The 144,179-nt window shown below is 39.8% G+C and overlaps 1 protein-coding gene across 1 annotated transcript; it reads right to left on the reverse strand.

Moving 5' to 3' along the window:
- Window positions 1–9,206: 9,206 nt before the first annotated feature.
- Window positions 9,207–108,491, reverse strand: KLHL14 (kelch like family member 14). Its single transcript, XM_060119555.1, has 8 exons — window positions 107,563–108,491; window positions 80,169–80,290; window positions 30,673–30,762; window positions 22,490–22,568; window positions 15,066–15,256; window positions 14,827–14,985; window positions 11,640–11,797; window positions 9,207–9,347 (listed from the first exon to the last, which is right to left on the reverse strand). The coding sequence occupies exons 1-8, from the start codon at window positions 108,489–108,491 to the stop codon at window positions 9,207–9,209; spliced, it is 1,869 nt and encodes a 622-aa protein (XP_059975538.1).
- Between the last annotated feature and the right edge of the window lie 35,688 nt (window positions 108,492–144,179).

The raw sequence follows: 144,179 nt of genomic DNA on the forward strand, positions 1-144,179 counted from the left end.
TCTTTTTCATTTATTTCTGATCTGATCTTTCTGACTTGTTTCCTTCTGCTAACTTTGGGGCTTTTTTGTTCTTTTTTCTCTAATTGCTTTAGGTGTAAGGTTAGGTTGTTTATTTGTGATGTTTCTTGTTTCTTGAGGCAGGATTGTATTGCTATAAACTTCCCTCTTAGAACTGCTTTTGTTGCATACCATAGGTTTTGGGCCGTCGTGTTTTCATTGTCCTTTGTTTCTAGGTATTTTTTGATTTCCTCTTTGATTACTTCAGTGATCTCTTGGTTATTTAGTAGTGTATTGTTTAGCCTCCATGTGTTTGTATTTTTTACAGATTTTTATCTGTAATTGATATCTAGTCTCATAGCGTTGTGGTCAGAAAAGATACTTGATATGATTTCAACTTTCTTAAATTTACCAAGGCTTGACTTTGTGACCCAAGATATGATCTATCCTGGAAAATGCTCCATGATCCCTTGAGAAGTAAGTGTATTCTGTTGTTTTTGGATGGAATGTCCTATAAATATCAATTAAGTCCGTGTTGTTTAATGTTTCACTTAAAGCTTGTGTTTCCTTATTTATTTTAATTTTGGATGATCTGTCCATTGGTGCAAGTAGGGTGGTAAAGTCCCCTACTATGATTGTGTTATTGTCAATTTCCCCTTTTATGGCTGTTAGCATTTGCCTTATGTATTGAGGTGCTCCTTTGTTGGGTGCATATATAATTTTTATACCTTCTTGGATTGATCCCTTGATCTTTATGTAGTGTCCTTCCTTGTCTCTTGTAACATTCTTTATTTTAAAGTCTATTTTATCTGATATGAGTATTGCTACTCCAGCTTTCTTTTGATTTCCCTTTGCGTGGAATATCATTTTCCATCCCCTCACTTTCAGTTTGTATATGTCCCTAGGTATGAAGTGGGTCTCTTGGAGACAGCGTATATAGGGGTCTTGTTTTTGTATCCATTCAGCCAGTCTATGTTTTTTGGTTGGAGCCTTAATCCATTTACATTTAAGGTAGTTATCAATATGTATGTTCCTATTACCATTTTCTTCATTGTTTTGGGTTTGTTAGTGTAGGTCTTTTCCTTCTCTTGTATTTCTTGCCTAGAAAAGTTCCTTCATCATTTGTTGTAAAGCTGGTTTGATGGTGCTGAATTCTCTTAGCTTTTGCTTGTCTGTAAAGGTTTTAATTTCTCCTTTGAGTTTGAATGAGATCCTTGCTGGGTACAGTAATCTTGGTTGTAGATTTTTCGCTTTCATCACTTTAAATATGTCCTGCCACTCCCTCTGGCTTGCAGAGTTTCTGCTGAATGATCAGCTGTTAACCTTATGGGGATTCCCTTGTATGTTATTTGTTGTTTTCCCTTGCTGCTTTTAATATTTTTTCTTTGTATTTAATTTTTGATATTTTGAATAATATGTGTCTTGGCGTGTATCTCCTTGGATTTCTCCTGTCCTGTAAGGGACTCTCTGTGCTTCCTGGACTTGAGTGACTATTTCCTGTCCTATATTAGGGAAGTTTACAACTATAATCTCTTCAAATATGTTCTCAGTCCCTTTCTTTCTCTCTTCTTCTTCTGGGGCCCCTGTAATTCAAATGTTGGTGCATTTAATGTTGTCCCAGAGGTCTCTAAGACTGTCCATAATTCTTTTCATTCTTTTTTCTTTATTCTGCTCTGCAGTCATTATTCCCACTATTTTATCTTCCAGGTCACTTATCCGTTCTTCTGCCTCCGTTATTCTGCTGTTGATTCCTTCTAGAGAATTTTTTATTTCATTTATAGTGTTGTTCATCATTGTTTGTTTGCTCTTCAGTTTTTCTAGGTCCTCGTTACAGGTTTCTTGTATTTTCTCCATTCTATTTCCAAGATTTTGGATCACCTTTACTATCATTACTCTGAATTCTTTTTCAGGTAGACTGCCTATTTCCTCTTCATTTTTTTGGTCTGATAGGTTTTTACCTTGCTCCTTCATCTGCTCTGTGTTTCTCTGTCTTCTCATTTTGCTTAACTTACTATGTTTGGGCTCTCGTTTTTGCAGGCTGCGGGTTCATCTTTCCAATTGTTTTTGGTGTCTGCCCCTAGACACCAAAGGTTGGTTTGGTGGGTTGTGTAGCCTTCCTGGTAGAGGGGACTGGTGCCTGTGTTCTGGTGGTTGAGGCTGGATCTTGTCTTTCTGGTGGGCAGGACTGTATCCAGTGGTTTGTTTTGGGGTGTCTGTGACCTTATTATGATTTTAGGCAGCCTCTCTGCTAATGGGTGGGTTTGTGTTCCTGTCTTGCTAGTTGTTTGGCATAGGATGTCCAGCAGTGTAGCTTGCTGGTCGTTGAGTGGAGCTGGGTCTTAGCGTTGAGATTGAGATCTCTGGGAGAGCTTTCACTGTGTTATTTTACTTGGAGCCGGGAGGCCTCTGGTGGACCAATGTCTTGAACTCAGATCTCCCACCACAGAGGCACAGGCCTGACACCCGGCCAGAGTACCAAGGCCCTATCAGCCACACAGCTCAGAAGAAAATGTAGAGAAAAAGAAGGAAAGAAAGAAAAAAATAAAATAAATGTTTAAAATAAAAAATAATTATTAAATTTTTTTAAATTAAAAAGTAATAAAAAAAGAAAAGAAAGAAGAGAGCAACCAAACCAAAAAAGAAATCCACCAGTGATAACAAGCACTAAAAACTATACTAAAAACAAAACAAACAAGCAAAATAAAGAAACAAAAAACAGACAGACAGAACCCTAGGACAAGTGGTAAAAGCAAAGCTATACAGACAAAATCACACAAAGAAGCATACACATACACACTCATAGAAAGAAAAAAAGGAAAAAAAATATATATCTGCATATAAAAAAGGAGGAAGAGAGCAACCAAATGAATAAACAAATCTACCAATGATAATAAACTCTAAATACTAAATTAAGATAAACATAATACCAGAAACAAATTAGATGCACAAAGCAAACCCCAAGTCTACAGTTGCTCCCAAAGTCCACTGCCTCAATTTTGGGATGATTCGCTGTGTATTCAGGTATTCCACAGATGCAGGGTACATCAAGTTGACTGTGGAGATTTAATCTGCTGCTCCTGAGGCTGCTGGGAGAGATTTCCCTTTCTCTTCTTTGCTCGCACAGCTCCTGGGATTCAGCTTTGGATTTGGCCCCGCCTCTGTGTGTAAGTTGCCTGAGGGTATCTGTTCCCACCCAGACAGGACGGGGTTAAAGGAGCAGCTGATTAGGGGGCTCTGGCTCACTCAGGCGGCGGGGAGGGAGGAGTACAGAGTGTGGGGCGAGCCTGCGGGCAGCAGAGGCCGGCGTGATGTTGCACCAGCCTGAGGTGCGCTGTGTGTTCTCCCAAGGGACCCTGGAAGTGGGATCCCGGGACCCTGGATCCCAGGACCCTGGAAGTGGTGTGCTGCACAGGCTCCCGGGAGGGGAAGTGTGGATAGTGACCTGTGCTTGCACACAGGCTTCATGGTGGCTGCAGCAGCAGCCTTAGCATCTCATGACCATCTCTGTTGTCCATGCTGTTAACCATGGCTCGCTCCCATCTGTGGAGCTCTTTTAGGCGGTGCTCTGAATTCCCTCTCCTCATGCACCCCGAAACAATGGTCTCTTGCTTCTTCAACAGGTCCAGACATTTTCCTGGATTCCTTCCCAGCTAGCTGTGGCGCACTAGCCCCCTTCAGGCTATCTTCATGCAGCCAACCCCAGTCCTCTCCCTGGCATCTGACCTCCAAAGCCTGAGCCTCAGCTCCCAGCCCCTACCCACCCCAGCGGGTGAGCAGTCAAGCCTCTCAGGCTGATGAGTGCTGGTCAGCACTGATCCTCTGTGTGGGAATCTCTCCCCTTTGCCCTCTGCTCCCCTGTTGCTGTGCTCTCCTCCATGGCTCTGAAGTTTCCCCCCTGCCCACCTGCCATCTCCGCCAGTGAAGGGGCTTCCTAGTGTGTGGGAACTTTTCCTCCTTCATAGCTCCCTCCCAGAGGTGCAGGTCCCATCCCTATTCTTTTGTCTCTGATTTTTGTTTTTTCCTTTGCCCTCTCCAGGTAAGTGGGGAGTTTCTTGCCCTTTGGGAAGTCTGAGGTCTTCTGCCAGCTTTCAGTAGGTGTTCTGTAGGAGTTCCACATGTAGATGTATTTGTGGGGAGGAAGGTGATCTCCACGTCTTACTCCTCCGCCAACTTGAAGGTCTCATCGCCACATTCTTTACATATGATTTTCCCAGTAATGTTTTGAAGATGAGATTATCACTCCATATACAGATGACAAAACTGAAGTTGGAGAGACTAAATGATTCCCCAAGGTCACAGAGCAAGTTCCTTCCCCTGCTCACTCTTCCCAGTGGTTCATTCAGAACAACAATATAGCATTTGCCATAATGCACCATCATTAACTGTTCACTTTCCCCTCCAACACATCCTATTTGCATTTGGAAAAATCAGTCAATCTACCAGAAATTCCTATGAGACTTCAAATGATTAAGAAATTTATTTTGTGAGCAGGAGAGTATGGTGGTTTGAGGTGGCCTAAGAGTAAAGCCTTAGTTTGAATCCTTGCTCTGCTACCTATGAGCTGTTTAACTTTATCAGATAGTTTACCCTTTCTGAGCATGTGTCCTTACCTTTCACATACAACTAACATTTACCGTATAGAGCTGTTTAGAGGAGTAAATAAGAAAACATGTATAAAATGCCTAGTAGAATGCCTGGCCCATAATAAACGTGAAGTTAGTGGAAGTGTTATGTTGTTTGTTATAATATTGTTGATATAACTTTGAAGTCATAATTAAACCCTATTCCTTTATTCTTTTTCCCTAATTTAGTTCAATCACCTCCCAAATGGCCCAGATTTGAGGGACTTGATGGGAAGCCAGGAGCCTGCCTTCTCTGTAAATGTAGGATGCCTTCGTCCTGCAGCCAAATGTTCACCTTCCCTCCTGCCTATTGCCATATGTCATTTATTTTGTACGTAGGGGATTTGGAAGGTCACAGAGGAAGAGTCCACTTAATAAGTGAAAAAATGGAAGGAGAGGTCACAATCAAGGATCACTTTGCCTGAAGTGATATAATTCCCCTGCGCCTGAATAGACAGTCTTAAATGTCAACTGACTCCAGCCATCTTGTTTTGAACATCTTCAGTGAGCTGAAAACACTAAGGTAATGCTGCTACTCGTGCTAGTGTTAAGAACTGACATTTACCAAGTCCTTAATATATGCTAGGCAACAGCCTGGAATAGAATGGAATAAGCCATTCAAGCTTCAATTTGTAGAAGACTTTTTCCTTAGTCCTATCCCATTGTGCTGCATTCTTGAAGCACATTATCAGGACCTATCTCTAGAGCTGAACCCTGTGTTTTTGCACCAAATAGAGCCAGCCAATAACGCCATTAAGAAACCCCACCCAATATGTGGCCCATATTTAATGCTTGATGCAGAGCAGCACTTTACAGCTGTACAAATCAAACAGACTGACTACTTGGATATTTTCTTCTTCTTGTTTTTTTTTTAAATAAATTTATTTATTTATTTTTGGCTGCATTGGGTCTTGGTTGCTGTGTGGGGGCTTTTCTCTAGTTGTGGTGAGCGGGGCCTACTCTGTTGTGGTGCGTGGGCTTCTCATTGCGGTGGCTTCTCTTGTTGTGGAGCACAGGCTCTAGGTGCGTGGGTTTCAGTAGTTGTGGCATGTGGGCTCAGTAGTTGTGGCTTGAGGGCTCTAGAGCGCAGGCTCAGTAGTTGTGGCGCACAGGCTTAGTTGCTCCGTGGCATGTGGGATCTTCCCTGACCAGGGCTCGAACCCGTGTCCCCTGCATTGGCAGGTGGATTCTTAACCACTATGCCACCAGGGAAGTCCTATTTTCTTCTTATATTGACCTTTCTTATTGCCATTTTATTTTCCACCAAAGTTCCAACATCCTCTAGGTCAGGCGCTTCTAGAAAGTCAGGCTTGATCAGTCATGGTCTTCCTCCTACCTCATCTATGGGAACTCAGTCTGTTAAGATACCCAGCAGTGTGTATTAATTGGCTTTGGTATGCTTTACCAATCTTATTTTAGCTGGTTTGCTTGTTCATTTAAAAATATTTTAACCTAGAGAACCAGGTTTAATCAGAAGCCTGGCATTTACAGTGATGCCTTTTGGGATATGTTCAATAAATACTTACAATGTTAATAATGATGAGTTTGTTAAGTGATGTAAGTGTCAAGCAGCTGGGAAAATAGAAATTTGACCCTTACAGGGGAGAACAAACACAGGTACTAATTTTAAGACCACAGACACAGCCTAAGTAATTTAAAAATCTGGTCCTATACTCACTCCTCCAAGTTTAGCCAGTTATAGTTTAGTTATGAACTTAAAATAGGTGGCCCCTTGGCATTAGGAAAAAGCCAAGTATATTTGCTTAACTGATCATGATAACTGGTCAGCACTAGAGCTTTCGGGGCTTCACAGTATATGAAAGAAGTTCTGCAACAACTAGCCATTGGCTCAGGATAAGAAGCTACTATAGAGAAGGACCTTTTCTTCTATGATACACTAGCATGGAGAGCTGAAGATTCAGTGGGCAAAAGAAACTCCATTACTCTTGCTTCTGTAGAATAGTACAGAGGGTCAAATGACCCTCTATCAGTTTAATCATTAATAATGGAATATTTGGCTGGGAAGCGTTAAATTCTTTCTAGCTTTCAGGCTCTTTACCTGGAAGCTTGCCAAAACCTTCAGCCACGTGCCTCAGTTACTCCTATTGTCTTCCATAGCCCAGTCCTTTCCTTGCCCTGCACAGCTTCTTTTTCAGATTTCTAAAAAGAAAATAAAATGGAACACTATATATTTAGATAATTGACCTAATTAAATATGTGATTCATTTATCCTAAGTGTGCAAGTATTGTTTAATGCATATGGTGCTTCTAACAATTTCTATAAATACTTGGTTATCAGATCTTAAGTATGCCTTATTGCAACACTCTTACAGTAGAAAAACCAGATTCAATTCATGATTTTTAACTCACAACACTTTTCTCTGAAACATTCCATAATTTTTAACATTGTTCGTACTACATACATACTACATACCGCCAGGAAGCTAAATAAACTTGTAAAGTATATCTGTAGAATAAAAATATTTATGCATTTACCTATTACAAACCTTCAAACAATTTAATGGGTAGATTTATACACATGCTTTATAAGTCAGAATAGGAGAGACAGTTGAATTAGTACATAAAGTTTTTATTTAAAGTTTTCCCCTTCCAAGCAAGCTTCATTTACACATTCTAATACTGTACAAAATTTACATTCTCTGTGACTTATTTATTCACTTTTCACTTTCTAATAGTGTGTGCCTTTCTGAAATACAGAAAGCTTTACTTATAGTTCTCATAAATGCTTTTATTTATTTTGGCTAGAAATAAAAAATAAATGAAGAACAAGTCCAAGGAAAGCAAATACCCTTGTATAAATGGTGACTTTCAGAAGAAATGGGGACCGTTGACATTAAAGGTTTTGAAGGAGACCTTGTATTCTTCATGACGTCAGATGGGATTTTCTCACAAAGTACTGTAACTTTTCTTTTTTTCTATATACTCATATGCGATCAAGGAAAAAAGAAATGAAAGTTGATTGCACTGGATATATATATATTTATATATATATTTTTACAACGGATCCTTTGGATCTGAACATACAAATAAATACAAAAACAACAAAGATTGCACTTTACTGTAGAAACGGCATTGGATTCTAGTACACCCATCCATCTGGACATGCTCCACAGTGAAAACTTATCACCAAGACATTTTTAATCTGTGGCTTCCCTGTGAGGTTGTTTTTGAAAGACACACTTGTTGAGGGATTCAACAACATCTCTGGGTGATTCACAAAATATTTTAGGCTTTGATTTATTCCTAACTATTGTTGTGCCCGCTCTGAAGAGCTTGAAAAGCAAATCCGTGTTCCTGCTAGTTTTTCTCTTTTGATGGGCCGCATTGACACTGTCTCATGCTCTCCTGGCCTTCTGCTCTTAAATTCCTCATGCTTCTCAAGACAGCTAGCTATTGCTCGCTTAACTGAGCCCAGGCGTCTCTGGTGATAACAAAGAAATGTGATGAGTTGGAGGAAAGAAAGAGGGTCCGTCATGGGCTTTTCTAGAGCCACATCTAGAGCTTTTTTTAGAGCCGAAGGTGAGGAAGAGGGGGAGGTATTTTGTTAGGAGCTACGGTTTACTCCTGAGGCTCTTCAAGCTGTGTGTTTTAAGGACAGAGAGAAAAGGGACAGTTCTTAAGAGAAATCTGTCTTTTTGTCCCTGAATTTCCGAAAGCAATCTCTCAGTTTTCATTAGGGGTTAAGTTTGGGTCAGATGTGCTATTTACAGAATATTCAATATTGCATGACTGTCTTTGTCAGTCCTATATTATTTTTGAAGCAAAGACCAGGTGTATTCATGACTTATATGCTGCTCCAAATGAGAAAGCGTGAGCCTCTATAAACTGAGTAGTGACACAGCGTATTTTGTCTTAATCTTTCGGATAAAACTGAGGAAACAGAAATTATGACTCTGGCTAGCCTGGAACCTACAGGGCAGAAAGCAATTGCTACAAGAGCCAATATCTTTCTCTTCTACATTCCCACGAGGTGCTGATAGGGGCAGAAGGTATATGAAATGAAGTTATATGGAAACAAAATTGTTCCTCTTTAATCTTTTATGATTTTCTATACCTGTGTTGCCTACGGAATCTGTGAAGTAGCCACAGGTTAGGAATATAAAATCAAGTGGCAATTTCTGTAATGCAGTGTGAATATTTTGGTGGGTCAAATTTTGAATCATTCATGAACACAATATCCCCAAAACTTCAACATAGATCACATGCAGGTAGACTACAATGCACAATACTGATCTTAGGTCTCTGGGGGGCACTCTCCTGTATTTTATCTTTCCCTTTTGAAAGTTGAGATCCATGTGAGGAGTTTTTATAAAGCTGGGACAAGTTAAAACCAGTCTGAAATGGAAGAGTCTGTCACCACAGGAAGTTCAGTGTAATCCGAGTTACAGACAGAGTACCTGTTCAAGGACAGGTCTTTTTCTTTTGTAGCTTCTTGTAAATCATCAGAAACCAAGAATGGAGTTTCGGCAGTTGTACCATTAGGATGTATTGTTCCTATTATAATAGGGATATCACCTGTCATTGCTTCCTAGAATGTGATACTGTTCATTCCAGGGTCTCCTGGTGTTATTTGTTGTAAGGTACACAGGCAGGCAGGATAACTGTTGCACAGGCTGGGCCTGCCAGTGGTTCTGCTACGTCTCCTTCAAGTTCTGTCCAGCTGCCTTTTTCTGGACAATAGCATATTGTAGATGACTTGTAGGCTCCCTGGAATGGCAGAGCAGAGAGCCTTTAGAGAATTGCCATGGCAAGCTTATTTATCACATTTACATTAGGAAGACAATATTTTTTCTCTGCTCTTGCTAAAAACTTCCAAATGAAAGCAATGGATTTTAAACCATTGTGCTCTAAGGGAAGATTTGGGATTGGCAAGATTTCAAAATCGGGGTTTTGTATGTGTGTGTGACTAATAATAAAAGTCAAGCACCTACAACACCTAAATGATTTATAAATCCCTTATGATAACTTACCTCAAGTTGGAAATTATCCCTCTGGTTTAAGTTTAAAAAAAAGGAAAAATTTATCTTTTCTTTTCTTTTTTTTTTTTTTTTTTCCATTGTTGTGGCCCCTCCTGTTGCAGAGCACAGGCTCTGGACGCGCAGGCTCAGCGGCCATGGCTCACGGGCCCAGCCACTCCGCGGCATGTGGGATCTTCCCGGGCCGGGGCACAAACCCGTGTCCCCTGTATCGGCAGGCGGACTCTCAACCACTGCACCACCAGGGAAGCCCTATCTTAAATATTCAAATAAAAGAAGTAAATTGGATTTTAGATTGTCACCTCACCTTTCCATTTTTATCTTACTACAATAGAGAATCAGAGATAGGGTTCAAAACCAGTTAAAAATAAACTGGAAATGAAGACGTGCCAACTTCTTCACACATTGACGTATTTATTTTGAAAAGGCCACATGAGAAATAAAAAATGTCTTTAATCTTGTTTCCTTTGTCAACCTCTGAGGCTAGTGCTTGTATAATATTTCCCTTCCTAAACCAAAGCAGTTTTGTTTTGACCATAGGCAAGAAACAAACAAAAATCCCAACCAACATAATCGTCTTCTGAAAGTGTATTCCTGGTGTCTGGTTCCAAACATACATACTCTTGCAGCTATCAATTTCCACTAGCAAAAGAGCACATGTACCAATATCTAGTGATATATGTCAATACACATTCACTTCCAAATAACTAATAGCTTTTTAAAGCTCCTCCAAACTTTATATAACAATCTTGTTGGATGCAAAAGAAATAAAACTAATTAATATTATTAAAATCCCAAATTAATCTTATAAAACCAACACATATAAATAGGAAAATATAGGAATGGTCATCATTTAAAAAGTGACTGTGTAGACCATTAGACCCTATGTGTCCTCTGATGTGATGTTATTTGAATTACACAGCCACCTCCTTACGTGTTCTCACTAAAATAAATAAATAAATAGATAGACAAATATATAAATAGATAAATAAATAAATGGTACATAAATAACAAAAGAATTTAAAACAGAGAAAAGCTGAACTTAAGTCCTTATCTCTAGCTTCCAGTCTATAGGAAATAGGGAGATAGAGGACTATTTTTGAATGACAACATAGGAAATCATTAGGCAATTCGAGAGTATCAGATATTCTATAAGATAACTGACCTTGCTTTTTCAACAAGACAATGGCATGGGACAGGAAGAGGGGCGGGAGTAATTCTCCAGATTGTAAGAGATGTATGAGATATAATAAACAAATACAAGTGAGAATTTTTGGATCCTGATTTGAACATATCAATTTGAAAAATACATTTTTATTCAAGTCAATGGGATAAACTTGAAAATTGATTGCATATAAAAGAATTATTGTTAATTTTATTGAGTGTGATAATGATAGTGTTTACATAAACAAGTGATTTTTTTTAGAGGAATACTGAAGCATTTAGGGTGACATAACATGTCTAGAATTTGCTTCAGATTGATTCAACCAAAATTTTTTAAAGGAAGGATAGATGAAGTAAGTCTGCAAAGCACCGATGGATGTCAAAGTTGGATGGTGCTTTAACAAGGGCCCATTGAACCCTCAGTTTTTTTGTATGTTTAGAAATTTTCATCATAAAGAGAGGGGAAAGTGGAAAGCAATGGCAAATTACATAATCCTAAATAGAATTTGTGGGTAACTGAACAATTAATTTCCATTTTTTATGCTTAGCTGGTCAGAAACTTTTCACTCTCCCAAACAGTTTTAATAGAACATTTGTAAAAACCACTTCAGTCTTTTAGTTGGAAAGCATGGGGGTGGGAGGGAAGCAGAGACCTACCGCATTCTGCGATACAATTGACCAGATAGCGAGACAGCTCTACAGCGACCACACTGAGTCTATTTTACAGCTTAAAGCAATTTACTGCGTGCATATAAACATGTTACTCTTAAAAGGTACTTGTGTGGGTGGTAACACATTTGGAGAGAAACAAAAAGGAAGCACAAATAAAAAGGAGGAGGAGGTAAATGTGGACACTTACCATACTCCAGCTGTAGCCTCCCACAAGGTAAATGCTGTCATCTAGCACTGCACAGCCAGGACCACTGCGACCCTCCAAAATGGGAGTCTGTAGAATATTCCACTGGTCACCTTTTGGGTCATAGCATTCCACGAGCATTACATCAAGGTGGGAGAAACCTAAGTGACAAAGCAAAATGGAATCACCAAAGAATAAACTCTCAAGGTCCCAATTTAAGGCTAGGGCTTCTTTTTGCAAAAGGACTAGGGCCAAGAAGTAGATAATTGTGTCTTTGAAGACACATGTGTAAGCTGACTGGTGAAATTGGGAGACATGTCAGAAAGACCTAAGAAACAAACAGACAAACAAACAACCCTTCCCCCCAACTCCACCTCGCCACCGACACTCCAACCCTGTATGCTTTGGATTACTTTAAAGCAAAAATGCCTGGCTAGATGTCATTGGTAAAAGCTGATTTACCTTGGAGTATCAGTAAAGGTTTATTTAAACCTTATTTAAAAAGTTTAAAATAGTAATAGCTAAAGCAAGCTTTTTTTTTTTTTTTTTTTTGCAGTATGCGGGCCTCTCACTGTCGTGGCCTCTCCCGTTGTGGAGCACAGGCTCCGGGCACACAGGCTCAGCGGCCATGGCTCACGGGCCCAGCTGCTCCACGGCATGTGGGATCTTCCCAGACCGGGGCACGAACCCGTGTCCCCTGCATCGGCCGGCGGACTCTCAACCACTGTGCCACCAGGGGAGCCCTAAAGCAAGCATTTTATAGACTGCTTACAATAAGCTGATTGTTTTCTAAGTGCTTTGTATAAAGGAGCTCATTTAACCCCCTCAAGCATCCTGTAGATACCATTATATTCATTTTATAGAGGAGAAACTGAGGAACAGAGGGAGTTAATGACCTGAGTTAGTCATACAGCCATTAGATAGGCTGAGATTTGAATCCGGGTGAACAGGCTTCAAAAGTCACACTTTTACAGACTAAACTTTATTGTTTTTCTTAAGTGAATATTCTGTTCTCTCAAAATCTTTTACTTTTTTCTTTTTTTTTTTTTTTTTTTACAGTCTGACTATATGTATAAACAGCTGTGATGATGTGAATGGTTTCCAGTATCTACTAAGGATCCAGGTTTAGAGTAGGGGGCTATCGTCCTCTGAAAGACGTTTCCCACTTTTGATAAAACTTCTCAGTGGCTGGAGCAGTAACTAGGTTGCAGAGAACAACTCATTTCCCCAGACTCCACTGAAGCCCTGCCTTTCATTTAGGGAGTGAAAAATCCTTAATAGGAGATTCAGGGTCACCGAGCAGACCAAACCTTTAAGGATTTTTTTTTTTAAATTGTTAAACACATGCTATGGATGTTTGCTAGCTGACAATCACAACACATATGGTAAATTAGTCAACGTATCAGTCTCTTCAAAGTAATTAAAGAGATAGACCAAAAATCAGAAAAATTTTCACTCTTGAAGTGGTGGACAGACTATTTCAGGCCACTACCTTTTTACATAAAATAAATCACATAAGGGAGCAACAGAGCAATGTGCTTACTGCGACCCTGTGATATAATCCTTTCCTTTAACATTAAGAGTTTGATGATAATTGTTGAAGCATTTATATGAAATGGGGATTTGGGCAAGTTTCCCTAGTGGCATCTATGAGGATATGTGTGCCTTCTCTGTATCGAGTGCATACGTTGACTATAAACCTCACAATTACCAAGGAAAGGATAATTACCCCTTTTTTACAGACAGACATGAGGTAAATGTCTAGAGTAAGATCACACAACTCTAAGTACATAACTGGGATTCAGACCCAGGTTTAGATGCAAAATCCATACTCTTTCCTCCTTTCACAATGTCTTCCTGAGCTAACCTAATTCTGATGTGCATGTGCTATTTTTCATTTAGGTTGTCATTACCTAAGTCTTTTCTGCCCAAGTATAAGCTTAAATACTAAAAGTTCCTAAAATATTAGGCATTCTTGTGCAAAAGAAATTAGTAGAAGTCATATTTTAATGCAGAAAGCTACAAAGTTAATATAAAATATGTTGATGAAAAGGAATGAATGGTGTATGGACTGAAATGCAAGAGCACCAGTGAAAGCAAAAAAGAATGAAAAGGGAAGAGTCTGAAGCAGTAAAGATAAATTCCCTTCCACTGAGGAGACCTCTAAGGTGAGAAGCAGATCTAGACCAGAATATTGACATTTCTGATTGAATATGAACTTGGAAATACTTACCTAAAAATTACACTTGTCCAATATTTATTACATTTAGGGGTAAATATGTATTTTGCAAAAGAGAAAAAATGTCTATATCTAACTCATGGTTTAAGATGGGTATATGATTGGAAAATAAATGCACAGAATTGCCTTAGGTGCCATACCCAGATGGCCTGTTTCTCATTTTGTTCAATTTCAAAGATCATGGACAGTCAGAGCTGGAAGAGATTTTAGAGAACAACTTGACCAACTTCTTCATTTTCAGATGAGAAAACTGAAGCTCAAAGCAGTTCAGTAATGTTCTCAGAATCATAGGTCTCTCCGCTTTCCTGTCAAATTCAGTGTTACACACATGCACACAAACTACAAAAAAGTTGCAGTCACATACCTACACAAGGAGGGAAACAAGACAAAATATGGCTCTAAAAAGACTATGCTTTAAATGTTACTGATTAAAAAAGCAAATGGAAAGAACTTGAGAATCATAGATGGTTTGATATTCAACTCTTCAAAGAAATAATTCTAAATTTAGACATGAAATTCTACTGTTTTCTTTAAGAAAAATCACATACACGCTTCTTTGTGCTTCTCTGACTAAGGTTCTTTATGATTATTACAAAAACAATTTTCTGGAAAAAATCCATTACTATAATTTTGGTGATAAGGAATAATTTATTTTACTGAATTCATTGTTACAACAAATCGTTTGTGCTTTTCAGTTATTAATGCTCTGGTTTTTAAAATTTTCTGTAGACATCATTATTCATTTCTTTAATGTATGTGGTAACTTCAAAATAATCCTATCTGCAGGAGAGCCAAAATAAGTGCTTGCCCAAGGGTACTGCTAATTTGCAAAGAGTAGATTTTATTTGGTCAACCTTTTTACTTGGTTAACTATGATTATCTAATGAGAACCCCCCTTAGCAAGAAACATGAGATGCAAATGATATTGTGATTAAAAGAAAAAAAAATGACCTTTCAAATGATTTCCTCCAATTGCATACAAGCGATCATTCATTACAGCCAAAGTGTGGATGGCACGTTTTGTGTTCATATCTTGTTTTCGAGCCCAGACATCCATGACGGGGTCATAGCAATATAGCCATGGGACATATTCTCCATTGTGTACCCCCCCTGTGAATTAAGCATAGACACACAAGTCAAGAAAATGCCTTGGAACTGAACTTTGTAACACAAAGTGGATGATGACTTGCCTGAAATGTATATTTTCCCATTGTGCACTGCTCCCGCATGAGCTGCCAGAGGCTGTGGCAAAGGGGACACATAACGCCATTCATTTGTTTCTAGGTTATAGCACTCCACGCTGGACAAGTAGCCAGTTTCATTCCGTCCACCAATAACGTATAAATGTTTGTCCAACCGACATGCATAGAAACTGGCTCTTCTACAATGAAAAAAACCAAAAAACAAAACAACCCAATGTAAATCACAAAAGGAGCCCAGTCAGTCATGGGAAGCGAGGACAGCCTGTTTCAGAAAGGGGTGCGGACCTTTGGAAATTACACATATAGCTCCCTTCTAAATCTGAGACCTTGTACAGCAACCATCTGCAGTGCCCATGCTGGTTAAGATTATCGATACTAAAGTCACAGTAGAGGAGAAATTCACAAACTCTTTGTTTCAGCTCTTTTTATCTTGCTTTTTATACACTGTTAAAGTGTTCACTAATGTTTGGGATATTTGGTACCTTGTAAGGATATCACAGCTCAGTAAGACAAAGTGAAAAATGAGGTAGATAATGCAACAATAATAAATTATCTTGACATTCACTTTCTTTATGGTCCTTCAAGGGTCATTGTTCCCAATTTATAAGAGAACTACATCATCAAAATTTTTCTTCAATTATCATTTTTTTCTTTTTTCCTCCCAGTACGACTGCAAACAGAGAAACTTTTTCAACTGAATATAGTGTTGAAATCTTGCTCTTATATAACCCATATTAGGAATTTCATCTATGTAGCTTTTGGTGTTGATTCTTATGAACCTATAAGGTTATTTTAAAGTCTCTTTTCAAGAGAGACTATTTATTAAGTTATCCCACCTTCCATCAAAGGCAAAAGACATGCAAGCTGTGTTGAAAGGACTGGAGACAGGGAGGCCAGTTCTGAGGGAGAATATAATCTAGGAGTGAGAGATTGAGGACCTGAATTAGAATTTTAGTAGAAGACATGAAAAGAGGTGATGCAAGATATTTTAAAGGAGGATGTAAGGCTTAGTTACTAATAATATATGAGAGCTGAGGGAGAAAAGAGGTTGGAAGAGGACTCAAAGATTTGGAGTTAGGATGACTAGGTTGAAATCTTAAGCAAGTCCTTGACCTTTTGCTTCTTTTTTTCTCCTTCATGCTACTGGAATAATTATACTTCATAAGGATAACATATGGTTCAATACTGAAAAAGTACAATCGTGAAGTGCCAAGCCCTTCAGAGAACATAATTTATGTTTATTGAATTAATGGTCTTTATAAAAATTGATGCCAAGACTCTTGGGCAATGTCAACAGCAAAATGAGGAGCCCTAGAGGTTTTAAATCAGGTAAACCTATATTGTTTGGAGATTTTCCAAGTTGTTTTTACTAAGTGTCAAAACCTCTGGGAAGCAGTATATAGCATCTTGATGAACAGTTTGTTCTCTGGAATCAGATTGCCTGGCTATATGACTCATTGGGTGTGTGGGCTTTGACATGTTACTTAACCCCCTCAGCCTCAGATTGCTCATCTGTAACATAGAGATTATGATGGTACCTTCCTCATGGGGTTATTTGTGAACACATGCGTAAAATGCTTGTCATAGTGTCCAACATTTTGTTCATGCTCAGGAGCTATCAGTTGATATTATTTGGATAAAAAGGTTTTAAAAATCAGCTATCAGGATGTTTGCATATAAACTTTTCTGAATAGTATTTTAAGTGATGACTAAATTCTTTAGTGTTTTTATATAATTTATACCATAAATGTATGGCATATGTTATGGATGGTGATATATGAAGTTTTATTTTATTTTTTCCAGCTTTACTGAGGTATAATTGACAAAACTGTAATACACGTAAAGGGTACAATGTGATGATTTGATTTGTGCATACACTGTAAAATGATTTTCACGATCAAATTAATTAACACATCCACCAGCTCATGTAGTAACATTTTTTCTTTTGAGAACACTTAAGATCTACTCTCTCAGCAAATTTAAAGTGAACAATACAGTATTATTAACTATAGTTACCATGCTGTACATTAGATCCTCAGAAGTTACTTATCTTATAATTGAAAGTTTGTACCCTTTGACCAATCTCTCCCCACTTTCCCCACCCTGATCCCCTGGCAACCACCATTCTAATCTGTTTCTTTAAGTTTGACTTTTAAAATAAGATTCCATATATAAGTGATATCATACAGTATTTGTCTCTCTCAGTCTGGCATTTCACTTAGCATGATCACCTTCAGTTTCATCCATGTTTGTCATGCACATGGCAGGATTTCCTTCTTTTCTATGGCAGAATAATATTCCGTTAAATATATTCACCACGTTTTCTTTATCTATTTATCTGTCAACAGACACTTAGGTTGTTTCCATATCTTGGCTCTTGTGAATAATGCTGCAATGAACATGGGAGTGCAGATATCTCTTCAAGTTACTGATTTTGGTTCCTTTGGATACAGTATATGTGAAAGTGGGATTGCTAGATCGTAAGGTTCAGTTTTTCTGGATAGTCCTAGAATTGTTAGCATCATTGATAGTTTGAGAGTAATATTTTGGCAATGGTTTTTTCCCCTATATTTTCTTGATGGTTTTGAAAGACATATGTGCTGTGCAAAACACAGAAAGATGATGAAAGGAAAAAGAGAGAAGGATAAAAGTAGGAAGGAGAATAAAGAGCAAGTGAGATAGATTTCATTAAATAAGGGTTGTTGTTATCCTGGGCCCTTGTCTTCTGAGGGATATATGAAGCTCTGAAATTGTAAAAAGAATTTTTAAATAAAATGTCATATATTTTATATATATATGTATATATGTGCATTTTTTGGAATATGTTTGGAGAAAGATTTTGGGAGGAAGGTTTTAATCATATTATCAAGGGGATTAATAACGTAAAAAAATTGGTATTTCCTGGTGTAAAGAAGTAAAAACTCATCTAAATATAAAATTAGTTTTAATAACAATAGCAAAATTAAGTGCACACAGATGGATCACTGGTTCCTTCCATTTCTCCAACCAGATTTCAATTGCTCTCTTATTGAATATGATAGGTCAAGGTTATTTTACTAGCACTTTTACCTTCTCAAGTTAAAATATTTGATTGAAAAGACTGACTCATGTCTACAAAAATCTGTACTAAAGTAACACAGATATTTCTTTGCATCGCTGACACCAGGGTAGGTCAGTATCCCTCTTCCATATGATTCTATGACAGGTTTTGGAGCGTCTGAAATAATTAATTTACTAATTTTACTAATAGGCCATATTTAGTGGGCCAATCCCATAGTTTGGACCATGTGGGTAATGTACTATATTCTGAGTTCTTCTATGTATTATGTACCATATTCTGGTTTAGAAGAGAAAAATGTTAGTCATGACAAGTATGAAAATCCTCTATTTAATGAAGTTTAGATAGTGGAGAATAAGAGAAAGATCTTCTTTTGGCAGTGTGAACTCCTTTTATCTTGTCTAAAGTTGTTTTCTCACTCTTTCTGTTCTGGTTCCTTCCTTCCTCTCTTAACCCGAGGGAGCCTGTCGGAACTCTATTTTTAGCCCAGGCGTTCCTAATCTGATGCTCCGTGTACTCCTAGCTTTATCCACACAGTGTCACTGTTAGGTTCTGAACGGGGGGGAAAAAAATCAGTAGGTTTCACTTCCTGACTAAAAGTGCATTTTTATGCAGAAATTTTAATAGCGAAGGTTCTGAGTCTCTGATTTATTCCCTTGCATGCCCAAAGTGAGAATTCACGAAATGCATTATAGAAACACTGGATAGTTAATGGTCTATCAGCAACTGTGAACATTTGCTCGAGGCTAAAATTTTACGCACCAGGTCTCTCCTGGGAATGCTCCCTGCCCCACCTACCCACACGAAAAGCACACCTGATTAGGCTGTTTTATTTTGGGGAAAAAGGAAGCTCAAGATTATTGAAGATTTTTTAATGGAATTACACTATTTGTATTACAAATTGTTCTTCTCTCCCTCCTCCACCCCTCCACCCCCTGTCCCAATGCCAGAGAGGAAATTCAATGAATTGAGATAAGTTTAAAAAGACTACCAATGACCTCTACAAATATATTTTGAAACTGTGTATTGTACAGATCTTTAAAAGTTCTTTCTGACCCTTAGGTCAGAAAACTGAAATTGTATCTCAGTTTCAACTTTTGACTTCTACAATCAGGTTAAAAACAACAGATTTTAAAAAACACAATATTGTCTCCAATTGTTTCTCGTAAGGCTGCTAGAAACATAGTACTTAAATTTGGAAACATCTTTGTTGTATGTGCTTCCAGCCTTTCACCTAGTCTGCGAATCTTAAACTTTGTTACTGGTGCTCTCCAAATGGCTTTTTTTCTCCCTCCCTCCCTTCTTTTTCTTTTCTGTCTCCAAGACTAGCTAGGGGGTAATATCTCCACAAGAATAATACCTAAAATGTCTACTTTTTTTGAAAACAGCATTACAGTCACCAAAGCATTTTTATTGATCCAAGTGTTCATTTTTGCCCTCTTCTTACTGAAGAATCAAATCCTAAATCTGAGACCAAAACAACTCATCAGCTTTACATTTATCTTTGTACTTTTGTCTAATCACTTCTGTCAGTAACCTCATAGGCAGCAGGCATACAATTCATGATTGACCTATGGTTGAATAAGCCTGGAGGTCACGTGCCCATTTCTCTGCTGAACTGGGAGGGTGTTCTGCACTTTTATTATATTCTTTTGGAAGCTCTGATTAGGTAAGATAATCCTAGGAATTTGCCCAGCCAGCTCTGTAAGAGTGGGTGACCCCAGAGGTGGCTTTCAATGTTTCTATTATTCTCAATCAGTTTGGTAACTTCCCAGCATAATAACTTCTCAGCAGTTAGGGAGCAGCTAACGGAAGGAGGGAGGTGGGAAACTTCTGGTGAGTTTGACTCATGATCTATACAATGCAAAATTAACTCAATTAAATGTCTCAAGAAACCTCTTTTCTGATCTGAAGAGTATTTCATATATTTTAGATTTTTTTCCCTTCTTTGTTTAATCACCAATTAAACCATGCTGGTAGCTAACTGTACTTGCTATGTTGAATGGAAGCTCGGCAATGACAGAAAAATTTCATTTTAAGTTATGGATTGCTGCCTAGGTCAACCAACCCATAGGAGATATGGAGCTAGAAGATTGACTGGGCATTTGTGAGATCTGCCTTTTCCCATTCAGCTCTGGAAGGAGCTCTTTATTTGGTCTATCGAGCTGATTGTTCTAAATCTAAAAAAAAAACTTCTTTTACTAGAGACCTGACATGATATACCATAATGACTTCGAAAGAAACGTTAAACAGTCCATCCTGTCAACGGTGGCTGCCGGGTGGCGACAGACCATGGCAGGTCTTTTTATCAGGTCAATGAGCTGCTAAAAATTGTCTAAGTAGGACCCTGCCATGATAGGCCATAGTGCCTCAGAGGAAGTCATTATAGAATATCAAGTAAACAATACACATTTAAAAAAATTACTAATTAGGTTTTGCAGCAATACTTCTCATCCTTAGGGGCTCTACAGTGAGATAATTGACCGCGACGTGAGTTATGCCTCCCAAACCCAAGGCGTGAAGGTTAATTATCGTGGTGAACAGCCCCCAGCAAAGGCGACCATAGTGATGAGATGCTGACATTTCAAACGTGTTATTGATGTGTATTTTTAAAGTGTTTTTTTAATAAAATTTTTTGGAATGGTTTTGATTAAAGGGTAAAGTGATGCAGCTACAATGACAGCAACTAGAAAATAACCCCAAAAGGAGAGAAACAAGGTACTTTGGAGAAAGACATCAGTAGAGGCTTTTATATATACATGTATACACAACAGGAGGATTGAGAAGTTTGTCAGGATATTGATTGACTCAGAATAATTTCTTGAGGTACCTTGCAACTAGACATTCCTAACAGTGTCTATGGTCCTTAGACTATATTGTGCCTCATCATTTTCAATGTATAGCTTTTAGTCTCCTGAAAGAGAGTTTTAATATGCTTATATGGAATGGGAAGTTAGATATTGTTTCTTTATAGCAGAGCTTCATACTCTCTTTCTGTAGTAATGTACCTTTTTGAGGAATGGTATGATCTGAAAATTTCCTTTTAACTTTGAATTTATGATTAAGGATTTAACTTGATCTCAGTGTAATCTGATTGAATGTTTAAAGAAGGAGATGTTAAGGTTATGAAGGAAATAAGAAAGAAAATTATTTCTTAGTCCAACTGAGAAGAAGAAACAGGTTGCAGCTTATCGTTACTATTATATTGGAAAATTTGCTCAAGAGGATGTTGAGATATTATTTGAAAAGAACCAAGTGTTCAAACATTAGTATGTGAATTTACATGTGCATATTAAGAAATGGTGTCCTGCCTAAATAACAGTCAGGAGAACTGAATATGTATAAACATAGTTGCCTTATTGTCCTTTGATACTAGGAGAACTGGGTGAGATAAACACTGCATACATTAAAAATGAGGGGACACTTTGCAAAACTCTTTTTTTTGTAAGCTGACAAATCAATTGATTTTGAATGTATGATGGCAAGATATTTGAGGAGGTAAATGCAATGAATTTGAGATTGTGAGACCTGAAAACTTCAATATTGAAATTTCTGCATCAAAGTATATACATATCATTGTGAGAATGGTGTTTTATATTTCAATGATAAGGTTTAAATATATTATAACTAAGAAGAGTGGAATAGCCAGTGAAATTGTAGCTCTGCTTGTCAAAAAACAAAAACAAAAACAAAAACAATTCAACGTGGAAAAGGAAGACAAGTCATGGAGTGCATTATGCTAAGTGAAATAAGTCAGACAGAGAAAGACAAATACTGTATGATATCACGTATATGTGGAATCCAAAAAATACAACAAACTATTGAATATAACAAAAAAGCAGCAGACTCCCAGATATAGAGAACAAACTAGTGGTTACCAATTGGGAGAGGGAAGGGGGGAGGGGCAAGATAGGGGTAGGGGATTAAGAGGTACAAACTATTAGGTATAAAATAAGTTACAAGAATATATTGTACAACACAGGGAATATAGCCAATATTTTATAACTATAAATGGAGTATAACCTTTAAAAATTGTGAATCATTATGTTGTACACATATATTGTACAGAACTATACTTCAATTAAAAAGTGAACTTTAACTAGTAACAAAAAAAGGAAGACAAGTCATGCGAATTTTTTCTTCCTCCATTGGGACAAATAATTGACATCTTTGATTATTTTTTCCATTGAGTTAATAAGGCAGTTAGTCTAAGTTGGCCAGGCCAGGTTTTGTATTTGACTCCTGTGACTTTCACTGGCTCTGTTTAGCGTACCTTATCATGGAAAACCATTCAGCATCCTTACTTCCAGTAAAGCAGCCACAAATGTTTCAGACCTAAGAAATAGACACTTACCTTTCTTGCATGGGCGGAAGTTGTATCCAGCTATTAAATCGGGGATCATATCTGCTGACAAAATTTGTACTGTGTTTTCCTGTAAAAATATATTTGAGACACTTAAAACTTAAATTCTTTTGTTGTTTTGCACATTTAAAAGCATTTTATAAGATGCCTCTGTTCTCAGGTTTAACAAACAGATGAATTAAGTAGAGGGACTATCTAACACAGTATGAGAAGTGATAAGTCAGAAGAAAAATCTATGTGCCCCTTCAAACGTTTTTCCTTTTTTTCTTCTTTTCTCCTCCACTTTTTCTGTGGGGCGGGGATGAGTTGGAATAAAAATAAATCAACCATAATAATAAAAGCAAGTATGTTTATCAGACTAGTTTTATCCCAAAGTTAGGGTAAAATTTCTGTATTTTGGTGTTTATAGGTTTTAAAAACATGAAGTTATTGTCTATACATAATCAGTTCCAGAGACTAACTTGTGTGATATCTCTGGATAGAACCTTTTTCTAAATGATCCAAGAATTCTAGCAGTGGAAGAGTCCACTCTGTCTCCAGGGAAACAATAGCAATCACTACAATAAGAGTTTGCATTAGGAAATCAGTTGTAGGCTATGACTGTCATGCGAGTTCTGTTTGTGCATTTGGGGAAAACACAGTTGCTGTGATGTATCACATCACATTTATTGAAATGGGAAACATGCGTCCTCAGAGCTGGTTAACCAGCTTATCTCCTCTGTTGAGCCTAAGAAACACAGTAATGCCTCCAAGGTATTAAAATGAATCTTGTTTTACATACAGTTTGACACCAAGGCAAGAAATAGGAGCAAAAGTGTGTATTCCATTTTCTGTGTAGCAACTGAGATGACAATCATCTAAAGCACCTGAAGTCTTAACTCTAAAAGTCTGTTTTTCATTAATGTATGTGTAACTAACCATTGAAATATAGGTACTAAACTTCACCACAGAAGTAAACAGATAGGATTGTATGTGTGTGTGTGTGTGTGTGTGTGTGTACATGCACTAACACGGGCATGTATACACAACACAATTATTAATTGCAAGAATATATATTGAGCGCTCACTATGTGTCTTATGTGTTCTAGGTTCTGGGAATATGTTGGTAAATGAGAAAGACAAAGTCCTCGTTCTTGTAAATAAATAAACACAGACTTGTAAATAAATACATATATAATAATGCTATATTTTCTTTACCAAATACCAGAAAGAAAAATAAAGCAGGGATTGATAGAGGGGAAGCTGGTTTCAGTAGGATGGTCACCTGCTCACAGATATCTTCTGCAAGCCATGCAAATATCTGCAGAATTAGCATCTCAGGCAGTGGGGAAGGTGAGTATAAAGTCCCTGGGCTGGCCATGCATTCAAAACCAGCAAGAATGCTGGGGTGACTTGGACAGAAGTCGAAGTATATCAAGGTCCAGACACGGTGTGTCTTGTGGACTGGTGTCAAATTTCGTCTTTTGTCATAAGAACATTAGGAAGTCACTGGAAAGTTTTGAGCAAATGAGAAACATGGCCTAATTTACCTCTTATCATGATCACTCTGGCTGTTGTGTAAAAAACTAGACCATACAAGGGCTGCTCTGGAAGTGGGGGACCTGTCACGAGGCCATCACAACAGTCAAGGCAAGAGCTGGCTTGAGTGGAGGTGGAGGCAAGATATGGTCAAGTTTGGGATCTATTCTATGGGCACAGCCAATAAAATTTTCTGATAGATTGAGCATTGGTATAAGAAAAAGTGAATAATTAAAGACGACTGCTAGGTTTTTAGCGAGAGGAACCGGATGGAAGGTCATGCAATTTCCCAAGGTGGGGAAGACCAGGCAGGGGTAGTTGGGGGGTTAGGGAGAGAAGCCATGAGTTCTGTTTTGGATTTAACCTTGAGAGGACAATCGGATCTCAAAGCATAAGTGGTGGGGAGGCCACTGGCTAAATGAGGCTGCAGGTGCAAATTTTGGAGTCATTAGTCAAGAGATATTGTTTAAAATCAAAGAACAAGATGAAACTCTTTAGGGAAAGGGTATGGAAATGGAAGATAATGAGTACTGGAATTGAGCCCTAGGGGAGAAGAAGAGAAACTAGCAAAGAAAAGGAATTGTCAGAAGCAGGAGGAAAAGTATGGTGGTATTTAGAAGCCACGTCAAATAGTGTTTCAAAAAGAGGAGTGAGCAACGGAGAACTGACCATAGGATTTGGAAACATGAGGGTTGGTGGTGACCATGACAAGCATTGTTTCAGTGGACAGGAGGGCATGAAAGCCTGAGTGGGGACTCCTCAGGAGAGACTAAGATGTAAGAAAGCAGAGGCAAGAGGATAAGCAATGCTTCTTAGGACTTTTGACATAAAAAGAAGAAGATTATAGCAGGAAGATGCAGCATCGAGAGAAAATTTTATTTAGTTCTTGGTTGTGTTTTTCAATTCAGAGGTACTCCAAAGTCCTTGAGTAGGCAAAAGGGAATGAGGAATAGGCTTTAAGTTGGAGCAGAAACAGTAATAAGGGAGATATGTTTTATCTAAAATATATGGGTAGCTATGGATTTGGTAGCAGCAAGATGCAGATTTTATCTTTTGATTGCTTCTGTCCTCATTGGACTAAGAAGCAAGGCTATCAGCTGAGAGTGAGGAGAGAGAAGGTGTGAAATAACTAACTCAGAGGGTGGAAGAGTGCATTGACCAGGGAAACTTAGTGGAGTTGGCTAGTAGCCAGCATGGTTCATTAGTAGCCAGCATGGCCGTATGGTTTTCTATGTCCACATTTAGTTGCTCAGGGGGAGGGGAGAGGTGGAAGAAAGTTGGGTTTAACCAGGACCAGGGCTTTACCAGGCAAGCATAATAGGAGAGAAGGACACGAGGGCTGCAGGCGTATGCACTAATGTGACTATAAGGATGGGCAACAGAATATAAGCTCAGTAAGGAGGGAAGTAAGGGCATGAGGGGATGATGGACAATGAAAAAGTGGTAGGGTAGAGTGAAGGAGGTGGCATTTCCAGGATAACAGTGGGTAGCTGCCACATAAAGGGGCAGCAGGTGGTAAAATCTGAAGACATCCTTTCAAGTGGTGAGTTTTAAGGATGTGGGAGTGGCAATGAAGAAGAAGTAGAAAAGCTATCAGCCTACAATAATGTGAAATATAAGGGCGGGGGTGGGGAACAGAACATAGTCCGCATTGAAGAGGGTGGCTGGGAAAACAGTCCTCTCAGAGAATAGCCAGGTTTTGATTAGAAAAGAAGCTGAAGGGACCATTTAGGGAAGAGTTTAAGGATTATAGTGATCTTGTTGATGTGAGATCATGAGTTCCAAGGATTGCATGGGAGGGTTTGGATGGCCTGGTTGGGTGGTAAGTCAAGTTTTATTTGGGGATTACAGAAAGAGTTGAGGATTGCAGAAAGAGTTAAGAGTGCCAGGAGTGAGTATGACCCAAAAGACTTGGATCCCACAAAGGGAGGCTCCAACCCAAGGAAGGATGATGTCTAGAGTTGGTTTATAAGAAAGTTTTTGTAGAATTTGCAATCATCTCCCTGTAGAAAAAAGCCATTCTTGATAGTCAGGTTTCAAGGTTAATTCCCAAATGTAACTCAGTTGTAAGATCAGTGTTGTTAAGAGGAATTAGAATATACACACCATGTATAAGAGTGTTTCTCTGTGAAGTTTGGTTTAGAATTTCCATTTGGAGGAAGACATCTGCCTCCTTTCAGCAATGGGACAGATGCCTTCACATGCTGAGCACTGGTGGTGGAAATCAGCTATTTGCTTTGCTTATTGGTGGTAATGCCAGTGGCCTTCACTCAGAGAAAAGGCTAAGCAGGGACTGGTGTGATTTCGATGGAAGATGAAGAAAGGGTTTCCAGAGGCAGAGTCAATGGTGTGAAAAAAGGGCAAGGATGGAGGATGGGAAGATAAAAAGAAGAAAAATGTTCTAAAGTTGGCAAAGGATGTGCAGAGGGGATAACAAATCTCAGAAGGAATGAGTGTAGTAGAGTGAGGAAAGTGAGATAAAATGGGGACATTCATTTCTTCCTTGTGGCTTTCATTGACACTACTTAGAAGCTTGCGTGGGGTAGCCACATGCAATGGAATTTTGGAATACTCTTCACTCCTTTAGTTTCTTCTCATCTTTTCCATTTTCTTCTAACCCTTCCTCCACTTCTTCCCTTTTTTGATGATGTCCTGTCACCAGACCCTGTTGTTGACTATCATTTGGGAGATAGGTAAAATGGGGCAGGGGTGGCAGTTTTCAGCCAGTGGTGGAGGGGAAGGAAGCAGGAAGACAAGGAAATCCCCCGCGGGCAGTTTTTTTGGGAGTCAATCATCAGTAAGTGACAAATGTAAATTGGTTCTCTGTAAGTTGGGGCACTGAAGGAATATATGCATGTATATTAGCATATTACAATGCAGTCTATCACTAATGACATGAAGGGAGTTAATAGGAGTTAATATCTATAGCTGAGTAGGAAAAAAATGTATGTATCCTGCTTATATTTCCAGTAACTCATATGTTTTATGATTTCAAATTTTGGTACTGTAATCAAGATAATCAGTAAATAAAATTATATTTGTATTTTATGAGTATGTATTTGTGTTTTATGAGCATGTATTGAAATGTACATTTTTGTATTTCATTCAAAGACATGCATCTCAGGCACCAATTTCATAAGAACTAAAGTTTAACTTAAGATTTCATCTTTGGAACTGATGTATACATAACATTTAAACTCATAGATTTTTAATTTTTCCTCCCTGTCAGTAGTGAAATTAAAGCATGTTGTATATTATTATAGGATTGCTGTTCTTTTTTTTTTTTTTTTGCGGTACACGGGCCTCTCACCATTGTGGCCTCTCCTGTCGCGGAGCACAGGCTCCGGACGCTCAGGCTCAGTGGCCATGGGTCCAGCCGCTCCGCAGCATGTGGGATCCTCCCGGACCAGGGCACAAACCCGTGTCCCCTGCATTGGCAGGCGGACTCTCAACCACTGTGCCACCAGGGAAGCCCAGGCTTGCTGTTCTTTATAAGTTTTGGTATTAACTGCTTCCTTTTTAGTTGTATGAGGTATTATAAAATGAAAATCCTATATTTTTGAGATGATGGTGTCCCTTCATGGTTTTCTAAATGGGGAATAATGAAGAGCTCTTTGGGAGCCAGTAAGAGCCACTGTCCATGGTGATACAATACTGATTTAATTTCACAAGATCAAAGGCAAATGCACAATAGTTGTTTAATATCTAATTAAATACATATGTTTATGTGAGGTGGGGAGTGTGATACACTGGTTAAAGGCTGAGGCTCTGGAGTCAGACAGACTTACGTTGGAATCACTCATCTTCTTGCAAGCTGTGTGTCCTGGCAAGTTGTTTAAACTCTTAGGGCTTAGACTCGTCATAGTAAAACTAGAGCAATCATGCAACAGGCCTCATGGGATGGTCATGAGGATTAAGTGAAATGATGCAGATGAGTGCTTAGCAAAGTTCCTGGGAAATAATGAGTACTCAATAAATACTACGACTAATACCAAAATGGTCAGCTGTGGTTAACCAGATGGATGGAATATGAAGCTCCATGGAAACCATTTAAGGGATGGTGGTGGATGTGTGTTTTGGTACCTAGCTGAGATACTTTTACCAGATTGGTACACCTGTTCCCTACCTGATGGTTGTTGGTTGTTCATGGTCACAGCTGCTCCCTCTCTAGAGAACTGCCCTCAGCTGAACTGGCCACTTCACTGCCCACCCTCACCCCCACCTGGGGGAAGGCCTCAGCCAATGACTGATTGGTTGACATGAGGTACAAAAGACTGGCCTGCTTGCCTCACAGTGTGACCAGTTATCCTCTGCTTAGGAGATGCTAATCAGTGGCTCATCAGCATTTACCCAGATCTATACTAAATGACCTCAAAGGCGAAACAAGTCAGGGACGGAATGACTCAGATTTGCAGGTGGAACTCCCAAAGTTCTAAATAAGGGTCTTACAGAAAGAGAGTTGTGAGCTGCTAGGCCCATATGGAGACTAAAAGTAAACAATATATAGTAATTAAAGTTTTACTAAAGTTCAATTTTGAGCCTCCTGGCGGCTAAAGCAAAAGAGACACATTAAATCATATGATTGGCATTAGAAGTAATTGTTCAAAGCACACCATGCCTCGGTACTTTGGTTTGACAAGGACTTGTCACGCAGGTCTTCACATAGAGCACGCTGAGTGGTGGCAGTGAAAGGTGCCCCTGCAGGAAATGCAATGCTATGCTTTCTGTAGTCTTTTCTCACAGCATATTTGTTGAGGGCTTTAAACTGAATCACTGCTCCTCTCAGGGGTCGGGGGTGGGGGGAGGCAAATCAGTGAGGTCCAGTGGAGTAGTTTTATGGGAATCTGAATTAGCTCAACGATAAAATCTCGATTCTCTAGACTAGAGGAAGGAATATGTCCCTTATACTCGCCCCTAATCCCCCCACCCATCCTCTCGGTTGTGTGTCTGATAGAAGTTGAACAGTAAGCAGTGGCGGGTTATTTTGGGCAGGGGTGGGGGTGCAGGGGTACACCCAGGGAGCAGGTTTTCTGTGTTGCTGATTAAGGTCTGTCTCACAGGAATGGGAGGTTCATAGTGATTTGTGAAAACTGAGTTGTCGCCCCAAGACTGGTCTTTTAGCAGAGGCTTATCCCACGTGGGAACGGAGGTGGGCTGAGAGAGCACCATCATTAGAAACAGGACTTTCCATGGGACTTCCCTGGTGGTCCAGTGGTTAAGACTCTGCGCTTCCACTGCAAGGGGTGTGGGTTCTATCCCTGGACAGGGAACTAAGATCTCATATTCCACGCGGTGCGACCAAAAAAAAAAAAAAAAAGGAAAGAAACAGGACTTTCCAGCCTTCTCTTGTCATGTGTTAGTTTTCATCTGGCCTTCAAGAAAACAAACAAACAAAACCCCCAAAACGAAGTTCTGCAGATTCTTTTTTAGATAAACCTGCTGGCTGTGTACTGTTTCCTTACAAACGCTCTATTCTGTTCAAATCACTTCCTCGGAAGAAGAGATTAAACAGGAAATAGAGAGTTTACAGTGGGTTGTATATTGGCCAGGGTTTTTGTTTTGTTTTGTTTTAATATATCAAATCAGTCATTGCAAAGATAAGTTAGAGGAGAGATATTACATATTTTTGTTCCTAATCCAAATCTGTTTCTCCCAAAGCCCCGGAACCATCTTTCCAAAACTGAAAGATATGAACCAACAAAGCTGATCTTGAGAAAGAATGTCCCCTTCTCTTCAAAGAAATGTTCTTGGAGGGTGGCCTGGGTTGTTTTCCTTTAAGATTTTCTAGGGTGAACAGACGTAACAATTTTCTATAATTTGCCTTTGTGCAGATGCTGAAAGAGAACATTCACCATAAAATATATGCAGTTTATGTAATTTCAGCTGGCTGTTCTGGGGTTTTAAAGCAAAAATGTGTACCTGCAATCTGTTTTATGGTTTCTCACTCATAATGATCTCTGTTACACAGAAGGCTACAACTGCAACCCCTCCTTCACGTGCAAGATTTCCAAAAATATCTTGATAATTTTGTGTGTTCTGCAAGGCGCAGTGTTCTCCCTACATTAGGCTTGGGAAGTGTATTCAAATGTTGCCTTTCTCTTTGTGATACAATTATGAAGTAATTGCATCAACAGGGAAGATGGTGGATAATCTGTGGACAAAGCCCTTGCAGGAGATGCAGCAGCCAGAACAGGTGTCAAGTAATGAACGCTGCAAAGGAACTTCAGCTCAGGTCACGTACAGCGCGACAGCAGATAACGCTTATTTATTGAAACTGCATATTATTATCCTGATAAAATGGGAGAAAAGTGGTGGAGAAGGTGGTGAGAATTCTTAATAGTTGCCGCTTGCTACCTCCCTTGAGGGAGTCTGGGCTTACGCTGGTGGCATTTCTCAGGGGATGGATCAGGAGAGGGGCTGGGCGTCACGGTGAAGCCAAATCCCCAGACAGTCCATGAGTGAATGCACTGCTGCGTATGTCCCCTGCCAGCTCAACGGTGGACCCTCCCTCTGTCAGCCCACTTCACCGACTACTTCGTTTGTCCCTGCTGCACAGAAATATGTTTTCCACGGTAACTACAAAATGGACTGCCGCTGGCACCTCTCATCACACACAGACTTGTTGAGCACCTACTGTTAAGTGGTTCAATAGTTACCATTAGGGTTCCATTGGTCCTCTCCGCCCAACACAAACAGGAAGTTTTCCACCTCCACAACGCAGTGATGGGCACTGTTGTATGGCATAACTGGAATTGAGAAAAAAAAAAGACGTATAAAATCTTCCATCTTAGGACTTGATACCTTGGCTCACTAGTTATGTGATTTCCCCAAAATGTATAAAACGTGAAACTAAGTCAGAAGGAAGAAAAGCACATAGACAAGCAAAGTGGGGCACCCACCAATCCACAGTGGCTCAGCGGTGTGCTCCCAGCAATTGCCAACCCCACCCCTTTTGATTAATTTTACATAATGTTATTCTGCAAATTAGTCAAGAACAACCTATCGGGCTGCTTTCAATTCTTAAGTCCTCCTCACCTGCCTGATGATGGGGATCGTGCGGTCTACAACCATAACGGACACTCCCAAATGGTCAGGGCTGGGGCTTACTTCTTGGAAGAAAGAACCCAGCATCCACTTGGAGCCATTAAGCCGCTCTGCCCAAACTTGGCTTGCTGGCAATCTTTCCATAAACAGACTCAGGGTGCTTGGTTGCTTTCTATTCCACAGCAATGAGCAAGCTGAATTTCCATACAGTTTTAAGTTTTTAAATTAAGGTCCTGCTGATTTAATGCCTTCTCCAAATGTATATGCTTAATTTCCTGTACAATGTCATTAGCAGCACAATCACACATTTTCTATCTATCTGCTTAAGAGCTCTTCTGGAACAAAGATAAAAACTGTCAGGAACATCATAAATATCCATTCCCCTCGTCTTGCCCTGCCCTGCCCCAAATGTGGTGGCTGTGAGGAGGGCGGCGTGATTCAGAAACCCACCAAAGGTTTCGCTGGATCTGTTCTCATTTACATTTTCTTTGGGGACACACACAACAAGAATAGGACACCCCTGTCACCCCGTGTGCAGTGCAGTGTTAGTCTCTGCTATTATTACATCATATGGTGAATGTAAACTTACACAGCATTTAGTTATCATATCACAGGCAGTGGTTTGGGCCCAGTGACACCAGTAGGAAAAATGATGTCCTTGTTCAGCTCATCATATGGACACCTTAAATCTAGGTGAGGACAAATGGGGAGGTGATATGCATGTTCAGGCAGGGAACTTATTGCTTGACACGGATCAACAGAGCATTTAAGAAACCAGTGCAGTGGGAAATCAATATGAGTCAGGGCCAGCTCGTACTCTGTACTCCTTTGCCAATGGAGAGAGAGAGAGAGAGAGAGAGAGAGAGAGAGACACAGAGAGAGAGAAACGAGCCTATCTTATACCCAATTTACTTTGGATGATATATATCTCATTTCACTTTGTTTTTATTATCTTTTTTCTCAGAATGCACTTATGCTGGCTAAGATATGTAAACAAAAATAAGGAGAAACAGGCATAGCTTTGAAACCTGTAACACAGGTTCCAAAAGAGCAAATCAGGTCGTTTAAGCTTCATATTAAAAGATTTTAGGGGGCTTCCCTGGTGGCGCAGTGGTTGAGAGTCCACCTGCCGATGCAGGGGACGCGGGTTTGTGCCCCGGTTCGGGAGGATACCACATGCCGCGGAGCGGCTGGGCCCGTGAGCCGTGGCCGCTAAGCCTGTGCGTCCGGAGCCTGTGCTCCACAACGGGAGAGGCCACAGCAGTGAGAGGCCCGCGTACCGCAAAAAAAAAAAAAAAAAAGATTTTAGGAATTTTCATTATTTTATTATGTATTCACTTTTACTGTGAATATTCACTATTTTTGAACTTATAGCCACGAGGGAGAAGACATTGGTGTGGAAACCCTGGATTTCTGGGATCATGTAGAAAGTGGGTGTGCCGTGGATTTGTGTGGCCCATGAATTAGGTCAGTTGATTTAGGGAGTCACCTCGGCAACGTCTTTCTGCCCCTCACCCCTTAGTTATCTCTTTGGAAAATGCTTTTAACCATATAGCTCCTGCAGGCATCACTTCTCAGAGTCCATTGGGGCAGAGTATATGTTGAGTTCATGCGGCAGCTAAAACTGGGTGACTGGATACGTTTTGAACATCTGTTTTTCTTTTCTTAAATTAACTCATCATTGTTTGGATTATACCAAACACAAAACTATGCTACCCATATATTATGTATAGTGTGTATTTTGTGAACAGCCTGGTGCTACTCTGGTTTATCACAATGCCATCTGGGCAGTAAACTTACAGCATTGTCACCTGTAAGCATATACTCATAGGAGACATGCGTGTAAGAACAGAGGCAACTGATACAACCAACTTACTTTATGACTACCAGTCTTCCAATATTTATTTAAAATTTTTGGTCAGTTCAATGCCCACATTTTATTAAGTAATAAAAAATCGTATTATCTTCTTTTTAACCAGAAGTCCAGCTTTATAATAAAGCACAGACTCTGAAAATAGAACAACAGTTACGTTTTGTTCTTGTCATTTACTTGCTCCCATTCAGGCAGAAATTAAGTGAAGAAAAGATTCTTAAGCCTCTTTCTCATTTGATTACCCCTATTGTTATGCTTTATGCAAACAAATGAAACTATTGCACTAAACTAACTATTGAAACCTTCAAAATACGAGAAGGTCTTTGAAATGCTAATATAAAGCCTGTTTGAAGATATTCTCATTTATCTACCCATTTTTACTCTTGTTTTAAAACCTTGTATGCTATATTTCTTGGCTCTTTCAGCATTTTCATTCCTGAATTGTTGTCTTTTCTGATTTATTACTGTGAATTGAGAGGCTATAAATATACACAAATAACTTTTTGGGATTATTCTGAATGTAAAACGCTCCAAATCTATTAGAAAAAAATCAATATGAAATCAATGTTTGAGTTTTACAAAAGACCTCATTTCTTTGACTTCTGATTAAACCTGAACGAAAGCAAAATAAAGAGGGCAGTGATCAAGAGAAAACATCTGCTTAAAATGGCACTGGGTACCGCAATTATTGATTATCTTTTAAATAACAAGGAAGACATGCCCTCTCCCTTCCAGATTTCTCTAGGGATGCACGCTGGCCTCGCCCTCAAAGCAGGTACCAGAGGAGAAGTTTGTACTCCCTGTTCATATACAGCCCGGTGTGAGTTTTTAGCGTGTCAGTCAGTGAGTTACAGGGAAAGGGTAAAGAGAAGCTAATCAGGATGAAATGAGATTAAAGGCTGTCTAATTTTACAGGAACTGTGATCCATCAGCCACTGTGAAAGTGACAGTGGAAATGAATGATGGAGACAGACAGGTGGGGCTGTACATTTCACTGATTTATCCTCAAATGCACTGGGCCTTATTTTATTGAGTGAACATGACCGCATTTATCACGACTGTCATCTAAACCCACTTCCCTCCATTTAAAAAGGTCACTTTACTCACAGGGAGTAGGAGAGAGGCACTTTCAAATCAGATTTAAAGTCTAATAACACGTGTTCATAAGGCCCTTTGTGAAAATTCTCAACTTTATTAAACAAACTCGAAGTGCTAGAAGGAAAGGGGAAAAAAAGCCAGAAAACTGAAAAGGAAGAAACCTTTGGTCATCCGAGGGAGCACGTTCATTTAGTCTCTAAGTCTGAAGCAATTTGTACCATTTTTGCCTTTCCCACTCCAAATACCTGCTATTCTATTCTAGTCTGGGAAATTCAATAAAACATTTACATTTAATATTTTTAATTAAGAAAGTAGGAAGCAGGCCATCCTTGGAGAGGGTACTAAGTCATAGTATTTACTCTGCCGAATGACTAATCATCATACACTCAATAAATGTTAGCCATTGTTACAAGCTGAATCTCTGCCACAATTCACTTACATACCTGTTAATTGTTTTCCCATAATTTTAAGGCCACAAAAATCTCAGTGACAAAAATTCTTTTACCCCTCCCTGTACAGTGACATGAAATGTACTGGCATGGTGTGCACAAAATTGGTCTTTGTGGATATGAAAATGAAGAGTCAAACTCTCAGAGTATTTTGTGTTACTTTTCACAATAGGAACCACCATTTACCAAACATTTACTATGTGCCAGGCATTGTGCAGGTGCTATATACATATGCGTATATGTAATTATATTTATATATAGTTACCTATATTATATCTCTGAAAATACAACAGCACTTATGATTCATTCTTACTCGCTCCTAATCAGTCAGAAACTACATGAAGGAAATAATATATGATATTATAATACATGATAAAATATAATACATAATAAAATATATCTATATTTTATTTGCCTATATCTCTCATTTAATATAACTAACTATTAGGGAGGCATTGGTCATTCATTTTATTTCTGTAAGAAATACTGAGGCCTTGAGAGGGTAAGTCACTTGTTGAAGGTCAGACTCAGCTAATGAATGGCAGAGATAGAATCCAAACACAGGGATATCTGGATCCCAACCCATGCTCTCATCCATTTCACTCTACTGATTTTCAATAGGTATGTTCATCCGACCAGCAAGTAATTACCGAGTACCTGTGTGTTCAATGATGGTGTTCTTGAAATTTCTGTATAATTTTTTGTTATTGAATCACATTTTAAATGTTTCTTATTTTCATATTTAAAAGAATCCGTAATAAAGCAAGTGGACATTCCTTTACATTTTTTTCTATAAATCCACATATTCAAATAGTGGATTTTCTTAAAGTAAGACACATTTACATGTATTTGATGGAGCCAGAAAAACACTGACCAAATCAGCTAGTTAAGGATGGGTAGAGTCTATTGGCAGAGGGTTTTTATTTATTTGTTGAACAGCGAGGGCATATTTCAACCTTGCAAGCAGATTCAAAGTATCTTGGGCACAGAGACCCTTTTCCTGGCATAAAAAGGTGCAGGGGTCCTGCTGCATTTACAAAGGACTTGTTCTGCTTAAGATCCACACTCCTGTTTCCTCCCATATTTTATATCTAAGGAATATATATACCCCTTCCAACAGAAAGTATAGGTATCCTTTGCAACCACAGATTTGCATGAACATCCAAACAAGATTGCATAGGGCTATGGCAAGTTTATAGGATTGCTAAATACATGGCTGTTGAATGTTTATCATTTCAAGTAACATTTATGAGGGCCTTGATTTCCTTTTGGCTTCAAATACATAAACTTACAAAACTGTCAAATATGACATAATTTTTTGGAAAAAGTAATTAATGCCCATGTTTTGTAAAAATACAGTCTTATAAAAAATAATGATATACAGGAACAATAAGTTTTCCTCTTATGCCTCTCAGCCTTGCATTTCCCTACTGCAGAAGCTATCCCTGTTATTGTGTTCTTGGATTTTTCTTCCAGAGAGATTATATATACAGGTCATTTTTTTTAATACAATTGACACAGCATTCTATGGGCACACTGTTTAGTACCTTGCTTTTTTTGCACTCAAGAATACATTCATTTATTCATTCCTCACCAATCAAAGACCTGTTCAGCTGCTACTGTATGCCAGGCAAGGTTCTACCTGCTGGGGAGGTCATGACAGCATCAAGGAACGTTCTAGTCAGGGGAAGCATGTAATAAACATGGACACAAATAAATAGGCACTTTTGTTTCAAATGATAAGTGCAATGAAGAAAAGTAAAGCTGGGTCCAAGGAGGGGAAGGGACAGCGTGAGGAATTTTGAGAGTAGTCAGGGAGGGCTTTCTGAACAGATGACTTCTGAGCAGAGAATTGACAGAAGTGAGCAAGGGAGCCATGCAGGGGTAGTGGTAGGCACAGATGCAGGAATAGCAAGTGCCAAGGCCCTGGGGCACAGGTGTGGAGTGTAGCAAGAACAGCAAGAAGACCAAGAGCAGAAGGATCTGAGTGGAGGTCTCGGAGGGAGACCGAGGCCATATCTGTGCGATGGTGCAGTCTTGGTCAGAGGACGACACTCAGATTGTCTACCAGCCCATTCTTTTCAACAGCCATACACTGTTTCATCTGATGGGTGTCCTATAATGTGCCCCATCCCCTTCTGATGGCCATTTATTAATTCACTCAGCAAACATTTACTAAACACTCATTATGTGCAGATTCTTTTCTGGTTGCTGGTAATAAAGCAACGAATGAAGCTGACAGCGTCCCTGCTCTCCGAGACCTAAATGACAGGGAAAAGAAGAATGTAAACTAATACACAGTGGAATGCACAGGAACACAGCCAGACGATGACAGACAATGTAAAAAGGAAAAAACAGGACAGTGTGTTAGAGAGTGAGTGCCTGGCTATCGCTCTAGCTGAGGTGGTCAGGGAAGGCCTCTCTGGGGACTGGCATTGAAGGTAAATTTTGAAGGGTGAGAAAGGGCCATTGCGAGAAAATAAGGGGAAGGGATCCATGCAGAGACCCTGAAGCATGAATGAGCTGGATGTGCCTGAGCAGCCCAGAGAAAGCCTCTGTGTCTAGAGCACCGAGGGTGAGGGCTAGAGAGGCATGAGAGAAGTCAGGAAGCAGGCAGAGGCTAGGTAGATGGGTCTTTAGAAGCCAGGATAAGTGGTGTCGATTTTATTCTTAGCATGATGGAAAGGCATTGGAGGGGTTTTAGCAGCAGCAGGACATGATCTGATTTATGTTTTAAAAATATCACTCTGGCTCCTAGGGATGTTGTAGGAGTGAAAGAGGGAAAAGAGGGGGATCAAGCAGGGCGCCCCTCCTGTGGTCCAGATGAGGGATGATGGAGGCTGGATGAGGTAGGGGCGCTGGGGCTGGAGGGAAGGGGATGTGTTGAAGGTTGCTGCTGTTACAAACAGTGCTCTGCCGAGTGTCCTCATGGGTCCACAACACGCATACATGTGCATTTATCTGTAGGATTAATTCCTCCAAGTGAAATCACTGGGCCAAAGGATGGGTGCGTTTTACATTTTAATGGATATCATCACATCATACCCCTTTTTATATCTGTAACTTTGCCAACACGGTAGGTGAACAACTGGTGTCTAGTTAAAATTTAAATCTCCATTCATTTGTGATAGAGGTTGAGCATCTTTCCATATGTTTCAAATCCATTTGTATGGTATACATTTTTCTGTTGGTTTTTGACTTATTGATATCATAAGTTGCCTATAGTTACGTGATTGCTGTTCTTAAAGTGTTCTTTTCTATAGAATTATCTAAACTGGCAAAATAAATGATATTTTGGAAGCATGGTATTGCTAGAATATATATTTGTGCAATATTTACTCATTAAAACAAATTCAAATAGTAATTACATGCTGTTGAAAACAAATATAACCTGAAAGAAAGGTGCCTCAGTCTAATGACATTGAAAGAGTATTTCTTGCCATAGGATTGTAGAGAAATTTTTTTTCTTACATTTTCTTCCATTTTATAGTAAGTATAATTGAGAAACATAAATGTTTAAAAATTTACTAGTCTAATCCTACCATCTTGTCTTTCTGCAAAGATCTAGAAATTTGGCCAGTGCTTCTCTGGAGGTAGAAACAGACACATAGTCAAACATTTTACAAGAAGCACGTGCTTGATACATATTATTGAATAAATAATGCACAGAAAAGGCTCTGTTACTTTTTTCTCTGTTGTATATGGATGGTTACTATCCCTGTAAGCTGCAAATAAATGGAAATGTTTTGTGCATTTGGGAATGACTTGATCATTATGGACAGTGAGTCTGGAAAACCAAATCCCGTAAGAAATTCACATGGTCTGAATCCAGTGATGAGTTGGTGAAGGTTCTGAATTAACCCCAAGGTGGCCAACACCTTCTCCTCACTCCCAACTTATTCTGCACACACAGAGCTGGGTTCCCACAGTCCCACTGGAGCAAAGCTGTTGAAGTGAGTTCGAAATGTATAAATCTGAAAAAAAGTGCCCATGCGTTAGGTTTTGGAGGCTATGCAAGAACAAGAGAGTTTGCTTCTCTTTCATAACACAAAATTGTATCTAAGGGAGAGTTTTCCTGACAACGAGTATTGCTTTGTGACTCTGTCCTCTGTGTCACTATTGTAGTAAATGCATGCCTTTACCCTATACTTGCCAAGTCATGATACAGTGTATTAAAATCATCTGTCTTTTGTGTGTCACGCCCTAAAGGATCTGTAAGCTCCTTGAGTCCAGACTGTGTCATTTCTATAGCTTTATGCCCACCACAATGCCCAGTACATAGGATAGTAGAGCCTTAGTCATCGCTACAGCTTTTATGCCTAATACAGTAATTAGAAATATTAATGAATCAATAAATGTTAGTAGCATGAATGAGTGAATGCTAACTAAGAGAGACTGTGGCATTTACTTCTTTGGAAGGTGTAAAAAATGTACGGGTACCAGAAGATGTGAAGGAGGGAAGAAGTGAAAGAAAGGGAAGAAAGGGAGAAAGATATATGCCTTAGATCAGGATTCTATGGCATCTAGGATGGATGTCACCCTATATGCAATACATGTGTTAAACAAAGGAGGTTTGTAAGTTCTTCAAAGACTGTGACATATTTCTTTAGGATCTATCATAGGCCTAATTGTGCCAAGGTCAAAGGTTTTCAATAAATCCTTGTTGATTTACAGTTTTAGCTCTGAGCACTTAAATGGAGGGAAATGCTAACAACCAGCGGAGGCTGAGGGGACTTAAAATAAGACTTCTATTAGCTGTTCAAGCAAAACTCACTTTTCAAATTACGACTCTATTATTACAATGCGGTGTACCAACTATTTTATTTTGTTTAGTTCTTGATATGTTAGTTAGAATTTTTTTTTTTTTGCGGTACACGGGCCTCTCACTGTTGTGGCCTCTCCTGTTGCGGAGCACAGGCTCCGGACACGCAGGCTCAGCGGCCATGGCTCACGGGCCTAGCCGCTCCGCGGGATCTTCCCAAACCGGGGCACGAACCCGTTTCCCCTGCATCGGCAGGCGGACTCTCAACCACTGCGCCACCAGGGAAGCCCCTAGTTAGAGTTTTAAAATAGTTTTACTTTCACTTTTGGAAATTGGGAATGAACACTGCAATTTCCTTCAAATGCTAGGTTTGTTTTTTTTCTTCCTGTTTTTTTTTTTTTTTTTTTTGGCTGTACATGGGCCTCTCACTGTTGTGGCCTCTCCCGTTGCAGAGCACAGGCTCCGGACGCGCAGGCTCAGCGGCCATGGCTCACAGGCTCAGCCGCTGGGCGGCATGTGGGATCCTCCCGGACCGGGGCACGAACCGGTGACCCCTGCATCGGCAGGCGGACTCTCAACCACTGCGCCACCAGGGAAGCCCTCTTTCTGTTTTTTTTTTTTTTTGCGGTATGTGGGCCTCTCACTGTTGTGGCCTCTCCCGTTGCGGAGCACAGGCCCAGCGGCCATGGCTCACGGGCCCAGCCGCTCCGCGGCACGTGGGATCCTCCCAGACCGGGGCACGAACCCGTTTCCCCTGCATCGGCAGGCGGACTCTCAACCACTGCGCCACCAGAGAAGCCCCCTCTTCCTGTTTTTTAAAGTGTGTTTTCAGAGACACATTGATGAAACATGCTAGTGCTTTGATGTTTGTCCTTTCCTAAGTGCCAATACAGTCAGTGTCTTCCTGATCATGCCCTGGGGGAGTGAGAAATTGCACTTTTCATTGTTCTACACCTAAAAAGGCTCAGTAAAAAAAAAAAAAAATCAACTCTGTAAATGAATTAAAGTAGTAGATCAACTCATATTATTTAAACGTGTGAAAATAAGATCCTTGACAAAGGTCAAAGGAGCCAGTACTACTTATACTGTGAATGATATGGCAACAGGATAGCAAAAATGATTGTAAAACAGCTTAAATTCTCTTAGATGATGGCCCCATAGTTACTGACGGTGGGAAGAAGGAAATGGATATGGTTCGTAGAATGAGGATTTGTAAAGAAGCATTTTCTGAGGTAGATCACACATACTCAGTATTGGAAAGTGAACTCTAGTGGTTCACTTTAAAATCCAGGAGACAGCAAAAGAATCTACCAACCTCTTCATTCACTTTTTCATTCAAAAATTTGTATTGAGGAATTAGTTACTGTGCTAAACTCTGGGACACCATTCCTATATTTCAGAGCTCACAGTGCAGAGAGAAAGAGAATGTGTAAACAGAGAAATAGAATACACAGTGTTCTAGAAGAACAACAATGGAAGCACCAGGGACGAAGCGACTGTAACTTCAGGGAGAAAGTGACACTTAAGATAAATCATAAAAAGACGGGATTTTCCAGGTTGTCACAGCAGCAAAAGTCATTATCAGTAAAAGGAACATGGATTCAACAAATACTTATTGAGCTCCTACTATGTGCCAGATCTTAGGCTAAGTTCTAGGGATATATTTTAATTGGATTATTTTTATAAAAATGATTATTAAAATTAGATCAATTTCCAAAATGTCCTTAACACTATGATCACTATACTATATCCGCTATTATGTTGAGGCCAGAGAAAATGTGTTTGGGGAACATGAGAGCAAATAAAAAGGGTGGACTCTTACTTCCACTGTCCTTTTGGGCAGCCTACTCCTCGACTCAAATTCCCTCTGGAGCACTCCCCTTAGACAACAAGCAGTCATGGCCTCTACCCTAATTGAATTTCTCCTGGTATTTGGAGCCACCTGATGGTTCTGGAAGCGGTTGGTAGGATTATCAGAACAGTGAGCAATACCATCGTCCCTTTCAGACCACCCCTCATGGCATCTGCGCTTGCAGTTTCAGTACGTCATTGTGCTATTGCACTTATTTTATTTCAAAGGACATTTCGTTGCAAAGATCCAGAAGGATTTGTTATATACTCCTCCACGGTCATTTCATGGTGTGTGCATGTGTGCCTTCCCATGAACCCATGTGTATGTGTTGGATCTGGGAAGCACGAGGGCAGGAGGGCCGGGCAATGAAGACTGCACTGAGTCAGTAGCTTATAACACACAGGGGAAATGAAAGTGCCATCCATGATCTTCGGAGATGAGCCCCTGGTCTTGGCCATGACAAGGCACCTAGAACCATCTCTTTTTTTTTTTTTTTTAATGTTGGGGGTAGGAGTTTATTAATTAATGAATTTATTTTTGCTGTGTTGGGTCTTCGTTTCTGTGCGAGGGCTTTCTTTAGTTGTGGCAAGCGGGGGCCACTCTTCATCGCGGTGCGCGGGCCTCTCACTATCGCGGCCTCTCTTGCTGCGGAGCACAGGCTCCAGACGCGCAGGCTCAGTAGTTGTGGCTCATGGGCCTAGTTGCTCCGCGGCATGTGGGATCCTCTCAGACCAGGGCTCGAACCCGTGTCCCCTGCATTAGCAGGCAGATTCTCAACCACTGCACCACCAGGGAAGCCCCTAGAACCATCTCTTGAGAAAGTTCTGAAATCTGTATTGCTGGAAAAAGTAGACAACTTTTTGGAGCTGTGCAGATCCAAACAGGGAAACATGTAGGCAATATGATGAATAGTGAAGTTCCATTTTCTCTTTTTTTGGCACCATTTTTTACTGGTAAAGCTAGATAGTCATTGAATGTTAAGTGATATTTACTTATGAATATACTTATGAACATTCATAACTATTTGGCACTTTTCTTGTCTTAGAATTTAGATTGAGACCCTAAGGCTGAAGCTAATCTAAAGAGTTGTGTCAGGCCTTTTGGCGGGTAAGTGCTGCATGAGCCAGCCTCTGGGAGACTGACCATCTAAGTTCTTGTTACTCAAAGTATGTTGCATGGACCTGCAGCATCAACCTCACCTGGGGGATAATTAGCAATGCAGAATCTCAAGGACCCCCCTGGACAGCCTGAGTCAGACTGCATGTTACAGACCCCATGGGTACTCTAAAGTCTGAGCATCCCTGAGCTAGGACAGGCTGGTCCAGACCACCTGCATTGGAATCACCTGGGCCCCATCCCAGACTCCTGGGTCCTAGGCCTGACCTTCTGAGTCTGAATTTCTAAGGTTAGGTCCAGGAACCTGAAATTTCAGTATGCTTCTGAGATTATTCTTAGGCACATCGACAGTCACACTAATCCCAAAAAGACTTGGTCCAGTCATGTTTAAATTGGGTCAGAAAAACTGAACTCCTTAAACTGTTTTGGTAAATTACTTCCTTCCGTTTCTATGGGAAGCAGCACTTTTGTAAGTCAATGTCTGGCAGATAGTTGGTGCTCAATAAATGTAGGTTTAAAAAAAAAAAAAAAAAAAGGTCTGTGCCAGGCCATTGATGCCAGACTTTCTAAAAGTGGTTCCTAATCTGTGTCTCACTGGTCATGTGATTGTGCACACACACGAGTGCACACACACACACATTTTGCCTACATATACAATGATGTGGAAGACTATTAGTGGGTAGGGATTTTTGTTTTTTTAAGAGAGTGGTTGTGGGAGACTGTGGAACCACTGGGCATTTTCCATCCACGGGGGGACAGAATTCTCCTCCCATCCTCCACCCCAAAAACAAAAGCAAAGGCTAGTGGAAGAATCTTGGGCCAGATGTTTCCGTGCTTCCTGGGGCTTGGCCAGCAAAAGGAGAAGTCTGAAGACAAGAGGCTGGTGGGAGCCGTCTGTGATGGGAGTGTGAAGGGAGACAGAGGGGGCAGACGTGGCCTGCATTTCTGGGTTTGGTGGAACCCAGCACCTCCCTGTGGGCTGAGTTGTGGGTTTGTTTGGTTAGAACTGCCATGAAAGGACCCCCCCACCCAAGAAGATTAATTGCTAGTTCAAGATGACCTTAACAGAAGCTATGTGGTAGACAGTGGGAAGTCTTCAGAAAAAGGTTCACAGCAGAGCCCATAAAGACAGCTCATGAGAAAACAAAGTCAGCTTTACTGCATTTACCTCCTGAAAGCCAGGTTCTAAAAACACCGGGCAAATAAGAGCTTTTCTCCCTTTGCCTTCCCCTCCTCCAGCTCTATCTCTGGTTGAACCAGACTACTTGCATGGCTGATTTCCATCCAAGGGTGGGTCAGCCTTTCTTACCCTCATGTCAACGTCAGTGTGCAGGAAAGATTTAACACAGCAGGCCTGAAACTGCTATCCTTAGAAAGGCCTGGCCTTTCCTAGAAAGCTTGGACTTTGGCTGATGTTAAGGGACTTTGATTTCAAGAATGTTCCCACATCCTTAACTAAGAGTGGTTGTCTGTGCCCAAGTTGTACAAAAAATGGGATTTATGCTGAGCGCCTGCTTTTCTTCTGGGAGTATGGAGTTTTGGTGTGTGCTAGGCAGATGTCTACCTAACCAGCCCTCAATAAAATCTTTGGGTACTTAGCCTCTGATGAACTCCTCTGGTGGACAACATTTCACAGGTGTTGTCACAATCGGACACTGGAGGAAATAAATGCATCCTGCGTGACGCCACTGGGAGAGGACCCTTGGAAGCTTGAGCCTGGTTTCCTCTGGACTTTGCTCCATGCACCCTTTCTCTTTGCTGATTTGCCTTATACTTCCCCCCTGTAATAACTCATAGCTGTGAGTATGACTACATGCTGGTCCTGTTGGTTCTCCTAGTAAATCACTGAACTTGGGGGTCAATGGGAGACAGAGAAACTTCAAGTGTATTTAGAGAACAAGGTTTCTATTGAACATCCCAAGATATCTGGGGCTGCTTTAAGCACTTCCTGAGGTGTAGCCACAGGGAAAGATGAGACATCCAATAGAGAGGCTTTGGAAAATCTGTGGTTGGAAAAAAATGAAGTTGTTTTCGGTTGGCTCCATACGTGAAGCTCTTTCAATAAACTGATCGTGGATATATGTATGCATGACATGACTGCTTCTGGACTCTGGGTAAGCATGGGCTCCACATTTCCTCTGGTTGGAATCATGTGCAAATCGCCTGAGAATCCGCTAGTGCTCAACACTGTCTCATCATAGGTACTAGAGGCTTTATTGGATTATTTAACACTATGGCCCTTTTTATTTTCTTGGGAAATGTGCAGTCACTATATTACTTGAAACACTAATACAGACACATAGGAGACCATCTGTCAGGAGTCCAGGAGCTTTGTGGCAGAGAAATCCTGAGAAAGGAGCAGTCACTGGGCCTTGGCTCCATCAGGTAGCGATGCACAATCTTCAATCTCTCCCTAGCCATTACATCCTTCTGCTGTCTTCACAGGGTGCTTTGCCTTATCTCTTTTTTAAACAAACAAACAAACAAAAAAAGCACAGAAAATGCAAACTTCTTTATCCCGCTGCTCCTTCCAGGTATCCTTAGAGCACCCCATCCCCTGGACCATAAATCTGGGCTCATAATCACAGTGCCGGGAACAGTGAGCGATTGGTCTTGAGATGGTCCCATGACCCAGCCAGGCCCTTCAGCGGGGGTTGCACCCTTGCGCTGACAAGAAGAAACCTTTCCTTTCTGACCACAGATCCTGGAGCTGCTTGGGGCAATGGAGAAGCAGGTCTGAGCAAAGAGAAGTGAGGAGAAATGAGAGGAAAGGAGGAGTGAGGAGAAGTGAGATCACAGTTTTGAAATTTTGTTTCTGCATCGTCCATAAGGCCAGTCCCTGCCCTCCTGGTTATGTGGCCCATGTATCCATTTCCCCACTGGACTTTTATGAAAGCCCCCTAACAGTCTCCTTGCTTTCATTCTTGTCCCCTTTTGGCTTAACCTTCACAGAGCTCTTAGAATGATCCTTCAAAAACCAAATCAGATGAGGACATTCACTTCTTGTCAGTCCTTTCCTTGCTTGCCATCTACCTTAAATAAACTTTAAAGTTTTCAGAATGGCCTACGAGGACCATATGGCCTGGCTGCTGGCCACCTTTCCAACTGCCTTTCCTACCACTGTCCCCTCCCCAGTGGTGCTCCAGTCATATTCCTTCCTTGGGAATCTCCCCAACATCCCAAACACATTCCTGGTTGAGGGACTTTGCACTTGCTCTCCTCTGCCTCCTATGGTCTTCCTTTGTGTATTCCCATGGCTCACTCCTTCACTTTACTTCACTTTACTCCCTCTACTAGAAAGGGAGATCTTCTCTGACAATCTCATTTAAAAAGCATCCTTGTACAGCAAAGTAAATCAGTTGTACGTATACATATATCCACCCCTTTTTAGATTTCCTTCCCATTTAGCTCACCACAGATCATGGAGTAGAGTTCGCTGTGCTGTACAGTAGGCTCTCATTAGTTATCTATTTTATACAGAGTAGTGTACATATGTCAACCCCAATCTCCCAATTCGTCCAACCGTCCCTTCCCCCCTTGGTAACCGTAAGTTTGTTCTTTACATCTGTGACTCTATTTCTGCTTTACCAGTAAGTTCACCTGTACCATTTTTTGTAGATTCCACATGTAAGTGAAATAGTTAAGCAAGTATACTCCAATAAAAATTAATAAAAAAGAAAAATAAATAAATAAATAACCCTCTAACTCAAAGACCAAGTTGGAGTGGATCTGAGATTTGTCTCCCACTCCCTTGCTTGGTGCCCTGCAAATAAATTCTGACTTTGTCACACAAAAAAATAAAAAGCCTGCCCTTTCATTCACCACTCCTTCACCCTGCTGTACTATGCTTTTTTTTTTGCGGTATGCAGGCCTCTTACTGTTGTGGCCTCTCCCGTTGCGGAGCACAGGCTCCGGACACACAGGCTCAGCGGCCATGGCTCATGGGCCCAGCCGCTTCACGGCATGTGGGATCTTCCCAGACCGGGGCACGAACCCGTGTCCCCTGCATCGGCAGGCGGACTCCCAACCATTGCACCACCAGGGAAGCCCCCTGTACTATTCTTAACAGTTCTTAACTGTTTGACAGATCTTTTGTTTATAAAATATTTTCATACTAATATATTAGCTGTGTACATAGGCAATATACTAATATATTAGCCATGTGGCTGCATGACTGTCTTGCCTACCACTGAACCCCTAAGTGCCTAGAAAAACGTTTTGCACACAGAAAGCTCCCGATAAATATTTGTTAAGTTGATGACAAAATAGTTAAATTATATTGGATTGGATTTCTGTAACTTGCAACCAATACTTTTAAATTTCAGATGGAGAAAGTAAAGTAATTTAGTTAAGGTAGACTAACAATGTAATAAGCATGTGGCTTTAGCTCCTAACTTCAATATTGGAGACTTATGTGCAATATGCCTTTTAAAATGCAAGACAGTAGAGTGTCATACAGATCTAGGTTTGATATCATTTAACTGTGTGAGTTTAGAAGTCATGGTTTTCTTCATCAGTAAGATGTGGATAATAATATCTACCTCATAGAGCTATTGGAAGAATTCAATTAAATTGGATAACTTATGGAATGCACCAGGCTCATTACAGACAAACTATAAAAGTTAGTTCTTTTATCGTCCCCTTTCCTTTGTTCCTCCTTCAAATATTCTTACATTGTTTTACTTTACAAAGGACAAAAACAATCTGCAAACAAGCAAAATTCCTTCACTTTCAATATTAACTAGTTGACAAAGCATGAAATTGGTAAAGCATGGATTTGATATAGAATGGACTTTAAAACATAGTTTTGGCTTATTGGGGTAGAAATGTATGGTCCCCAGAAGATTCACATTTGGACTGTGGCTGTGATGAAGTGACACAGGTCCCCATATTATCAAGAGGTATGTTGATGATCCTTATGTGGTTTAAACTAACTTCCTAACAACACATGTTTTGTGAAGATAAGAGATTTCATTTAGTTTTTACTTAATATATATCAGACACCTACTGTGTGCTGTGTATAAAACAGGGAAGAATCCAGGGGCTCATGTCCAATGGAGGAAAAATTTATGTGCACATGAAAATATAATGCAAAGTAGACTGTAGTTAATGACATAAGTCCAAAGTACAGAGAAGGATGAGGCAAATGAAGAGTAATTTTTTTAGTTGTCTTGGAAAATAAGAGCTAAAAGGAGATTTGTGATGGGTCCTTGAAGGAAGGATGGGAGATGGACTGATGGAGAGGGGTTTGGGGAATTCCAGTCAATGCCATCTGTGTGCACAGAGGCATGGTGGCTGGGGAACTGTTAGGGAGCTTTGTGGGGCTGGAGTGTAAAGTAAGATTTGAAAAGCAATGGGATGTAAAGTTGGGAAAGTAGTGCGAGACAAGGTCAGGGAGGTCCGAATACCAAACAGTAAATGACTCTCAGTAGAGAGGCCGTGAAGGTTTCAGGAGGGCAGAAAGCCTTAACCAAGTGAACAGGGGATAGATCCTGTGCTTAGATGGTGCTAACATTCTTTCACCTGAGTATGTTTCTACTAAAATAAAGAAAAGCCATCATCTTAAAGATCATAAATGCAACAAAAAAGAGAAAGGTCTAGAGGGAGAAAAAAGCAGAGTTTAAGCACCTTTAAGTGTTGACCCAGAAAAGGTAAAACATAACCACATGTAAAGGCTAAGAGGTGAAGACAAGGAAAGAGGGAGACATTGAGAGGGGAAAAAAAGACCGTTAACTAAAACATGACAGTGGATATATGGATTATTTGTGGAGAAGGACTAAGCAAGAACATTTTTATAATAACATAGGGGAAGAAGAGAGGGAGTAGTTCTAATAACTAAAAAATTAGATATTATTGTAAACAAGACTGTCCTTCAAACACAGCGTCCATGTCGATGTGGATTCTCCTTCCCTTCCCTTGATAAAATGGGGAGTAGCGTTACGTCTACCCCACAGAATTATAACTACTCTAAGCGTTGTTACTCTATAATGTATGAACTACTGTTTGGCTCTTACTCTCCAATAAAATAGCCAATGAGTTGTTGTCTTCCCTCAGGAAGAGCATCTGAGCATCAAAGGCTAGAAGTGAGGCCTAAATCCATTACCTTCCTCTTTTCCACTGTCCCTCATACCCCATAGCCCTCATGTCCTTACTTCCCTCCTGACTCAGCTTAGATTTCAATGTTCACCTTGTAATAATTTCCTGGCACACACTCTCAACTCTCTTGCTCCGTTCTCCGTCCTTCACACTTGTGTAGAAAAACCAAATCTTGGTTATACCCAGCCCCACACAACTGCATGTGGCTGGTGATATTTATACCATCATTTAAAATTCATGTTATTGTTGCCTGAAATTCCTACTGTGTTCCCCTACACCATTTATTATCCCATCAAGGGTGAACAAACTACTGTCTAAGGGCCAAATTGGGCCCACCACATGTTTTTGTAAATAAAGGTTTATTGAAACACAGCCATGGCCATCAGTTTACATTTTATCTACTGCTGTTTCCTTGCTGCAATGGCGGATTTAAATAGTTGTGACAGAGACCTAATGGCCTGCAAAGGATGAAATATTTACCACCTTGCCCTTTAAAGAAAAAGTTTTCTGATCTTTGTCCTAGATGACTACTTCATACCTTGTTCTCTCTCCTCAGCTCTCTTAACATCTGCTCCCTGATTTACTTTTAGCTGATAACCTTGTTTTCTATTTCACTGAGAATATAGAACATTTAGAAAAGAACTCCAGCAGGCTCCCAGCATTGTACCTACCAAATTACCTGCATCAGTATTATCTATACTTGCCTTTCCTTTTGCTTCCTTTTGTTATTAAGGATGGATGGACCATCCACGCTTATTTCTAAAGTCAAGCCCTCCGTTTGTGTCCCATTCCCTCTTGACTATTCAAGGATATTTTTCTGAGCAATTTTATCATGTCTTGTGTCTTTAATTTTTTCCCTCTTTATCAGATCTCTCCTATCAGCAGAGAAACATGCTGATATGTTGCCACCTTAAAAAAAATTCTTGAATCAATATCCTTGTTTTCCTCCCTATCCTATTTTCTCTGTTTTCCCTTACATAAATAATTCTCAGAAGAGTTGTCTTTACTGAAGGTTTCCAATTTTTCCCCTCCCATTTTCACTTAAGCTTTTTCAATTAGGCTTTTAGCTTCATCATTTTATGGAAACAGCTGTTGTTAACGTCCATGTTGCTCAAACCAATGTCATTTCCCAGAGCTCATCTCATGAGATCTCTTCCCAGCATTTAGCACAGATCACTCTCTACCTGTGTCCTTCTGGGAGACCATTCTCTCTGGATCCTCCTCTACCTGACTGCTGTTCTCTAGTTTGACTCGTGGCTGGCTGCTTCTCATCAACTCAATCTGTAAACGTTGGCATGCCCCCAGAGCTTGGCCTTGAAATCTCTTCTCACCTCCATCACTCACTGTCTCGGAGATCTTCCAGCCACATGACTTTAAAAACCTCAATACAGCTCCACTTGGGTACCAAATGGACTCTCCAACTCAACATGCCTCCAAACCAACCCCTGGCTTTCCCATCCAAACATTTCCACCTAAGTCAGTGTCAACTCTAACCTTCCACTTGCTCAGGACAAAAACTTTAGTAGAAGAATCCTTGACTCTTTTCTTTCTCTTATATTATGCTTGATAAAAATAAATTATTCATTTCTCATGGGATAAAAGATATCCTTTTAGACTTTTTCTTTGCCTACTCACAAATGCACAAAAGTGGTATGCATATGATATATATGCTTTCTTAATCTGCTCTTTTCACCTGTAAATGTACGGTATTTTCATTTTCAAAACAGTATAGATTTTCATTGGTCATTTTTAATAGTGGTATGCTATATTTTTTGGGATGGATAAACTAAAACTTACTCAGCAACCCTTAATTGTCAAACACCTGAGTTTGGTTCTTATTAATTGTTCTTATAAACAATACTGATGTGAATATCTTTGAACATGTGAATGATTATTTCCTTAGAACAAATCTCAGAAGTAGCACTGCTGAAGTCAGGACCATTCTGTTTCTTAAAAGTCTATCTTTTATGTAATTTACATATAACTGTATAAAAATAAATAAATGCATTTTCTGGATTCCTAGATGAGCATGATATACTAATCCATATAGATGAAAATCACATAATAAATAAACTACTGATAATTTAGTAATGTTCTTTTACCAATTACATTTGAATTGCAGTTGTGAATCCAGTGTATGTAAAAGACATTGTACATTTGATTTTTAGAAAATGTGCCTTGTGACTGTGGATTCAAGGTTCTGTGGTAGTTGCATGGCTCCCCAGGAGTTCATAGACTGGCAACCACAGCTTTGGTAGATGATTTAGAGAAGCAATTCACTTAGCATATGATCATAAATGGAACCTATTTCCTCTCCCATCCAAGTCGCTCACTTCTTGACATAACAGTTTTACAGTAGGAATATTAATTCTGGTACTAAACAGGCAAGTAAAAAGTTCTCATTAAAGCAGAGTGATTACAGATATGTAGTCAGAATAGAGTAGGATTTTAACTGTGGGCTATTTAAATTAACTTCCTTGATCGAATCTTTTTATGTGCTGTGAGGGCTTCCCTCTGGAATTCATGGCAACCCCTTCAGCGTTCCTCAGGCACTTGGAGAAATGTGGAAGTCAGTCTGCTGATTGTCATTGGCTGCACTCTGCTCAAAAGCCTTTCTTGCACTGCTGCAATTTTGAACTAAGCCACTAGATGGTGTACACTGTTCTTTGCTTGCCCCCCAGAAAAAGCATCAAGAACTATGCTCAGATAGGGCTCTAAGTAAGACCAACGAAAACAAAGAGGAAAACTACAACGGTAAGACAAGATTTGGGGGATCTCTTTAAAACTCTGGTGTCCTTTTTTTTTTTTTCTGATGCAGACCATGCTGATTTAGAGAATAATATAAACGTATTTCCTTTACTCCATTTCTCCTAAGTAATTCCAAATATTTGAGCTGGACAAAATCTCTCTTTCATTCTCTAGCTATTCATGGTAACCTACTTTTGAACTTCATACTTCAGTGCGGAAAGCAATCTAAATAGTTTATTTTCTCTTTTAGAGACTCATATGGACAAATACTTAGCAGAGACATCCTATGCCGATATTGTTAAAGACAGATCTTTTAAATAGACCAGATTTTCCAATAACTTAAAAGATCTGCAGGTAAGTCCTTTAATACAGTAAGTTGCTTTCAGTTAAGAAGCAATCATTTTAGTGAAGAAGTTGAAAGAATAAAAAAGTCATCTTCCTTACCTTAAAGTAATCCCCCAGATTTTATAAATAACACGTGCATTTAAACTATGGATGATCCTTTTTGGATTAAGTAGTTTCACCACATTTTCTACCCTTTCTTGTCATATTAACCATCTTGCCATATTAAACATAAGGCACAGTAATTCTTGCTTTCAGCCTAGGAAGGTAGACAGTTATTTTATTTATTTATTTTTGTTTCATATTTAGACCTTTTAATTTTGTCTCAAAAGGTCTTATGTGAATCACAGCCCCTCATCTCAACTGGTAGTTAACTTTCTGAATCCTTAATAGTCAAAGATGACTGTAGCAAATCAATATGATCATCCTTTGTGGGGAAATATCATTCAAACCAACTGGGGTCTTTGAGCTGACAAAAACTGTTCCAAGTTCATTTCCACTACACAATAATGAGATGCAAAAATGTCTGTATGCGCACCATCAGTTGGAAAATCGAAAAAGTCAGTGAAATTACAAAAAGGCTTTAATGGTGCTTCTGAAAACAGACATAATTTTATGTTCTCATTTTTTGAATTACATTTCACTTGACATTTAGAAGTAATTTTAATGGAAAAATTTTTATTAACTTAGAAACAAGAATTCTTGGACTCTAATGATAAATGATGACTCTATTTTAAAAATAGAGTCAACTCATGATTATTCAATGACCAGTGGTCTGGTTCCTATATTATTCTAATATTATTATTTCTTCTGTTACCTCCTTGCTGCCTGCTCTTTGGTTATTTAATTCTTCAGAGAGTAGGTAAAACCAAAGGACAGTGGTAAATACAAATAAATCAATCATGTATCAGCTATGAAAAAAGTCTGATTTTGTGTGTGTGCGCGTGTGCGTGTGCGTGGTGAGGAAAGGGGATGATAAGGTTAAAATTTTACAAATTGTGAGATTTGTAGTTTGCTTGAATTCTAACGATCAATTTTATCCCTTTACTGATACAATTAATATTTAGAAATTATTTTTTTTACATTATGCTTTGTATCTAGTTTATATTTTTAGTATTTTTCAGATACTGCTTTTGTAGATATAAACCTTTTTCATTAGGACTCCTAAAAGCTTTAGGTTTAATTTCTTATTATTTACATATTCTTATTCACCCTGCTGTCCTCATCTGCTAGTCTAGGCTGGGCCTGTAAGAGTAAGGCCAACTCTGATTGAGACTGAAGTGCCCTCTCTCTCCAAACTGGCTTTCCTAATTAACGATGGTCAAGGTATTAGATCAATAGCTCCAAAACGTCTCATGCAACATGTTGTATATATGGGTCACAGTAAACGAATGCACTGAGTATTTTGGTTCTATTTGGCCCATTTTTAATACGTGAAAAAGTATAATCAGTTCCTGTCATTGTTGTATTATGGGCAGTCTTAAGGAAAAAATAATTTTTACAACTGCAGTTTGATGATAGATTTAAGTAAATACATTGAACTGGAAAGAAAACGTGTGGAAGTGAGAAGGACAAGGAGAAGAAATTCCTCATGGCTGCCTGAAATTCAGGCTATAGCATTCACATTTCCTCATGGGAGCCAGATGATGAACTGTAGAATTAGTCTACAATTCAGATGAAACACTGCAGGCAAAACAAAGGGCTACTACAAGACTCCCAGCTGTTCTTCCTTTATCTGCTCCTGAAAAGTTGGTATTCATGCATTCCTTCATTTATGTACTCAACAAATATTTATTTATTGAACTCTATGCTATGCCAGGCGTTGGACATACATAATCCTATTTTCTTAGAGTCATTAGTTCTTTTTTTACTCCATCTCTTCTTCCTTTCAGATCTCAATTTGCTGACATGCTGACTTCAGAATTTGTATTTCCAGCCTTTTCTCCTCTGTCATATAGACCAATATTTTCCAGTCCTTCCTGGATAACTTCCCTTAAATCTCTCTCAGTCTTTAATTCTTCCTTCCTTCATTGATACATTCACCAAATATTTATTGAACAATTACAACGTACCAGGCACAAAGCTGAATACGATGGATAGAGACACCACAACTCAATGTTTAAGACTCAACTTAGTCCATCCTTCTCTAAACTTGAATCTTCTTGGTTTCCTCTTTTGAGCAAAGGCATCAACTCAATTTAGCCCATCAAGCCAGACTGTCTCTTACCTCCTGGTGTCCAGCATTACCAAGCGAAGTTTAACTCTACTTAGGAAATGAGTTTTAATTTTGCCATTCTTTCATTGTTTTCATAGCCATTGCTGTAAATCAGGCCCTAATGATCCCTTGCCTGGGTTATGTAATAAATGGTTACCCTGTCTCCAACCTCTCCTTTTCTCATTTTCCCTAAATTAACTTTTAAAACACAGATTTAATTATGTTATTACCCTGCTCAAAGATTTCTGGTGACTCCCCACTGACTATAGAATAAGATCTAAATGGTTTTCACCTGACCCTTTATACCTGCTCTCAACCCACTTTTCAGCAGTTCCCAACTCTTTGCAATTTCCTAAGTTTAAAATGCAATGTCACACTCTGCTTTTGTTTATGTTGTTCTCTCTCTGCCTGGAATAATAAGAACTCATCATATTTGTATGTCACTTTCCAGTTTATAAGGATTTTTCCCATGAACCTTCCATGAGGTAGGCAGGGATCATTTCCCAGAATTTAAAACCGAAAGAGCCAGGGCTCTGAACATGTAAATAATTTACTGAGGGTCTTATGATTAGCAGGAGAGCCCAGATACTAAGCATCAATGGGCCCTAGCACCAAAAAGCAGACTAGATTGAGGTGTAGCATTTTTACTGAATAAAATGAATTTGAAGCATAGGTTTCCCTCTGTATATGGTGTCATATATTTTATCTAAGAGCAAATTTTATACAGAGTCAGTTCTTAAATTCCATATATCTCTGGACTTATTATACTTATCAGAGTTTAAAAAATAATTTCAACATTTTATAATCACTATGGTCAGTGCCATCCTATTTTCAATCTTTGTGTATTTTTACAGTGATATAAAATATACTCACAATATTGGTACAGCCTAGCTTTCACGAACATTTTGTAAAAATAGCGCCTGCAAGTTTCATCAAAATGTGCTACAATGTGGTGGAAACACACTATTTCAACAGATATTTAGCAGTACCTGTTTTAATAAACACTTCATAAGAAAGAATACATTTTCAAAGCTTGCCCACAATGTTTGAACTTGAACTAGAAATAAGACATGTGTATAACTCATAAGTCTACTCTTCGAAGACCAGAATGAATTGGAATTTCTCTCATGATTAACAACTATAAGCACCTTGGGGCCTCACTGTATAACATTTTATGTATATCTCAAATAATCTGATGTAACTCTCATCCAAATTGATCACTGGAGGAATAAGATGTGAAGCTAAACTGGCTTTGATGTCTGTCAGTTTATTGATTTCCAGGGATGCTTAAGCTGCTATTGTAGTTTAGGTACCACTCAGTCATTTCTTCAATGATTATTATATGTACTTGACACAATGGCTATAAAGAAACATAAGGCACAGTAATTCTTGCTTTCAGCCTAGAAAGGTAGACAGTTATTTTATTTATTTATTTTTGTTTCATATTTAGACCTTTTAATTTTGTCTCAAATATATTAATACAAATATTTCAAAAAAAGTCTAATGTATTTTACATCCCCCACTTTTACAGATATTGTTGACTTAACTTTTTTGCTTTTAGAAGAAACTTCATATTAAAATAAATATATTTGGAAGATTAGAAAACACGAAGTATATACATATATACCCTTTGTGTATGTATATATATATATATATATATACCATGAGCTGTGTCTCATGACTGGGTTTTCTCTTTTTTTTAATTTAATTTAATTTAATATTGGAGTATAGTTGATTTACAATGTTGTGTTAGTTTCAAGTGCACAGCAAAGTGATTCATTTATACATATACATATATATATTCTTTTTCAAATTCCTTTCCCATTTAGGTTATTACAGAATATTAAGTAGAGTTCCCTGTGCTATACAGTAGGTCCTTGTTGATTATCTATTTTATATATGGCAGTGTGTATATGTTAATCCCAAACTCCTAATTTATCTCCCCCTCCCCAAGAAGTTAGACATTTAAACAATTACAACACAAACAAACAATAAGCTCTCTAAGGTAGGTCTGGGCAGGGAACTGTGACAACACAGAGGAGAAATCAATTATTTATTAGAGGTGGGTCAGAAAGCGCCTGCTCAGAAGGACATTTATGGCCAGGTTGGTGTACTGCTATGTGCTCCCTTAGCAATCTTTACCTACTTTTATTCTGACCTAGCACATTATATAGAACTGAGTCATGTATGTTTCCTGGGAAAACTGTGGCAACCTTAATAATATGGGCCATGTCCTATTTGTATCCCAAGTTCCAAGCACAAAGCTTGAAACAGAGCAAGAGCTGCACAATTGTAATGTGCAGTTAGAACTGAAGAGCATTCCGTGCAGAAGAAAGGGCATGAGCAATCGCCTAAGTGTCAGAAATGCTACATCTCAGGGATCTGCATGTAGTTTGGAAAAGCTGGAGGAAAGGTGTGGGACGGGACAATGAGCATAAAGTGAATCCAGGGAGGCAGGCTTTAGAAACCCTGCTGAGGAGTTGGAGCTCATCTTTTGGGAATCCACTTTCGGGAATTTGCGAAAGATTTTATGTTAGGGATCGACAAGGTGAATTGAGATGAAGAAATAGATTAAAATGGATACAGAAGATAAAAATCACAACACTTGTTGACAAGATGAAGAAAGGACTGGAGGAGAGGGACTAGTCAGGGATGACACCTGGGTTTTCAGGTTGGGGAGATGAAGATGCCATTCACCACAATAGAGACCAACAAAGACAATGGGTTCGAAGGCAAGATAACGATTTTAAGGCCAAGTGGAGATGTTCAGGAGGCAGTTGGAAATATAGCAGTTGGTTTCAAGAGAGAGCTCTGGGAAGAAAATACAGATTAGGGTTAGGGTTAGTGTTAGGATTAATGGCCCATCATGAACTGTTACAGATGCCATGGGGCAGGAAGGGTGTTCAGGATGAGAAGAGGGCCCAGGATGATGTTCTTCCAAACATCAGTACTTACAGAGTAACTAAAAAAAGAAGCATCCAGGATTACTGAGAAAACACATTTTTCACAAAGTTACATTTTCAAAGTAAAAAGATGACTTAACCAGACAGACACAATTTTCATCGAGATGAAGGGCATATTAGAAGTACTAGGGCTTCCCTGGTGGTGCAGTGGTTGAGAGTCCGCCTGCTGATGCAGGGGACACGGGTTCATGCCCCGGTCCGGGAAGATCCCACATGCCGTGGAGCGGCTGGGCCCGTGAGCCATGGCCGCTGATCCTGCGCGTCCGGAACCTGTGCTCCGCAACGGGAGAGGCCACAACAGTGAGAGGCCCACATACCGCAAAAAAAAAAAAAAAAAAAGAAGAAGTACTAGAAGTACAGAATGGATGCTCTCTGAACCAGAAGTCATTGCCAAATAAACACTCCATGATTTCAAGACCAGGCCCACCAAGCTTCCTCATGTATGAACAGTGTTAATAATTGTCATGACTCTCCTCTTCCTCAGGTTCTTCCTCTTCCCCTCCTTTGGAAGCGCATGTGTTTAAAGATCATCCCCTTCACATTAGTCTTGTTAACTAGAAATATGGGAGAATGGTGAGATGGCACAGTGGCAAGAGGAAAAGTACAGTTGTAGAGAACAAAGCATGTTCTCTAGAGAGAGGGCTCTTTACTCCCGTGTGGGCCAGGCGTGTGCTGCTGCTCTGAGGCTGGTGATTTCCAAGCCACTCTAAAAACTATACCCTCTGTTCCATGACTCTGGACACTTAGATGACATGAGGAGGCAGGGGACAACCAAAGTGGCAAAGTCACACTTAAAACCCTGCCGAGAGGAAAGCTGGGCATTTCTTAGTACAACTGACCCTTGAACAACGCAGAGCATTCATCCAAGCGTTGGATCTAAGCATCCAACGCAGAGCATTCATACAAAGGGCCGACTGATTTATAGTCGGCCCTTTGTATCCGCGATTCCTCTGCATCTGGGAATTCAACCAAACACTATGGTGTAGTACTGTAATATTTACTCCTGAAAAATATCCGCACATAAGTGGATCCACGCAGTTCAAATCCACGTTGTTCAAGGGTCAACTGTAGTCTGCAGAGTGACGCACCCCTTGGGCTTTTAGAGAGGCACAGGGATGCCCCAGTTGTCTGCCAGCCCTGAAGCCCTGGTACCACAAATCATAAGAAACTGTATAGGTAAGAGGTAAACCATATATTTAAGGGATAAAAGAGAGGGAAAAAAATGGCTTTCAAACAGGATTTATATTGAAGTTAATAATACTCATTAAAAATGAGGTGTTATTGACATCTATATTCCCTGAGCATTTGTTCAGGCTTGATGCCTTTGAAATTTACATTTTCACCTGTTTTCTATTCACTTCAGGAAAGGGTTCCTCTTCCCCAACACTGACACATTTGTTTTAAATGGATTTTTAATCAAACTCTTCTTCTTCGCATCGCTAATCTTCCTCAGTTGCCGACCTGAAAATCTCTGTGTGATGAAAATGTTAGAACGCTTAGTGCTCCAGTGGACACAAGTTTGGGGACACCTTCTCCAGAAGTCTCCTTCTGCTTTCAGATCTCAAGCACAGTGAACCCACTTGCCTGATTCACCCATTTTAAATCCACAAATACCCATCTGACCTTGAAAAACAGTGTGACTCTCCCATAGGACCCTCCCGACAATGGCTTTTCCTTCAGCATTTAGTGCCAATTGGAGGCCCCAACTCAAACCTATGCCATCCCTCAGATATGTAGGGCCTTTTTTTTTTTTTTTTTTTTTTTGTGGTGCCCGGGCCTCTCACAGTTGTGGCCTCTCCCGTTGCAGAGCACAGGCTTCGGACACGTAGGCTCAGTGGCCATGGCTCACGGGCCTAGCCGCTCCGCGGCATGTGGGATCTTCCTGGACTGGGGCACGAACCCGCGTCCCCTGCATCGGCAGGCGGACTCTCAACCACTGCGCCACCAGGGAAGCCTGAGGGCCTTTTTTTGATCAGAGACAAGGCTCAAGTCTAATGCAATATGACCAACAATGACAAAAAAGAGAGAGAAATGTAACCAAAAGGAACCTGGGACCATGGAGAGAAGCAGTAGAGTAGCAGGGCAGCGCTCTGTACACAAGGAACTCACAGAGCTCAACAGGGATCTATGCTATTGAAGACAGTGGTCTGAGTTCTCACCTCAAACACACTTGTGCTTTCTGCTGAAGGTGAGTCAAACCACGAATTTTCACTTCATCACATTAATGTGTGAAAAGCATAACACTGTACCATGGAGACTGTCTTCAACATGGCAAAGAGAATCACAAGAAAGAAGAAAAGTCACCCATCTTTGAAAAGTCAAACAAATATTCATGGTCATTCTTACTATGGGGGATGGATTTAGGATAATACAGGTTACAGGCTTGACCTGTAACCGGTGTGCAGGCTTGGTGGTACCACGTCACTATCTCCTTGCTACCTGCCTCCACTCCAATTTGTTTACTTGGCAGTGGGCCAGTTTGACCCAGAAGAAAATATAATACAGCTCAGGTTTTAAGGAACTCTGGTGAGCCACACTAAGTATTACAGTTCCAAAGAGCTGAAAATATCTGTATTTTCACATTGTCAGTCAAAGGCTTTGGTGTCTAATAAAAGGTGGCTTATGAATAGTGAATGCTGAGCATCTTCTGATTGCCCTGCAGATCCACTCTCCACCCCAATGAGCCTGCTTAGTTATTCTGGGTGCTGATGCTACTGACCACATCTCAGGGCTCCCTTTTCTCTGGCTTCTGGCTGGATTTGGTTTCAGAAGGCTGAGGGAAGGAGAAGAGAAAGGTCAGGGTATTTCTTTCCCTAGCTTTCTTCTTCTGGGTCAGTGTGGGCTGCCTTCCTTGTTTGAATAAAGTGTCTATTAGATGGTCATCTCAACACAGCCCTCTGTCTCTTGTTCTGGAAACTTTTCCCTCCCCTAGCCTTTCAGCCCTAAGAGTGGTGACAGTGCCTCACTGTGTTAGCACTGAGGACGGGGAAGGAGGTAAACTACTCCTTGAGGTGTTCTTAACCATTTCCCACATCTCTCTAAGTAACTCACTCATAATTAAATATCTTCTGTTTCCTATGTTATTCACCAAATATGCTTTAGCTTTAATATGGCACCTGTGAGTTCTCACCGCTGCATTATTTGCAATCAAGGAATTAATTATTTTTCTATTCAAAATGGTTTGAGTGAATTAAAAGCTTCTGATATATACTTTTCTAAATAATCCAGTTGGAAAAAAATACCATGTTAAAAAGAGTTCAAATAATGTCAGTTACAGGTCAAAGAACTCCTAATAAGGTTTCATGGAACATGGCTTAATAGAAAGAACACTAAACTAAATTAGGTCAGAACCCACGGGTTTGAGTCACAGATTCATCAATTATTACATGACCTTGACAGGTCACTTAACTGCTCTGAACTTTAGTTTTCTCATATGTCAAACAGTGATAATAATGCCTGTCCTGTTTATCTCACATTGTTATTGTGGGGGACCCAGTGAATGATAGACTTGAAAGCGCTTTCCAGTTGTGAGGACTAGATAGGGATATAACCCAGAGTGGTTATGAGGATATAATTTATCCAATAAATAAGCACATAAAGTTCCATTATCCTAGAAAGCCCTCAACCCATGTCCATTCTTATCCTTAAAATCACAGCGACAAGATAAAAGCAGTGCAATGTCGAGTTTAAGAGGCAGGCCCTGAAGCCAACTGTTTGGGTTCATTAATTTGGCTCCACCACGAACAAGCTTGGACACGCTCCTTGACTTGGTTGCCTCAGTGATAAAATGGGGATAATAATGATCTCAACCTTACACTGTTACTGTGAGTATTAAATGAGATAATCCGTGTAAAGCAGCGGTCCCCAACCTTTTTGGCACCAGGGACCAGTTTCGTGGAAGACAATTTTTCCACAGACTGGGGTGGGGTGTGGTTTCAGGATGATTCAAGTGTGTTACATTTATTGTGCACTTTATTTCTATTATTATTACACTGTACTATATAATGAAAGAATTATACAACTCACCATAACGCTGAGTGGAAGCGGAGCTCAGGCAGTAATGGGTGCAATGGGGAGCGGCTGTAAATACAGATAAAGCTATGCTCGCTCACCCGCTGCTCACCTCCTGCTGTGCGGCCCGGTTCCTAACAGGCCACAGACCAGTGCTGGTCTGTGGCCTGGGAGTTGGGGACCCCTGGTGTAAAGCATGAAGCACAATGTCTCACACATAGAAGTTCTCCATCTACATTAACCTCAGCCACGAGATGGAGAGAGAGCCCCTCAATGGAGACAGGGTCAGAGAGGGTGCAGCATCCAGCTTTTGGAGTGAAAATTTCATGCCTTGGAATATTAACTCAGATATTTACTAACCGTAAGTTTGAACAAGTTATTTAGTCTTTCTAAGCTTTAGCTTTTAAAAATATTCATCAGGATAATTATATCTGCCTTAAAATGGAATCTTGTGAGCACCAAATAAGAGGTATGTAATGTGCTTAACACAATGCTGGATCATACCTCTTACCACAGAGAGGTATGTAATGTGCTTAACACAAAATGGCATCTTGTGAGCACCAAATAAGAGGTATGTAATGTGCTTAACACAAGTGCTCAATTAAAACGGTCATTATCACTTTGGTGTTGCTAAAATCAAAACTCCCCTTCCTTGTCTTTTTATCCCTTACTTCTTTTGCATGAAGAGTCCACAAAGAGGCTGGTTTACATAACAAGTATTTGCAAGTTCAAAGACAGGTAAGCAGAAAAACCTAACTACACATATTTAAGGGCTGGACATACCTTTGAAAGGCTGACGTCTCAGTGCAAGCAGCGTATGACCTCCTGGAGGACCCCATAGCTAATGAGCCAAAGTTTAGCTACTTTTGGTACTTGCCTGTGGCCCTGGCAAATGTGAGTTAATCTCCTGATTTAGCATTTGTCCCGTGTTTGTGGGGCATGTCCTGTGAAATAGGCAGGGGAATGGAGGTAATTAACAAAGTAAATATAATGTCTGCCCCCATGTTGCTGGCTGAGAGAAAGTGCTTCATTTATGTTCAGAACAGAGTCTGTCTCAAAGTTAAATATAAAGGTCACAAAATATTCCCTGAGTTTCAGTATGTCTTGTGATTTAACGGCGTGATCTCTGGAGGGAAACTACCTGAGTTCGAATCTTGACTTTGCTTTTTACTCCTGGTGTTAGACAAGTTATCTTACCTGTTTATGCCATGGTTCCTCCTCTATAAAATGGGAGTCATCGTAGAACTTGCATCATTGGATTGATTGTTGTGAGGATTAAATGAGCTAATATATATAAATGGCTTAGTCAGGACAATAAATGTTAGTCATGCTTACCATGATAAGTATTGTCTTATTACAAAGTGGTGTGATTTGTGAATAAAATAGACATGTCCTTAGATTAGAGGGCAAGTGTAGGCAAACTATGCATGCAGGTCATATCCAGGTCTCCACCTATTTTTATAAATAAAGCTTTATTGGAACACAGCTTCGCTTATTCATTTACTTATTGTCTATGGCTGTTTTCATGCTACATTGGTAGTTGAGTAGTTGAGATGGAGATCTTATGGCTACATAGCCCCGAATATTTTCTACCTGGCTCTTTATGAAAAAAGTTTGCTGATTCCTGGATAGAAAACTACTACTAACATATTTTTCTCAGAAGGAAAAGTTGGTATAGAAAACATCTATTCTGGGGAAATATGTTTATAGCGTTTGCACTCTGTCAAGTGACATATTATACACCGCAAACAAGTGTAACTCAGAAGACCTTGGAAGGTACTGCTTTGTGCTCTCCCTGCCCCCATCAGTTCTGCTTAAGGAAGCAACATGCATGAGGATGATTCTACTAACCTACTTTCAGCAGAACAAATGTCCTGTTATTTTCCAGTAATGTTAATGGATATGCGCCCTTCCAGCCTCTCTTTTCAATGGGCTTCCATTATCAATAGTCATATATGCTTATACAGAGCTGGCTGGGGTGCAGCCTGTGGTTTGGGAAAAAAAATACCCTCTATACGAACCCAGGTGAACTGTAAAGGGAATTCAACTCTCACCCCTGGCTCTTCTCAGACCTGATAGAATCAGACATTGGCTATCATATTTGTAAATGACTGAACTTTATTTGGTAAAAGGAACAAAAGCTGCTTCTTAAAAAGACAAGTATTTTCTGTTTCTGTTTCTTTTTTAAAAAAAACAAACAAACAGAATATGTCTACAAATAATAAATGCTAGAGAGGATGTGGAGAAAAAGAAACCCCCTACACTGTTGGTGGGAATGTAAATCGGTGCAGCCACTATGGAGAACAGTATGGAGGTTCCTTAAAAAACTAAAAATAGAACTACCACGTCATCCAGCAATCCTACTCCTAGGCATATATCCGGAGAAAACTCTAATTCAAAAAGACACATGCACACCAATGTTCATAGCAGCACTATTTACAATAGTCAAGACATGGAGGCAACCTAAATGTCCATTGACAGATGAATGGATAAAGAAGATGTGGTACATATATACAATGGAATATTACTCAGCCACAAAAAAGAATGAAATAATTTCATTTGCAGCAACATGGATGGACCTAGAGAGTATCATTCTAAGTGAAGTAAGTCAGAGAAAGACAAATATCATATGATATCGCTTATATGTGGAATCTAAGAAAATGATACAAACATACTTATTTACAAATCAGAAATAGACTCACAGACATAAAAAACAAAGTTATGGTTACCGAAGGGGGCAATGGGGGAAGGAGGGGTAAATTAGGAGTTTGGGATTAAAATATACAGACTACTATATATAAAATTGATAACCAACAAGGACCTACTGTATAGCACAGGGAACTATACTCAATAATTTGTAATAACCTATAATGGAAAAGAATCTAAAAAAGAATATATATAAATGTATATATATAACTGAATCACTTTGCTGTATACCTGAAACTAACACAACATTGCAAATCAACTATATTTCAATAAAAATTAAACAAACAAAAAAATTTCTATTGGGGAACAGAAATTATTAACAAATGTTTCATGTTCAAAAGGATGTTGATCTCAGAAGAGGTAATGTGGTTAATACTGTGAAAAAATCCAGAATAAAAACTTTTAGTTATAAAATAAAATAAAATAAAATAAATAAAACAGAATATGGAAAATTTAGAAATTTTCCAAAGGTTATTCCCTCCAATGAAAGTGTTGGGTAGTGCCACGCTTCTGGCTTCATCTTGTACCCACGTCCACTCAAGCTTTTCAGTTCAGGGCTGAAACCAGCTGGAGCAAGACATAGAAGATGAATCCCCAATGCTGAGATTAGCAAATGAAATGGACGTTAGAGATACATATAAATTATGAGGAACATTGTGGATTATTTTCCGAATTAGATCAGGAAACCTATTTACATGTATATGTGACAAACACAATACAGGATATCCAACCTTGCAAATTTAATAATAAGATTGAAAACAAGTAACCATTACACTTCTCCTTAATTCATCTGCACATACATCTTTTGATTATCACTCAGGTGGGGAAAATGATTTGGGTTTTTGACAAGAATAAAGACAAAAAAAGGATGCCTTATCATTTTTTGTTTGTTTGTTTGTTTTTTGCGATACACGGGCCTCTCACTGCTGTGGTCTCTACCGTTGCGGAGCACAGGCTCCGGACGCGCAGGCTCAGCGGCCATGGCTCACGGGCCCAGCCGCTCCGCGGCATGTGGGATCCTCCCAGACCGGGGCACGAACCCATGTCCCCTGCATCGGCAGGCGGACTCTCAACCACTGCGCCACCAGGGAAGCCCCCGCCTTATCATTTTTTAAAAAAATGAAAGCTCTAACATGGAACAAGTAATTTAATCCTAGGAAATTTTATGCACACACAAAAGCAGCTACTGATATTTGGTAAAGTTAATGACTTCGGTAATGAAAAACTTCAAGCAAATTTATGAATGAACAGGAAACGAAGATCTGAGATTTACCAACATACCCAGACTGAGGAATACCTCGGCATCATTAGTTCGAGATAAATCAGACAACCGACCCAAGACAGCAAAATGCACGGCTTTCCCCTCTTTAGGAAACTGTATTTTGCCACACAGCCCTTACAATTGTAATTTTTGCAAGCGAGAAGGTATACACAGAAAGCAGTGGAAGGAACTGCAAGGCCCCAGGAAGTGAAAATCACCTCTTTCTAAAATAATTTTCACCTAGAAATAACCCAGTATGTACCATATTCTTTCTTCAATCTTCAATTAACAACAAAGGGGTAGTGGAAGTTTCAACAAAGAAACATGCATATTTAGGATATTAATATATTCCGTTTGTGCAGAGAATATTCCATTTTATCCTGCATAAAATGCTGAAGTCTAGTCTTGCTTCACCTTTAACTATTTTTACAATTTGCTCTCTGTCATTACTATAGTAATGAGAAACAGAAAACAGTGCCGGCTCTGGAGCTCTATTTGGGTCACATTTTGGCTCTGCCATTTACCATCTGTGTGACCTTGAGCAAATGACTTAATGTTTCTGTGCCTCCATTTCTGCATCTGAAGTAGAAACAATCATAGCGCCTAATACTATAGAGTGTAAATGCGAGTGAAGTGCCTAGAATGTGTGCCTTGCACACAGCAAGTGTTTAATAGCTCTTTGCTTTGTTATATTTTTTCCTGATGTGTGTCACTTGCCAACAATAGTGAGTTGAACTGTGTCCCCAAAAAAGATATGCTTAAATTCTAACCACCAGAAGCAACCTGTGAATGTAACTTATTTGGAAATAGGGTCTTTGCAGATATAATCAAGTTAAGATGAGGTCATACCGGATTAGGGTGGACCCTAAAGCCAGTGACAGATGTCTTTATAAGAGAAAGGAGAGGAAGATTTAGACACAGAGACACAGAGGAGTGACACAGGGAAAAAGGCCAGGTGAAGACAGGGCAGAGATTGCAGTGATGAAACTACAAACCAAAGAAGACCAAAGATTGCCAGGAGCCACCAGAAGCTAAGAAGAAGCAAGGAAGCATTATTCCCCTAGAGTCTTTGGAGGGATCATGGCCCTGCTGACACTTAGATTTTGGCATTCTAGCCTCCGGACCTGTGAGAGAATAAATTTTTATTGTTTTAAACCATCCCGTTTTTGGTACTTTGTTATGGCAGCCCCAGGAAATGAATATAACAGGTAACCTCGATGAAAAAATGGGACTACCCTGGTGGTCCAGTGGTGAAGAATCCACCTTCCAATGCAGAGGATGCAGGTTCGATCCCTGGTTGGGGAACTAAGATCCCACATGCTTCGGGGCAACTATGCCCGCACACCGCAACTACTGAGCCCTTGCGCTCTGGAGCCCACACGCCACAACATAGAGAGCCTGTGCACCACAACCAGAGAGCTTGTGTGCCGTAGTGAAAGATCCCGCATGCCGCAACTAAGACCTGACACAGCCAAATAAATAAAATAAATAAAAAATTAAAAAAAACCCATAACTCCTCAAGGAAAATCCTTGAACAATTAAAAAACAAAAAACAAAAACAAAAAGTGGGGATTTCTAGGAAAGAATGAGGTGAAATCCCAGCACCTAGAAGAGAGCTCACAAGTGGTTCATTGGGTGTTCTTTGAATTTAGTTATTTCATGGAGTCACCGATTTTTTCACCTTGCTTAAAGGGGAATAGGTTTGGGCCAGCAGACAGCTCTCCTAAGTGACTGTGACCACATCACACAACTTTATCTAGAGCTGTGCTGTTGATATAGAAGCCACTTGTCACAAAGATTTATCTAAGTTTAAATTCATCAACATGAACTAAAACTAGAAATTCTGTTTCTCAGTTGTATGAGCCATATTTATAGTGCTCTATAGCCATATGGGGCTAGTGGCTACCATATTGTATTGAGAAGATATAGAACATTTCCATCATTGCATAAAGTTCCATTAGACAGCATTAGATGATATTTGTATTGTAATAGGATTTATTCAGCAGGCAAGTAAAACAAGCAGACAGTTCGTGTAGAAAAAAGAAAGTGTCATATTCTTATATTACGGGTAAGCAACTCCATTTTTTAAGGAAAAAAGAAAAAGTGAATATGGAATAATTGATACTTGGACAGCTGCTCACAGGAAGTCTCACTTGTTGAATGGCCTATTGTTTTCTTCTTAAGGTCACCTACACCACTGTTTTTCTGTAATTTGGACAAAGGATATTGTATTCAATTTTTGTACACTGAAAATTAGTACCACAGAAAACTAGCCTATGTCCGATGCCAGGCATCACTATGGAAAAATATGGCTTACTTTACCTGCATCTGGTTGAGATACACCTCGTATAGAATCAGTTAATTTTTTGGTCCCTTAATACTGTGAAGGAGGTAAATGCTACAAAGTGACAAATGAGATCAAGAAATCTGTGAGCTACAATCTCTCTCCTCCTCTTCAGATCTAATCATATAGATGAATAAATTGCTATAAAAAATACCAAAAATAAAACTAAAAACAGTGACTGAATCATTTTTTTAATCTCATGTACTCTGTGTTCAAGTAGCAAGAAATTTAATTCCAGTCCAACCAGTCTCCTGTGATTTTTTTTTCCCCTTTCATCTAAGATATTTTTAATGCTCAGAGGTGTTATAATAGAAAAGCATGTATTTTTGCCTGGTTTATACCCATCATCCTTACCATTACAACAAGACAAAAGCATTAAAGTAAAATTAATCATGTCAAAAGACTTTAGCAAAAACAAGTGAGACCATGTGTAAAGCATCGCTTTGTCTAGTGTGAAGTCACGCTCTGATTAAAAACATATAATGAAAGTGAAAGTGATACATCATTGCCTTAGCAGTAGGATTTTCTGAAAGTGCTTTGTGGTTCTCAACATAAAAATGTGGCAAGATTTTCGTCTTTGAAACTCACAATGATTATTGTTCTAGCTAAATAACTGGAATTCAATCTTAAAATTTTTTCTTTAAAGAAATTAAGACTTAAGGACCAAATAAGGCATGTCAGTAGGATTAATAATTAGCACACACTGTAAGCAGTAGTTTGCCTTGACATCCAGACACAGAGATAAGAAAGTATCTGCTCAACACTCCCCTTTTACAAAACCATCTGTAGTGCCAGCTAAATACAGACAGGCCCTTCAGGTATCTTCTATGGAGCATAACTGTTTGCTTCATCGAAAGCAATATCATTAATAAATACTAAGGTATGGTCATAGTATGATCATTACCCAGTAATGGAGTCATTTTTTATACGATACACAAAACCAAAAATTCTAACTGGCCAGATAGTCACAAAATATAGATTTAGTTCCTTGACGCCACCACAGAGTCATGTTGTGAGTCTGAAAAGGAACAGTTTGCTAATTTGCACTCTTCCTTAATTACTCCTTTATTTTGATGGAGTTATTTGCATATAATAATCACTGCCCTAGGTTTTCATTTTTTTGTGTTGTAATTTTGAAAGTCATTTCAATTCCTTTTTTATCATCTTTCTCAATGATAAAAACCATCCTGTTCTATGGGAATTATGTGTATCTATAGGATTTATATCTATATTTGTTTTTGTATAACTATATTATAGATGCATACCAGTTGACATATAATGAACAGTAGAATTAGTAAAAATTACATAAACTAGGACATATTTAAACTATTTGAGAGGAGTCCAAATTAGAAAAATTTCCTCTCAAATGCATTATAATAATATTTGGAGTGTACTTTAAAACTTTTCCTTTATCGTAGAGGCATCCAATCTTCTGTGAATAAAGATCAGCCCCGACAATAAAGTCACATTGATACAGGAAGAGATAGAAAGATGCATGGATCAGCTACAACTTCTGACTGATAACTGCTCATAGGAGGAGTGAGAATACTTTGCATGAAGAAGAGTGAACCAAACATTTGTTGAACATAAGGGTGCACTGTTGTAATCATTAGGGCTATTGAACAAATATTTTGATTATCCTTCTGAGAGCTTGGGAGGGTTGCATTTCTCCACCTACTTTGAAGTTAGGTGTAACCATGTGATTTGTTTTTGCCAATAGAATATGTTAATTCAGGCCAGAAGCTTAAAGAGTCAGTGTGAAATTTTTCTCTGCTCTGCCTTGGCAACCGGAATGAGGCAAATAGTGGAATTTCCATCAATCTGAGTACCAGAGGAGGAGAAATGGAATACAGACCTAGATAACTTACCATAGACATGTGACATGAAAAGAAATAAGTCTTTACTTATATAAGCCACTAAGATTTGGGGATTGTTGTTATGACTGCCTAACCTAGCCTAGCCTCTAAAAGATATAGGCATTGGTTCTAAGAGGGCCCAGTGGCTGATGACAAGGAAACTGATCCTGGAAGGTGGAAAGATGGAAATGCACATCATGGTATGGAAAACCACTAGGTAAAAACTGTTGTTTGCTTTTACTTGGATGGTTAATCAGTTATTTAATAAACTTCCACCTCCAAGGGAAGAGGTTGGAAAACAGAATGTTGATAGTGTGTATTGGTTGCTGTTGGCTGTGCTTGGCAAGATCTGCAAAGAAGAGGTGATCTCACAAAAAACATCGGCCTATTTATAAGTAGGAGTGAAAGAAATAGTCTCAAAATCTAGGAGCGTGCAGCATTGGAAGAAGCAATGTTTTTCAGTCTCATCTGGGAAAAGATGAAATTGAAAAGAATTTTGAGCAAAAAAAGTAAATTAAAAGTCAGCTTCTGAGGGCTGGGATGAATTGGGAGATTGGGATTGACATATTCACACTATTAATGTTATGTATAAAATAGATAACTAATGAGAACTTACTGTATTGCACAGGGAACTTTAGTCAGTGCTCTGTGATGACCTAAAAGGGAAGGGAATCCAAAAAAGAGGGGATATATGTATACGTATAGCTGATTCACTTTGCTGTACAGTAGAAACTAACACAACATTGTAAAGCAACTATACTCCAATAAAAATTTAAAAAAACAACTCAGCTTCTGTCCATCAACAGAGGAATGGATAAAGAAGATGTGGTACATATATACAATGGAATATTACTCAGCTATCAAAAAGAACAAAATAATGCCATTTGCAGCAACATGGATGGACCTAGAGATTGTCATACTGAGTGAAGTAAGTCAGACAGAGAAAGACAAATAACATATGATATTGCTTATAGTGGAATCTAAATACAAATGAACTTACCTACAAAACAGAAACAGAGTTATAGATGTAGCAAACAAACTTATGGTTACTAGAGGGTAAGGGTGGGGAGGGACAAATTGGGAGACTGGGATTGACATATTGACAAACTACTATATATAAAATAGATAACTAATAAGTACCTACTGTATAGCACAGGAAACTCTACTCAATACTCTGTAATGGCCTACATGGGAAAAGAATCTAAAAAAGAGTGGATATATGTATATGTATAACTGATTCACTTTGCTGTACACCTGAAACTAACACAACATTGTAAATCAACTATACTCCAATAAAAATTTTTTAAAAACCTCAGCTTACTGACAAAGAAAATAAAAGTACGGCTTTTGGAGTTCAGAGTTTTTGAGCACGAGTCACCAGTTCTCCTTGCTTGGCCCTCCAATAAACCTTTCTCTGCTCCGAACTCCAAAAAAAAAAAAAAAAACAGAAAAAGTATTGCTTTCACAGTAATTTTACCACCTTAGAGTATCTTAGAAGAAAGTTTCAATGAAAGGAGAGACACCCAGTAAACTCTTCTAACTCAGGGAAAAGAGTAAAAAGGGAGCTTTCCGAGCAGAGCCAGGTAGATAGACAAATATATAGAGTATTAGGGAAGGAGAGAAAAGAGAGAAGAGAAAAATGGCTATAAGAAAACAAAGGAAAAAGCAATATAAGAAGTATATCAGAAAAGTGCATATGGTCACTAGCCATGGAGTAGATGGAAATATAAATATAAGAAGACAGCTAAGTCTTTTAGAGGGTGAATTACCAAAAGATTCACCAGTCTGGACTACAAGAGCCTGTGACAATTAGAGACTTAAAATAACCATTGTCCCCTAAATGTCTTAGCCATGAAATGTACTTAGAAAACTCTTCCACTCCTAGGAAGTGTACAATCCTCAGGTTCACTTCAGATAAGGAAGATAATGAAAAAAGAAGAATCTTCCAAACAGTGGATCCATGGCCATGGAGAACAAAGGCTGATGAGCAGAATTAGGGAGGACTCTCATCAAGGAACACAACTTTGCATAGGCACCCTTCCAAATGTCTGTTTGGTGGGATTGCTAAATTGCTATGCTCTTTCTAAATTAAAGAGTTTGCTGTGTTCATACTGTCCCTAATCTATCACTGTGCATTTTGTGTTAGGGAGCCAGATAATTTGTCTCTTTATTTGGTTTCCAGATCAAGAGGAGTCTCAAATGAACCCTGTGACTGAGCAGAAATGACAAATGTCATTTTTAATTGCCAGTGCAAGATGCTTGCAGCTCATTTTTTCCTCTGCTGTGCTGATGGTAGAAATGCCTGTTAAGGTAGAGCCTCATATGCCTGGATCCCTGAATGACTCAGACATCCTCTGCCAACCTGTGCTGGCATTTAGCATGAGTTAGAACTAAGTTTTTTGTTGGTTTAAGATGTTGGAGTTGTTTGTTACCACAGCATAATCTAGCCCATCCCAACTGATACACATAGCTTCATGCTAGAAATAGAAATTTCATCCTGAGTCAAAAGTGTGTCTTCTTCAGATGGCCAAGAGGCACATGAAAAGATGCTCAATATTGCTAATTATTAGAGAAATGCAAATAAAAACTACAATGAGGTGCCACCTCACACTGGTCAGGATGGCCATCATTAAATGTCTACAAATAATAAATACTGAAGAGGGTGTGGAGAAAAGGGAACCCTCCTACACTGTTGGTAGGAATGTAGGTTGTTGCAGCCACTATGGAAAACAGTATGGAGATTCCTAAAAAAGTAAAAATGGAGTTGCCATATGATCCAGCAATCCCACTCCTGGGCATATACCCAGAAAAAACTATAATTAAAAAATATACATACACCCCTATGTTCACAGCAGCACTATTTACAATAGCCAAGACATGGAAACAACCTAAATGTCCATCAACAGATGAATGAATAAAGAAGATGTGGTATATATATACAATGGAATACTACTCAGCCATAAAAAGAATGAAATAATGCTATTTGCAGCAACACAGATGGACCTAGAGATTATCATACTAAGTGAAGTAAGTCAGAAAGAGAAAGACAAATATCATATGATATCACTTACATGTGAAGTCTAAAATACAACACAAATGAACATATTTATGAAACAGAAACAGACTCACAGACATAGAGAACAGACTTGTGGTTGCCAAAAAGGAGGTGGATGAGGAGCGAAGGATTGGGAGTGTGTGTGGGATTAGCAGGTGTGAACTATTATATATAGGATGGATAAACAACAAGGTCCTACTGTACAGCACAGGGAACTATATTCAATATCCTGTAATAAACCATAATGGAAAAGAATATGAAAAAGAATATATATAACTGAGTCACTTTGCTGTACAGCAGAAATTAACACAACAGTGTAAATCAACTATACTTCAATAAAATTTAAAAATATATATGTAATTAGATTAAAAAATAAAATGTATAACTGTTACAAAAAGAAAAAAAAGTGTGTCTCCTTCCCCAAACCTTTGATGATAGGAGCAGAAGACAAGATTCGCTACTTTTTGGTTATAAAACAATACAAAATGGAGTCAAATAGAATAAAAATGTATCAAGGGGCTTCCCTGGTGGCACAGTGGTTAAGAATCTACCTGCCAATGCAGGGGACACCAGTCTGAGCCCTGGTCCAGGAAGATCCCACATGCCGCGTACCAATTAAGCCCATACGCCACAACTACTGATCCTGCGTTCTAGAGCCTGAGCCACAACTACTGAAGCCGGCATGCCTAAAGCCTGTGCTCCTCAACAAGAGAAGCTGCTGCAGAGAGAAGGCTGCGCACCACAACGAAGAGCAGCCCCTGCTCACCGCAACTAGAGAAAAGCCCACATGCAGCAACGAAGACACAACATAGCCAAAAATAAAATAAATTAAATAAATAAATTTAAAAAAATGTATAAGGGAACAACTATATTACAGATGCTGAGCCCAGAACTTTATTGTATTCTTTTATTTAATATTCACGATAAATCTAAGAGGTGAGTATAATTATATTCACAGTGCAGATGAGAAGGATCAGAGAGGAAGCAGCATGACCAAAGGCTCACGGTCAACAACGTCTGGGGGTATATTTCCATTTAGATCTGTCTGTCCTGAGAGATGTTGCTCTGTGTGTGTGTGTGCGTGTCTGTGTGTAGTTTCATTCTTGCCACTGCTTCCGAGACAGATTTAAAATGTCAAGAAATCTTCATTGAATTATGGCTTGTCAGTAATCTTACATGCAAATTTCATCACTTACACATCTTAATTTGCAGTTTAGTTCATAAACCAATATTATATTCTTGACCTCTAGGAATAGGATATTTATTCAGTTAACCTGTACTAGTTCTACTCTCTGAACGTGGAACTAATCCAAGTGCATTGGATCCATTTAGATTTTCATGGGTGCAATGGGTCGGCACAGATTAAATCCCATTCATCTGCTTGGAGTCTTGACTAACAGCACTTGTTGGTCAGACAGACTGGTGTGGTACGCGAGGCAGAACTGTTTGAGAGAAACACAGAGACCAGTGTTCTATTCCTCATCCTGCCACAAAATCATCATGGGACTCTGGGTATGACACCTCTGCTCTTTCAGTCATTTAAAGTAAAAACCAAAATTGTGAATGTGCCATAGAAGTGCTTCCATGGTCTGGTTTCTGCTAATGTCTTTAACCATATATCATATCTTTCTCCCCCTCACTCCTTGAGTTCAGCCATGCACCTTCTTCCTACAGGGTCTTAGGACTTACTTTTAACTAACCTGAAGCAACTGTCTCTCATATCTTTACCTGAGCATCTGGCTACCTCTGTCTCATCCTTCAGTTCTCAGCTCAAGTGTTACTTCTTTGGTGATATCGTCCATGACTCCTACACTAGATCTGGTCTCTCCATTACACGACTTTATATATTTTATACCCTTCCTTCAGAGCACTATCACATTTTGCTATTATATATTGCTATCTGGAATTATTTACTAATGCTGATTCCCCCACTAAATCCTAAGCTTGGTGAACACATGATGCTATTTTCTTTGACTCAGTATTGTTTCTTCTGTATCTAGGACAATGCCTGCTACATAGAAGGTATCACTTATATTTGTTAAATGAATGAAATTAATGTGTAAAATGAGAGGGTTGGGTGAGAAGATCATTTAATCTTTCAGTGCTCACATTCAACGGTTTGCTGGACTTCGCCTGCAATTTGCCTAGGATTGACACAGAGCAAATCCAAGCAACCCGTATCACTCATACCTCCTTCACGCCAGATTCAGTAGCAAATACCACAGCTGGTGTGTAAAGAAGGCATCAGAATTATTGGTACCCATGTTGTTCTCTGGAGAAAAAGCAATTGCCATATTCAAGGGAGGTATATATAAACAAGAAATAAAGTCAACTGGTTTTTCTAGTCACCCAACTTACTTGAAATACAGTATATGGAGTGACCACCACACATTTTTTTTTAAAAAAATCTATGAAGAATCCACTAATGCACTGGTGCATGAATACACAGCAGCAAATAATTCAAAATATATAGCAATGTGCAGCCATGGATACCAAATTAGAATTGAGCTCATTGAAGGTAAAATTAGATGCTAACGTATTTTAAAAGTCCAAACACAATTCTCTCTCCTTCTTCTTTGTCCAATGTCCTGGAAACAATTACTCCATGAATTGAAATTCAAAGTTCCAAGCTAAGAGAGAAGAACTGCCATGCTATTTTTTTTTTTTTTTTTTTTTTTTTTTTTTTTTTTTTTTTTTTTGCTGTACGCGGGCCTCTCACTGCTGTGGCCTCTCCCGTTGCGGAGCACAGGCTCCGGACACACAGGCCCCGCGGCCATGGCTCGCGGGCCCAGCCGCTCCGCGGCATGTGGGATCCTCCGGGATCGGGGCACGAACCCGTGTCCCCTGCATCGGCAGGCGGACTCTCAACCACTGCGCCACCAGGGAGGCCCTGCCATGCTATTTTTTAAAACCTTTAGATCACTTTGTTTTCACTAACACCAAAAATAAAAATGCGAGGGGTACGTCTACTCTCAGTTCTTAATTCTTGAACCTATCTTAGGAATTCCTTGAAATGGTCCCATACAATAGGGCTCTTGGTTAAATCTCCAGCCCAACCACATACCTTCCCAACCTCAGGCTCTCCTATAGATGCACAAATTCATTTCAGTTTCTAGAAGACACCAAGTCTCTCTTGCCTTTTGGCACTCCCAGTACTGGACCCTTTTATTAAAATACTTTATCACCCACCTCTTTGCATCAATAATTCCTACCCGTTTTTTCCAGCTTTACAGAAGGTCACCTTTAGGAAAGCCTCCCTAACCTCCCACGTTTAGATGAAGGGCCCTTTTTGTGCTCCCATAGCAGCCCAGCTTCCCCTGTCTATCCCTCAGCACACCCTTACTGTAATTGTTTCCTCTGGTTCTTGGAAGGAGAGATGATCACATTCTACTTTACCACCCAACACAGAGTGGGTATGCAATAATTGCTTGCTACATAAAGGAATAAGTTCTGTAGTTAAGTCTAAATTCTTCCCAGGCATTTTGAGTCATTCTGGAAGCACATAGTTGTTTTCTGAGGTTCTCCAGCAACGAGAAGTGCACTATCTACAGACCCTACCTATCTGTCTAGAAATTAAATTAAATTAAACAATTTGTGGGTTTTGGTTCCTGGTAATAAAGATCATATGAATAGAGGATACCTACAGGTATAAAACCCTCAATTAAGCTTATTTTTTATTTCTTTCAAAACAAATTATAAGAAATGATTGTTTTCGACTAACTTGCCTTTCCTCTCAATATAACCTCAAAGAACAGAAATGAACTGAAATCAAGAAACAGAAGACCAAGAAAAAAGTCTGATCAAAACTGTCAATGTGCAGGTTTATTATTCCCTGAATAACCAGCAATTAAACCATTCTCCACTGCTCAAATATCAGATAAACATCAAATCTATATTTATCTTTTGGAACTGAAGTTCAATGTCTTAGATAAGATGTGTTTTCTCAGTAGTCTTTCTTCAACATTTATGGAAAGTATATTTTTTTAAAAAAATGAAGAGTCCATCAGCCTCTGATCTTTGTTACTCTCCTAAAAGAAATCGATGATGCCCAGCCCCGGAACCATTCCTGTGTGGTGGATGGGATCAAGTTCACGGTCCTCCATGAACCAGAGAAGACAACCCAGGAAACCTCTGCACCATGGTTTCTTTTATTTTCTACGAATGAAAAAATACAAGTCCCCAAGTCCTTGCACTACCAAGCAAAGAACAGAATTGTAAATTGAAAGGAAGAGGAAAAAAGGCATTTCCCCCTCCCTCTAATGAAGGGAACTGCAAGTGGCCAAAAGAAGGAACACACCTTTCTAACCTAGCTCTTCTAGTTTTTATTCTAACCTTATTAAAGGGAACTCCTCAGCAGCACATGGAGAGATAAATCTATATTTTGAAATCCTTTATCCTGGTATTGCTCACAGAAAACAATAAGAAGCATCTAATAAGTGGAATCTCTTATCTGAAATGTAGGAAAAAGGAAGTCAATTTCTGGGAAACACTTTACCGACCAGTAAAGAACGTGGTCAGTGGGGAACCCAAATAGAATAGACAGCCCCTCTGTACTGTCTCCTGGGAAGGAAGGTAAGCTGCTTCCACATGAAGACTTCATAAAAACTTTGATGTGTCAGTCATATGCTATGAAAGTACAGAGTAGCCATGGGAACTGTTTTGTTTGATCTTTAAACGAAGGATTTAGGACCTGCAAAGTGCAAGAGGCATGCTTTTTGCATTGGCCATTTTAGTATTCATGTCTCCTGTACTGCTTCCTAATAGGTTAAGAATGAAATGGCAGACTGCATGCAGGAGTGAGAAATGCAAGAAAAGCAGTACTGTAAAATAAAAATGAACAAAAGTGCATTTCAACTTCCCTTTCATTATTAACAGTCAAGAGAACAATGCCAATACTTAACATTTCACATTTACAAAAGGACCTACCGTCATTTTTACAGGGTATTTCTCAGTACTTTGCTGATAGAGGCTGGGAAATCTGTTACTATTCTTAATATTAATTCTATAATGTTAAACAAGTGATTTTTTTCCAAAGAGGAGGATAAAAATGAAGGTTGTGTTAGTATGTTACTAGGTCTTTTCAGTGAGAATAATCATCCCCTTTGCTGTTTGGGTAGACCAAGCCACTGGTTAGCTGACGGTTGAATTCTGTTTTCTTTATGTTAGGTAGAACCATTTTTTCACCTCCACTCCATTCAATTTCTTGTTATCTGTGGACCCCTTATATAGTGTTTCTAAAACATAAATAATATAACAGAATAAGAGCTAAAGAAAATTATGACTGACTTTCCTTTTAATTCTTCTTGGTTTTATTACATGTGTAAGTGGTGTGGCACCCATAAGTGGGCAGCTGTGCTCCTGCCCGTGGATGGCACCCTTCTAAAAGCAGCACGTCTGTGAGACAGGATGGAAAATATTTGCTCAAGCCAAGTGGGTAAAGGATTCTAAGATTCAGAGGCTCTAGCTAATCTCAGGTTTTAGGTTTTTGCTGGTTAGCTTATTTGTTAGTTTTTATGGAGAGAGTCATTCAGTAAATGAGCAGACGCCACACCAGGAACTGTTTCCTAGCATTAATTGTCATCCTCAACTCCCTGCCAATTAGCTTGGCAGTTCTTCGGGGTCAAAAAAAAAAAAAAATGACCGTGGGAAGCTCTGCAATCCCTAACGTTTCATTGGATGTGGAGAGAATTTGTATACTTTCTTATTCCAATGAGAAACATTTTTTCATTTATTATTAGATGGGCCAAAGAGTGTGGAAATTGATCAATTACCTGACATTTATTCAGTTTAGCCAAATAAGATGCCTTAATTAAAAAATACAAACCAGAAGCAGAAATCATCCAAATAAACTGTCTATATTTCTCCAATAAACCTAAAAAATATGCTTTCACTTGGGACCATGTAGTCACAGCCCAGCAAGTAATAAACTCTATTTTTTAAAGTACAAGCCAAGTGAAATGAAGAGTACAAGTAGAGTAGACATTTATTTCAAAGCTGTGAGCTGCCTGAGTATAGGAAAAAAGATTCAAGATCTTTGAAAATGTTCCCATTATCTGAACTTTTCTATACATTAATGTCTTTATTTCCTTCAATTTCAAATCTGATGAATGGAGTCAACAGAAACCCATCTATCTTTACTTCTTAGTCTGCAGATGACTACATTCAACATATAAAAACTAGAGAAAATGGTCTCCCTACTGAAGCAGTGGGTCTTTGTGTTGTGTCTGTTAAAATGTAATTTGTCTCCCCTCTTCCTGGAGAGCTTGAGTTGACTGAGGCCTCCAAGGTATAAAGGTACATACAGTTCTTACACTAATATAGGTAACAGTGTTACAACAATAGCAATAGTATCTGCAATTTACTGAGTTCCTGCTATGTGCTAGATGATTTACAAACACAATTTTATTTTAAAAGTACTCAAAGGATGCTGTAGAATGAAGAAACCATGACTGAGGACATGTATATGACTTGCTCAAGGTCACAGATGTGGGTTCGAAGCCAGGTCTGACTGACTCAAGTTCATGCTTTCTTACTACATCTTGCTAAGTAAAGAGTTAAATCAGGCAATATGAAAAATTGAAGTAGGGTGACCCTATGTTCCAGTCTATACCCGTTGCCCCAGCATAATTAACAGATCCCCATTTCATGCTCTAAAGTCTCCTAGGTTGCACAATAAATTGGATGATCACCCTGTCTCTGAACAAGGCTTGAAATGAGCCTAAGACTTTTCTTAGGTATTGTTCATAATGCTTTAATTAATCTTTTTGCCTTTAATGTAGGGCTTCAAACCACTAGAAAATTGGACCTTGCCTGATGTATTTGGGAGAAGAGATGGATTTGTGAGTGAATACCATTTATCGCTTGGGTGTAATATCTCCCTGCCCCTTGGCCTCTGTTTCTCTGTCATCTCTCATCAAGAATCTCTTGTTCTTCCTCTTTCCTCTCTCCTCCTCCCCGTATCCATGTCTACTTCTGTGTAGGCTTTCTCTACTGGTCAAGTGTCAGAAAATTGATTCTTTGGTTTTACTTTAGCTTGAGTTTCTAACGAATCTTGAAAATACAGCTTGTTCAACTCATTCAGATGTCTAAACCACTATGAACGGTATTTTTGTCAAAAAGAGAATGAAAATCATTTGAAGGCATCTCTAACTTATTTTTCTTTCTTCCTTCCTAATCTGTCTTCTACACTCCATCACTTCATTACTACAACCAGAGTGTATAGGTGTCCAGGGAGCTTTCTCATTGCAGTTCCTGGACGATGCTACTGCAGGTTTTGCTGGGGTAAGCCAGCTCCAAAATGTATTATTTCAAGCACCACCTCACATGTCTTTGCTTCTCTCCTGCATTTATGGGCAAACTGTTGTCCTGTTTCTGTTATTTTAAAGGGCTTTCAGTAAGAGGAGAGGAAATGACTTTTAAAAAAATCTGCTAAAATATATAACTGCTTAAAAGACACATGCAATAAGAAAATCTAACTTTCACTTTTGTCGGTTTTAAATGTATGGCTTTGATTTATGGATCAAAATTGCTCATTTATTGTTTTATCTATACAGCTCTGGGCAATTTTGACAGTTAAAATTTAGTTTTATTGACCAGTGCAGCCACGGTCAATAAAGGGGACCGGTGCACACAGCCCGCTGCACTCAAGAAACAATGATTTTTGATTCCATGACCGAGTCAGATTGGGAATCATAACCGATGTAACCATAAGTTCCAAATCTCAGTGCCCAAGGCAAGAGGTTTGCTGTAAAACACAATCACCCTTTAAGGAGGGGAGGAGAAGAATCTTGGGTGGAAGTTTCAAGCACAATTTAATGCAGCAGGGAGAGGTCCTGGGTATATCTGTCCATATGAACAGTGGAGCAATGGAAGGGGATGGTTCTCTAAAGACCCAGGGCCACAGATTAAAGGTTAATGAGGAAAGATGCCTAAAAAGCAAAATGAACATTAGTTACAGAGACAATGAACATTAGTTACAGAGACAATGAACTAAACAATCATTTTGACATGAGAAAATTTACTAGTGCTATTAACCAAGCTTTCCCTTTTCCAAGAGCAAAACCATAATGGAAGAATTTCTTTTGGTCTTCCCTCCCCCTCTGTGGCAACACACACAGAAACACCAACTCAAGTGCACTGATTTTAGGCCAGTTTTAATTTAGGCCTCTTCCACTACCAAATCGGTCACTCTGCAATGTTAATTTAGTCTTTTACTTTAAATCCCCTGTGATACATAAACACACCTCCAAAGGGTAACAAATCAATAAAATGTCTAATTTGATTAACCATGTTTTCAAATTCATCAAGATAGCTCTAACCTGAAATAAATAGGTGGGTAAATAAACAAAGAAAGGCACTCACTTGTGAGGATTTTCCATGTCTTCTTTTCATCATCATAGTACTGAACCAAATTGCTGGGGAGCCGGTCCGGCCCAGGAGGCAATCCACCAACCAACAACAGCATTTTCTTGTTAGAGCGAATTCTTCACCCAAAACAAAAGAGGAGATGAATAACCACATTATTGTAGAGCCTCTTTAGTGGCAACAAAATCATAACCATCAAAAGAATGTTCCCTGCTTGCAGATTTCTATTTCATTTTTTTCCTGTTTCTTCTCCCATTCATGTCTCAACCATTTTTTTTGAACCAAGCAGAAAAATGATCAGAAGCATGGCATATCCCCATACTCAAGGAATAATAAGCTCCTTTTATGCAATTTGTTAGAGGTTCATTCTAGAATGACCTTTTTCTTATATTATCCCTTTAAATCATCACTCTTTACAGCTGAGTACACATGAAATGCTCTGGAGTTGTACTAAGGTTACGCATTAAAGTTGCATGTCAAAAATCGTATTAGTCAAAATCATTATTATAAACCATTCTCCACTCAAAGAACCTTGAAAAAATTAAGGTTATGCAGAGACTTTGTGAGCCAACTCTTTAATCACCCAGCGAACTTCAAATACCAGTTTGGTACAATTAGTAGCACAGGGCTAACTGGGGTGGGTTCACCAGCACGAACAGGACTTTTTGTTTAATTTATCTGAGACTTCTGCCTTCATCCTCTTCCCAGCTCCTCCTCCCCCTCCCCCCATCCCAGGGCACCAGGGGCGACACAGCAGCACCAATTGGTAAAAATGAGACTGTGAGGTTGTTTTGAGCCTCCCCAGAGTGGAGCCCTGCCAACGCTTGCCACTGATCCAGCGGCATGAACTTGCTCAGCTGTGCAAAGTCACTCTAATTCCCTCCCTCTGTTTTTCTACCTTCTCCCCCCAGGGGGCAACCATTGAAAGGAGTGACTACCCACCCATCAAGAGCTGGCAATTCGCTGCTATTAACCGTGACTGTGATTCCCAGTCTGCCTGGCAGTTCCTGAGAACAGGCCTGCAATGTCTCATATGCAGTAAAAGATATAAGATGCACCCTAGCCGGCACACTCGACCTGATGGATGTATGACCCTTGGGAACAGTAATGGATTGAGCTCACTTGCGATTGGACGGAGGAGGGGAGACCCAGCCCCCTACAAGGGCCCTGCTGACTTAACGGTTGCTTTACATATAATTGAAACTTTCGTTCACCTGAAAGGCTGAAGGTGGTGGTGGAAGAAACGAAACAACCATGAGTGAAGGAAAAAGTCAGTAAATGTAAAAGGGTTCCTCTTAAATTTGATCACCACCCACAGCGTGGCTCAGAATCTATTATTACATATTCAGCCGGTCGTTCTGATTCAAGGACGCTTGGCGAAGTATGCCCTAGTGGAGAAGCACTGTTTGTTGGTTAAGAACCTAACATTCGGAGAGTTAACTGAAGACAGTTAATGACATTTCCATGGGAAGGAAGGGAACAAGAGAATTCCTTTAATGAAACTCTGGTGCCATAGAATGCCTCGTATATGCCTCAGCAGAAAAAAATACTTTCTGGAAAACCTCCTATCAGGGACTCATGCATAGGGGGAGCTGTACTTGTAGAAGAATGTTCAATGTGATATCAGCTTGCTATGTTAATTTTGCCACAAACAAAAATACTCGACTTCTTTGAAGCTGAAGTACTTTAGAACTGTATGCCTTATAGATCAGTAGTTGGGAAACAAAAACAATACAATAGCAAAGAGCTCCATATTTTGAGGATGTCGACGATTGGGGTGGTTTGTTGACAGGGGTTAAGAAAATTCAGTGCAGTAAGTACCTCTCTTTTATTTGCAAACAATACATAATTCATGTGCCATATAATCTCCTAAATGCCTGGTTACAAAACTAATATAAGACATTTTTTTCCCGTAGGTTTAGCTCAAATAATCAACCACTCTGTGAGTATAAGCTAAGATGAAAGCCTCTATATTTTTACATGGCTGTCGGTTTCCACGTGTAGACAGACCTGTTCAATGGGAAGTCACGATTCTGTGGCTTTCGTGATCTGACACATGTATGTGCTCTAGACTGAAGGTGGGGACAGATGGACCGTATCTACCGGTTAGACATAGAGTCAAGGACTCATTGGAATGGTGGTATGACCGAAGCAATGTAATTAAATCTTTGTTTTAATATTTAAATAAATGTACTGCTTTTAAAATGTGTTTCATGAGTGACAAAGGGAGATAAATGCATTGGCTCAAATATGTTTGTAAGGGCGTTTCATTCATTGATAAGGCCAGTTTCCCTGGACCAATCCCATTGGTGATTTTCACCACCTCCTTAGATGGACCGTCTCTGCAGATGAAGAGCAGATTGACAGTCTTTGTCCTTTGTGCCCAAAGAGCCAGTCATTGCCATTTGTCCCCTAAGAACTGGACTGAGATTACCGATACATAAACCACTGATCAACTGGCAAATCGTAACAACTTCCACCCTGCCAGCAAAGACACTGTTTAAAGGTTAGCTGGCATAGCAGCTATGAGAGACTTCACGTCAACTAGGACAAGTCTCTAAACCACCCAGCCCTCCTGAAGAATTACATGGAAGTAAAGGAAATCCCAGCTCCCCTCATTGGCTGTGTGTTTTCTGTAAAGGAGCAGTTCTCCTAGTACATTACATTTGGCCTTCTCGGTGAGTGAAGACACATTCTAAAGCTTTTGCACTATTATATTTATATCAACATTCATTCAATTTATGACTTTCTTACTTGCAATATTTTGTTCCTAGAGTTTAGTGTTACTCAATGTTCCAACCCGGTATTAATATTATTTAATTCTAAATAAAGCTTAAAACTCTACCTTGTGAAGGTGAAGCACATAGAAAGCAAAAACAGGATAAAGCGTATGAGAAGTAGCATAGTACAGAAGAAAGAACACATAAAATAACAAAACACATTTAAGTGGTTTTCTCACCATTTTCTCCATTGACTCTCAAAACAGCCTTACATCATAGGTATAGTTCCATTTTATAGGAAAGTGAGAAAGTTCTTATAGTCAAATAAAGTGGCAGAAACAGTGTTCGGACCTAGACTTTCTAACTCTACCAGGTCCATGATCTTTTTTTTTTTTTTTTCTTTTTTTTTTTTTGCGGTATGCGGGCCTCTCACTGTCGTGGCCTCCCCCGTTGCGGAGCACAGGCTCCGGACGCGCAGGCCCAGCGGCCATGGCTCACGGGCCCAGCCGCTCCGCGGCATATGGGATCCTCCCAGATCGGGGCACGAACCCGTATCCCCTGCACCGGCAGGCGGACTCCCAACCACCGCGCCACCAGGGAGGCCCCATGATCTTTTTAAAATTCAAATTTATTTAAAAATTTTTTATTTTACCATAAATTCTGGTTAAGACCCAGGTGACCTGGATTCTAGGGCTGATTTTGCTATTCAGCAGAGTGACTTTGTATAATTTACTTGGCTTCTTGGAGCCTATGTTTTCTCATCTTTAAATAGAGGAGTAATATCTGATCTGCATCTTCAAAGGATTGTCATGAGGATTATGTAAAACAATGAAGTGAAAAGTTCTATGTAAACTCTAAGGTAAATTATTATTAATTTATCTTTAGTATTGACAATACGATGTGGGCTTTATTTCATTATGCCAAACCTGATTAGTTAAAAAAGAAAAGTAGTATTTTTCACAGAGATACTTGTTGAGTTCATATATATAAATACAAGTTAATTAAGAGGGTTTCACTACCTACCTGTTATCTTATAATTGTATGTTCTTAGAAAATTATCATTTTAATTATATTGGCTATTTTGAGCCTTGTTATAAGAAAATATACATCAGACATCACGTAAAACGGTGAACATTTCTGGATCCAAATAAAGAGACCTAATAGAGATTACTCTACATTTCTTATTTCTTAAGAATAAAACAAATGAGAAAAAACAGCACATATTTTACTTTGATATAAATGCAATGTCAACTATTCAATTACTCCTAGAAACTAATACATGTGAATAATTTCTGTGGAAAAGCTTCCATTCTTTTTACAGCGTGCAATTATAATAGTGACAATGACAATAATGACAGATAATAATGGATGCATATTGGATATCGAAACCTCTGATTATCATGCCATTTATTTGATGTGTGTGAACTTCAATTTGAAAACACCATGAAAAAAGATACCTTGTGAACTAGAAAAGTAAAATTAGAAGAATCTGAATTAACTTGCTGAAGGGGGTTTCAATTATTCTCTTCTAAACAATTCCAGTGGAGCCTTACAGGTTTAATTTTAGATTAGGCAAAATCTACAATATTGCAATAATTAGAGTTCCTTCATATGGCAACATAGTATACTTTTTAGAAGCTCTTTACACAGGAAGCCAATTTAGCCAAAATTAATCTGTTCTCTTTAAGTCTGTTAATATTTTAAAAATACTCCTTTTTACTCCTCATCTTAGCACCACTTAGACCAAAGTAATATATTTAAGAGTTAAATAATTAGAGAAACTTAAAAAGCTGAGTATGTTGTGATTAATAATATTATTTAGATGCCTTTGGGTCCCTAGATTCTTGCAAAGAAAAATATAAGGTTAAAAAGGCGATGGAATTTGAAGGTCTCCTTTGTTCCAGCTCAGTAATTGCCCAACATTTACCATGTGTCACATTTGTGCGTGTGTGTGCGTGTGTATGCGTGTGTGCTCGCGCGCATAGGTACTTTGGTTCCAGGGATGAATGACTGAAGGATAACCTAAAACCTCCTGGTGTAAACAAATTTTTCATCATACTGGTGTTCTAAGTATGGTAAAGTCTCATTTATTTATATTTCAGTGATTTGGAACTTCAATAATTGGGAAACAGGCCAGATAAAGTTTTCCTTCCCAGGATACATATAAAAATTTTTTATTAACTAGATTGCAAGAAGCGTTTTAACCAATTTAAGAAATCAGCTGGTCTGCTGGCACTTTAGAGCCACCCATGTACATTTAGGCTAAGTTCAGTTTGCAGATAACAAATCATTATTTATTTATTAAAGAAAATGTTCTGCAATATTCTTAAGAATCATTAAGTCAGAGAGTTAGAAGAGAACTTTGAGGTCATCTCACTCAGGGATTTCCAAGTCTGGCAAGTCATCAAAATCATCTGAGGGGATTAAAAAATTAAGATTCTTGAGATAGATTCTTAGGTCCCAATTCCCGGAGATTATGATTCAGTGGGATGAAGCCTTAAAAATCAATAATGTTTCACAGTTTTCTGGTTGATTCTGACACACAGCCAGACTTGAGGCCACTGATTTGGTCCAGTTCTCTACATAATGTAGAAATCCTTTCAACAGTTTTTTTTTATAAGTATTCTTATTAATTTGGAAATTTATAATGAAGTGGACCTTAGTTTTTCAAATGCACTCTGTTGTGGAAAGTTGTTGGATAGTTGTGTTAGATTGATTTTTTTCTCCTTATGCTGAGCTGAGAATCTGCCAAAGTCTTTCAGAGAAAAAGAGCAAGGTGCTGTCATGGCAGCACCTCCGATAATGGCAGATAGTTGCTATATGTCTTCTCTTTAGCATGTTGAAAATTTCCATTTCTTTCTGAAAAAAATTCCAGTTTCCTTATTAAAAATGTACTCAATATACCTTATTAGAACTGTACACAATATAACAAATATGATATTGATATGTGATGTGATGTATTTTTTTAAGGGTTTTTAAAAATCACAATGGTCTTTCAGCTGTCACAATGCAGTGCTGGTTCCTGTACAGCTTCCAGCTGACTACAAATACAGATTGTTTTTATTTTTTTATTTTTATTTATTTATTTATTTATTTTTTTCAGATTGTTTTTAAAAAACCAACCCAGGTTGTCAAGTCAGGCGTTTCCCTCTCCTATATTTCTACTAGTTAAGTAATTTAAATATCAATGCATTACCCTTTTTAAATGCTTTTATATCCTCTACTGATTGAGACACTGTTTCAATTAATTTATCATTTAGCAATTATTAATTGAGTTTCTACTATGTTCCAGTTTCTACTATGTTCTAAACACTAAAGGTCACGGTGCGAACAAGAGGAATAAATTCCCTGTTCTTCATGGCAGTTACTTCCATTCTAGTGGGGATATCTACTGGAAATATCACAATTCTCCAAGCAGGACAGCCTGGTTGTTAAGAGTATAGGTCTCACAATTGGGGTCAGACTTTTGGCTTCAGCTCTTCTGAGATGAGTGACCTTGGGCTAGCTTCTTTGTCCTCTTGAATCTCGTTTGTAAAACTGGGATAAGAGTAGACCTAAGGCATAGGTTTGTTTAATCTTCAGGATTAAAAAAAATATATGCAAAGCATTTACAGCAGTGCTAATTAAATGCTGTCTATCACCATCCTCCTCCTCCTCTCATCGCCATCATCCTCAGTATAGCTATTCCTTTGTGTAATCTGCAGGTTTGATAAGCGAGTAGCCCATGTCCCCATCCAAATTGTATTACTTAGAAGTAATAGCATCACATTTCCATGGTTTAGATATTTCAGTCATCCCAACTCGTTCTCTCTGAAATGATACATAAATACTGGGATTTTTACTCTGTAATTCCCCATATATGGTCTTCAGAGGAGTACTGCCATTTTTTTTTTAAACAAAAATGTAATGGAAAAACTAAGCAGTTTTGAAGGGGCACTGTAAATGGAGGTAGATAATAATTATTCCCTCTTTTAAAGGCTGAGTTAATTTTAATTTGAGAATCAGCCAGACCTGGACTGAAGTTCTCTTTTTACCACTTCATACGTTTATATACTTGGGCTGGTATTCAACCTCTTGAAGCCTCAGTTGCCTCATCTGTAAAGTGGGAATGTTGTGAGGGTTAAATGAAGTCATTTAAGCATAATTTGGAAAAGAAATGGCTGCAACTCATACACAAAATCACCTCCTAGAGCTAGTCTCTTCAACCAACGAAAGGCACTTTGTGCTGCTGTTGCCTTTAAAGATGAATGTCTCTGCACAGTGAGGGGAGACAAAAAACTGATGCTCTCGGGACTTCCCTGGTGGTGCAGTGGTTAAGAATCCATCTACCAATGCAGGGGACACGGGTTCAAGCCCTGGTCTGGGAAGATCCCACATGTCGCAGAGCAACTAAGCCCGTGCACCACAACTACTGAGCCTTCGCTCTAGAACCCTCAAGCCACAATTACTGAAGCCCGCATGCCTAGAGCCCGTGCTCCGCCACAAGAGAAGCCACCACAGTGAGAAGCCTGCTCACCACAACGAAGAGTAGCCCCCGCTCGCCGCAACTAGAGAAAGCCCGCGCACAGCAAAGAAGACCCAACGCAGCCAAAAATAAATAAGTAAATAAATAAATGTATAAAAACAAACAAACAAACAAAAAACTGATGCTCCCAACATGATCCAGTAGGGAGAGGCTGGAGAAGACTGGAAGAAGTTACGCCTCTTTCCCACGACTTTCCAACTTCAGTGAACTTTGCTAACCCTATGATGGCTTAGCATTTTATACAAGCGGTGAGTGAATGGGCAATTTCACATCTGGTGGTACAGCAGTGGTGTTTGGTAGTGATCCGGAGGCAGGGAAATTCGGGAAGATGTAAAGCCCTGGGGATTCGCAGAGACAAAGACAGGTTTTGGATTTCCACAGGCCTTTGGATTGAAGGGGTTTGCAACAATTTTACCAGATTTTTTACCAGAACTGAAAAGCCACCAGCTGACATCTGAGTTGCATATGGAAAATATGTATGTAGTTCCCATAGTAATCAATCGATAAATGACAATGATTATTATTATGCATAATTATTAAGCTTACAAAGCACTCATTTGAAAATCCATCTTTGGAATTTTGGCAGTTTCTTTTACTGTTTAGAAGCCTTTTCAGGTACCATAGGTACACTGTTTATAAACAGTCAGAATGTTTACTGCACAAGCAAGTTTAACAAAAATATAAAACCACTGGGCTTCCTACAATGGCATTGGTCTAGATCTCATTCATAAATTCAACCCACTCATTCTTGGCTGCCATCTCTCTCTGTTAAGGAAGTCCCCAAACCTTAGGATATCCAACTCTCCAAACTGTATGGTAATCTTGACTCTTCTCTCATTTTCCTGCTATAGTCAATGTTATACCAAATCCTATGAATTCTAGAGCTGTAACATGTACACACTGCTACATTTAAAACAGATAATCAACAAGGACCTACTGTATAGCACAGGGAACTCTGCTCAGTATTCTGTAACAACCTAATTGGGAAAAGAATTTGAAAAAGAATAGATACATGTATATGTATAACTGAATCACTCTGTTGTACACCTGAACCTAACACAGCATTGTTAATCAACTATACTCCAATATATATAAAAAATATATCTCTTCATTTCAACCAAGCTGCCAGTAGCCTGATTCAGCTGGGTTGACTTTCTCTTGAGCTTTTGTAATAGTGATGTCCTTGCTTTGTGAGCTTCTGCTCCCATCTAATTTACCCTACATGCTTTGTCAAATGAATTTCAGCAAAGCCTGACATTAATGATCGATTACTTCAGTCCTCTTTTTATAAACTATCAAAGAATTCCCCATTACTTATCCTTGATAAAATGCACATATCCTCTACATTATAGCCTCCTTTTTCTCTCTTTGTCTCTGTCTCTCTCAAACACTCTCTCTCTCTTTCTCTGTCATAGGTAAGTGCCTTGCTTGCGATTCTTTTCACAGATAAAACAGTTTCTGAGTTAAGAGCTGAAAAACTTGAAAGAGGAATTTCAGATGGAAACTGCTTAGACCATGGGGAAAAAGTAAACAGAGAAAGATCCCAAATCAGTAGCCAAGAGGAGACTTTCCAGATCAGCTAGCCTTCCCTAAACTTCCAGCTAGAAGGGTACCCAAAAGTCCCCAGAGGAGAGCTGTTACCCCTTTCTTAAATTTTTCCAGAGAAGTAAACTTCCTGGAGAACTTGTTCCAGCTGATTTGCTGTTGTATTTAGGTTTTTTTTTTTTTTATTATTATCATAGCTGTTCTTGGTAATTACACAGCAGCTTTCATCAGAAGAGCCTTTAAATAGACCTGGTAATGCCTCTCCGAGGTAGGTAAACATAAAGTATCATTATCCCCATTTAACAGATGAAAGAATAGAGGAAAAAGGGTTTGGGCACCTTTTCCAGTGCCTCAGGATGGGTTTTATTTCTTCCATTTCACAGAGGAAATGTCTCTAGGGCTTTCGTACACAACCCTTCTGTGATTCTCAGGAATGGCCGAAAATGTCTTTGCTTCCATCTTCTGACACTTTTTCTCCCACCAGGAGTCTGGCTGCGTGGTGACTGGAGAATGGTCAGTCATATACAGTATTTAGTTTTCCTAAAATGGAAGTAACTTTAAGATTCATTTGATCATAAAGGCAACACAGGCTCACTGAGAAAAATTCTAAGTATAGTTAAACACAAAAAGGACTTAGTGCTACATAGGTACTCAGTAAATGCTTGTTGTAGGAATGAAGAAATGATGAATAAAAGAACGAACTGGTGAGAAGAGTCAAAGTCATTTGCAATTCCACTAATCCAGATATATGTCATTACAGATTCTTATCATCCTTTTTTTTTCCTCATCTGTTTTAAGGTCCAGTCAGTGGGTGTGGTGATGGGGGTGTCAAAAGGCAAAAGGGAAAGAGGAAAAGCCATGTTTCTGAACCAAAATATGCAAGAGTCAGAGGGTGACATATTGGAGAACAGACAGTCTTGTTGATTAACCCCGAAATCTAACCTGCTACCTAGGATCAGTGTTGTCCCCCAGAATGGGAGCTACCCACGATAGAAGGAAGTTTACCAAATTTCAGTTATTAGCACAATACAGGACTTTAAGAATCTTTGCCAATCCGTATATTATTTACTTAATATTTTATTTAAAACTGATCACTTTAAAATGCTTAATCCCGGTCTGTTTTAGTCTTTCCCAATGGTGGCTGCTCTTTAGAACCACCTGGGAGAGCTTTTATAAAATATTTAGGGTTGGGGCGCCTCTCAGAGATTCTGATTTCATGATCTACTGTGGGACCCAGCATCGGTGCTTTTTAAAAATCTTTTTAAGCTTTCTGTGTGATTCTAATATACATCCGGTATTGAGAATCATTGTTCTAGCAATTATATTTATGAATCATGGGCTTCATGGGTTAACTGTGTTTTATCTCTAATACATGTTAAAATATAGTAATACCTAACAATTAAAATAAATTTAAAAATGGTTTCTCGGGTACCATCTGAAATGGCCTCACATTCTACCAGTGGCAGGTAAACCATAGTTGAGGACACACTATAGTAAATGGAAGAAGCCAGGACTTTAAAATCTTGAACCCTAGTCACATTCTGAAAACCTGTGACTCTGAAAACCTAGTCACATTCCAACTTGGCCCCTTCTTATAGGTTTGACCATGAGAAGCTCAACATGTTGAATGACTGGAGCTTTGCATGTTACAATTGTAATGAACCATCTTCCCACCCCTTCACTTCTCACCCCAGCCCCTGTAGCATACTAGTACATTCTTCCACAATTCTTCACTGACACATACTGAACTCAGAATGTCACTGGGTCCTCCAGCATGCAGGTGGGGTAGTTTGCTGATGTTTTTGCCACATTTCTCTGAACACCAAAGCTGTAGACTGGTTCATGATGGCAGAGGCAGATATGACAAAAGTGTCTTAAGGTTCTCATCTGAATCCATGAAATGTAAGCCTCCCCAAGGCTTAGTTCATAAGCCAGAATGGGTCTATCTTTATATTGTACATAGCATTTCACACTTTACTCCTGGTCCTTTGCTTCATGAGGAAAAATGGCTTCCAGCCAACTTTATACTCACTGCATTTCCACATCCCCCTCTCTTCCCAACCTCCTAGATGAAAGCTTCCTTTGGTAACTAGAGTAGTTGAATATCTTCTTGGCTTGATTACCTATATGATCTCTAATTCTAATACCTAGTACATAGTGACTTTCTGAGGAGCATGAATTGCAATGGGAATAGCATCTCATTAATCCTCCCTATTCCTGGGAGGAAGTTGTGTGGCAAGTATGACCTCTTCGACTAATCCTCCTGCCTCCAAGTGGGACTCGGGGTCTCCCTACTCACTAGCACAGATGCCACCCAACACGCTGGCAGGGACACCAACGTTTGTGTAATAGGAAAAAACTCTTCTTCTTGCTCAAGAGAGAAGTGGTTCTGTGCAGCCTGTCACCAAGGAGCTATTCAAGCTCTGTGTAGCCTAGTGATGAAAAGTGATAAAGCATCACTCTCATGCCAGTGATGGACTCCTAAGTAATGCCTGTGTTTAAACCCCTAATAAAGGCCAATTATTAGACTATGCTCCCTCTTGAGAACCAATCTCATTATTGAGACTTCTCTCTCTCTCCCTCCCATCTGGCCGCCTTTCTGAAGAGAAAAGAGTGACTTCCTGACCTGGGGAAATGTTGGTACCTGCTGCACAAGACAAAGTGCAGAAAGGCACAAGATCACATGATGACACTGAAAATCCAAGTTCAGGATGTTACATACCTCCCACTGAAATTACTTGTGTCTTATAGTTCAAGACCTAACAGTAAAAATGAATCTTGAACAAAATCACGTTCCCCAAACAGAAGTTCAGCCATTCAGGATGAGGGGACAATGGCCTGATGACACCTCATGGGTCTAGAGACTGATTTTATCCATTCCTCTAACTCCAGGGAAAGATTTCTCATGGGGAAAGTAGGAAGCTCGCTCTGAGTAACAAGAGCCAGCCTCCTGCCAGGCAGGCTGTTGCCAGTTGGAGCGACACTGCAGGAGTGGTCATGCAGAGAGACAGGGAGAAAAGTTAGTTAGTAACTGAATGTATTACCCCATACTTCTCTTGGAATATTCATGGCAATAAATAGGTATCCATTTTCAAGAAAAGGGAGTTGTAGCTGATACCCTCTACATGGGCCCAGAATTTATTTTTAGGGGAAGAATAATGTTATGAAATCATCCTGGGATTAAGATAAATGAAAGTTATCCTTATTTTGGGGGTAGAGAAGCCGTGAGGGACTGAGGCAAGCCTGGGGTGTGAGATGTGGAGACGATGAGGTGTGGCTTGTGGGATGAGTTTAGGGACACCCCGCTGCGGTGGGTGAAATAGGAATTTCTTATCCTCCTCTTCTTTTCCTCTCTCTCCCTGTGGGGAGCCAGTTCTTTCTGTTTTTTGCTGCTTCACCAACCCTGGAGGGGCTAAGTGATAAAGGAAACCCTGGCTCGAGGGATCTGCAGGATCTAGGAGGCTCTCCAACGTCCCCCCAAGGAAGGGGAATTTGCAGAAGCCACTGAGACTCCCTGATCACCCAATCCCTGACACTGTGCTTTTCAATCATCAGATCTCTGACAGGCAGAAACAAATTATTCTGGGAAAATTCACCACATTCTCTGAAGCTGAATTGCGGACTCTATACTGTGTGGCTTGAATTATCCTGAAAATTCTCCAGCGCAGTAGGTACCCAAATTTCATCACAGGAAACAAATCCCCTAGAGTCTGGTAATTCCAATAACTTTCCCTAAGACTCATTTCCCTTTTTCTCATGTCAGTGAATCTGATTTCTTTTAATTTTGCAACAAATTTTCCTTAAACTTATCTTCCAGTAAATCGCAATCAGTATTTTCTTCCATCGTCCATAGATACGTAGCAAATTGGAAAACAGAAGCATCTGTTTAGTCTTGTGATTTTCACAGTGTGGTCCCCAAATCACCCAGGAAGTTGTTAAATATGCAGGTTCCTGGGTCCACGTTCCAGATCAATCTATTTAGAATCTCTGGGTAGGACTAGGGAAGATATGTTTCAATCAAAAAGCTCTATGGTTGATTCTTCAAAGAACTATTGATCTAGGCAAGATTTTATGGGGCTGAGGAAAGCAGATCTGTACTTTTTTTTTTTCTCTTCTACGTTTGTATTATTGGAGGATTTATCAACACATTGCTGACTTGGATAATTGCTCATCTGCCTAGATAATTTTGCCTGTATAGATCTAGTTGAAAAGTAACATTTCAGTTAGTGCCTCGAACCTATTTTATAATTCCTTGTGTTCTATTCTTGGTCCTTGTTTTGGACTGAATGGTGTTGCCTCCAAATTCTTATGTTGAAGTCCTAACTCCCAATGTGACTGTGTTTGGAGATAAGGCTTTTAGGAGGTAGTTAAGGTGAAATGAGGTCATAAGGGTGGGGCCCACATCTAATAGAACTGGTGTCCTTATAAGAAGAGGAAGAGACACCAGAGTTTCCCTTCTTCTTCTCCCCACCCCACCCCCCAGCTCTGCATACAGAGGACAGGCCATGTGAGCACACAGTGAGAAGGCAGCTGTCTGAAAACCAGGAAGAGAGCCCTCACCAGAAACCAGCCCTGCTGGATCTTGATCTTGGACTTCCAGCCTCTAGAACTGTGAGAAAACAAATTTCAGTTGTTTAAATTACCTAGTCCATATTTATTCTGTTATGGCAGCTCGAGTGGACTAATACAGTCCTTAACAGAATAATCCAGCCAACAGCAACACAGGGCAGAACAATGCCAATGACTCTCACACTTATTTTTGGGAACTGACACTTGAGAAGGAGGCTTCAATGGTCAAAACCTGCATGACTGCTTTAAGAAAGGATCGTCTTAATTTCACCACAAAACAGCTGTATTTTATAGCGGCCAACCGACCGCTCACCGTATGGAGAACCTGGAATATGGGAGGCAGACCCCTTATCTCCTCCTCTGCTTGGTGCTCGGCTACTTACATATGCAGTAAATGTTAATGGTTAACAATGTTCCAATGAAGGGAGGGCAACCAGGAGGGATAAGAACAGATATGGATAAAGGAGAGAAGTGATTCCCATAAGCTTTTGTGGCAGACTCTAATTAGTGTCTGTAAAGCTATAGACATACATTTCTTTGTGCTTTCAGACATTTTAAACGTTTCTCATGTTCTGAGATTCTAAAGTTTCCTTGCCATAAAAAATGGGAAGCACTCTCCAGAAAAATCTTTCTGAGGTGAGATTATTCTTTCTAGGTCAAAAAGACTATTGTGTTCTGGAACCTGGGCTCTCAGTTTGACTAGGCTGATGCAAGACGTGAGGGGCTTCTTCCTGTACAGGGGGTGCCCCTTCCTTGGAATGGATTTTTGCTTGCTGCTGGTTTTGTTTGCTGCTTCCTAACTCTGGAGCAATCACAGACCTTGAGTTTGAGTGCAACAAAGTGGTGTTTAACTATTTTTGCTTGGTCTGCTTTCTCTTTCCAAGTTTTGAATATAAGAATGTCTGAGGGCTTCCCTGGTGGCGCAGTGGTTGAGAGTCCGCCTGCCAATGCAGGGGACACGGGTTCTTGCCCCGGTCCGGGAAGATCCCACATGCCACGGAGCAGCTGGGCCCGTGAGCCATGGCCGCTGAGCCTGTGCATCCGGAGCCTGTGCTCTGCAACAGGAGAGGCCACAACAGTGAGAGGTCCATGTACCACAAAAAAAAAAAAAAAAAAAATCTGAGTGACAGATGAAGTTTATTGGGCTTCTCAGGGTTCTGAACTGACTACCCTGAATTAGGTATCTTCTCTATAATTCTGCCGAGGGAAGAAGGTGCCTGCCTTCTAAACACACAAAGTGACTAAGTTAGGCAATTATCTGCTTACCTGGGATCTGTTGGTAGTGCTACTAAAACCTATGAAGTTATCACATGCTTTTAATAACACTTTGTCCCTTTGAATAGCCAGATAAGAAATCCACGTTAAAATTTCTACTGCTTTGCACTCAGATCTATCATGGTGGCCTGAAGTCTTCTTTGTCGTGTAATAGACATGTAAATCTTTTAACAGAAAGCAAGAATTTGATTGTTCAAAGAGATTCATAATCAAAATAGAAATTGTTCCGTCTGGAAGCATAAACATTAAGCTTAGGAAATGATTTTCTGAACATTCTGCCATATCCATACACTCAAAGCAAGAGTTAGTGAAGTAACCTATGGGAATTCCCTGGCAGTCCAGTGGTTAGGGCTCCACGTTTCCACTGCCGTGGGCCTGGGTTCGATCCCTGGTCAGGGAACTAAGATCCCACATGCTGCACAGTGCAGCCAAAAATAAATAAATAAATTAAAAACTTAAAAAAAAAAAAGAGTCAGTGAAGTAACCTAACCTACTTAGAGTAGTAAAAGTAATTTCTTGTCAAGAGCAGTAGATATTTTTTGTCCCTAAGGAAAATTGCAAGGACATTGTAGCAAAGAAAGATGAAACCGGACAAGTTATTCTCATGATGAATTTAGCTTTTCCATGTCAAAAACTGCCTTGGTGATACGTATAGAGAAGCCTTCAGTTGAATGTCAGCCATGACTGAAAATCCTGGGCTGTGCTGTTTCCTGCTGACCCCCACAAGGAACACTTTTGCATCCCCTTTCAAATAAGAGCATCTGTTTTTCAGGTTTTATTAAAAAATTTCTTCTTCTTCTTCAGTGGTTCTTATGAGTCATCACTGTCTTGGCAGTCAAAGAATTTTACCTCATTTCCCTAAAATAATTACTGTATAAACATAGTTTGAATAAAAATTTCTGATGTGCCTTTAAGACAATGTAAATAAATAACTTGAGTAATAAATATTTTTTGTTTGAATAAAAGATTTGCTACACCAAGTGCAGAATACCACTTGAGGAATATAATGCCTAAATCAATATAAAGCCAAAATAATCACATGAAGAAGAAAACAAACAACATCAAAATCAACCACAGATAGTTTCCTCTGCCACACTAAAAACCAAGAATTTTAATAAGACATATGTGCCTTATAAAAGTGTCTAGAGAATTTTCCACTGTACATGTGCATGCATTTGATTTTCATTTTTGTCAAATGGAACACCCAATTCCTGCAGAAGGTGGCCCCAGCTGTGATCTAGGAACCATAAGAAGCCCTCCTAAAAATGCCAAAAAGACTCTTACGACTCAATAAGAAAAAGAAAATAACCAAACTAAAAAATGGCCAAAGGATTTGAAAAAAACTTTTCTCCAAAAAATATACAAGTGGTTAACAAACACACGAAAAGATGCTCAGCTTTATGAGCCATTAGGGAAATGCAAATCACAGTGAGATAGCACGTTGCATCCACTAGGATGGCTACAGTCAAAAAGGCGGTATTAAGTGTGGGTGTGGATGTGGAGAAATTGGAGCCTTTATACACTGCTAGTGAGAATGCAGTGCAGATGCTTTGGAAAACATTCTGACGGTTCCTCAAAAAGCTAAACATTTGTTCAGTGTTAACTGATACCATAAGACCCAGCAATTCCACTCCTAGGTATGTATCTAAGAGAAATGAAAACATAAGTTCACACAAAATCTTATACATAAATGCTCATAGCAGCATTATTCATAATAGCAAAAAGTGGAAACAAACCAAATGTCCATCCACTAATGGATAAAGTGTGGTTTATCCATACAATGGAATATTATTTAGCCATAAAAAGGAATGAAGTACTGTTACATGCTACAACATAAATGAACTTTGAAAACTTATGCTACATGAAAGGAGCCAGCTCCAAAGACCATATATTGCATGATGCCATATCCCATATGAAATGTCCAGAATAAGAAAATCTATGGATTTATGGAGACAGAAAGTAGAGTAGTGGTTGCCTACACCTGCAAGGGGCAGGGCCAGATGGGGACTGATTGCTAATAGGTATGGAGTCTTTTTGGAGGGGGTGGTAAAAATGTTCCAAAATTAATTGTGGTGATGGTGGCAAACACTGTGAATATTCTAAAGCTCCTTGGATTGTACACTTGAAAGGGTGAATTGTGTTGGATGTAAATTACACCTCAAAAAAGCTGTTCAACCTGAATCCACAAAGGCTTTTCTAACTTTTCCAATTGCTGACATGGATAGAACAGGGAATGGATCAGACTCAGGACTGGCCTCAGCTCTGTAGTTTACTCAAAGGTGGATAAAACGGCCACTGTCAGCTAAACCTTATCACCTATCAGAGCAGCACTTGGGACCCAGACTGTGAGAATCCAGCCCTTGAATGAACATCCTGTATGGAATTAGGAGTCCTAACAAGTGAACAGAAAGGCAAATTGGATATAAACAGAACTATTCCTATAAGAATAAAAGCTATCAATGATTAAGTGTTTACCGTCTGGTACTGTGTTAAGTGTAGTACATACATTCTTCCAACATTCAGAATTGCCCTGATGAGGTGGGTATCATTATCTACATTTCAGAGGTAAGCAATCTGAAAACAGATTAAGTAAATTCCCCAAAGAGAGCCAGCTTTTAAGTGGTCAAGGTGGGATTTGACCAGCATCTGTCTGAATTTTAGGTCTTAATTACTATGCTATAGAACTGTTTAAGATATTTGCACTATAACATAACAGTTTTATCTGTACCTCCTATTATGTCATAGTCCCTTTCTCTCCATACCTATATCTCCTAGCTTTACTCTGTAGTCTGTACCTACAGATGTTATTCTGGAGTGAACCCTTGTGAAAACCTTAAGACAGGGAATTTACAGGAATTGCCACTGACAGTAGTGGTACAGTTGTCATAGTAACCAATCCACCAAATTGGTCCCTGCTAGGAGGCTCACACTTCTGCCTCTATAACACACCAGTGTTGGCTGGGATCTCTCACAGTCTCCATGGCCCCCTGTTCATGCATATGGGGTAGGAAGTGCTGAGGTCCTAGTGTGCATCCTAAAGCATTCAAGTTCTTCCTTCGAAGTTTCCCTCTCTGACTCACAGGTTTTCCATGCCCTCTTCTAATCTTTTCCATTTGCCCAGGATGTTCCGGTGTGCTTGGTTCTGAGGGGTGCTAAACATCAGGGCCAGGCAGAGTCTGCTGCTTTGTTCTAAGCAGGATTTACAAAATACGACTATTTTTCTTTTTGGCGAAAAATGGACCCTCCCAACCCAGGAATTCCTCACTTAGTGCCAGACTGTGAATCTTTGACTGTCCCGGCCCCACCCACATGCAAAATAGACCTTTAGCTGATAAAAACACCTCTCAGAAGGCACCGTACAGAAAATTTCAAGCTGGCAGCCCGCAGTACGCAGTGTCGGGGGCTACGCATGCAGACACGCAAACGCACCCGTCCCTCCGCATCTTTCAACGATGCCTCTACATTTTCAAGGACTCTTTTCTTTTCTAACCTAGGTCTTCTCTCTTCGTCCTCCTCTCCATTTCACTGGCCTCCTCTGTCTTCAGAGGCACCTGAAGGCACATAAGGCAGGGAAGTGAAACCGACTGTAATTCTTCAGTTCACTTCTCTGCAGCCTCCAGTGAGCCAGCCTCCATACGGTGGCCCAGCTGAGCTCAGAGGAAGCTCCGGTCCCTGCGCAGGTGTAACTTACCAACCCGCTCGCAGGCGCTGTGGGAGCAGAGAGCCAGACGCGGACGCCAGAGGCTCTGCGAGCGGCAGCAAACGAAGCCCTACATCGAATGTATGAGATTAAAAAGAGGAGGGACTCTCCTCTGTGGAAGGAAGAAATGAAGACTCTTACACCTAAAAAGGCCATCATTTTCAGGAATGAAATATAAATTGCTGAGAGCAATCAAAAATTCTGATTTTCCCACTTCCTTCTGATGACCTTGTGTTCACCTTCGGGTCCCTCCAACTTCACTCTTAGGTCCTTAGAAGTCTGACTATTTCTATGCTATTAGTGAAATCACAAATATGTTCAAGAGTTTTCTAGATGGGCAAAAACTTATTCAGGTAACTTTGCTTAGTGTATCTTTTAAAATTAAAAAGAAATCAATTACAACTAGCACTTTCTGTTTGGAGTTTTTTCACATTCTGAGCTGATCCTTACCAAAACCCCAGGAAGGTGAACTATAATTCTTAACTCATTTTACTGATTTGGGACTCAGCTAAAGTAGAGCTAAGATACACATTTAGGTTTACGAATTCAAAGGCGGCAGTGTTTCCAATATAGTATTGATCATTTACTCCATTCAAGTATAAAAGCACGCTGATTTTTCCATATGGAATTCATCCATGCAGTGGATAATCCTTAGCAGAGCCCACAACTTCTGCTATGATTTGGACAACCCTCTGTGCACAATCTCTAGCCACACACACCTCCATTCAGCCCCTGGAAGGTACCGAACTCTTTGCTGCCTAGTGTTCACGCACGTACTCCTTTCTCAGCTTGTGCCTTCCCCACCTGCAGACCCTGCCTTCCCCCAGACCCACTACTCTGGATATCTCATCTCTCAAAGTTCATCTTAAACCTCTTCTGTAGAGAAAGAACTCTTTGGCCACTCCGACAAGGTTACAGCACTGTGTTATACCGTTTCCCAGCAAATGGCACTTTTCCAATCTATAGCATGTATTACCAGTGTGATTAATCTGTGTACTTATTTACTTTTTCCTTATATGGTAAACCACATGAAGTCACGAATGTGTCTGCCTTCTTCACTCTGTATCTCAGAGCATAGCACAGAGTTTGGTGTGTTATACATGTTCAGTATAAGTTTGGGGGATATTCTGTGGTAGAACTTCTTGTTAGTGGTAAATTCGGTGCATCACCCCAAATTCCCACTGTGGGCATGGCACGGCCATGGGCATGGGTTTAGAAAATCTGCCCAAGGTCATGAAGGTCCCCTTGTTTCTCAGGTCTGCTGCCAGCTCTAATTATACTGCGAATCAAGATTTACAAAGAACACAGTTACATTTTCATCTCCTCCTGTTGGCATAACAGACTGGCCCTTTAAACCCTGATGCTTCTGAAGCTACTGCATTATCTAGCACAAGAACAAAGAGTTATTTATAAAACATCTTAACTCAGATTACAAATATATAATTATTGAACTGAATCAAATTATAGGAGTGAAGGGTCCATGACTGACCATTATTTTCTTGTTGAAAATTTTTTTCTTTTGAGGAAAAGAGGTTTTTTTCCCTTTTAGTGGAACTTTGTCTGTAACTCTGCAAATTATATGTTCACTATGTAGTGACTTAAATGCTTCTTAATTTGTGCTTATTAGTCCAACAAATATTGAGCATCTACTCTCCAAGCTCTAGAATTTTCTTGCCCATCCTCCTTTACTACTAGTTCTTTTTTTTTCTCTCTTTTTCCTGCGTCACGCGGGCCCCCCACCGCCGTGGCCTCTCCCGTCACGGAGCGCAGTCTCCGGACACGCAAGCCCAGCGGCCATGGCTCACGGGCCCAGCCGCTCCGCGGCACGTGGGATCTTCCCGGACCGGGGCACGAACCTGTGTCCCCTGCATCGGCAGGCGGACTCTCAACCACTGCACCACCAGGGAAGCCCTCTTTTCTTTTCTTTTTCAGATGGTTTATATCTTAATAATTTCTTTGATTTCCCATATTTCCTTGCATTTTTTGTTACTGCTGCTTTTTCTTCTTTTTTTTTTACTTCCCTTTGATTTATTTTCTCTCTATCACAAATATTTGCTATTTTCATTTCCCAACTACAATAAGCTTTCTCTAGTGCCTTTCTGCTTTACTTCTAATGTTGCAAATAGTTCTAACCTGATTGTCATTAATATTTGAGAGTAAATAAGCCCTTTTGATATTTACAGTAAAATAGATGGATTCACTATATGTTACAACCGAGAGTCCTTCCCCTGGTTAACTCACTGTCCTGCCCATATCATAACAGTGCTTATTTGTTTGGTTTTCTTTTTTAAGAGAAATCATCATTAGTAATTCATGCATCAAGAATTATCTTGGATGTTAATGGAAATGACATAGCACTGAATATATTTTCTGAAATTCCAAATGAATGACAGAAGGCATAAACACTACAGTGTAGCGAATGTTAAAATGATTTTCTTGAAACAAAAGATAAACAGAATAAAATTTCAGTTAGAGTAATCTTATTTTCTGTTATTAAAACATACGAATATTTTTATAATTTTGGCTTCTACCTGTTGTATTTATCACCTGTAAGTATCACCAATGTGAAGCGCTTTCTCTTGTCTTCACAGAAACAAAGCTGATAGCTTCTCTAGGACTCCAGTGCACAGAAATCTAGGGGGCTGGGGGGAATCTCCTGGTTCCAATACAAGCTCCAAGGCTTTGTTTTGGTTTGTTTTATTTTCACAATTATTTTTCAAAGTCAAGCTGAAAAGTTTTTATTTTTATTGATTTATTTAAAATATATTGGCTCATCTTATTTTTAGTAAGTCAGTATCATAGTGATAAATCTCAGCAATCTCATTATTTAGCCCCTTAATCTCAGAACTAATTGAGTATGGTAGACCAGTAGGAAAAAATCTGGGCTTTCTACTATCTTCCTCTCACTCTTCTTCATTGGTTGGGTGGTTTGAAAATGCGTTAGAGGGTTGGAACTTTTAATCACTACTGTGCTGTGGTAAAACAAAGATATGGGAGGTGTAGATTGGAGTTTGCTTTTCATAGAGGCCATATTTACAATATGCACTCATAATAAGAGACTATTCTTCAGATGATGACAATTGACTCCCAACTCAACATTATTCAGATAATTGGACAACTTATTTTCTCTGAGCCTCAACTGTCTAATATTTTAAAAGACTGAAAGGACTAGAAAGAATGTAAGTAATATGTCAAGCTCACTCATGGTAGGTGCTCAATTAGTGATAGGTACCATTATTACTGGCAAATAGCAGTTGTGTGCGTGTATGTGTGTGTGTATGTAATCATCTTTAAAATTACCTCCATTTTTATCTTTCATTGGCTTTGTCAATTCACATGAAACTGAAACAAATCCTAAGTGTCCACCACAATTATATTTAAAACCAATACCCATTCATACTGAACTCACACTTTGGGGTCCAGTCCAGGCACTTGATCTAGTTGGGGAGATAGACACATAAGCCAAACCTACAGCAGCACGCACGCTCCTCCAGAGGTTACCTACTTTGGAGAGGGCAGGGAGGTTCTATAGACATACTCAATCACTTAGAAGTCAGGAATCCTGCCAAGAATGCCCTTTGATCACAGCAGCTGGAGATACAGGTTGGCATTTAGAAAAATAATTGTTCACATGGTCATTCATATGTCTAGATTCGTTTATTCAATATGTACATGTCAGTCTCAGAAAGCAGTGTATTAAATGTACCTGGCTCCTCTACTTTCCTCCTGGAAATCATTAAAATACCAGATCAATGATATTAAAGCCTATTCTGAATAATGACCAATCTATGTTAGTTGGTTCTATATCTAGTATGTTGGAAAAAAATGAGCAACGCATTCACTGTTTTAATTAATCACCATTTACCTTCCTGGGGTTGCTATTCAAATTCTTAAGTCTTACTACAGAAAGCTGAAATTTTAACTTAGCATGGTAGAATTATTTAGATTTGAATTCCTTCCAAACAGAAGCAAGAAGACCAGAGGGATTCTTTCCACTAGAATAAGGGCAATATTTTGTGTCCATTTTGTTCACTGATGTATCCCAAGTGCCTAAGATGGGTTTTGGCAAACTATGACTCACAGAACAAATCCAGCTTGCCTCCTGTTTTTATACAGCCCCCCCCAACACAAAATGGTTTTTAGATTTCAAATGGTGGAAAAGAATCAAAAGAAGAATAATATTTCATAACATGTGAAAATTACATGAAATTTCAATGCTCACAAATGAAGTTTTATTGTAACGTAGCCACGCTCATTCCTTTACATATTGTCCCTGGCTGTGTTTGTGCTACCAAGGAAGAGTGAAGTAGCTGCAACAGAGTTAGTGTGACCCTGAAGCCAAGTATAATTACTATTTGACCTTTTACAGACCTTTTACAGAAACAAAAAAGCTGACCTTTGGTTCAGAATAATACATCTCCTTAACTTCTTTTAAAGTCAGATACATTAAAATTTAACCCTCACAAATGTCTTTCCAAAAAGGAAGTCTTAAACCTACATATAACTCTAGGGTCAATCGCCAGATTATATGATGGAATAGAGAGGCTCATAGTAAGAAGCAGAACACCATGGATGAGAACACGGACTCAAGAGCCACAACTGCTTGGGCTCAGACTTGGGCTCTACCACTTACCAGCTGTGCAACCATGGGCAAAATGCTTAACTTCTCTGTGCATCAGTTTTTCCATGCATAAAATGAAACAAATGATGGTACCCATCCCTTAGGGTTATTATGAGCATTAAATAACTTAATATTTGTAAAAGGCTTAGAATATCATCTGGTATGAAGTAACTGTTGTAAGTAAAGTAACATTTTTCACTGTATTTTTAAGATAAGAAAGTTGAGATACTTAGAAATTAGCTAAGGTAATGAGTGAACCTCAATGTGTTCATAAGTATGGGGAAAAAAAACAAAGATGAGTTAAAATTTGAACATGTCCACTATTGTCTGTAAGTCCTCTGAGCCAATGCAATGCACTAATATCTACTCTAATTGCTTTTTGATTGTAGGATATAACTATTTGGCTCCCATTTCTGTGATATAATTTTGTAATCAATGGTCCTGTTTTAGATAATAAACAAATTGTATTCTGAATGGTTGAGTGACTTCTGATACAAAATCTAACTACCTAACAAGTTCTTATCTGAGGGTATCAAATTGACATAAAGGGAAATCACAATTTAGAGGATGCGTGGACACAAGATTAGTTTGCTTTGTTAAGGTTGTTATTCAGGTCTTAGGAAGGGAATCAATAGAAAATATTGTCCTACGTTTAAAGAAACATTTTCTAAGCACCAAAACCAGGAATCAAAACTGTGCCTTAAGGAATTCTAATGGCTTTTTATTCACTGCAAGTCATTTTAGCAAATAGATAATTAGTATTTCTGATGTTTAAATAGATTTTTACATTAATTTATATGAAATCTTTAAATAGACTGTTTTGCAGAAAGTGAAATCTTTATAAGGTAGCCTTTTATTGTCTATAAAATATAATCTCTTCAAAATTACACTTCAATACAGGCCTGTATACAGGACTGTAATAGCTGGTGATTAAATATTTTAAAAATATAATTATTTTTATGAATGCTTTTCTATTACAGGTGTTCTCCTGGAGGAGGTTCAGTGGACTTTTGTTATGTGCAATAGCAACATAGGCTGGAGAACTTTTGGTAAAATGTAACACTGAGGCTTTCTTATTTTATAATTTTAGTTCCTTCGACTTTCACTAAACGTTTATTTAACTGTTACATTGTGGGAGGTGCAATGAAAATGTAAAAGAGAAGTTAATTAAGCCAGTCCAACTTGATTTATTTGGGACAATTACTAAATTATGCATAAAAGTTTTTTTAAATACAAATAAAAAAACTTTTTGGGTTACTTAAGCTAAACTTATACTACAAGTCTTTTGATATTTACTTTTTAATGCATTAAATGTTGTATGTCATGTCACTTTATTAAATTTTTTTGCTTTAGAAGCCTTTAATAATGACTTTCCCAGAAACTTTTTCCAAACTTATTTCTTAAGTGTCCCATTTCTTGCAATAAAGCAATATGAAAATAAGAAATAAGACTTCAAAATATTTTAATTTTTGTCCATCCAAGTCCTGTGGTCTTAAATTAGTTATGTATATATTTTAATATAAGATAATAAGTCTATTATTTTTTAATATCCTTAATGCTTAGTTTGCTAAAGTAAAATATGAATCTGAGTATAAATGTCATAATCAGAAAAACTAAATAACTAGGACAAAAATTAAATTAATTTCCATATTTACAAAGTCTCTATGCTTGGTTTGCTTTATTTTTCTAGACTTAATAAAAATTCAAAATTACTCAATAATTTAAAAAAATATTTAAAATATTGTTATATTAATAGCCCTACATTCTGTAGATAACATGTACTCTTAAACAGGTAAATTCCTTCTGAAGTTATTCTATATGCTTGTATTTTGAACTTATTCCAACAGACTGGCCAATTTAAATTTTCCCACTCCTTCTCTGAATTTGAGGAGCTCTTTCATATTTAGACTACAGGTGGATAAAAAGTAATAAATACAATGCCCTTCCATTCAATTGTCTTCAATAAAGGTGATGCAATTTCAAAAACAATCGTTTAACACACTTATCCCTCTGTTAGCCTACATGTAAGGCTGAGAGAACATTTTTATATTGCTCTGATGCTATAACAAATGGGCTGATATCATACTATTGGTTGCAACTTACAGCATTTTTGTCTATATTTAAGTTAAGATCTTGGTAGTTATTCTTGCATTCTTTCTGTGAATTAAAATTAGAATAATGTAATTAGTCCCTAAAATTAAAATGCTTCAGTTACTAATAATGGAACAAAGTCTAAATTGTATTACTTTGAGATCAACAATAGGTTCACATGGACTATTTTCCGTATCATCCGCTTTTAAAGGAAAACACAGTTTTCTTCCTATTGCAGAAGTATCAGATTCTTGCAGCAACCATGACACTTGTAAGCATTCAGTGGTCAGACGCCACTACATATCCTTCAAATGATATGGCCCAGTGAAGCTGGACGGTGTCGTCACGGAGCCAGGCAGCCTAGTACCTCAGCCATCCGCCAGGACAGAGCCAGCAGGCCCCAGCTGGCATGCTGAATCCAGACTAAGGTGGGAAATGGATTTTGCATTTTGAAAGTCAACTCTTCCAACACTGAAACCTAGGACATATTTATCAGGTAAAAGTGCAATGAGGACTTCAAGCTTATTTATTGGATCAAATTTATAATGCTTATTTCCCCAAATTACCCTTAGAACAAGTTAAATCTTAATTTTGTTATCCTTCTGGGTTTCTGAATTTATACTAGATTGTACATTTAAAAAATATGAATAAATGTATGTTCAGGACTATAACTTAATAGTATGATACATGCTAAGTTAAGTATATTTGTAAGTCATTTATAAGTCATTTATAATTCACAAAAGTTAAAATGACAGAATATTGACCACCAATGTTCCTTGGTGTGGTAACATTTGCGTGTCACATTAAGCTTACCATCTTGATCTTTAGGCAAACTGGAACTCTTACAAAATAAAAATACATTCCATGTTCTTGTCACTTGGACTCCTGTGTTCACTATTCAAGCTCATGAGTTTGGATCCTCATTTGTGTTATTGTCTTAACTGTCATGTTCTGACACTACAATTCATTTCTTACAAATAGTAGAAAAATCAACTTAAAAGATTTCTAAGTTCAAGATTTCCCATTCCTCCCGTGGGCCTCACCTGAATACAAGTGCTCCCTAAACAACTGTAGAGAATATCTTCCAGTTTCCTAAAAGTTTAGTTACCTAGGTCTGGTAAGAACATCATGATGGAAAAAATAAACATTTAATTCCATAAGGCTGCAGAAAGTGGACCCCATGTTTAAGACATCGTTCTGAGTGGGAAAAGGCCATGGTGGATTCTTAAACCATGTACTTTCTAACATAGCACTTAGGTGGATTAGACTGGGAGAGCCTGGCATCTGGAATCATGATGTTTTATCATGAGAAACTGAGAAGATACTGCTTCTCTCTTCTAAAAAGAGAAAGCAACCCTCTGCCAGGGCTCATTTAAAAAGGCGTTTAAAATTGGAGCCAATAAAACATGATTCTCAATTCCAACAGTCTTTTTTTTTTTTTTTTTAATCTCAGCAGCATTTTTCAAAGGCATTATTTTTCTCTCCACTTTGACAGGAAATCCCACGTTCAATACACACAGGGGACACATTCCAAATAGCAACAACAACAACAATAACAACTCTCCAACTTCTTTGTGACTTCAGAGCAGGCGCACAGACCTAACTGCAGCTAGATGACCTTCCCCTCCTCTCAGTCTTCAACTGTGCTTCCCTTTGACATGGGACTACTAGGCAGGATTCACTCTGACACCCCGAATCCTCTTGCTTTGCTGTAAGGAAAGGTTTTGCTTTTTCACAAGATAGAAAAGTTTGCCTGGGTATGGGGGTGCCAGAATTTCTAACAGCCACCCTAAAAGACAAAGCCTTTCAGAGCTCTAAGCAAACCCCAGTCGCTGAAAAACAGAAAATAACTTGAGTGTCAGAATGAATGAAAGCTTTCCTCCTCGAGCATCGCCTAGCACTTCTGCTTGCCCAAGGCAGGAAAGAGGGGGACTGGGATGGGGACTTCTCATCACAGAACCCTTTTTCTTAAGCAAGCATATTTTGAGATGTATAGGGAAGCCTGGATAAAAAAGGGCTCCAAAGCTGTACCTCTAACTGCCTGGCCTTTGACCCCACCTGCCTGTCAGTTTCAGCCCGCAAGTCCCACATCTCCGGCTCTGGGGATATTGAGAACGTGGGCTTTCTAGCGCTTGGGGATGCTGTGAGGCCAGTTTCCTGTTGACCTTTCAGGGACTTCGAAATCAACTTTCCCCACACAGTCTGAATTGTTTGTTTTCGTTTGTTTTCAGCCTGCCTGAGCCTCCCGCCCAGCCCACCCCTATCCCCCTCCTGCCTGCCCCCTCCCCTCCCTCCGGCCTCTCGCCTCCCCCACCGCCCCCCGCCCCCCCTTTGTTGTCTCATACCTGCTGGCCAGGCTCTGCCTGCAGTGCTGCCTGAAGGGCATCAGGTGGTAGTTCATGGCGTCCAGCAGCAGCTTCTGGCAGACAGGGTCGGTGCGCATGAAATCCACTGACTGGACCCGCTCCACCAGCTCGGGGGCCGGGATGAGCGCGAAGCGAAGGCGCTTCATGAGGTCGGGCGCGTACTGCATGCGGGTCTCGCGGTCGTGCTCCAGCCACAGCACGGACATCTGGAAGAGCGCCAGCTCCGACTCCACGGGGGGCGGCAGCGAGTCCAGCAGGGCGCGCATCTCCTCGAAGTTGAGCAGCAGCACATCCTCCACCAGGTACTTGTTGGCCAGCTTCTTGGTCTCCTCCAGGCCGTGCAGTGCGGCGATCTTGCACACTTGCTTGTAGTTCTGCACCGAGATCTGGTCGTTGAGGAACTGCACGCAGAGCTTGGTGACCTGGGGGATGTGCAGGATCTTGCTGACCGACAGCACCTCCTCCACCGTGTCCAGGGAGAGGGTCACGTTGGCCGTGTAGAGGTACTCGAGCACCAGGCGCAGCCCGATGGACGAACAGCCCTGCAGCACCAGGTTGTTGATGGCCCGAGGACTGGTCAGCAGCTTGTCGTCGGGGGAGGAGGAAGGAGTCCCCGGCTCCTCCTGCGGCGGCGGCGGCTGTTGCTGCGGCGGCTGCTGGTCCTTGGGGGGCCCCAGACCGTCCTGGCCGCCGACCCCTCCCCCGAGAGGGGGGTGACTGGAGAAAAGCGATCGGAAGTACTGCGAGCAGGAGGCCAGCACGGCCTTGTGGCAGTGGAACTGCTGGCCCTGGGCCGTCAGGGTCACGTCGCAAAACAGCTGCTTCCTCCACAGCAGATTGAGGCCGTGCAGCAGGTTGTCGCTGTGGCTGGGGTCGAAGGTGGAGGTCCGGTCCCCGGATCTGGACATGGCGAGCTGACTCGGCGCACCTGGCTTTAAACCCTCCTCCGACCTGGCAGACAGGGGTGGGGGATGGGAGGAAGGGGAGAAGGGTAGTGGAGGGGGTGGGGTGTGGTCGGCGTGGGGACGGGTGTGGAGGGGAGGGGAGGGGAGGGCGAAGAACCACAATCAGTGCTCAGCTTGGCCTCCGGACCCCGACCCTCGGAGGAGGTCTGAAGGCGCTGGATCCGTGAGCGCCACCAGAAGGGCCCTGTCTGGGGTCCGGGCGCCCGTTCTGCTCCCTACTACGCCTCCCGCCACCGCCCACACACTTCGTCCCCCACTTTCCTAAAACCACCCGGGCTCGGCTCTTGGCAGCGACAGCGGTGGCAGCAGCGACGGCAAAGTGGCGGCTGAGGCCGAGACACCCCGTGGGCTCGTGTCCATGCCGGGCCGGGGCGGGGAGAGGCCGGGGAGTGGGGAGCCGGGGGGTGGCCCGAGAGCGCAGAGGCGACCGTCGGCGGAGCTTCCAGGTCAACTCGCGCCCGCAGCTTTGCTTTTCGCAGTTGGTCCAGTTTTGGGGGGTGGGAACGGGGACACGACAGGCGTGCGGGAGGGCGATATTTAGCCCTCCAAAAGCTGGGGACCCCTTCGATTAGCCGTGCTGCCCCGAGAAACTCCTAGACTAATAGTCTGAGGGAGCAGATAAAGCCCTTTCTTCTCCCGGGAAAGTGCAGCGGAGCGCGGTGAGGACCAGCTCAGTGGACTCGGCAGAGGCGGTCGCTGTCCTTATCAATTCTAGCTCATTTCCCTCACCCCGGCCCTGCCTGCTTCCCTGCTTCGCAAACTGTTGGCTTCCCCAGTCACCGCTCAGTTTTGCTAATTTTCCAGAGACGCCTTTAAACCTGGCAGGAGAATCCCCCCAGCCCCAGACCCCCTCTCCCCCGCCTTCCCCCACCCCCTGCATTTCAAAGCGCGGAAGCTCGGGCGTGTATCTCCCCTTCCCCCGCGGGGCGGCACCGAGGAAGATGAGGAGGAAGGAAGTGGAGCTACTGGGGTGGATTTAGAGCAAGAGCCGGGAGGCCCGGTGGGATTCGTGTGGACGGTTCTCCCTCCCAGGCACTGGGCGCAGTGGCTTTAACTCCTGTAACTATGAGAAGTTCAAGTTAACTGGCAGGTGTTGGGGGAGGGGCTGGGGGCTATCCGATGGGTGGGGGGCGCAGTACGGCGTGGGATCTCTGCATCCAGCGTTGCCGCCTAAGCCGCAGCTTCCTTCACAGCCCCTCGGTACAGCCCCCCCGAGACCCCCCAGTCGGGCACCCCGACTCCCCCGGCCCTGGAACTACTTGTGTAAAAAGTCTGAGCCGCCCGCATCCAGTTGGAGGAGGGCAGGATGGGGGGGGGGGGCGAGATCGATGCGCCAGGTCCTTAATGTGTAATTGCACCTTCTAGGGATGAGCAGAAAGGGACCCTTTGCCCACACCCTGCCCGCGCGCCCGCCAGCCCGGGAGAGCCGCTGCCGCCGCCGCCGCCGCCGCCCGGCTCAGAGGGATCCCGCCGGACCTGCCCCTTCCACTGCGGCCCACTCTGCCCTGCCTGGCGCCAGTCCTGGATCGCCGGCTTCCTATTTCCACCGGACTGGGCTCCTCTCGACTCACTTTATCATCCCGTTCCAGGTGGACCCTAATCTCCCGCGAGCTCCCTCCCCCGGCAGCATCCCCCCCCCCGCCCCCAAAGCTCTGGCTCTCCTGAAACATCTCCCAGAGTCTCTCCCTTTAAGTGGACTCGGTCATACCTCCCTCTCGCTCTCCCCGCTTCGTTATCTTCCCCCCCACCCCATCTTTTCCTATTCCCCTTCCTTCTTGCTCTCCTCCTTTGCCTTCCCCCCTCATCTGCTTATTTCTTGCAATAGGAGTTTTATTCTTTATGAGCGTTTGCCACACAATCACCCCCCCCACCCCTCTGAAAGACTCCCTTCCCGTCCCTCCCCACCCGGCCAACAACCCAAAAGACAGAACAAAATACACACACAAGGCAGACACAAGGCCAGAAACTTACCTGCTTTCAACCAGCTGCAAAGTCAAGGCTCACTTAAGCTCCCCCCCAAAAATCAATTGTCCTTCCTTTTTAAAGGTTTGCTCTCTCCTTGGGAGGGGGGAAACACCTTCTGGTTCCCAACTCCGGGCAGTCACTCTTTACAATTTATTTTGTCGTACATCATTTGATCACCATGAATTAGCAACAGCAAGAAAATGTAGGAGAGGGAGAAAAGAGAGAAAGAGAGAGGGAGAGAGAGAGGGAGAGAGGGGAGAGAGAGAGAGAGAGAGCAGAGCTTTCTGCAAGAGAAGAAGAAGAAAAAATGTACGTGTGACAAATTATGCTACCAAGAAACAACACATCATTATCCTTGGGCCTGGGGCTCAGTGAGTCGTAACGAGAGTAATAGGAAATCCACGGTTGGGGAGAGAAACGGTCGTGCTTGGCCAGTAGAGAGAGACCATACAGGGGGATGGATGCTGGAGAGACTCGCAAAATTATGGCTCAAGGCTATTGTAAAAATTGTCGAGCGTAAATGACTGCGATTTCAAACATCTTTGGAAGAAAGAAGGGGAAAAAGCGAGCCCCCCCTCCCTCCCTCTCCCTCTCTCTCCCTCTCTCTTCTCTCTCTCTATAAAGAACCGTCAAGTTTTAGTGCGCATTGCTAATTAGTCAATTTCTCTCTGCCTTCACAGGCTGGCGACTTCGCTGCTGAGCTGAAACTGCTAATTTCTGTGACCAGCTTTTTTCTTAGCTGTGATCTGGATGAATGAGTAGCTGTCTCACAGAGATGACAAAAATAAACTCTAATCCCCCCCAAAATTTCCACTACGTCTTTCTCATGCATAGATTTATGATCTTCAAGTGCTCTGTGCAATATGCAAACTTTTTGTGTCTGTGTGTGTGCTGTTGTTTCCAGATTTCACTACATTGGTATGCTGCTTTTCCCTTTCACCTCCCCCTCACCCCTCACACTATGAAATGCAGAAACCATCTGATCTCAAAGTATGCCAAGATGCCACTTTATATAGTGTCTTGGTATTTGGGGTTTGAATCTGACTTGGAAGTGAGGAGCCCTTGCCTAAGAGGTGAGTGGCTAAGTGTACAACGGGGGGTGGGGGAAGTAGACAGAATAGAGGACAGCCCTTTGCTTTACATTTGTTTCCCTGCACCATTCAAGCTTTATGATCTTGTTGGAAAACATATTTTCTCTGGTTATACAACCATCTCTGAACTTCTCTGTCAGCTCTTCAACAGTAAGGATTCAGAAGTCACAAGTTTTTTTTTTTTTTTTTACTGGAAGATTAAGCTTATTGTCAGATGTGCCTTTCAATTAGGAGTCTTTGATTTGCAGGAGCTAGAATCAAGTGCTAGGAAAGCCAGCTGCAATTTCACAAATATAACCTTTAAACTTTGGAGCTCATCTGATATATAAGGTTGGCCACAGAGAGCTCACATTTTTGACCCTGCTTAGCATGCAAAACGAACCCCAGCATGACTCTGGAATTTTTGCTGTACCAGAGATTCATGTGCATTTTGGTAGAGGACATGTTCTCTAGACTTACCTCATGATGTATTGCACCCTTACATTTATAGCCCTGCATTTTGGTTGTCAATGGGGGCTGGAGGTATCCAAGAAAGAAGGAAAAAAAAAAGCAGAAAAAAGAAGGTATGCCCTTGAATAAAATGAACATGGAAGAAACCTGGACTTGAGTTAGATTGAGTTTTGTTTGCTATTAAATATATGAACATGATTCATTCTAATTGATATGTGCTCTGATTAGTAAACTTATTAAAATACACATCAGCTCCTTGAAAGCCTGCCTTTTTACCTTCCCCTTTGATTGGTGAGAGATGCAAAGACACCTGCTTAAGGGAGGGGGAAACCTGAAAATTCTTTGGTTCAGAAATCGGGAATTCCCCATTTAAAATGATCACCATTAACATGCACATGGGATATTTACTCTTGAATAGATGAGGAAGGATCATACCGAAGTGTTTATCCTTCACAAAGGCCTTTCTCTATCAAGGTCTTAGATTATCTGAGAGTTTAAGACTACTTTATTCAGATCTTGCTGAGATGCTGCATTCTCATATTCATATTTATAATAAAAAGCCCTAATACATGATAAAATAATAGAAAAGGACTTTCTGATAAGAGCAGGGGAAGGAAAGAGAACAGATCATCCAAATCTTCTGGCCCTCCTATGTTTGTTTTGTTTTTTTAATTTCTCTTATTTAGGTCTTGAACAGGAGGACTGTGTGACTGTAATATAACACCTTTTGGGGGTTCTGTTTCATTAGCAGGTAAAGCTATCAAGTGTGTGAAGAGTCACCAAACTCTCTGACATGCAAAGTATAATTTTATGGTACACTTTTGCTGTTGATCTTTTATGAGCTTCCAATGGAGTATTTGGAACTAAACCCAAAGGTGAATAAGAGTATTGATCACTTAAATTATTGCCATCTTTCCATTTTATCCTAAAGGAATTAGGAATTAAGGTTGTTTTGTAAACCTTGCAGTATCTTAGTTTTGAATTTATATATATATGTATATATATTTACTGATAGGATATATTGATATTGATATATAATTATGATTACTAGGACCTTTGCTGTTTTCAAACAATATAAAAGCCACATTTCAAAAATTTTAACTTCCTCTAATTGTAATGCTTATTTAACAACCTGGACGGAAGGGACGGGGGGACCGGTTGGGGGTTGCAATTCTAAAACAGCTGTTAAAATGAAGAGGTTAGGCTGTTTTCTCCTCGATTTAAAGTTACACTATTTGAGAATGTTTAACATTCAGAGAAAAATAACAGTTATGGCTATTTTGTAAGCAATTAAAAAAGAATATTGATAATAAAAAATATCCGTTCTTAATCTGTGTGTAATCCAGTGTTTATACCATATAAATTACATACCTCCAATATCTTGCCCTGACTTTGACTGAAATTATCACAGAACTCACAAATGATATGACACTATTTACAATAAATCCCGTTATGAAAGATTCAATTTTGCAGCAATCGGATGCTAGCTACTAAGCGTTTGTAAGTATTTGAATTTTATCTTACTTCACTGTTCAACGTACAGAAATTGCATCTGTGTGTTTGATCTGTCCTGCTGAGCTCTACCAGCAGCTTGCATCTCTGCCACTATTGTTTTTAAAATGGCAGGAGGGACGTGACTAGTCAAGAGCACTCAGCGGGATGGATTTCACATGGCCTGAGAGGAGCCAGGATTGTCTTATAAAAAAAATTAATTATGATCATGTAGTCATTTAATTCAAACAGTCTTCATACTTCGACAGAATTATCAGATTTATTCATCAGTGAATCTGCATTTAAACTATGTACAGTGGAAAGATGCTGAAACTGCTGGCACTGAGCAGTCTAACGAGAGCTGCCACCAGCTCTGAGCAGGCTGGTCAGCCTTCAGGGTGACAGGGACCCAGGTGAATCTGTGGTTCAGGTTTCTCAGAACCATCTCACCAGACTGGGTGAGCTTAATTTTATCTTCAGAGCAGTTCAAGAAGCGTTTTGCTGCCTAACGGGAAGGGACAGCCACATTGAAACTTTACTCCTCTGGTTCTTGACTTTTCTGCTTAAGATTTATGAGTTCTCCTCCAATCATATCAATATCAAAGCCTGGCCTCCCCGTGTGTCTTTCAGTTAGTAAATACTACTTCCCATGGCCTGACCTTTCAGATTGCCACCATTGTAAAATGGGTGGATGAAGAGAGGTATTGTTCCATTTTACAATGAAGTGGAGGATGGAAGGACCTGTTGGCTCCCCAAAGCCAGGGAGTGACAAAACCCAGACAAAACTTGCAGGTTTCTAGTGTTTTATTTTAAATCCTGGGTAGATGTGGCCTGAGATAGCACAAACCATTAGCATCAAGAAGCTTACTGAAGAACAAAAAATCTGAAATAACAGTAAAAGTCAAGAAATAGTGCTATTGACTAGCACTTAGTCAAAAGCCAATGCTTTGCTATTGCCCCGGGGTCAAATCCAACTCCTTGGACAGCATCCTGGGTTCCCAGGATCTAGTTCTAATGCTTCTGGGAAGTCTGTTGTTAGCTGTTTTCTGAACACAACCTGCTTTCACACCACAGTGCCAACGCTTAGGTTGTGTTCTTATCAGAGGCCTTGGTTCTCTACGTATAGAAACCGCACGTAGTTCTCAAGATTGAGCTCAGATTTCTTTCCAAGGTGAAACTTCTGTCAACTTCAAGCAGACTAATAATAGCTAATACTTTTTGAACTTATTACTTGTGTGGTGGACACTAGTCTAAATCATTTAGGTGTTTTATTTTCTTAATCCTCTTGCTAATCCTATGAGAATTTGGTAGATTGTAAGAATGGCCCCAGTCTCCATCCTTCCCCATATAAACACCCCATTATAATGTGGCTTGGTTGCTCTTCGCATCAAGAGTGGAGTCTATTTCCCCACCCTTTGAATGTGAGTTGGTCTTGTGACTTGCTTTGACCAATAGAATCAGCCAGAAATGACTTTGTGCCGGCTCCAAGTCTGAGCCTCAGGAGGCCTTGTATAATTCAACTCTCCCTCTCTGAACCCTGCCAGCTGCCATGTGCAAAAGCCCAGGTTAGTCTGTGGCAGATGAGATACCACAAGGACCAAGCCATTGCCCAGCTGACCTGATAACTGAACTCAGCTGTGTGACTGAACTTAGCTGAGGCGGAAGAACTAACACACCCCGAATTACTGACCCACAGAACACTGAGCTAAATAAATGGCTGCCGTTTCAAGCTATTCGTTTTGGGGGTGATATGTTCCATAGTAAAATTAGCTGATAAAGAAAGGTTTTATTACTGTCATTTTACCAATGAACAAAATGAGTGGCAGAGAAATCAAATAAAATTTTCAGGGTCACACAGCATTTCAAAGGTAGAGCTGAGATTCAGACCCCACAATCTGACTCCAGAGATGAAACAGTCTGTTACACCAGCCACAGAAGAAATGCCTGCCTCCTGTGACCTACATTCATTCATTCATCAAGCATATATCAAGTATTTATTATATACCAGACAATGTGGTAAACACTGAAGATACAATGATGAATAAAACTGCATTCTTGCCCTCAAGGGGCTAACATTCTAATGGAGGAGACAGGTAGGTAAATTACACACAGCAAGTGAGTAATTACATTGTGATAATTGCTCTAATAAGGGTATGTGTAATGAACTGGAGCAGAAAGGAGCAGGTTCCTAACTTTCTTATAGCACTTATTATCTGTAATATTCTTTTCACATTTATTATTTACTTCTCTGTATTATTAGTTGCTTATTTAGGAAAATATGTTTTATGATCTCAGCTAGATTATAAGTTCCTAGGGTAGAAAGAGCCTAGTGCCTGGTAAAATTTCCCATGGAGACTGACTCTGTATCTTGCCCATAGTAGTTATTCAATAAATATGTTGATGGACTATGAAAGGTAAATTTTCAGATTTATCAGGGTAACTGCAGAAAGAACAAGGAGGTATGCTATAATCAGAGACTGTGTTTGGCATTTGACTAAAGTGGTATTATTCAATTCTTTGATTATATTGACCTATTATCTAAAAATGAATAAAAGTCTTTATAATATTGTGAAGTAAACAATTTACTGTTCACCGCACATAGATAAGAGTTTGATGGGACCTCAGTGAGTGCTTCCCTCAAATCTCACCTATGGCAACCATCACTCAGCAAAGTGCTCTAAATCCTTGAAGAGAGCCACTCCTTGTATGGAAATATTAAACTACTAAGCATACATAGCACAGAACCATATTTCTAAGCCTGGACTCTGGAAGCAGATCACCTGCATTTGAATCCTAGCTCTGCCGCTTTCCATCTGTGTGACCTTGGGCAAATAATCTCTCTCTGCCCAGTTTCCCTATCTTGAGGATCAAGATAGTTGCAGCACTGCCCTCCTAGGGTTTTATGATGCTTAAATTTTTGTAAATATTTGTAAAAGTGCTTAGAACAGTTCCAGACACATAGTGAGTGTCATGTGAATGTTTGTTAAATAAAAAATAAACATATGAAGCTAAAGATTTTTTTCTTTTTCGGCTTCCTTTTTCTTTTCTGCACACTATGTCTAGTGCTCAACAAATATTGGATGGAGGAAGGAGTAAAGACATCTACTTTTCTCAAGGGTGCAATGATTCATGATGCTGTTCAAGAAGCAACTGGTCACTTTAACGAAATAACCTCTATTTTTTTTTTTTAGTTTATTTATTATTTTTGCTGTGTTGGGTCTTCGTTTCTGTGCGAGGGCTTTCTCTAGTTGTGGAAAAGGGGACCACTCTTCATCGCGGTGCGTGGGCCTCTCACTATCGCGGCCTCTCTTGTTGTGGAGCAGAGGCTGCAGATGCGCAGGCTCAGTAGTTGTGGCTCACGGGCCTAGTTGCTCCGTGGCATGTGGGATCTTCCCAGACCAGGGCTCGAACCCGTGTCCCCTGCATTAGCAGGCAGATTCTCAACCACTGCGCCACCAGGGAAGCCCCTAGAACCTCTGTTTTTGAGTTTTCATTTTAGATATTTTATGTTACAGCTTGTTTACCTATAGGTTTAAAAGTCATCTTTCTTTATCTTTGGGGACATTTGGCATTTCACATACATGTCTTGAGTAACTGAGATTCTTAAAAAATAAGGATATTTATTATTACTGATAGTTTAATGATAGATGGCAGAATATATTCCTGATTCTGAAAAGCAGCTCTTTGGTGATAGTTCTTCATACCAATGACTGAGATGAGAGAGGATGTTGTTGCCCTTCAGCTTCTGTCTTTTTTTTTTTTTAATTGGAGTATAGTTGATTTACAATGTTGTGTTACTTTCTGCTGTACAGCAAAGTGAATAAGTCATGCATATACATATTTCCACTCTTTTTTAGATTCTTTTCCCATATAGATCATTACAGAATATTGAGTAGAGTTTCCTGTGCTATACAGTAGGTCCTTATTATAGCTTCTGTCTTTGATGTTACCTGTGACTCTGGACAAATCACTGTTCTTCTTCAGGTCTCAATTTCCCCATATATGGAGAGAGAGAGCATTTGGAGAGAGGTAGTATTTCCTTCATTTAACTACTGTATAGGTTTGCGCTGAGGGGAAGTGGCTAGAGTGAATGGTCCCCAAGAACAATTAGGAACATTCTTAGTGACTTGTGGAATGAGATGAAAATTTAGATAATAGAAGAAGAAAAATCTTTTTCGTTCCCTGAAAACGGCCCAGAAGCGTGGGGCCAGAGGTATCTACCCAGTCATCTTTGTGGAAGTAGTCAAATGCAAACAACAAATCCAAAATTGAAAGTATTTTGAGTGTATCAACAGAAATTATATTAGATACATTCACAAATAAATGCTTTCTTTAAATTCAAACAGAAAGTCACAAAATTATAATCATCCTCATCAGTTCACTCAGTCCCATGTAATTAATTTTTTTTCATCTTGATCTTTTGTTAGCACTTTTATGAATTCATCAGTTTTCCATTAGAGTTCTGAAAATGCTTATTCATTTAGTTCAGCAGTATAGTCAGTTACCAGAAACCTGTACTTGTCAGAGTCTTTTCCATGAATTCCTTGAAGATGAAACCCTTTTATAATAAATGCTTTTATATGCGTCAAAATTTTCAAACAGTTGGAATTTATGGGAAAGTATTTGTTTTACTGTAGAAATGCCCTATTCCGAATGTTCATTAAAGAAAGGCGTGGAACTCTTTCCTTATAAGCAAGACAATGCACCTTTATCAAAAAGAGTTATCATCCAGATTTGCAAATTATCCTAATCACCTTCTCCACCCTCAAATTTTTCTTTTATTTGTGGCAATATTTTTTCTTTCTCTTACTGATTCTTAAAAAAGAAGGTAAGTATTGCTGTGTTGCAATATTCACCAGCCCGTTGATTTTTTTTTATAGTTAATAGAGAAAAATGACCTAAGTTTTTTAGTCAAATACTTATATGCCTAATCATTAATTATCATTGTATCATTACAAGGACATACTATCTGGACTGAGGTCCAGTTTTCCTTAGAGATGACCTGTTTATACCTTGAAATATCTGTTTATTTCTGCTCTCAGCTTCTTTGATTAGTGCAAATTTCCCAATTTTTCAATTTTTAGAATAATATTTCTCTGTTGCTCTGTCTTATCCCTTTCTCCATATCCTCTTTACTCTTCTATGCCTTCTCAGTATACCCAATCCTCTTTTTAATTATATTACATTTTATAATACAATATTTCATAGTATTTCAGTAAAATTTCAAATTGTTCAAATTCTATGAATTAATAGTTTTATTGTTGAAGAACTGTCTGACAGTTTGGATAAATTTTGGGAGTCGGCTGGCTTAGGTGACAAATAATTAAAGAATTCTGCTGGGTATTTCATTTTATCTTATTTTTTAAAGACAACTGACTACCTAATGGATATATTTTCTCAAAATCTGATAGTAACAGGCAGCCACTGCTAATACAACCTGATAAATCTGAATTGGAATCTTTTCATTTTGTCTTTACATCTTATTGAGCTCACCAATAGGACTGATTTAAATTCTCTGTGGGGACTTCAATCCCATCTGCAAGAATATTTTGTCCAGTTTTATCTCATTTTATGTGAATGAAGTCCATAGTTTACTCAAATTTCCTTATTTTTTACCTAATGTCCTTTTTCTGTTCCAGGATCCCATCTAGGATAAACACATTACATTAAGTTGTCATATTTCCTTAGGCTCCTTTTGGCTATATAGTTTCTCACACTTTCCTTGTTTTTGATGACCTTGAAAGTTTTTAGGGACACTGATCAGATAATTTGTAGAATGTTTCTCAATTGGGAGTTGTCTGATGTTCTTCTCATGATAATACTGGGGTTGTGGGTTTTGGGAAGGAGGACCACAGAGGTAAAGCCCCATTTTAATCAGAGAATATCTAGTTGATGTTAAACCTTATCACCTGGCTGAAGTGGCATTTGCAGTAAAGGTACTCTTTATTTTTTACTCCTCTTTCTGTAAAGAGGATGTAAGTTTTATTCACAGCCCACACTTAAGGAGTGGAGAGTTTAGCTCCAGCTCCTTGAGGGTGGAGCATCTACACAAAAGATTTGAGATTTGTCTGCAAGGGAGGTTTGTCCATTCTCCTGTACCTATTTATTTTTCTTTATTTAGTCATTTATTTATATCAGTATGGGCTCCTGGATATTTATTTTGTACTTTGGGTTATAATCCAATACTACTATATTTATTTTGCTGCTGGAACTGTTCAGCGTTGGCCATTGGCAAGTCTTTCTGTTGGCTTCTATATTCCTTGACATACTCCCATCGTTACCTTCCTCCCCCACTCCTCCCTCCCTTCCTTCTTTCCTTCCTTCCTTCCTGGCATGGCAAAATACTGCATGCTCATCTTGTTTATTTCATCCCCTAGTCCTAGAATCAACAATTTCTCCCAGGAACCGTGCTTGCCTTTTTGGAGACTGGTGTTAGGAACAAAGATCTGGACATTAGATTGATAGTTGATACTGGGGTGTTTCTTTTAGACATTCTCAGCTGACAGAGCAAGCTGTATGTACACATCTATACATGTTTCTATATGTAGCCATCTGTATCTATATTAAGCTCAACATGAGTTCATACTGTTGTCCCTAACTCTAATCCACTAACAGCCAAACTAATTTTAACTAAAATGGTTTATGTGGGGAAAACATGAGGAGAAGGAAGAACAGGCAAAACAGTGTCCCTGCTTTGGGGTAGATGAGACCAGAGATGATACTAAACTACACTGAACTCCCAAAGGATGTAAACAAGGGCTCCAATGGAGGAAGAAACTATTAATACATCCTTTAGTAACAATTTTCAGATTTACTATTAATAGGGTTATACTTCAAACATTTTTAGGGTAACATGCAGCAAAGGAATACTTTGCAACAGAAGTCCAATATCTTTTCAGTTGGACTTTTCGAAGTCCAATATCTTTTCAATAGGAGAGATGTCAGGATTCTGTAGCCTGAGTGGGAGACTTCAAACACAGCTCTTGAGAGGAAGCTATAAGACAAAGCATCCCAGCCTAGTCCGATCTTGCTTCTCTAGGCAACTTTGATCCTGATGACCACTGGAAGTTCCTATAAGAGGGGTGGTGAGGGGTGGTTGTAGCTACAGTTCACCTAATAGTTCAATGTCCCATAGGAATAGTAGGAAAGAACATGGGACTTGGAATAGAAAGAAATGGATTTGAGGGTAACCTCCACCATTTGTTAGTAATATAAATATTTTAATATCTCTAAACCTTGGTTTTCTCATTTGTAAAATAAGATAATAATTTCTATAATATTTATTTTTTAGGGGCAGTGTAATGATCAAGAAAGCTAACATACGTGAAAGTAATTTGTGAACTGAAAAAACAATGCAAAAAGTATTCTTATTTATATTCTTCGCAGGAGGAGATCACACATATATAGGTAGTTGCAGGTGATATAGCATGGTGGTCAAGAAAGTGAATTCTGGAAAGAGATTACTTAGGTTAAAATCCCAATGGCCCAGTTTACTAATTGTGTAAAGTTGGTCAAGAAACAATTTCACTGAGATTCAGTTTTCTCCTAGATAAATGGGATTCATTTATCCCATAAACTCATTGTAAGAATTTGGTGGGAGAATGTCTCATACATGGAAAACACTCAATATCAGTTTGGTGAACCCCAAATAATTAATTCACAAGAGAACTTAGAAATAAAGCTATCCCCATGTTAACTTTCCGTGGATTTTAGTTTAATCATCTATGGAGTGGGGAGGGGGTTTGCACAGTTGCTAACTTCCTTTTTAGCTCTAAACCTCAAATTCTGAATCTCTATTTCCTTGAAATGCTGATTGAGGCATGGGAAATGCACTCCCAGCTCATAATGCAGAACCTGGGTAAATTTCTTGAAGTAAGTTAGAGGGATTGGCCCCTCAATTTAGCTATGATGCATTCCCCCCACTTCAGCGATCAGAGAAGGCTACAGTTGGAAAGGCCCTCACTTACACAGGCCCCTTCCAAATCTCTGGGAGGGGCCTTGGCAATGTGTAAAATCTGCAAAAACAAGACATTTTAATTGCAATCAGTTGATTGCTATTTCCACTTTGACTTTCCCTCATGTCAGATGGTATTGGAGGGACCTTGAACATTTTTGAGAGATGGTGAAAGGGAAGGTGATCCAGGAATTTAGTGCAGATTGAGGTAGTAGGATGTATTTATGTGTTCACAATTACAGATGTTCCTCCACTTACAGTGGGGCTATGTCCCAATAAGTCCATCATAAATTGAAAATACCGTAAGTTGAAAATGCATTTAATACACTTAACCTACCAAATATCACAGCTTAGCCTGGCCTCATGCTCAGGACACTTACACCAGTTAACAGTTGGGCAAAATCATCTAACACAGAGCCTACGTTATAATAAAATGTTGAATATCTCATGTAAGGTATTCAGTACAGTGCTGAAAGTGAAAAACAGAGTGGGTGTCTGGGTAGAGCATGGTGTATGTGTATTGGTTGTTCACTCTCGTGGTCACGTGGCCGACTGGGAGCTGCAGCTCACTGTCTCTGCCCAGCATCACAAGGGTGTATCTTACCAAATATCGCTAGTCTGGGAAAAGATGAAAATTCAAAATTTGAAGTAAGATTTCTACTGGGGCTTCCCTGGTGGCACAATGGTTGGGAGTCCACCTGCCAATGCAGGGGACGCGGGTTCATGCCCCGGTCCGGGAGGATCCCACGTGCTGCAGAGCGGCTGGGCCCTTAGGCCGTGGCAGCTGAGCCTGTGCGTCCGGAGCCTGTGCTCCACAGCAGGAGAGGCCACAGCAGTGAGAGGCCCGTGTACCGCAAAAAAAGAAAAAAAAAAAAAAAGATTTCTACTGAATGCATGTTGCTTTTGTATCACTGTAAGTTAGAAAAATAGTAAGTCATCGAAAAATTGTTAAGTCGAACCAACATAAGTCAGGGATTGTCTGCACTTCCAAGTGGTTGCTAGCCCCCCGCAGTGAAAGAAAAACCAACAGAAATATTCTGACTTCCCACGGTGCTGACTCACAAAAGATAGAGATAAGAAGATGTAGGAATGGAAGTTATATTATCATATGAGTGTGTACTATTGCAACAGTTCCTGAAGAACGTGGAGGTATTTAAGATGGTTCTCTGCACAAGAAAATTTGAAATCTTACAGCTCATATATGAAAGAACTTATGGAGCTTCTCTCAAATATGCATATAACCCACACATACAAGTTGGGAAGCTGAAAGAATTTTCTAAGCTACGACAATAAAAAACCCAAATTTTGATCAATCATGTTAAAAGAAAGACTAGAAAGACTAATTGATATATTTTTTTTCTCTAGAAAATAGTGTTACAAAAACTTTGCCATCATGCTAATTGAAGACTATGAAGCCAAAATTTCAGGGTAAAGAGTATTAGGAAGGTGTGTATTTGTCAGTTATTTAGTTAACATTATGTGATTTTCATGGATTATTTATGTTTGTGGTATTGCTAGCTTTTTAATATTTGTAATTTTATGCACCAGAGAATGTGTATCTGCTCCTGTATGTACCCCACATTTGCTTCTTTGAGGATCCTGCCAAGTCTCTTAGAAGAGGCGGTGGGAGTAGATGGATTTCTCTGATGTACAAAGATGCAGGACTGAATTTAGATTTCCTTTTAGATCCTTTGTATTTCAGGAATCTTCTCCACGAAACGAAGAGTTAAGCCTCTCACAGCTTCTTTCTGTTTGTACGGCTCCTTCCCTACTGGCTTTAGAAGAAGCTGGTGGCTCCCAAGGGCTCAGCTTGCTACCTGGAGCCACTCAGGCAATTGACTTGGACTTGTTTGTTCCAGTTGTGCTGATGGATTCCACTATGCATTCATCATTCATTCATTCATCAGCAAAATATTTACTGTTATGTGTAAGGTGACCTCTGCACTCATATATTTTTTCCTTAGAACAAATGCTTTGAGGTTTGTGCAACGGAAGAACTGGCACTGTATGAAAATTTGATTATTTGATTATTTAAGCACATTGTCACTTATCGATATGGGTCTGAAATCTGCGGAAATTTAGAAACTCTTCTGGTATCTTACCTCCTAACCTGGCTTTTCTTGAAATCATACAGATGCCTGATAGCAATTTAGCAATCTCTACCCCAAATATCTTTATTCCAATGGCAGAATCTGAGGGTGTATTTGTGCTAAATGAATCTCCTAATAAAAATGCAATTTATTAACGTGATTTAAAAACTGCCAAATTATTTTGGAAAATTATGTATTGTTGATCAAAACATCTGAATCACAATTTAAGTGGTCAAGTTCTCTATTCCAGGGTAGACATGGTGATTTTGTATGTATGTATGCATGCATGCACATATATATGTGCACACATATATGCATTCATGTGTACATGTGAATTTCCTATTTACATACATACACATCTAAATGCATAGATATACATATATAGTATATCTAATTACTCTACATGTGCACTTTGTAAAACTTAAGAATTACTGTACCCATCCTCAGAGGGAATAATCTATTAAAATATGGTTTAGGACCAACTTAATAGCTTTATGAGAGAAAGAAATATTACCTGTGTCCTATGACCTACGTGGATTTTACTATTTAGGAATACATACACTCGTTTGCTCAGTGGCTTTGTATATTTCCCAAGAGTAGGGCACCAGGTGGTAGGTGCCAACACTAAGCAAAAAATTTGCTCTCCCCTATAAATATTTCAAAGGGGACAACATCAGTCCCCAGTATCCAAATTCTTGTCCAGCTCTGCCCCTAAGCAGGGAGTGAAGGCATATGCTTTAGGTGAGGGACTATCAGAGCCCATCTCTGGCATCCAGGCAGCAAATAGTGGCAAATGAGTCTGAGCTGTGGATCAGCTGGAGGGTAATTGATCATTCTACCCTCTAACCACAGCAGGTGACATCAACCTGTTATCACAATAGCCTAGTCGAAAATGAACAGGAGGTTGTGCCTGTCTCCCAGAATCCCCTCCACGTTGGAGGTGCTCTCCTGTTCACTCTTCCATATACCCTACTGAGAAGATACACAGCTCTACCATGAGGGCCCAAGGGTAACAAATAATTTCTGAAGTTATAGCTTACTGTAAGCTTTCATGCACTTACTCTTCTGAAGAAAATGAATTTACTACATAGAATCACACTCCTCTTAAAATATCCCTGGCTCTCCACAACCTACAGATACATAACAAGCCCAAAAGTACTGATGGACACTGATCTATTAAACCATTTCCCCAAAATACCTACAGTGTTTTCATATGAAACAGAAAAAAATCACTAAAGCTATGGTTTGCCAGACAATTACTTTGTCAAATCTCAAGAAATTGCATAATAAATTGTATACATGCATCAAACATGAACAGCAGAGTGTAACAAGCTATGTCTTTCCAGTCCACTTGTTCTTTCATCCAAACAGCAGCTTTTGTTTTCAAGAACAATTCTATATCCCTTTTGAAGGCTTTCATAAAACATGGCTATACATTTATCTATCAAACTAAGTAGAAATAATTGAAACACTTAATATGCACAGTAATAGGGAAACACATGAATAACTTCATTATTAATGTCTATCGATTATTTATGTTTTCAAATAGGCAAATGTAGCTGCTAGTATTTTGATCATGTAAATCTCTGTGTATTTTGGTTTTACTGGTTTATTGGCAAATTTGCAATCCACATTATGGGCATTTTTATTGTTTTACACACTTACCTGACATGTACATAACTGAGGTCAGTTTACCAACTGACTAGTGTTTACTCAATTTGATTATTATGTTACATTTCTGAGCTTAGTTTTCCAAAGGGAAAATTAACTGTACAAGGAAGCCCAGTAAATCTTTACTTAAAAATTCCAAACTTTAGATTGATTTCAGCAGTGAGTTTGTATTGATCTCCAAATCTTTGCGTTCCTAACTAAAAACTAATCTTTATTTCACCTTTTAGTGACTGCAGTCATAAATATGCTCACTCCTACCAATGTAGAGTGGATTAATGGTTATTGGAGATTGGGGCTTCCAACTGAGTCTGGGAAACCTTAACCTTTGGAGGACAACAAGAAGGCACTTACCCCTTGTCAGCTATAATCCGTAGGTCCATTTTTGACATTTACCTGAGTGTTAAAGAGGAAGCAGAGCAAGGACCGGGGAATAAAGCTCTAGAGATTCTGCTTGGCTATTAATCACTCACTGTTAGATTGACTGCTGTGCCTGATCCAGCTACTTCCGGCCATCAGAGTCACCAAAAGGCATGGCCCTTCCACTCCACTTTGGAGCCCAGGTAAACTCCTCCTGGGGAAGACTTTTACCGCCTACCTTTGAGGAGGGGCTTATTGCGTTGTTAAAACCCGTCTGTTATTATTCTTCCAACTTTGCTGTACCGATGGAGAAAACATTTTGGGACGTGTGTCCAACTCATTTGCAAGACCTAATTATAGAGAATAAAAGAGTGAAAAGGGAACAGAACAGAATTTGTTATCAAGGGGTGATCAGTAACATTCCAGGCAGTGGCGGACAGATGGCTGACAAATGGTAAGGAAGCTGTAAAGCTGGGTTTCTCAAAGCATGGTCCTTGGTACCTCTTGAATCACAATAACCGAATTAGAGTGTGAACTTAGAATCTCCTGGGCACCAGCATCCCAGACTTCAACAAGAACTCCAACAACATGTTCCCCAAGTGTGACACCACAGTTGTAATGTGGGTGTGTTTTACCCCTTTATCACTTTCTGTGGTGGAAAGTAAAAATTTTGATTTTCTTGGACCTGATGGTAGACATTACTATTAGGTAACCCAATATCCATATTTTTCTTTCTATTTAATAATGAAGCCTTAATTTTCACCTAAGCTCCTTGTTGCCCAGTTATCATTTCCCAGCCTTCCTCACAGCTAGGCGCAGGAGGGGCTTTTGCGTAGTGCTTATAAAATGTCTCCTTTAAAAATGGGAACATGCCCTTTTTCTTCCTTTTCTCCAATCTGTCACCTAAAATGTGCCTATATTAGCTGGAGCCTCAGCAGCACATCCTGGACCCTGACAGCAAGACTGGATTGGTGGGTCAGAGAGCTTGCCAGGGTCTGGGTCCCTGATGGTTTCATGAAACCACCACACTGGTCCTCGACTGCATATGACTGGACCTTTTTTACATGACACAATAAAACCCGAGTGTTTAATCCCTTACTGGGAAAGGGGAGCCACTGTAATTCATAGATGAACGAGATTACTAACTGGTACAGACACCATTTAAGACTATGGGTTAACTTCAGGCAGAATCCTCCCACTACAGATGATCCCAACTTTCCCCCCAAAGCGTTATTTTTGACTGTGAGGGTGAAAACTGTGTCTGAACAGAACAGTGACTGTTATGTTTTTGAGCTCTGGAGTCAGAGGGGTACTCCTAGTCCTGCTTCGAATTTCAGAAAGGTATGTGTGTTCCTGCCTCTTGTCCACAGAAAGGTGATAGGTTTGCAGTGGTTAGGTGGCCACAGGGGTTCTAAGGAGGGTGGCAGCCCCAAGGACAGACATGTGTGCAAGAATCTAGATTGCCTGTTAAAGCAATTGATTACTTAGTGGTGCCCTCCATGCTCCATGAAGCTAACCTTTATCAGACTTAAGGCTAAGACTATTACATATGGATGAAATGCAGTGTCTTAAGGACATTCAAAGCTTACTTAAAGTGTCCCTTTTACCTTGAGAAGAAGAGATTGTATTTCTTTCCTCCCATTAATGTTTTTTATTTTTTGTTTCCAAATCTGATGCTATCAAGTCATTATCTTTGAGTAGTTATAGCATTTCCAACACTTACTGTCAAGACTCTTTAAGATAACGTGCAAATACAGCAGGTAACGTAAGATTCTCTTTCCTTCACCTATGCTGGCTCAGTTATTGAAATCATTTATTAAAGGGTTTTTCCCGTTTCCCTTTTCTCGCTCATTCTGCTATAAATGCAGTTACAACTTTTAACATGCTTACCTTTATAGATACATTGATTAATGGGATGGCTATATATCCACTTGCAGGATAATTTGTTATTAAATTTCACATCCAACATCCAGTGTGACCCTGGTTATGTTAGAACAGGGATTCTCAAAGTGTGGTCCCTGGGCCAGCAGCACCAACATCACCTGAGAACTTGTTAGAAATGCAAATTCTTGGACTCCATCCCAGACCCACTGAATCAGAAACCCTGGAGGTGAGGCTCAGCAATTGGTGTTTTTACAAGCCTTCTAGGTAATTCTGATGCTCATTCAAGTTTGAGAACGAGTGTTTCAGAGTAAGTAAGTCTAGTCATATCTTCAAATCCACACACCAAGAATGCTTAAAAATTAATATTCCTTAATGTTTCCTCACAAGTGAAATCTTAGAGGGACGCCTACATGTTGGCTGGTAAAATAATATTATTTAATGAATGAACATCTAAATGAATAATATTTAAGTGTGATTTGCTAATGAATTAGGGGGAAAAATCTATGGAATATTAGGCCAAACCCATTTGAATGGAGAGGAAACTTAATGAAAAACACCCCCATTTTCTAATTATATATTAGACACTAAGACATTTGACAAAGGTTAATACTCACTGACTTACAGATGCACTCGAGACTGACTTATTGTCTTCATTTTAATAGAAACACAAACTCAAGATAGCTATGGGTCATACTCATGAGGCCAATCTTCTTTCTGTGTTATTATTAACTACTATATAGATGGGAGAGTATAATTTTTCAAGAACATAAATATAATATTTAGGAATTTGTTTAAGTGATCCTTAAATCCATTTCTAAACTATAATCTAAGTTAAGATATTATGCTCCATTAGTTTACTGAATATGGCTTAAATAGTATTTTTTAAAAAATTTATATTAAAATTAAAAATTATCTTTAGAAAATGGGAGAAAATAAAACAAAGAACCTCTTTAAAACAACCTAACACCTAGATAAGTGCTAAGTTTATTAAACTTAGCACTTATTGGCATTAGCCAAATACTTTTACTAATATTCCAGGATTGTCATTCTAACCAAATATTTCAGGGTTTGATAATAGTCTCTCTTAGCTCTGAGACTTTTAAAAAATAGCATCAATCCTAAGACTCTTAATCTTTTTGTAAGCTTTCCAAAAAGAGCAAATCCCAAACACAGTGTTTTGAAGCAAACTTCTGATAAAGAATTTGGAGCATTTTCAATAAGAATAACTTAAAATTAAATTTCCAAGAGTGTGCTTTAGTGGAAAAGATTCAAGCTTTGGAGTTAGAAAACTAGGCTTGAGATCCACCTCTGTAATTGACTAGCTATAAGGCCAATTTATGTATCGCACTGAGCCTCAGTTTCCTCATCTGTAAGTTGGGAGTGATATTAATACCTGCCTCATAGAGTTTTTGTTAATATCAAACAGAACTATGTGTGTTGATTTTCCAGCCTAGAGACTGGCAAATAGAAAGTCCTTGATATAGACTATCTCTCATTATTATGAAAGAAAATGCAAATGTACATGAAATAATTTGTAAAACATAAAAGAATGCATAAATGTTCGTTGATATTTTTGCCAGAAACAAAGTAAAACAATTATAGTTAGAGGATCACACCAAGCACACATTTGGGAAATTCAAACCAGTTTGACTACATGACTTTCTTCAGTTGGTGCACTAAAGACTCACACCAAATCTGAGGAAATACCAAGGTCCTCCACTAACTGATAGGAGAGAAAGCATTCATTACACAATTCCCTAGTAATTCTAAAGAAAACTGTTCTTGAATTCTGGTATGCTGAAAGACAAGTAACTAAACAGGCACATCCAGATAGCCTACAAGTCTTTCAGCAACATGACTGTGGCATTGAGTTTTTAAAGAGAAAAATAAAGATGACAAAGAAAGTGAGTGACAGTGTCCAAATATGATCTTGCCTTAGGTTCTTAGATAATTTCCACATCACCATTCTCTACTTCCCCTAAAGGAACAATAATAAAATAAGGGTAAACTGGTATCACCCTGGAAGACAACTGCCCCAATATCCTTCAACTCAATGAACCCTAGTCTTTCCTAAACACTTCTGAAGTGTAGTGTGCTGGGATTTTAAAGATGAAGAAAATACAGTATCTGCGCTGGAACTGTTCAGTAATCCAACTCTGCAGGACTTAAGAGAAGGACAGGTAATTGTTGAACTGAGTAATTATTGAAAATAATCAGGCGAGTGAGAATAGCAGACAAAGCACCAGCTGAAATACACTCACCTAGAGGAACTTTCATGACAAACTTATACAGTTATGCACACCTTATAAATAATACCACAAGTAAACCAGTCAGAGAAGGCTTAAAGGCAAGGATGCAGAGCTTCTAACAGCTCTGAGGGCCTCAAGTTTTTTGTAGTTATAAACACAAGACATTATTTGTATACAGCAGCAGTTCTTAAAATGTGATCCATAGACCCTTGGGGGTGCCAGAAATACTTTCAGAGAGTTCATGAGGTCAAAACTATTTTTATAATAATACAAAGATGTTATCTTCATGTTTTTCTGTGTTAACATTTGTACTGATGGTGGAAAAGAAATGTGGGTAAAACTGCTGGTGTCTTGAATCAAGGCAGTGACAACAAACTGAAATAATAGTTATTATATTCTTAAATGCTATGTACTTCCAGTCTTAAAATATTGTCAGTTTCACAGAAGAACATATTTGATAAAGCAATAAAAGTATTAATTTTATTGGATCTTCACCCTTAATACATATTGTTTAAATAATATGTGTGACAAAATGGGAAGTTCTCCTGTATAGCAAAGTATAATGATTGCCCTAAGGAAAAGTCCTTGTGCAACTGTTTGAGTTACAAGCTAAACTAACCATTTTTTTTTCATGGAATGTGACTCGACTTGAAAGAATGATTGACAGGTATTTTCAGACTTGGATATATGGCAGAAATTCTCTAGACAATGAATTTCAAGAAAAGCAACTGACAGTATTTATTGCCAAGGATGAAATTTGAACTTTCCAGTGAAAAATAAAATCTTGCAAAACCTGTATTCACCACCATGAACTTGATTTAAACACTTATTTAATGCAATTGGTTGTACTATTAATGGATAATATTTTTAAAAATATTGTATAATGATATATGTCAACACTTAGAAACTTTGTATAATTCAGTGAGGTAATATTTTCCCAATACAAATGTTTGATGATACAGAATCATACATGGGTAAAGGATTCATGAAAAATTTGAGGCAGACCAATGGATTTTAATGTACCAGAATACAAAAGTTAATTAGTATGACTTCATACACTGCAACTGATAATAGGGAGATATCACTTGCTGAGTTTTGATGTAATATGAAAAAAGAATATCTAAAATTAGCTGAAACGGCTACAAAAAAGCCCTCTCTTTTCTAACTACATGTCTGTCTGGACCTGGATTTTCATATGTTCCTATCAGAGCAACATATTACAACAAACTGAACACAGAAGCAGGCATAAGAATCTGGTTGTCATCTATTAAGCCAGACATTAACATGATTTGCAAACATATACAAAAATGCTACAACTCTCACTAATTTTCATTTGTTTTGGATAATACAGTTACTTTTCCTAAATTGTGATTTATTCTAACATGTAACAGGCTTATCGTTTTAAATGAATTAACAAATATATTTTTGAAGTGTCTGCTTTTTCATTTCTAGTTATAAATAGGTGTAAATCATATAACTAAAAATCTCTTTGGAGTACTCAATATTTTTTAAAGAGTATACAAGTTTCCTGAAGAAAAATGTGTGAGAATCACTAATGTGGAGTATAAGAAAATGACTCTTGGTAAACATTTTGATTTCTCACTCACACTGTCTGAGGAAGATCTCACAATCATGGCCAAATGTCACATTTGAGCACGAAAGAAAAAGGTTAACATTGCTGTGTTGAATGTCATTGGGGATCCCCGTGGATGATGGTGGGGATCATTAATGGACTTCCTGAAGATTCACAAGAAGTGACTCTCCCTACAAGCAAGTCCCTCTGGTAGAATTCTCAGGGCATTTATTCTCTGAAGGCCAAAATACTTCTAGCACTGGAGCATAAGGTACTTTGATTTTGTGATACCCCAGGACGTAAAAAAAAATGATCTCAGTGGATGATTATTTAAAAAAAAAAAACTTTGCTTCAAATAATTTTACTTTGCTTTAGTTTTTCAAAAGTTTATAAAGAGTAAGCTTATGATTTTTTTATAGATGTGTGTGTGTATGTGTGTATATGTGTGTGCGTGTGTGTGTGTGTGTAAATATGGTGTCTAAAAATTAGTAGCTGAGGGGTATGGACCTTTAAAACATTAAAAGGCATTCCAGGGCTTCCCTGGTGGCGCAGTGGTTGAGAGTCCGCCTGCCGATGCAGGGGACACAGGTTCGTGCCCCAGTCCGGGAAGATCCCACATGCTGCAGAGCGGCATGAGCCATGGCCGCTGAGCCTGCGCGTCCGGAGCCTGTGCTCCGCAGCGGGAGAGGCCACAACGAGAGGCCCGCGTACAGCCAAAAAAAAAAGGCATTCCATAGCTGTAGGGACAATGCTCATGATAAGAACCAATATAATCATAACTATAGCGCACTTGTTACACTTTCCCTTCAATTCTAGCCCCTTTATTCTTTTGTTTTTCCTCTTCCTTCCCAGCGAGGCTCTAGCTCGGTACCCTTATTGTAATTGACTCCCCCACGCTCTGTCCCTTTTTTTTTTTTTTTTTAATTTTTATTTTACAAATTTAATCAGTTATACATATACATATGTTCCCATATCCCCTCCCTTTTGCGTCTCCCTCCCACCCTCCCTATCCCACCCCTCCAGGCGGTCACAAAGAACCGAGCTGATCTCCCTGTGCTATGCGGCTGCTTCCCACTAGCTATCTACCTTACGTTTGGTAGTGTATATATGTACATGCCGCTCTTTCACTTTGTCACAGCTTACCCTTCCCCCTCCCCATATCCTCAAGTCCATGCTCTAGTAGGTCTGTGTCTTTATTCCTGTCTTACCCCTATGTTCTTCATGACATTTTTTTTTCTTAAATTCCATATATATGTGTCAGCATACAGTATTTGTCTTTCTCTTTCTGACTTACTTCACTCTGTATGACAGACTCTAGGTCCATCCACCTCATTACAAATAGCTCAATTTCATTTCTTTTTATGGCTGAGTAATATTCCATTGTATATATGTGCCACATCTTCTTTACCCATTCATCCGATGATGGACACTTAGGTTGTTTCCATCTCCAGGCTATTGTAAATAGGGCTGCTATGAACATTTTGGTACATGTCTCTTTTTGAATTATGGTTTTCTCAGGGTATATGCCCAGTAGTGGGATTGCTGGGTCATATGGTAGTTCTATTTGTAGTTTTTTAAGGAACCTCCATACCGTTCTCCATAGTGGCTGTACCAATTCACATTCCCACCAGCAGTGCAAGAGTGTTCCCTTTTTTCCACACCCTCTCCAGCATTTATTGTTTCTAGATTTTTTGATGATGGCCATTCTGACTGGTGTGAGATGATATCTCATTGTACTTTTGATTTGCATTTCTCTAATGAGTAAAGATGTTGAGCATCCTTTCATGTGTTTGTTGGCTGTCTGTATATCTTCTGTGGAGAAATGTCTATTTAGGTCTTCTGCCCATTTTTGGATTGGGCTGTTTGTTTTTTTGCTATTGAGCTGCATGAGCTGCTTATAAATTTTGGAGATTAATCCTTTGTCAGTTGCTTCATTTGCAAATATTTTCTCCCATTCTGAGGGTTGTCTTTTCGTCTTGTTTATGGTTTCCTTTGCTGTGCAAAAGCTTTGAAGTTTCATTAGGTCCCATGTGTTTATTTTTGTCTTTATTTCCATTTCTCTAGGAGGTGGGTCAAAAAAGATCTTGCTGTGATTTATGTCATAGAGTGTTCTGCCTATGTTTTCCTCTAGGAGTTTGATAGTGTCTGGCCTTACATTTAGGTCTTTAATCCATTTTGAGCTTATTTTTGTGTATGGTGTTAGGGAGTGATCTAATCTCATACTTTTACATGTCCCTGTCCAGTTTTCCCAGCACCACTTATTGAAGAGACTGTCCTTTCTCCACTGTACATTCCTGCCTCCTTTATCAAAGATAAGGTGACCATATGTCCGTGGGTTTATCTCTGGGCTTTCTAACCTGTTCCATTGATCTATCTTTCTGTTTTTGTGCCAGTACCATACTGTCTTGATTACTGTAGCTTTGTAGTATAGTCTGAAGTCAGGGAGCCTGATTCCTCCAGCTCCATTTTTCGTTCTCAAGATTGCTTTGGCTATTCGGGGTCTTTTGTGTTTCCATACAAATTGTGAAATTTTTTGTTCTAGTTCTGTGAAAAATGCCATTGGTAGTTTGATAGGGATTGCATTGAATCTGTAGATTGCTTTGGGTAGTAGAGTCATTTTCACAATGTTGATTCTTCCAATCCAAGAACATGGTACATCTCTCCATCTATTTGTATCATCTTTAATTTCTTTCATCAATGTCTTATAATTTTCTGCATACAGGTCTTTTGTCTCCTTAGGTAGGTTTATTCCTAGATATTTTATTCTTTTTGTTGCAATGGTAAATGGGAGTGTTTCCTTGATTTCACTTTCAGATTTTTCATCATTAGTATATAGGAATGCCAGAGATTTCTGTGCATTAATTTTGTATCCTGCAACTTTACCAAATTCATTGATTAGCTCTAGTAGTTTTCTGGTAGCATCTTTAGGATTCTCTATGTATAGTATCATGTCATCTGCAAACAGTGACAGCTTTACTTCTTCTTTTCCCATTTGGATTCCTTTTATTTCCTTTTCTTCTCTGATTGCTGTGGCTAAAACTTCCAAAACTATGTTGAATAAGAGTGGTGAGAGTGGGCAACCTTGTCTTGTTCCTGATCTTAGTGGAAATGCTTTCAGTTTTTCACCATTGAGGACGATGCTGGCTGTGGGTTTGTCATATATAGCCTTTATTATGTTGAGGAAAGTTCCCTCTATGCCTACTTTCTGCAGGGTTTTTATCATAAATGGGTGTTGAATTTTGTCAAAAGCTTTCTCTGCATCTATTGAGATGATCATATGGTTTTTCTCCTTCAACTTGTTAATATGGTGTATCACGTTGATTGATTTGCGTATATTGAAGAATCCTTGCATTCCTGGAATAAACCCCACTTGATCATGGTGTATGATCCTTTTAATGTGCTGTTGGATTCTGTTTGCTAGTATTTTGTTGAGGATTTTTGCATCTATGTTCATCAGTGATATTGGCCTGTAGTTTTCTTTCTTTGTGACATCCTTGTCTGGTTTTGGTATCAAGGTGATGGTGGCCTCACAGAATGAGTTTGGGAGTGTTCCTCCCTCTGCTATATTTTGGAAGAGTTTGAGAAGGATAGGTGTTAGCTCTTCTCTAAATGCTTGATAGAATTCCCCTGTGAAGCCATCTGGTCCTGGGCTTTTGTTTGTCGGAAGATTTTTTATCACAGTTTCAATTTCAGTGCTTGTGATTGGTCTATTCATATTTTCTATTTCTTCCTGAGTCAGTCTTGGCAGGTTGTGCATTTCTAAGAATTTGTCCATTTCTTCCAGGTTGTCCATTTTATTGGCATAGAGTTGCTTATAGTAATCTCTCATGATCTTTTGTATTTCTGCAGTGTCAGTTGTTACTTCTCCTTTTTCATTTCTAATTCTATTAATTTGAGTCTTCTCCCTTGTTTTCTTGATGAGTCTGGCTAATGGTTTATCAATTTTGTTTATCTTCTCAAAGAACCAGCTTTTAGTTTGATTGATCTTTGCTATCGTTTCCTTCATTTCTTTTTCATTTATTTCTGATCTGATTTTTATGATTTCTTTCCTTCTGCTAACTTTGGGATGTTTTTGTTCTTCTTTCTCTAATTGCTTTAGGTGCAAGGTTAGGTTGTTTATTCGAGATGTTTCCTGTTTCTTAAGGTGGGATTGTATTGCCATAAACTTCCCTCTTAGAACTGCTTTTGCTGCATCCCATAGGTTTTGGGTCGTTGTGTCTCCATTGTCATTTGTTTCTAGGTATTTTTTAATTTCCGCTTTGATTTCTTCAGTGATCACTTCGTTATTAAGTAGTGTATTGTTTAGCCTCCATGTGTTTGTATGTTTTAGAGCTCTTTTCCTGTAATTGATATCTAGTCTCATAGCATTGTGGTCGGAAAAGATACTTGATACAATTTCAATTTTCTTAAATTTACCAAGGCTTGATTTGTGACCCAAGATATGATCTATCCTGGAGAATGTTCCATGAGCACTTGAGAAAAATGTGTATTCTGTTGTTTTTGGATGGAATGTCCTATAAATATCAATTAAGTCCATCTTGTTTAATGTATCATTTAAAGCTTGTGTTTCCTTATTTATTTTCATTTTGGATGACCTGTCCATTGGTGAAACTGGGGTGTTAAAGTCCCCTACTATGATTGTGTTACTGTCGATTTCTCCTTTTATGGCTGTTAATATTTCCCTTATGTATTGGGGTGCTCCTATGTTTGGTGCATAAATATTTACAATTGTTATATCTTCTTCTTGGATCGATCCCTTGATCATTATGTAGTGTCCTTCTTTGTCTCTTCTAGTAGTCTTTATTTTAAAGTCTATTTTGTCTGATATGAGAATTGCTACTCCAGCTTTCTTTTGGTTTCCATTTGCATGGAATATCTTTTTCCATCCCCTTACTTTCAGTCTGTATGTGTCTCTAGGTCTGAAGTGGGTCTCTTGTAGACAGCATATATATGGGTCTTGTTTTTGTATCCATTCAGCCAATCTGTGTCTTTTGGTGGGAGCATTTAGTCCATTTACATTTAAGGTAATTATTGATATGTATGTTCCTATTCCCATTTTCTTAATTGTTTTGGGTTCGTTATTGTAGTTCTTTTCCTTCTGTTGTGTTTCTTGCCTAGAGAAGTTCCTTTAGCATTTGTTGTAAAGCTGGTTTGGTGGTGCTGAACTCTCTCAGCTTTTGCTTGTCTGTAAACGTTTTAACTTCTCCATCAAATCTGAATGAGATCCTTGCTGGGTAGAGTAATCTTGGTTGCAGGTTTTTCTCCTTCATCACTTTAATTATGTCCTGCCACTCCCTTCTGGCTTGTAGAGTTTCTGCTGAGAGATCAGCTGTTATCCTGATGGGGATTCCCTTGTGTGTTATTTGTTGTTTTTGCCTTGCTGCTTTTAATATGATTTCTTTGTGTTGAATTTTTGACAGTTTGATTAATATGTGTCTTGGTGTATTTCTCCTTGGATTTATTCTGTATGGGACTCTCTGTGCCTCCTGGACTTGATTAACTATTTCCTTTCCCATATTAGGGAAGTTTTCAACTATAATCTCTTCAAATATTTTCTCAGTCCCTTTCTTTTTCTCTTCTTCTTCTGGAACCCCTATAATTTGAATGTTGGTGCGTTTAATGTTGTCCCAGAGGTCTCTGAGACTGTCCTCTGTTCTTTTCATTCTTTTTTCTTTATTTTGCTGTGCAGCAGTTATTTCCACTATTTTATCTTCCACCTCACTTATCCGTTCTTCTGCCTCAGTTGTTCTGCTATTGATCCCTTCTAGAGTATTTTTTATTTCATTTATTGTGTTTTTAATCGATGCTTGATTCATCTTTAGTTCTTCTAGGTCCTTGTTAACTGTTTCTTGCATTTTGTCTATTCTATTTCCAAGATTTTGGATCATCTTTACCATCATTATTCTGAATTCTTTTTCAGGTAGACTGCCTATTACCTCTTCATTTGTTAGGTCTGGTGGGTTTTTATCTTGCTCCTTCTCCTGCTGTGTGTTTTTCTGTCTTCTCATTTTGCTTATGTTACTGTGTTTGGGGTCTCCTTTTTGCAGGCTGCAGGTTCGTAGTTCCCGTTGTTTTTGGTGTCTGTCCCCAGTGGCTAAGGTTGGTTTAGTGGGTTGTGTAGGCTTCTTGGTGGAGGGGAGTACTGCCTGTGTTCTGGTGGATGAGGCTGGATCTTGTCTTTCTGGTGGGCAGGTCCACGTCTGGTGGTGTGTTTTGGGTTGTCTGTGGACTTTTTATGATTTTAGGCCACCTCTCTGCTAATTCGTGGCGTTGTGTTCCTGTCTTGCTAGTTGTTTGGCATAGGGTGTCCAGCACTGTAGCTTGCTGGTCGTTGAGTGAAGCTGGGTGCTGGTGTTGAGATGGAGATCTCTGGAAGATTTTCGCCGTTTGATATTATGTGGAGCTGGGAGGTCTCTTGTGGACCAGTGTCCTGAAGTTGGCTCTCCCACCTCAGAGGCACAGCACTGACTCCTGGCTCCTCAATTTGGGATGATTCGTTGTCTATTCATGTATTCCACAGATGTAGGGTACATCAAGTTGATTGTGGAGCTTTAATCCGCTGCTTCTGAGGCTGCTGGGAGAGGTTTCCCTTTCTCTTCTTTGTTCTCACAGCTCCTGGGTCTCAGCTTTGGATTTGGCCCCGCCTCTGCGTGTAGGTCGCCGGAGGGCGTCTGTTCTTCGCTCAGACAGGACAGGGTTAAAGGAGCAGCCTCTTCGGGGGCTCTGGCTCACTCAGGCCCGGCGGGAGGGAGGGGCACGGAGTGCGGGGCGAGCCTGCAGCGGCAGAGGTCGGCGTGACGTTGCACCAGCCCGAGGCGCGCCGTGCGTTCTCTCAGGGAAGCCGCCCCTGGATCCCGGGACCCCGGCAGTGGCAGGCTGCACAGGCTCCCGGAAGCGCGGTGTGGACAGTGACCTGCGCTCGCACACAGGCTTCTTGGCGGTGGCAGCAGCAGCCCCAGCGTCCCACGCCCGTCTCTGGGCTCCGCGCTTTCAGCCGCGACTCGCGCCCGTCTCTGGAGCTCCTTTACGCGGCGCTCTTAATCCCCTCTCCTCGCGCACCAGGAAACCAAGAGGGAAGAAAAAGTCTCCTGCCTCTTCGGCAGCTCCAGAGTTTTCCCGGACTCCCTCCCGGCTAGCTGTGGCACATTAGCCCCCTTCAGGCTGAGTTCTCGCCGCCAGCCCCAGTCCTCTCGCTGCGCTCTGACCGAAGCCCGAGCCTCAGCTCCAGCGCCGCCCGCCCCGGCGGGGGAGCAGACAAGCTCTCGGGCTGGTGAGTGCCGCTCGGCACCGCTCCTCTGTGCGGGAATCTCTCCGCTTTGCCCTACCCAGGTATGTGGGGAGTTTCTTGCCTTTTGGGAGGTCTGGGGTCTTCTGCCAGCGTTCAGTAGGTGTTCTGTAGGAGTTGTTCCACATGTAGCTGTATTTCTGGTGTATCTGTGGGGAGGAAGGTGATCTCCGCGTCTTACTCTTCCGCCATCTTCTCTGTCCCTTTTTATTAAGCACCAGAATGTCAGCTAGGTAGCCAAACGATGTTACTGAACTCTACACGGAGCATCGCACACACTCATATTTAAAGGTATCCATGAGCAAGGGAAGCCTCGTGCTGAGCCAGGAGTAGGTCACAAGGAGTCAGAAAGCCTCTCTTTTTGTCACTCCCTGCAGATGCCCGCATTTCCTCTTAGAACAAAATCCCTTCAGTTTCAGGTTGAAAACACGGGGGAAAATGCACATACCTTCAATGTGGTAATAGAGCGTTTGTATCCTACTGTGAATGAAGAGCTCCAGGATCTGTTCAGTAGGGATCCGGAAGGAGAGGCTGGCAGAGGTTCCTCCCATGGGGAAGGGAGCTGAAGGCTGAGAGGGCCCGAAACACTAACATTAGTTTCCCCAGGAGTCCATGTAGGGTGGTGGCAGGCGTGCTGCCAGCTAGACCTGGGTTTGAATCCCTGTCCTCCCACTCACTTACCAGCTGGGTGACTTGAGGAGATCTACTTAATCTCATATAGCATCAACCTCCTCATGTCGTAAATAAGGACAATTGTACCTCCCTCGCAGGGTTGAGTGAAGATTCGGTGAGAGCAAGCGTGTGACATGCCTGGAACACAGTAGGTGTCCAATACATGCCAATTTTCTTTCCTTATTTTATCGATTTTCATGCATGTTTTGAGATTTGTTACCTTTTAAACGGACAAATGGACCCATTTTTCAGGGACCAACTGGACATTTTCTAAACTCTTCCCCACGCCCCTAATGAGTTTACCTGTTTTAAGATGTTTCACAGTATCTAACAGAGACCACTATCAAAAGCTTTCTTTTTTTAAAAAAAGGCAAAGAATAGAGTGTTCATTCTCTTCTCCCGTCTTCACGGTCAGTTGTGTCTTCCAAAAATTCCAAGAAGTTAGTGAGGCCTGACCTTCCTCTTTTTCTTCTTCCTTTTTGTAAAGCATGCCAGCAATCTTTAATCATGCTGTGATTTCTAAATGCCACCTAGGTTTGCTCCTGAAGCATTTTCAAACAAAGATTTAACCCACAGACACACAAATAGCTGATGTACTTTCCGGAGACTCAGCAGCATTTTGTTTTGCAAAAATTAATATTTGTTAGTTTTCTCTTTTTATTTCCATATTTATTTCTAGAGAGAAACATTTCCTTTTGTTATAGATTTTCATAAAAATTCAGTCCTAATTATAAGGAGTTTTTGGTACTGACTTTTGTTGGGGTGATTAACACACAAAGCATTTTAGAACATTTTTTTCTTCTAAAAGAAAAAGAGTAGAGGGACTTCCCTGGTGGTGCAGTGGTTAAGAATCTGCCTGCCAATTCAGGGGACACGGGTTCGAGCCCTGGTCCGGGAAGATCCCACGTGCTGAGGAGCAGCTAAGCCCGTGCGCCACAGCTACTGAGCCCACGTGCCACAACTACTGAAGCCTATGTTCCTAGAGCCTGTGTTCTGCAACAAGAGAAGCCACTGCAATGAGAAGCCTGTGCACCGCAACAAAGAATAGCCACCATTTGCGGCAACTAGAGAAAGCCCATAAGCAGCAATGAAGACCCAACGCAGCCAAAAATAAATAAATTTATTTTTTTTTTAAAAAGAGTAGATATGTAAAGTGCACAGAGTTGACCTATTAGCTGCTTCCTAGGCCACCCAGTTTTCACCTGATTAAAACTAATTTGCTAGAAAAGTTCACTGTTTGAAATGAGAAGATTTGGAAAGGAAGATTAGTAAAGAGAAAATAAGCTGAAATATTGCTCTAAATACTATTGGAGATCATGCTGTTGACCCACCTTCCTAAATGTTTAAAGTTAGCCATCCAGTCACTGATGGAAGATGAGGACAGTTAAGAGAGTTAGAGCCAGACAAATGCATGTGGACACAGCCAAGATGAAAACATCCAACAGCCAACCGCCAAAAAGTCTAGAGCACGGGCTTTCATCAGAAATGCGAGGAGACCTTAGAAAAGCAAAGTTCCCAACATATTGTTTCTTTGCAGTGACATTTCTCTGCCCTACTTGCTTTGATGTAGTGATGATGATACCAGAAGTGATGGTGAAGAAAGACAACAGTACAGTTCCCAGGGGCGGTCTTAGGATGAGTAATATGGTAAATTGAGCTGCAAAATAAATGCAATAATCCCAGAGACATATAGGAAGTAAAAAATGGCAAAAGCACCACTTAAAAGAGTTCTCTATTTTTGAATGGTATTTGTTCCTTGGTTGACAAAAAATCTGGATCCTTTTATCTGATAAAATATTTATAAGAAGTTCTTTACTGTTGAGACCCAGGGGTGTCTTGTCCATTTACAAGAAGCTCTTTACTGTTGAGACCCAGGGGTGTCTTGTCCATTTTGCCTTACATACCCCTCCTTTCCTGAGCGATGGTCAGGTGAAAATGCTGGAGTGAACTGAAACGATGTACGATGCACGATAAAACAAAAACATTCGATGTGGCATTCGATGATGAAGATATAATCAGCTGGACCTGGTGCCTGATGTGGTCAATTTCTTTTGCATTTTCTCCTACCTTAGATTTCTGTTTTAGTGATTTACTTCCATTCCTTTCAGATCCCCAGTGCATGCAGTGGAAATCCTCCTTAAGCATTCCTCTCTCTTTCTCTTTTTTCCCTCCCAATATATTGCATGCTTCCTTTACCCTGTGAGAAATAGGTCTGGCTGTTTTGAGGTGGCTTTCCCAAAGCATAGTGGGAATATCTTGTTATTTGTTGAACTTCTTACAAGGTTTCCTCTTCATCACGCCCAACGTGCTGTTTGCAAAACATACCGCAAATAACCATCCATCACTTTACCTCGTCGTGTCATTGCACGTTATTTCTTCTCCTCTAGGTGAGTGAAAATTATGATCTGACTGAGACCATAATCATTGCTGATCAGTACTTGGCCTCCTACAGGGTCCATGCAAGCACATGGGCTTTTTGCAAGATGCCTCTGAGCAGATATCAGATGGAGCTCCCTCCCCCATCACCTTCTCGCTGCTGAAAAACTTAATAACTTGGTATTGTTCAGTGAGTCACTCAAGCGAGCAGAGTGGAATTCTACCTGTTCCTCAAGGTAAAGTATCTGCTAGGCTGCTGCAAAGACTGTTAGGCATTCATAGCTCTTTCTACGTGTTAAACGCTCATGGTTAGGTGAATGCAAACCTTGAGTGAAAGCTTGGTAACTTCCTGTGTTTGACTGAAATCATGCACAAATGAAGCCAGTGTGCAAAGCAGAGCTCAACAAATACATTCCTCTTTTTCAGTGGCCATTTTCTAACTCTATTTTTTTTTTCCACCAGGAGAGAAATGCCCTGGAAACAGATTAGACACACAAGGAGCTGAAAACTTTAAAGTAAACTTTCACAAATGCTACTACACAGTTTCATAAATGATCACTAAAGGTTTTTTTCAAACATTGGTAGTAATTTCTACTAGGTGTCACAACCCAGTGAACCATTAAAAGTGAACCGGCTCACTGAACCGAACTGAACAGATGGAATTCCACCCTTGCTCTGCTTGAAAGGCTCCACAAGCAATACAAAGTCTTCTTTTAAGTCCCCTCCTCTGTAGTTGCTTACCTCACCAATGCAAACACGTGGGGAGCTCTCAGGATGGAACATGGCCCCTCAGCTCTTTGTTCGGTTCTGTGGTATTTTTGTTCAAGCAGAAGGGAAGGCAGTCCATTTTGAAACCCTCAGGGACACCCCCATCATTTTCAAAGTCCCAATGTTATTTTCCATTTGTTTCCAAGTGTATGTTAGTAGTTGAATGTTTTGTTCTCTTTTAATGCTGCCCTGAGTTGTCATTCACTTTAATCTGTCCAGATATAGATATACCTTGAAAGACCATGTGTGTGTATGTGTGTGTGTGTGAGAATAGGCCTGAACAACATGGACTATTGTGTTACTCTCTTCGCCTGACTTTATTCTTTTCAGGAACTGCAGATGAATGCCAGACCACAAGACAGATTTCAGTCCTTTCTTGACTTCTAAAATCCTGACAGCACAGGGAAGGGAAACTGATATAGATGGTTATAGACATGCATAGCTAATCAAAGTGCCAAAGATCCTCTTAGGGGACCAAGAGATCAAAAGGCTGTTTGCAGTCAATTCATTAAGCATTAGCCAATCAATTAGTTAATTCAATATATATGTATGAGGGCTAACTAGTGTCAGGCATTATACTGCACGTTGTGTGGGAGCTAAAACGGAACGAAGTTCAAGTCTCTGTTTTCCCGGAGACTGTAATTTAGGAGCAATAAGCCCGTCAGAGACAATTATGCATTTGAAAATACATGCCATCCAAGTGGCTCCTTGATTTCTATACTCTGTTCCCCTTCCTATTTTGACTCATAACTGGTGCCATGGTCTGTTGACACATGATCAGCATGTCAATATCTTCAGCATTGGGATTTTGTAGATACGTTCATTTTCAAGGCTTATGTTTTGTAAAGCTTTAAACTGATTTTGCTTCTTTGAATATCAGACCATTTCTTCAAAGCATGTTCTAATAGTGTTCGGGAGACAATGGACCAGAGATAAAGCCAGAGGGGCCAGGATTGGGAGTTTGGGTAGGCACAAAAGGTACTGGCAGGTGGATTGTTGATTAATTCCAGAGAGGTCAGCTGAGGGAGAGATTTGCAAGTAAGAGGACCAGAAACCAGGGAGACAGGCATTAGGGATCAGATACTGAGGTTAGGATTCCGGAACACACAAGGTCAGGGGGTGAAAAAGAAGTTTTTGGCAACATGGGGTCATGAGTCCAGGTCAAAACCCCTCAACAACAAGAGATTAGGAGCCATTCAAAAGGTCTGAATAATAGGCATAGGATATAAACAGAAAGCATGAGTTTGATGTTGAATGATCCTGTGGCTCTCAGCCCTTCACATGGCTCTGAACTAAGACTAGAGCTGGTTAAAGGGACAGGCTTGTCTGAGTCTGCAAGAAGATAGTTTCTGGATTAGATGAAGGATAGGGCAGAGAATTAAGTATTAAAATACAGTCTTGGAAAGCTGTTGGCAAATCTGGATTTCTGAGTTTATATATTCCTATACTAAACCTCACAAAGCCATGGTTTCTTTAAGTGTAAAATAAGAATGACACCTATTTCAGGGTGCAAAATATTCAACATTGAAAAATAATAGAGGCAAAATTATTATTTGTTCACATTATTTTTATTATCACAATCCTCATTAATACCGACCTGGATTTTTTATTCAGGAATTTTATCCTTTTCCCTTTCAGAATGCAATATTATATTATACAAAGTTAATAGCTTGACTATTCCCATTGATTTTTTTCTTCCCAGTGACTCAATCTCCTTTTCAGGAAGTCTTTGCTTGTTTTGTTTATTAGGCCTGA

Source organism: Mesoplodon densirostris, chromosome 15, assembly GCF_025265405.1.
Source record: "Mesoplodon densirostris isolate mMesDen1 chromosome 15, mMesDen1 primary haplotype, whole genome shotgun sequence".
Classification (NCBI taxonomy): domain Eukaryota; kingdom Metazoa; phylum Chordata; class Mammalia; order Artiodactyla; family Ziphiidae; genus Mesoplodon; species Mesoplodon densirostris.

Bases quoted from the DNA above. Each gene is read 5' to 3' on its own strand.
- KLHL14 (XM_060119555.1), bottom strand. From the start codon at position 108,491: ATGTCCAGATCCGGGGACCGGACCTCCACCTTCGACCCCAGCCACAGC. The intron at 30,763-80,168 runs GTGAGTGCCTTT...TCTCAATTCCAG, and splicing joins GACATGGAAAATCCTCACAA to TTATGCCATACAACAGTGCC. The intron at 11,798-14,826 runs GTCATTTTTTTT...TTTGTCACTTAG, and splicing joins TGGAGGAAATCATTTGAAAG to GTTTCTCCCACCTTGATGTA.